General features: G+C 39.5%; 11 protein-coding genes and 1 pseudogene across 15 annotated transcripts; 8 read left to right on the top strand and 4 right to left on the bottom strand.

Annotated features, from left to right (window-relative positions):
* Positions 1-529: 529 nt before the first annotated feature.
* Positions 530-8,268, bottom strand: LOC119894327 (annotated as a pseudogene).
* A 5,613-nt stretch (positions 8,269-13,881) lies between these two features.
* Positions 13,882-21,784, top strand: LOC119893122 (protein mono-ADP-ribosyltransferase PARP6-like). The gene is made up of 23 exons (XM_038705077.1): positions 13,882-13,981; positions 14,196-14,275; positions 14,858-14,935; positions 15,967-16,061; positions 16,153-16,213; positions 16,312-16,402; positions 16,960-17,026; positions 17,206-17,355; positions 17,443-17,572; positions 17,701-17,832; positions 19,102-19,197; positions 19,300-19,392; positions 19,467-19,592; positions 19,691-19,756; positions 19,888-19,955; positions 20,076-20,124; positions 20,291-20,403; positions 20,513-20,585; positions 20,775-20,844; positions 20,966-21,045; positions 21,132-21,195; positions 21,303-21,387; positions 21,504-21,784. The coding sequence occupies exons 2-23, from the start codon at positions 14,273-14,275 to the stop codon at positions 21,598-21,600; spliced, it is 1,887 nt and encodes a 628-aa protein (XP_038561005.1). The 5' UTR covers positions 13,882-13,981; positions 14,196-14,272; the 3' UTR covers positions 21,601-21,784.
* A 2,578-nt stretch (positions 21,785-24,362) lies between these two features.
* LOC119893772 (ribonuclease P protein subunit p25-like protein) lies at positions 24,363-25,019 on the top strand. The gene has a single exon (XM_038706107.1). The coding sequence runs from the start codon at positions 24,363-24,365 to the stop codon at positions 25,017-25,019; it is 657 nt and encodes a 218-aa protein (XP_038562035.1).
* Positions 25,020-28,138: 3,119 nt separating this feature from the next.
* On the top strand, positions 28,139-32,914 carry LOC119893947 (cytochrome c oxidase subunit 5A, mitochondrial-like). Its single transcript, XM_038706366.1, has 5 exons — positions 28,139-28,296; positions 29,156-29,272; positions 31,167-31,288; positions 32,292-32,413; positions 32,502-32,914. The coding sequence occupies exons 1-4, from the start codon at positions 28,224-28,226 to the stop codon at positions 32,403-32,405; spliced, it is 426 nt and encodes a 141-aa protein (XP_038562294.1). The 5' UTR covers positions 28,139-28,223; the 3' UTR covers positions 32,406-32,413; positions 32,502-32,914.
* Positions 32,915-35,023: 2,109 nt separating this feature from the next.
* LOC119894350 (AT-rich interactive domain-containing protein 3A-like) lies at positions 35,024-48,872 on the top strand. Its single transcript, XM_038707050.1, has 9 exons — positions 35,024-35,248; positions 35,934-36,542; positions 40,617-40,691; positions 40,787-40,859; positions 42,330-42,513; positions 45,805-46,055; positions 46,818-47,099; positions 47,196-47,285; positions 48,163-48,872. The coding sequence occupies exons 1-9, from the start codon at positions 35,222-35,224 to the stop codon at positions 48,300-48,302; spliced, it is 1,731 nt and encodes a 576-aa protein (XP_038562978.1). The 5' UTR covers positions 35,024-35,221; the 3' UTR covers positions 48,303-48,872.
* Positions 48,873-49,507: 635 nt separating this feature from the next.
* Positions 49,508-56,044, top strand: syt18b (synaptotagmin XVIIIb). Its single transcript, XM_038707046.1, has 5 exons — positions 49,508-51,028; positions 51,981-52,966; positions 53,342-53,498; positions 54,974-55,134; positions 55,270-56,044. Exons 1-5 carry the CDS (start codon positions 50,800-50,802, stop codon positions 55,408-55,410), a joined length of 1,674 nt encoding a protein of 557 aa, XP_038562974.1. The 5' UTR covers positions 49,508-50,799; the 3' UTR covers positions 55,411-56,044.
* Positions 55,854-64,547, bottom strand: LOC119894345 (putative leucine-rich repeat-containing protein DDB_G0290503). 2 transcript variants are annotated; one of them, XM_038707044.1, is made up of 25 exons: positions 63,851-64,547; positions 63,405-63,675; positions 63,260-63,324; positions 62,881-63,166; positions 62,593-62,690; positions 62,378-62,507; positions 62,163-62,288; positions 61,883-62,008; positions 61,665-61,793; positions 61,349-61,575; positions 60,990-61,254; positions 60,838-60,911; positions 60,682-60,745; positions 60,465-60,576; positions 60,290-60,332; positions 60,115-60,184; positions 59,885-59,958; positions 59,709-59,793; positions 59,513-59,588; positions 59,330-59,388; positions 59,147-59,245; positions 58,073-58,195; positions 57,794-57,943; positions 56,917-56,977; positions 55,854-56,583 (listed from the first exon to the last, which is right to left on the bottom strand). In XM_038707044.1, exons 2-25 carry the CDS (start codon positions 63,489-63,491, stop codon positions 56,372-56,374), a joined length of 2,841 nt encoding a protein of 946 aa, XP_038562972.1. In that variant the 5' UTR covers positions 63,492-63,675; positions 63,851-64,547; the 3' UTR covers positions 55,854-56,371. The 2 variants fall into 2 exon arrangements, with proteins under 2 accessions (XP_038562972.1, XP_038562973.1); XM_038707045.1 differs by having other exon boundaries at positions 60,471-60,576.
* A 90-nt stretch (positions 64,548-64,637) lies between these two features.
* On the top strand, positions 64,638-70,932 carry edc3 (enhancer of mRNA decapping 3 homolog (S. cerevisiae)). Its single transcript, XM_038707047.1, has 6 exons — positions 64,638-65,216; positions 65,334-65,554; positions 65,640-65,978; positions 66,061-66,214; positions 67,417-67,634; positions 67,757-70,932. Exons 1-6 carry the CDS (start codon positions 65,053-65,055, stop codon positions 68,089-68,091), a joined length of 1,431 nt encoding a protein of 476 aa, XP_038562975.1. The 5' UTR covers positions 64,638-65,052; the 3' UTR covers positions 68,092-70,932.
* Positions 70,933-71,073: 141 nt separating this feature from the next.
* LOC119894348 (tyrosine-protein kinase CSK-like) lies at positions 71,074-84,835 on the top strand. 2 transcript variants are annotated; one of them, XM_038707049.1, is made up of 13 exons: positions 71,074-71,318; positions 77,415-77,520; positions 77,637-77,750; positions 77,877-77,989; positions 80,345-80,564; positions 81,573-81,666; positions 81,797-81,862; positions 82,108-82,207; positions 82,318-82,408; positions 82,509-82,582; positions 83,142-83,337; positions 83,437-83,523; positions 83,786-84,835. In XM_038707049.1, the coding sequence occupies exons 2-13, from the start codon at positions 77,506-77,508 to the stop codon at positions 83,969-83,971; spliced, it is 1,356 nt and encodes a 451-aa protein (XP_038562977.1). In that variant the 5' UTR covers positions 71,074-71,318; positions 77,415-77,505; the 3' UTR covers positions 83,972-84,835. The 2 variants fall into 2 exon arrangements, with proteins under 2 accessions (XP_038562977.1, XP_038562976.1); XM_038707048.1 differs by having other exon boundaries at positions 71,074-71,523.
* An 881-nt stretch (positions 84,836-85,716) lies between these two features.
* On the top strand, positions 85,717-89,350 carry adal (adenosine deaminase-like). Its single transcript, XM_038706074.1, has 10 exons — positions 85,717-85,867; positions 85,996-86,126; positions 86,384-86,444; positions 86,557-86,644; positions 86,746-86,827; positions 87,035-87,161; positions 87,703-87,783; positions 87,869-88,007; positions 88,093-88,193; positions 88,972-89,350. The coding sequence occupies exons 1-10, from the start codon at positions 85,823-85,825 to the stop codon at positions 89,161-89,163; spliced, it is 1,047 nt and encodes a 348-aa protein (XP_038562002.1). The 5' UTR covers positions 85,717-85,822; the 3' UTR covers positions 89,164-89,350.
* nat10 (N-acetyltransferase 10) lies at positions 89,219-98,550 on the bottom strand. 2 transcript variants are annotated; one of them, XM_038706071.1, is made up of 29 exons: positions 98,410-98,550; positions 98,038-98,164; positions 97,806-97,897; positions 97,536-97,707; positions 96,112-96,234; positions 95,962-96,023; positions 95,751-95,865; positions 95,177-95,284; positions 94,882-95,015; positions 94,705-94,798; positions 94,515-94,613; positions 94,229-94,365; positions 93,728-93,852; positions 93,446-93,596; positions 92,711-92,807; positions 92,473-92,589; positions 92,108-92,209; positions 91,944-92,018; positions 91,736-91,852; positions 91,458-91,591; positions 91,325-91,373; positions 91,147-91,243; positions 90,930-91,037; positions 90,672-90,844; positions 90,461-90,580; positions 90,242-90,340; positions 90,000-90,073; positions 89,807-89,887; positions 89,219-89,720 (listed from the first exon to the last, which is right to left on the bottom strand). In XM_038706071.1, exons 2-29 carry the CDS (start codon positions 98,149-98,151, stop codon positions 89,576-89,578), a joined length of 3,114 nt encoding a protein of 1,037 aa, XP_038561999.1. In that variant the 5' UTR covers positions 98,152-98,164; positions 98,410-98,550; the 3' UTR covers positions 89,219-89,575. The 2 variants fall into 2 exon arrangements, with proteins under 2 accessions (XP_038561999.1, XP_038562000.1); XM_038706072.1 differs by having other exon boundaries at positions 98,038-98,161; positions 98,410-98,529.
* A 1,564-nt stretch (positions 98,551-100,114) lies between these two features.
* caprin1b (cell cycle associated protein 1b) lies at positions 100,115-112,397 on the bottom strand. 2 transcript variants are annotated; one of them, XM_038705537.1, is made up of 18 exons: positions 112,241-112,397; positions 110,967-111,131; positions 110,715-110,777; positions 110,516-110,602; positions 110,187-110,425; positions 109,986-110,068; positions 107,430-107,648; positions 107,274-107,326; positions 107,101-107,184; positions 104,951-105,118; positions 104,768-104,876; positions 104,600-104,661; positions 104,413-104,505; positions 102,082-102,228; positions 101,563-101,716; positions 101,247-101,426; positions 100,778-100,884; positions 100,115-100,671 (listed from the first exon to the last, which is right to left on the bottom strand). In XM_038705537.1, exons 2-18 carry the CDS (start codon positions 111,129-111,131, stop codon positions 100,585-100,587), a joined length of 2,100 nt encoding a protein of 699 aa, XP_038561465.1. In that variant the 5' UTR covers positions 112,241-112,397; the 3' UTR covers positions 100,115-100,584. The 2 variants fall into 2 exon arrangements, with proteins under 2 accessions (XP_038561465.1, XP_038561466.1); XM_038705538.1 differs by lacking the exon at positions 112,241-112,397 and having other exon boundaries at positions 101,247-101,423.
* Between the last annotated feature and the right edge of the window lie 3,632 nt (positions 112,398-116,029).

Raw genomic sequence — 116,029 nt, 5'->3', positions numbered from 1 at the left:
TGTGGTGATCTTACCAACTTTTTTGCTAGTTCATTTTGCCTAAGGTTGGCATATGTTTTCATTGTCTCCTTTGCCTCATTTGATCATTTATGCTCTTTGGAACACTTTTAGTAACATTGTATTACTGATTGATCTTGGACAATCAGTAGGTCAACCCTTGTGTGATGATGTTTGACATTTGTACTTCAGATGTTTTTTAGTTTAGAGTTAAAATATTTTATGTGGTGTATCCTTATTTTTTTTACCACTACTGCACATGCTTTTAGTCAGAAATGCATGTTTTGTGGCACTCTTAGGGGCTTAGGGATTAAGACACCGCCGACCGCGGACCACAATGTCCCCAGTTTGAATCCAGCCCTGGAACTTTGTTGAATCCATCTCTGCCTTATTTCCTTTCACCTTTTCACTATCACTATCTAATGGCATAAGGCATAACAGAAGAAAAATGTATCTCACTGGAATACTTAGCATTAAAATCCTGAATGCAAATATTCTTGTCAGTTTAGTTTGACTACGAGAGCAAGACAAACACAGTTGACCCGATAATTTATTTTAATGGATAGAAACACACATGACAGAAGAGTTTCCACTAAAAGGTTTTGAGTTCAGTCTCTGGCAGCAGGATTCAGACAATAAATAAAACATTTGGATGAAAGGAAACTGGGAGTTACGGTCTGTGAACAACACCATCAAAAGTCCTTTGAAGGAGTGGCCTGGTTTTGACTTTCTGTTGGTTATGAAGACCAACAGAAAAGAGAAGACCCAGGGGGTGCGGCAGGTTACAGGAGAGGGGAGAGGGTGCGGTTACTAATGTCCTTTGATGAAGTTCAAGGCACTAGCACAATTCTCATAGTGTTGGTGTAACCGGACCCGGGGCGCCAGCCAGTCACAACAATGACTACATCACCAGGCTTGAAGAATTTGCGGTGCTTGCCTACGCATAGAGAAAAGGAAAAAAAGGAATTCTATTAATTAAATATAAAACCATGTGACTCCTGGTGATGCAAAATTCTTCCACAACACTTTCTTAACAATTTTACATTATGGGTAATTGAGAATAATTAAAAACACTCACCAAGTTCAAGGGCAAAGTTCACGCGCAGGTCAACATCCTCTGCCCAGACGTCATTTGCAGGTTTGGTGTAGAGCACAGGGTAGATACCGCGGTACAGGTGGGCCTGGCGGGCGGCCTGGCCACAGCGAGTCACAGCAATGATGGGGGCACGGGGCCTGTACCTTGCCAGCATGTGAGCAGACCTGCAAGTAACATGTACAAATTATTAGCATGTAGAACTCAAAATCTTTCAATTTCAACCCTAGTTCAAAAAATTTGTGCCAAAATGTAAAGCTTCTTTGGCCACTTGAGGTGTGTGGAAACAAGTTGTAAAACATAACATTGACATCACCTTTTAAGCTGATATGGCGAACCTGTTAGCTAACATCCAGCAGCAACATTAGCATTCATTTCCTATCCACCTGGTGAATGTAAGAAAAATCTGGCTTTTACTACTAAATGCACTAATATGTTCACCAGCTTGTTAGTAATTTTGTGTGTCTGGTTCTGGGAAGGTAGTGCACAGTGTTTTTTTAGAGCTTTTTCACCACTGAAAAGATGCTATTGAACCAACAGAAAATTGGAATGGACAGCTAAACAACATGCTGAAAGATGCAATAAAGCTCCATAGAGTTGAGGGGGATAATTCTCTGCGCGACTCCTTTCACATAGTAGTCAACTCATCCATTGTTAAAATAGAAATATTATATAGCTGCTTTATATGCCATTATTATTAGGAAATCCATCCAGCTGACAGTAGTATGTCTTCTGTGTCATGTGATGTAAGGAAGAGCTCCCAAATGGAGAGGAATGAACATGGAGTTAAAATTAACTTGTGAAATGTCAGGGTTCAGATATCTAAAGGTCACAAGTGGAGGACAGATTGTGAGTGCCATGAAAGCTGGCACACTTTATATGAGCTGAGGGATTGTGTTGCTTGTGTGGCTAGAGAGATATTATAATGCACCAGTTTCTTTGCTTACAGTGGGTGCCGTGGAGTATATTATGAGTCAGAGCTTCACAGAGGAGATTTAAAGGATGGACTTCTTCTAGGAGTCTCACCTGCCAGTCCTGGTGAGCACAATGATGGCGCTTGCGCAGCACTTGAAGGAAGCCTCAACGGTACCGATAGCAACGGTCTCTGTGGGGTCACGGGTCAAATGAGAGGTGCGACGCAGCTCCTCGAACATCTGCCTGTGGAACATGGCTGCTTCGGCTTCACGGGCAATCTGAACATGTGAAAATATTTGGAAAAAGCAGATTACAGTAGTGTTGGGCTGCAGTCACACAGGCAGTTTTAACTGCAGGAGTTAGTTTGCATTTTGCAGGACAAAACAAAGGTGCAGTTAACCTCAGTGCATTGGTATTCATACCTGAAAGCGCACTGAGACATGAAGCTAAACAACAGCGTAGGCCATGATGTCCAGGGAATATTGCTGTGCACTGCAGATCTTCGGACACATACTAATTGAGTAATATGATCACACAGTTAAAGCACAATACAAGAAGACAAGTATCCAACGAAGGTTAAAATCAAGGGCAACTGGACTTGGTTGAAGATACTGGAAGACGTTTCGTCCCTCATCCAAAGGACTTCTTCAGTTCTGAAGAACTGAAGAAGTCCTTTGGATGAAACGTCGTTGGATAACTATGACCTGGATGACTGAGAATCTTCATAGACAAGAAGACAAGTAGGAAATTGAAGAGTTCGGTAGCAGATGGAGGGAGGGAGGGGTGGTGAAACAGGTATATACAAAGCTAGTTGAACAAATACTAAACAAGCTGTTAAAAAAACACAATCTGATACCAAGGATGTGCTCACAATGTAAAAGCTACTTTTCTCTTCATTCTACATGATTTAGAAAATGTAATGCAATACTATGCAAAAACTTTTTTTTTTCATTGGACGGTTTATATTTACTGCCCCGAGTAGTACATTTTTAAGTTAATTTTGTTAATGCGATAATCACTAAGCTGGGAATGCACCATTATGGAACTTGTGGTCAGATGATGGTAATAAATGATCAAGCAGTTTGGATCGCAGGACATACCAAAATCCACAGCTCTTGTAAAAGAAGCTAAGAAATAGATTATTCTTGATCTTTTGTGGTCAATACATGACCAAATTCCTCTTCAGACATATTTCTTTTCTCTTTTAGGTGCAACAAGCAGCATTAGGTCAATACAAAACCGTGAGCCTATGTATATAAAGCCCAGACACAGAAAAGCAAAGCCACTCAATTCACCAGCACCATTGTTTTGGTTGATCATGTGAATTTGGCAGCATTTGTCATTAAAAACCACTGGCACAACTTTCACGTCAAATAAAAACACTGCTATGGTGTTTTAACATTGCTATGAAAGATTACTATGTTGTGTACACATGCACTGAACATAATAAAAAGGAATGGGACAAGTCAGGGGTGCTCTTACCCTGTGCTGTGTGCGCACGGCCTCCAGGGGATAGTCTCCCTTGGCAGTCTCACCACTCAGCATGATGCAGTCATTGCCATCCAGCACGGCGTTGGCAACATCACTGGCCTCAGCGCGAGTAGGGCGAGGTTTCTTGGTCATGCTCTCCAGCATCTGAGGAGAAACAACAAGACTCTCTGATACACTCCTCTTTTTCAGATGTTTTCCACAAAACAGTCCTCCTTATGACGTCACAGACCTGGGTGGCACAGGTGATGGGCTTGCCGACCCTGTTGCACCTGCCAGTCATCATCTTCTGGGCGATGAAGACCTTCTCTGTTGGGATTTCAATGCCCAGGTCTCCACGGGCAACCATGATGCCGTCACTAGCCTCCAGGATCTCATCAAATCTGTCAGACAAGAAGAATCAGATTAACAATTCTCCAAAAGTTCAGATCCGTCTAGATTCAAGAGTGATTGCTGGGAATCCACCCACCTGCGCACACCCTCGTGGTTCTCCAGCTTGCTGATGATCTTGATGTCTTGCCTTTCTCACCCAGCACTTTCCTGACAGCCTGAACGTCAGCAGCCTTACGGATGAAGGAGGCAAAGACCATGTCAACACCCTGCTCCACGCCAAATTGCAGGTCCTGAATGTCCTTCTCAGACACAGCGGGCAGATCGACAGCAGCTCCAGGCAGGTTGACACCCTTCTTGCTGCCCAGCATACCACCATTCTCAATCTCACACATCAGGTAGTTGTTGCCTTAGGACACACAGAATAAAGAGAATCTTCATTACCACCTGTAAACAGAAAGGTGAAAGCAACATCTGCAAGAAAGACACACAACATGAGCTGAACAGATGACTGTTTGTGCACTTACCAACTTCTTTGACCAAAAGGGAAATCAGACCATCGTCAATGTAGACGTGGCTTCCGGTCTTCACAACATTGGTGATGTTCTTGTAGTCGAGCCACAGAACTTTCTCATCACATTTGTCCATGTACTGATCATCGAGTGTGATCTTGATGGTATCACCCTTCTTGAGCTCAACCTCAGCAGTGCCACTCTAAACAAGACCAGGGAAAGAGCTTGCTCATTCTCAGGATGAACATCGCTGCTTGAAACTACATAAAATTATTGGTGTAATCGATCAAAATGGCCTCATTGGAATATCTGTAATTTGGCCAGAACTCACGCCCTTGATAAGTCCGGTCCTGATTTCTGGTCCCTTGGTGTCCAGAGCGATGGCCACTGGTCTGTAGTCAAGGCTTCCTGGCCCGAAGCTCTCAGCTGCCTCACGGATATTCTTAATGGTCTCAGCATGGTACTGTATGACAGGGCGCGTTGAAACAAATTATATCACATTAAATCATAAAAAGTGAAAGGATTTACATTAGTGAATTACACTAGTTAATTATTTCTAAGTCACAATACATTGTTTCCTTTAGGAGGATAAAAGATTCTCTCTAAATGGGTCCTTAAGTTCATGCAATAACAGGTGGACAAACACGGTCAGGCACTAGTGACATAACTATATGTAGTAAATCTTGTACGACAGCTGCAACACATTTTTAGCACATGCCATTGTTCAGTTTCACTGTACATAAACAGTTGCTCATAGACTATAATGTATTATATAAATAGTTTCCAAAATATTGGAGCCTTTAAAGCAGGGCATTTGACATCTTAAAAACCAGTGGTTGACAGTAACTAAGTATATTTACTCAAGGACTGTACTTAAGTACATATTTGAGGTACTTTACTTGAGTATTTTCTTTTTATGCCACTGTATGCTTTTACTCCACTACATCTCAGAGGTAAATATTGTATTTTTAACTTTTTAACATTTTTTTACACTACATTTTTCTGACAGCTTTTATTCATTTAGCGGACGCTTTTATTTACAATGGTATACATGTCAGAGGTCACACGCCTCTGGAGCAACCAGGGACACATTGGTGGATGTGTCACAGTGAGGAATTGAACCCGGGTCTCTCACACCAACGGCATGTGTCATATCCACTGTACCATCACCACCCCCTCTGCTTTAGTTACTTTACTGCTTAGTTACTGCTTTAAGATTTCTACACAACCCAACAAAAACTAAATACTTTTAATTTTGTACTTAATGTAAGAGCTCGTCTGTCTACAGATATGGATCTAGTAAGTTCATACTACATGCAAAAAACCAATAACAAATTCAAAGTATGATCTGTACACTAAATAATAAACGCCTCACTGTGGTTTCACTACATGCCTTCTACTTGTACTGTTGCTGTGAGGCTGACTCTCAGAGAAGACCTATTTATAGCTGTACCGACAACTGACACACCAACGAGACATAGGTCAAATGTATTTGACCTTCTCATAACAAATCATGTATCCACTTTGTTGTGATTTTCTGGAGTTATGGTTATCAATTATATTATGTTTTGTTGCTGCAAACCTGGCTTAAATACTGACATTTTTGATTTAGCAGTGCTGCAAAACCACTGCACAGACAACTCAAAGCTGAGAGCAGAGTTACATTGAAAAAAGAGCCCTGGTATTAACCTTTGATGGGCTGAATACCAACTGTGGGTATTCATTCTACAGCTGATGATAGATGTGATGGCTCATCCACTCAGGTGACATTGAAAAAGGTAAAGAGGCATGACTTTTAAAGGTAAGGGGTCAGTAGTATAAGGTCGGCCAAAGAGTTGGCTCTGATGCAGTTGGCTCACCACTTTACAAGCTACAACACAGACCAGGCTTCGAGAACAAGCTCATAGATCACATTACAGTTACAGCCACGGACTGTTACCAGGCCACAAGAGTAATACCATGCTGACGGCTGCAGCTGTAAAGGGTAAATCCACATTGAATCACTTGCAGAGGGTAAAGAAATGACTGCTGTGTCTGGGTTCAAACTCTATAGCATGTTGCACTTCGGCACACACTTCATTCTCTGAAGTTTTGGCTCTGACAGCCGCTGGTAAATCACCTGCTGTGATGTCACCTTTTGGGACTATGTAGTGCAACAGGCCCAAAAGTTCAAGTGAAGTATGCAAATAGTTAAAAAAGCCATGACAAAAAATTATTTGCTGACTGAATATTTCGAACTTACTTCATGTGTGCCATGAGAGAAGTTCATTCTTGCAATGTTCATCCCGGCTTTGATCATTTCCTTGGCCATTTCCACAGATCGGGAGGCAGGTCCTGCATGGAGACAGGTGAATGATGGTATTTTACAGAGAAACACTAAGCGAAATATGAATTTTATGAAGTCATACTGATGCTTTAAACCCAGCTACAATGAGATAATCTTTGAATGCAGTCTGTCACAAGAGATGAATTGAAAGGGTTTGTTAATGAGTCAGACCGATTGTGCAGATGATGCCGGTGTTGCGAGACACAGCAGGTTCAGAGTCAATGTCCAGAAGGCACATGTGCTCAATGAAGGTGTCCGCCATGGCAGCATGCAGCTGCTGGGTGTGGATGATGGAAGAGCCCGTGTCCTTTGACTTCGACATGACTGAATCTGTGTCTGCAGGAAAAATCCTGAGGAGAGTGGGATGATGAATTAGTACTTGATAACTCTACCTCTGACGTATATTATAGGCTGGATAGATTTTTTTGTGTCATGAGCCACAGACAGAATACAGTCCAGGTAAATATTTTGAGTTGTGGTCCAAGCAGTGACTAAAAGGCTGACCAAGTTCTTGTAATACATTAAAAGCAACAAAATGTCACATAAACGTGAGAACATACATATTCGTATAGTATGGAAAGTAAATCAGAAACTATGGTAACATTCTATCAGTTATTTCAATGGAGAAGTTCACACTTACAGTAAGGTGTGACCTCTCCGTGGATTAATTCTAAGTCTCCACCAGTGGAGAGTGACTTTGCAAGCTGACCGAACAGCCTGTGGATAAAGCAACAACCACATGCGCCTGCCTGACTGCACTCTCCCACATTCCAGTGGGAGTTTATGTACAGATGAAGAAGAGGATCTGGTCACTTTTAACAGAAGCTAAAAGTATTTAATTGGCCTACTAGCACAAGACTAACTCCAGGACTCCAGTAGGAAGCTGAAAAACATTATTTCTGCTGCCTGAGGGATAATGCTGGTTGAGAATCCAAACAATGTACAGTAAAAGCAGAGTTGTCAGGATTCAGCTTACAGTCGGCTACAACAGAGGTATGCAACATGACACGTGTGTCAGTTAGTGCATGTAAACGTGTGTGTGTTTGTGTGTGTGCTTGGACACAATTCCTGCCCACATAATTCATCTAAAATAACATCCCCAAGAAGGGAAATTTAGCATTACAGCAGCACAAGAAGCAGAACAGAGCTGTAGCATTATAACAGAATACAGATAAATGGTTAAAATACACAATTAAAAAATAAATCAAAGTTAGAAAGCTATATGGGACTTTACCTCAGTGCAGTGTGCATATAAAGGAACTGTATATGCAAAAGTCACTAGCGCACTCTCCTGATATTCCATAAGTGATGTTAAGTTACAGTATAATATAATTATATAAATGTAGAAATTAACCATTTATTAATAAGTCATAAAGAGTTTTATAGCAAAGGTTTGTTCAGTGATTGTAATTACTTTTTAACTTTTTAAAAACACTAAAGGAAATAATCATTTCATTTAAACATTCAATCAAAACTAATACAGAGCCTCCTCTCCAGTCTGCTTGCTATTACTCACCTACTGGTGAACTTTGCAGGGACCAAGACGTCACTGGTCCTGTTGGAGCGACAGCTTTTATTCCCCTCACTAACCGGGACTACTTTCCTGTGCGAACGACACCCGGTGATACAGGATATAGGGCGCGACCGTAAAGGGCAGACTTACCGTTTGGAAAGCGAGCTGAAGGTATATTTTTAACATGGAAGCTGTTTTCTATATAGGCTATATACTTAAACCCAATTTACGGATAAAAACTATGGCTGGACAAGTTATGGCATTATTAAGTTATTGCGTCAACGCATTAATTAGCCTAGGCCTAACGTTAATTTACGCCGACAATTATTTTATCCCACGTTAACGCAGTTTTTATTGTTATTTTTTATTACTATTTTGAAAGTCCGTTGCTACTGGCTCTGAATACAGATAGCCTACAGTCATACCATGGGTGACAGGAGGGGTGGGACAAGCAGTGGAGGGAGGCTTCGGCAGACCACTTGGATGCAGCGCCTGTAAACTGCAGGTGCTTTATGGATAGTAACCATGGCAACGGCTTCTGTGCGCTACACAGCTTTAGCCTATTTAACTTAAGTTGAAATTACGGGGATGCTCTGTCATGCGAATTCCCTCCTGCTGACGTCCTGATAACTATTTAGTAAACAGTAGGCCTAATGGAAATTCACAAACAGAGAGTGTGAATGATTTGTGCAACTTCGGTAGCGGGCGGGCGTGTGCGAGAGGCGAGAACAACCGCGACAGTTTCACGGGAACGCGCACCTGTGTCGCTACCATAGGTCGCTACGCCTTGTGCTCAACCACTGTTGCTACTGAACATAGACTATTTATGCTGCTCCCTGATAGAAGAAAAATGTTTCTGCTGATATCTGTTCAGAAAAAAAAAACAAGATAACAGATTTATATGGCCTGGTTGCTCAAAAGGTGCCTTTTATGATGTTACGATCGTGGCTCTGGACTCTGATGGTAACTTGTTTTAACAAGCTAGATAAAAGGTAAAGCCCTGGCAGTGGCAAATAGCTTTGGTTTTATATTTGAGTTGATTACACTAATCTAAACATTCACAAGAAATATTTTGTTAGTACTGTGTAAAGGGAATGCTACTGGTAAAAAGCACTTTATTTGTTTAAAGTGTTTGCAAACCACATGTCATTGCACATTTTACAGCAGTACATTTAAATTAAAAGTGTAGCAACAGTACACTACTTAAGAATTCATTATCCAGTTTTGAGCATAACAATTTGATTAATTGGGTAATATAACGTAAAAGTTAAATATTGAGTGAGGATACAGCGCAGGTGCGAGTGTTGTTCGCCTGGCCAATCACAAAGCTCTCTGCTGATACATGATCCTAGGTCAACAATTTGGACCAGAGGCACCTTAAATTATAAGAAACGTGATCTTTTGACTGTAATTTAGGCTGTGCTGCTTTACTTTCTGCTGTATCTTGTATCTGTAAATTAATTACTGTTATTGTTATGATTATGGTTTTATCGTTATTTATCTCTAGGATCAAGGAGTTTCTTCATTGGCATATTGAAATAGGCTATTTGATATTTTATGGGTGGCTGTGCATGGACCTTGATAACTGTTCTTTCTGAAAATGGCAATAAAAATATCTTTTTAAAAAGCTGTAACTGGTAAAATCACAATATTTGTATTAAGCCTATATGGGCTACTTGAGGACCAGCCTTTTTGCTATTCTGACCTCTGACCACAAACTTTACTCAATCCATGCTTAAACACACTTCTTACACTGACCTATTGTCCTCATTGTTTACTTATACTCTAAACATACAGAAAAGCCCAGATACTTTTTATTTACTACTTCCTTTCCAAGATACAAGATACATTTCGTTATGCAGCCTTGTGCTAATATTACTAATAAACAACCTTGTACCTTGTATACATTATCAACAACATCATGCAACATGTGATAAGAAAAGTCTGTTGCTTCAGAAGCACCTGTTCACAACTATGTCAGGACTTAAATTGACATGCATTTTTCTTTATTTACTATTAATTTTATATTTCTGTCTATTTACATTATGTCAGTGCTCTTGACTAAGCAACCAGGGGTAAGTGTCTTGCTCAGGAACACATTTGTGGAGATGTTCCAGTGGGGAATCGAACCCGGGTCTCTCACACCATCCCTTAGAATAGGAAGCTTAGAATAGGAGGAGGTCGGTCACTGGATGCTGCACAATGACCGACCTCTGCTTCTGATACTGAAGATGGGAAGTATGAATTCAGCCAAGCTGAAAATGACATGAAGTGGAGGACATGACAGCTGAAGAGTCAAAAGCAACAGTAGATGCTTGCAGAGATGCAAAATATGTCAATATCAACCTGCTGACATATTTTACAGATGCACAAATGCATTACATGGATCGTAACGCAGGACGCACTTTTACCAAGGACCATAGATGTAAAACCCCATCATATATCTGGTTTTCAGTCTGCCATGGTCTGTTATGGTAGGCCTATATATAGTTGGACCATGCAGTGCTCCATGTAGCATGGAGAACATGATAGGAACACACTGTACCATACCATAAAACTAGATCCACCCAGTCCCATGTTCAACCTTCAGTCTCCTAAATGTTATTTATTACAATCAAAATGTGCTGTTTCAGCCATGCTCTGTAATACTGTCATTTTCATCTTCTGATGGGGGTTACTCCATTTTTTAAATTTTACATTAGCAGCTATTTTCATATGCCAATATTTTGAATTAACCAGAATTTACAAAAGCTATAAGATACCCTTAAAGTCCAGAGAGAACCAATTTTTAACCAATTTTTAATTTAAAAAAGTCTATACATGTTTATGTGCTACAAAGCTGTCTAACAAGGTAAAAACGAATGTACTGTAGAGTATTTCAGCTGGACCGGTGTGTCATTTATGACTTCTATATATTCTTGGAATTTGTGAATGTTAAGATCCTTCAAGAGGCGGAAATCTGACTCCAAACTGACTTTAACCCAACTCCTGTCCATGTAAAGATAAATGTAAAAGACCTCCGATCATTAGATTACTAATACATGCATTAATGTAAAACCAGATTTTACCGTTGTAGTCTGTTATAGCGAAGCTAATTTTATACTATTTTGTAAACTGTGGGCTTGTAACTAATGATTACTAATGTAACTAATTTCCATTATGGATTAATCCTGGATTATTTTCTCGATTAATAGATTGATTGATTTGTAGAAATTATGAAAATAGTGAGAAATGCTGTCAAAGAGCCCAAAGGTACACCTTCACAATGCTTCTTTGTTCAACCAATAGTACAAAATACAAAATTATTCTAAATAAATCAAAATAATTTAAAGGACAAGAAGTAAATTTTCACCTGAAAACACTGAAAAATGATTATCTAATTTTCTTTCAATCAATTAAGCTACTAATTTTTTCAGCTGTACTTGTACATTTTCATGTTTTGTGTGCAAAAATCTAAGCTGTAAAATAATTGTAGTGAAGTAAAAAGTACAATATTTATATTTGTATTAAGTGGCAATGGTAACTTTGCGCTTAAGTACGACACTTGAGTAAATGTACTTAGTTACATTTTACCCTTGTTCATTTTGAGTGTGCAAGTGATGGATCCTATTCTTCCATGATGCATTGTACAACAGAAAAAAGGCGGCATTACTCACAGTTGCAAAACATTAAAACACATTGTAGCTGTTAGATAAAATAGCTTTGTGAAACTAAAAGTATCAAATCTGTGGGAAAACCTTTTGTCTTCCCCTTTAATCTATTTGTGAAGTTTAATTGTCAGTGACATTCCAAAGTCACAGTTAGATTTTTAACACAATTAGTACAAAGTGTAATGTAAGTGACACACTGTTCGTCTCTCTCTCTCTCTCTCTCTCTCTCTCTCTCTCTCTCTCTCTCAACAACAGCTCTCTCTTGTGGACGACTGGTTTAAATGCCTTTTAATTAAGGTCTACTGGGTGAGAGTGTCAACCTGCAGTAGTAGTACATCAGCAGGGCTCTACTTTCTAAGCTCACATCAACACAGCAATCTACCCCACCGAGTCGCTAGACCTTTTTTTACTTTAGCTGCACCACACATTCAAATGTTCAATGTTTCGAACTTGTAATAGTTTTCTTTACTGTCATGTGAAACTAATTTGGATGCTGTGTATGTTTGCTATAACTGCAGCTTGGGTCCCTTGTTGCATGTCATACTCTTCTTTCTATCTGCTAATTTCCTTGTTGTATCTCTTTTGTTATTATGAAATAAAATAAATTATTTAAAAAGAGAGAGAGAGAGCTCTTAATCTCATTTAGATGGCCTGTTTAAATAAAGGATTACCTACTTGTAATTCTCTATGTTGACTGTTAAGTGTCTACATCAGATGTAGTAGATATTATACAGATTTGGTTGCTGTGGAGATAATTCCTTTTTCATTTATTCAGAACCTATTGTTTGTTTATCTTGCGTATCTGACAGATAAGGCCTAAAAGTTGTGATATTACAGTTGGTGCATCAAATGAGTAGGGGGTTGACAACAACACAAACACTGCACAAATAGAATATAAATCAATATCCCTGCAACAAACGCTGGCTTTGTGAAGCTTAAGGTTCTGACACTGTGTCATAAATTTCAGTTCAGTTCAGATCTCTATTGTTCCACAAGAGGAAATTCTTTTGCAGCAATGCAGCATAAAAACACAAACTTAAAACAAGAAACACAAACGCAGTAAAAACCCACTAAGACAGTTGAAGACATTAAAAGTTCTTTCCCAGTTACGCATTTCAGAATAAAACAAAGGTTGTTTGATTATATCAATGAACGTTGCAACAACAAGAATAAAGGATGTGCTGGAGGAAGTTTCTAATGTATTACAATTAAGAGCGCTTACTGCAATTGGGATAAATGATACCTTGAACCTGCTGCATGTGATTTTTGGAAACCTGTATAAATTGTGTTGCCTTGTATTTGATTGTTATATATTCATATTGTTCATGCACAGACTTGAAAATGGCAGTATACACTATACACAAAAGGGGTTCCTGATACTGTTTCCACCCGCTATAAATAAACACTGCCACAACAAACTCATTCATGTCTAAGTGGATTACTCTGAGAAAAGCACTTGTTGAGAGAAGACTTGCACAGATGTATGTAGTCCTAGAAGTGTCTAATCTGGCCAGACTGCAGAGCCGCAGGAGACTGCTAACAAGGGTAACTGCCGATTAAGGTCAGACTGCAGCACAGCAGACAGACAGGAAGACTAATAAACACCAAACTCTACCCGTATGACCATCCTGCAGCTCTGCCACCAGGGATCTTTGCTCTCATCACAGTCGTAAAACTGACTCATGAACCTGAGTCTGGAGGAAAGTATAATACATGCATTTGTTTCACTTCTCCTTTACTGAGAAACATATCATGTACTCTGCGGAAAGGATGACAGTCATATCACACAAATAGGACAGAGATTCTGTGAGTGTGCATGGAAGCATGGACTGAAAAACTTTGGAGCTGCAGGTCTCGTCCTCAGCCGCTCCTCTCCCTGGACCAGGTTCAGCTGATCAGACTGTCAGTACCTGCAGCTGCAGCCAATCATGTGATGCTAAACGTGTGGGACTTCCTGCTGTTCAAAACCATAGGGGGAGAGGACAGCCAAACGCAAACAGCCAGCTGAACCATCAAACAGGAATATCCATTGTTTTAGCTGTTTCAGGGTCACATATGGAATTAAGATTTTCCTTTGTGTTGTTTTTTATTTTTATAATTGCATTGTTTGTTAAGTTGGGATATATGGAAACTGCAAGTGTTTCTCGAGAATGAAAGGTAAGGACTGTTGCTTTTGTGCCACTGACTTCATTAACGCATATTACCAAGCATGTTCCCGTCTTTTGAATAAGGAGATGCCAAGACAAAGAGAGTCAAATAAAATAACCTTGGTAATGAAAACAGAGTTTGAATTTTGAAGAAGATACTGACAGTAATATGTTTATATGTGTGCATTGTAGAGGTGAACTAATGATGTAACGTGTTTTTCCAGCATAGCTTTTGATCGTGTCAGTCACAGTGGAGGGAACTGTTTATCGTTGCTGAAGAACTGCCAAAGAACTGAAAAACATGGTGAGTCTATAAGCCCCAAAAGTCCCTCTCCTATTTATTTTCTTATTGTATTCTTGATATCACACAGTCTGGGTATGACTTTAGAACGGAAATCATTAGTCAAATTAATTTATTAGCTGGTCAGAATGAATCATAAACACTTTTGATAATTGATCAAAAATGTCAATTTCTAGTCAAAAATGACAGAAATGAACTGGTTCCAGCTTCCTTTCTGGTTCTAAATGTGAATATGTGCTAGTTTTCTTTGTCTTCTACAATAATTTATATCTTTACTGACAAAACAAGATATTTGAATTTGTCACTTTGAGCTTAGGGTAACTGTGCAATTAATGAATTGATTAATGGACATACTATTGCACATTAATTGATAATGAAACCAGTCATTAGTCAATGTCCTGTCTTGTTTTGCAACCACCAGATGTGAGACGGCAAAGACATTATATCACATATTATATGTAGTATATGTCCTGTGTTGAAATCAGTGGCAGTCTCAGCGGCATGGTTTCGGTGGACAGAAAGACCAAATTGACTGTGTAAATAAGGAGATCTTTTGATTGATAGCTCTTCCCATTAACACGACAGGAGACTGAGTGCGAGCAGTGGGCAGAGAGCCAAACTGATGAGGACAGTGACACAGAAGAAGTCCTGTGTGGAATCCATGTAAGCATTACTTTTGTTTGTTGTGGTTTGAATTATTTTCTCTCAATAAAGTAACAAGTACCATCACACACTTGAGTAAAGATGTACAGAAATTGATCCATATGAAGTTCAGATCAAAAAGTTATCATATTGTCTCTGGATGCAGCAATGACAATGACTCCCTTTGGCTCGCTGGCTTTCTTGGAATGTGAACCCCGAAAATAAACACATAATAAATAATGTGTATCACATAATGTAGCTGTAAGCAGATAACAATAATAATAATAATAATAATAATAGTAAATTGATTTAATTTAAGTGTTATTGGTGTACTGGTAGCATCCATAATAGGTGAATAACAGGTAATAAATGATTGATACACATAAACAACTCCATACATGTATTAGCTGTAAATGTACAGGTACAAGTCATTCACAAGCAGGTATAAAACTCTTAATAAATGTGTTCAAAACCCTTGAAGACGTGTTGAGATTCAACATTCTTTGTTGACATCAGAAATAGTAGTTTGTCAAAAAATTCTTAACTTAAAGTCCACTTACTAGATGTCTCTTTCAGCAGCATCTTGTGGTCTTTATCAGCAAATGGAGTTTATGAAAGTAAAGAAGCATTTATAAATTAATAAGTAAATATGTAATTGATTAATAAATTAAATACAATTGTAGTAAATTCTTAATCATAATCATATTAAATGTACTTTTTATGTAATGTAATTTATTATGACATATTCATGCTTTACAGGAGGCGTTATGCAATTACAGTTGACACATGTATTAATAAACACTTGTATTATGTGTTATGGTAAACCATAAACCATTCATTCATTGTCTATATGCTTCTTATGACAGATACAAAATATTGATTGATAAAATAACATTTTATATCTTAAGAAACATTTTGTTTCTTCATGATGGGAATAATTGCCTTCTTCACAGCCATTATTGTTAAAAATCTGAGTGGTTTTATCCCTCGGCCCCCTGTGGTGCTGAGCTGTGTGGACCATAAGGTAAGTGTGTTAGTGTTTGTCTTGGCAGGAGAGCTGTGCCACTGACCTGTATCACCACCCCCAGCTGGATACTGACATTGAGGCCGTCAGGACTTTGTATTCAGACTCTGCAATCTCTATCAGGTCAGAACAACATTTCGTGTCCATGGCCTTAAAAGGAAAGGATCTCTGCAGCCCTACATTGTCAAATGTCCCCTTCATTTTCTTCTGCTAGGGAGTATGCGTCAATTGATGATGTGGATGTTGACTTAAACATTAATGTCAACTTTCTGGATGTAAGTTAAATTTACTATACACTAAATTCAAGTACAATATATTGACGTGTTTGGGATCTTGTTCTGTTTAACATGATTATACTGTTTGGTGTCCACAGGAGGAAGTGGCCAAAGCTTGGAGGGTTAATCCATCAGAGCCCATCGTTATCCGTCTACACTTCTCTCTGTCTCAGTATCTGGATGGACCTGGTAAGCATTGACAACGCTGCTGCAAAACAAATGGATTAGCTTTCTTAACCAGTTCATTTCTTCAGTTTATTAGAAAAATTCTATTCAAAATCACCAAATTTGAAGATACATGGTTTTCACAGGACAGCATCTGAAAAGTAATTAGTAACAAAACTGTCAGACAAATATTGTGGAGTAAAGAATCCAAGATTTGCCTCTGAGATGTAGTGGAGTTAAAGAATAAGGCAAGCAAGTTTATTTGTAGAGCACATTTCAACAACAAGGTAATTCAAAGTGCTTTACATAAAACATAAAAAACAACAGGGAAATATAAAAAAGTTTCAAAAGAGTTAAATAGAAAACAAATACAGACAGATCTCTCACCTTTGCTTATTTTACTCCTTTGATTCCCCATCCCCTCCTTCTTTTTTAACACTTAGGGACTCTAACCCTTTAACACTTAATAAAGTTGCATATAATGGAAATGTACAAGTAATTTGACTTTGTAAATGTACTTAGTTTTCATCACTGACTCTAATTCGGTGTGACACCTGATTAAGGGATGTTTCTCACTACAGTGCCTTCAGTCGAAGTCTTTCAATCATCGAACACAGATAATTTCAGCCTTGGGAAACAACTACAGAAGTGAGTGGTCATATTATAATTGTATAGCAGCAATAATTAGATTTCTTCGTTCATTAGTAGCCTACATATAATAGAAGTCAAACGTTAGTTTAAATTTGGATGAACAGTTTAAGCCTTTCTATGTTAATCATAACTTATCTTACTGATTGCTCAGACTACCTCTTCATTTGTGTCCCCAGTATTCTCACAGTCTTCTTATCTCGGGAGTGGAAACATCTGACCAACGAGAACATCGTAGTCCGACAGAGGAGCAGACACAGTTGGTTCAGGCCAAGGGAAAACATCAAGAAATTTAGAGCAAGACTTAGCATCTGGCTCCTACTGTCAAAGTATGTGACAATTAATTCAGCAGTTTTGTCGCTGATTCAGTATGTTCTTGAATCTCTATTCACTGCTTCCTCACTCACCGTGGGCAGGTCCAATGAGCTCCAGGAACAAAAGATAATTTTACCAGCGAGGAAACAGAACCGTTTCACAAATCATACATCTTCCTACACTAGCAAGAATCACAGAGGGGAGCTCTTCGCCTACACAGCCAGTGGGAAGGTGAGGACTCCCTCTCTCTGTGACATTCACTTCAGTATTTTATGGATGCTGCTGATTGCAGGTTTTTGTCTCCCCTATTACAGTTCTGTAACTGTTTAATGATAGTGTCTGTGTCCCTTCTTCCACAGAGGGTGGTGGTATCTGCAGTCAAGTCATCAGCACAGCTTAGTACCAAACAGCTGATAGAGCTGCTTTTCTCCTCCCAGGCCATCAGGCACTGTAAGACCACCCCGACTCTGCAGCATGGCTTCTTGGTACAGGTAAAAAAAAAAAAAGAAAGAAAGAAATCATCAGTGTTATATTGTGACAGAAAGAGAGTTAAAGAGTAGCTGCAAACCCGTCTTGTAATCCAGCTAGTGCTGACATCTAGTGGTGACCATGTGCTCTTTTCCACACCCTGTGCAGCAGTGATTTAAAATGCTAGGACGGCCTACTTGTGTTGTAAAAGGTTCAATATTAAGTTCACTGATTTGAAAAATGACAAACTATCTGCATATTGCACCATGTTTAAATAATGAAAAATGCTACCTAAAAATTCTAAAGAAATATTAAACAATTGACAAGACAATCTCACCACAAGGTCCACTCAGTAGCTTTTCTGGAGCTTTCAATCATGTCACACAATTTTCCAAGCAGGTGGAATTACTCAGTTGTCATGGAATTGTATTTTTTGCCCACTTTAACCACCATCATAGCTCAAAAGTTAACAGTCTACAACATGCATTTTATTTTGACACTTTTGTCTAAAGCAACATACAAATGAGGTACAATCCTAGCCAGAGGCGTCAAGAAATGCCCTAACCTTAAAACAAGAAATGCCTTTGAGTATAGGCGCCACAACACTCAGTTGCTCCACCTGACACAGGTGGCAAAAGGTTCAAGGTGCAGGAAGTAATAAGTGCAGAGCAAACTGCTTTTTTTTAAACAAAATATTGTATACTCTTTACACAAAATAGACTGTTACGATTTCACAACTGATCACAACAGAACCATCAGAAATCTATATTTCTGCGATGAGATCACAGTGACAGCAACAAGAATTCAAACTCATTTGCTTGGAATTTATTTTGAAATGAACAATATTAAAACAACAACGCATGTTCTCCCCGTGTCTGCGTGGGTTCTCTCCGGGTGCTCCGGCTTCCTCCCACCATCCAAAGACATGCGGGCTAGGTTAATTGGTGACCCTAAATTGTCCTTAGGTGTGAGTGTGAGCGTGAGTGGTTGTTCGTCTATGTGTGGCCCTGCGATGGACTGGCGAACTGTCCAGGGTGTACCCCGCCTTTCGCCCGATGCCAGCTGGGACTGGCTCCAGCCCCCGCGACCCTGTATGCAGGATAAGCGGTTGACGATGGATGGATGGATGGATGCAATATTAAAACAACAATTCTTCACAATCATGTAGTTTGTGTTTAACAATGGGCAAAATCTTGCAAAATAGTTCACAAAAGCAATTTTAATTTTAGTTTAATTTTAGAAGCAGGTGCTAAGTTGGATTGCAAGCAAAATGTTTTTCATTGTGTATGCAGATAATTAAGTATGCTGAGCAGAGAATCCCTACACTGAATGAATACTGTGTGGTCTGTGATGAGCAACATTTGTTCCAGAAGGGGCCTACGTTAAAGGTACACTCCTACAAAGAAATTAGCTGCTGGTTTAATAAAAAAAATATAAGTACAGTTGACTGGTAATTTATTGTTGTTATTCTGCTTTGTGTGTGTTCCTAGCCAGCAGTTTGCACCAGGGAGCTATGTGTGTTTTCTTTTTATACCTTGGGGGTTATGTCTGGAGCTACAGAAGAGGTTGCCACTGGTGCAGAGGTTGGTAACACTTACACACACTTTTATTTGTAGTATACGATTACTGTATTGCAGTAATCTGTGATGTTCTACAGGTAGTTGACTTGCTGGTGGCCATGTGCAGAGCCGCCCTTCAGTCTTCACGCAAGAGCATCATATTTGAACCGTACCCTTCTGTTGTTGACCCGTACAACCCCAAAACACTGGCATTTAGTCCTAAGGTATCAGCTGAGCAAATCTAACATATTACTGGCTTGTTTTGTAATGCACTATTCGGTCATTTCTTGTTTCTGAATCATGTATTGTTTTATTGTGGCAGAGAAAGAGCTATGACAGGCTGCAAAAAGCTCTGGACAGCGTCTTGTTAATCAGGAGGATAGCACAGGTGACTAATCTTTTAAATAAATCCTACACTTACGACACCATTTTCAAGCTTCGCGTCTGGTTCTCTGATGAATGTTTCCTCGACATTTGCATTAATATAAGTTGGATGAATCTGTATTTTGCCATATCCAGGGTCCAAATTCTGAAATAAAGAAGCAGATGGACAAGATAGACCCTCTCGCTCATCCTTTATTGCAGTGGTGAGTGATACACTCAAAAGTAGCATTTCACCCATATTTTTATTATATTTTAATACACTTGATATGTCATCAAACCCGAATGTTTCTTAGATTCATGTGTGTTTGTATGTTTGATAACAGGATTTTAGCAAGCAACAGATCACACATTGTCAAGCTTCCGCTGAACAGGGTATGATAGAGTAGTTAACCATTAGAATGTAATGTCTCAACACACTAGTAGCAAGCTTTACAGCAGTAGTAGTTCATAATTAGCCGAATGTGTTTTATACTTGATATAAATTATATTCTGTTGTTTCTCTCTCATCTATTTTTTAATATTGCTTGGTGCACAATAGCAACTTAAGTTCATGCACACACCCCATCAGTTCCTGTTGATCAGCAGCCCTCCATCCAAAGAGGCTCGTTTTCAAACTGCCAAGAAACTTTATGGCAGCACCTTTGCTTTCCAGTGAGTAAAATCTAAATCTGTGCATTAATGTAAAAATCTTCATATCAACACTATATACAGGATATGATCCCTGTTTCATATGCTAAGACCCTATTTTCTTTTCTTTCAGTGGTTCCCACATCGAAAATTGGCACTCTATTTTGAGAAATGGGCTGGTTAATGCCTCTTATACAAACCTACAGGTAGGCCCATGTCTGTATGAAAATAAATAAAGGGTTTTGTATTCTTTGAGCTAACTTAATTTAAGCCTTTAAATCAAATGTTCACAGTAGAGACTTCAACAGACAATATCTTTTTGTCAGACTTAGATAAACAGTGTACAGTTTAGACCCATGTTCATTTTCTACAGTCTGGCCTCTTTTCTATTTAAGCTTCATGGAGCTGCATATGGAAAAGGCATCTATCTGAGTCCTAGCTCAAGCATATCATTTGGATATTCTGGTATGAATGCACAGTGTAATTAATTTCCATATTACTCTGCATAGAAAACGACCCATTTATACAAAGGTTACCATTACTTAAAGATGCTAGCATATTTTTTGAAACTTTTCCTCTTGTTCAGAAATGGGTAAAGGGCGACACCAAATACCCACCAAAGAAGAACTCATAAAGAAATACAACCACATAAACAAAATCAAACAGGTAGATCATCATTCACGTTTGTCCAGAATTTGCAGAGATGCACTCTTGTTTTCTGTATCTTATCCTGTGTTCTCTTCTTCTCTTAGGAACAGCCGGGGCAAACCAGGTTTCTGCAAAACAGGAACCTAAACTGCATTGCTCTCTGTGAAGGTAGATCTGAGATAATGGATACGTGTTACAAAGAGCTGTGATTTGATAATACTGAAGGACTGATTTTGTGACACAGTTTTATAAAAGTTGTCCGTGTGTCTGGACAGTAATAACCTCAAAGAACCTTCATAAACATGGGAACATTTGGGTGTGTCCGATATCTGACCATGTGTGCACACGTTTCCTCTTTGTGTGAGTATAACACTAAGCAGCATAGACGCAACTGCATGAAAAAAGCTTTCGGCTCAATAAGACATTTCCAGACAATATTTCAGATTTCCACAACATTCTGCTTTTGTCTTTCCCAGGTATGAGAACGGCCAGGTGGGAGATGTCCATATCAACACTCAGGAAGCCAAGATCCACAGGGAAATTTTACAACTAATTGCTTCAAAGCCGTGCTGAGGCTTGGAAGCAAGTACAAAACACTGACTGAAATAGGTCTTATTTTCTTTGTGGCTAAACTTATTAATTTTGGATTTACCCTCTGCTGTAATTTGAATCTGTGTCAAACTCTGTACTGTAAGCACATATTTTGTACATTTTTATAACCATACATTTAAAAAATAAAATAAAAGGTTCAAATATTTGCTAATTGTGTCCAACAGATGATTTCCTTTTGCATGTTAATGCAGATTGGCCACAGCTCATACGTCCACTTTGTAATTTATGTAATATGTGTGTTGTACCACAAGATGGAAGTGTAAACACAGTGCTAACACTGAGTCAATAACTCCACACAATTGTTATGTTTTGGCACTTATAAGTCAAAGTGAAAATGAAACATAGCCAACTACTACAGATGTTTAAATTAGAAAGCATTTTGAGTACATTCAAAAGGTGGATCTTGACGTGAGCAAGTCTAGCAACACTAGACAACAACTGCATAACACACGAGATGTGTCACGGGAGTCACACCCAAAATAATCACTGAAACTTAGAGTTTTTTCTGGCATATGCACGGACTTCAGTGAACCACATCCATTATCCAGAATGTTTACCAATATTCTCATGATGGGAATATATTCACTTATGGACAGTTAATGTGCATATAATTGACATTCATGGCTAGTGGATTATTCTCCTGGGAAACCAATTGCAATTTTCTCTGCACTACGCTGACACCACTGAGATCCACTTCTTTGTGGTGATTGTTTTGAGACATTCAATATGGGGTGCATACCATCCTGTGAGGCAGAAATGCACCATTATAACAGTGTACTGGTTCCATATGAGCCCCACAGCTGCCTCCTGACCTCGTCCCTCGGTTCAGCTGCTCTAAAGAGAGCATCTAGGAAAACATTTCTGTTTGCATCTTGATACTGATGTTTTCTTACAAGTTCTGGTATTATGTTTTTATGCAAGTTTGGCAAAGAAAAAAGCAGCAGCTCAAATATATGATTGTCTTTATAAATGGCATTGATTCAAAGGGGCACGAATGATGTAGCAAACATTTTCTGGGTCAACCCAGCAGGCGATGGACTGAAGGGAGGAGAACTGTGAAGTTGCTTTAATTGCCCAAAGGAAGACATTTCTCAAGGACCATATGGCTCAGTGGTGATAGAGCAGAGGGGAATTTGTCTTTTAAACCATGATGCATGGTATGTAGGGCTAGGCGATATGGACCAAAAAGTCATATCCCGGTACTGTTAGGCAGAATTCCGGTATAAAATATATATCCGTATTTAGCAGGCATGTTTTTACTATTTGTATCAGCTTGTTTCTTATTTCACCGTTTTAATTATAAGCTACCTACATCATTCTCCTCCTCTTTAGGCAGTGTCACTTCTTGAATTCGCTTCCTTCAGTTCTCTTCACACTCACACACCTACATATGCTACTTCTGCTGCAAACACATCCGCGTGCCCGCTTCTTTTGTCTCTCTCTCCCTGTGTGTCTGCTCCAGTGACTTTCTCCATCAAAATTAGGCTACGTTATATAAAATCCCCCAAAAAACAGAAATAGTCTTCTATACTTTTCCACCCGCGATTCCGTTCACAGCAGCAGCTGAGCCGCATGTTGAGGAGGCGTGTTGACGAAGTAGCCTATCAGAACAAAACCAACGTGGTAGCTAACAAATAACATCTGACTGGTGTGTTCACTGCCGCTTAACCTGGTCCGCTCTTGTAAAATAGCCATGGTGCCACTAGAAACACTGTCTTTCTCTGATAAATGCTACAATGCGTCGCCGAAAAAAAACGCCAAAGTACAGTGTATGTGTGGGAAACACTGACTGAATGGTTGTTTTTTTACTTTTTTTTTGTCGATGACACTGTCTCTCCTTCCATGTTGTTAGAGTTTGTGAGTAGACAACTGCGTGCAGATGCAGAGAGAGGGGCGGGGCTGCATGGTGAGGGAGAGAGGGAGGAGGCTGGATTTTATGGAAACATTAATTAACTCAACATCAAACTATATCGCAGCAAATGGTATTGTCTAATTTTATATCTCTTGAAATTATATTGGTTTACTTCAATATACCAATATACCGCCCAGCCCTAATGGTATGTTGCCTTAAGTAGCCTATTGTATTATTTTCTAACCCCAGTGAGATTGTAGATTGGTGCAATATTTGTGACAAAAGGCACATTAAGAATGTCAACAATCAAAACGAATTCAGGTAAAACAAAGGATTGTTTCAACTACATGCCCTGTTAAATCTCATTAACTCATGTTTATTCATCCATTTAATTCAAGCAACCACATGGACAAATTAAATCTCTGAGCCCTAGAGGGTTTGACAAAAGCTTCCCTCCAAAACCAACTAGAATGTGATAGGCATTATTAAATGTTGCATGTGCCTTTAAGAGCACTATGTCCCACTCTACATGTCTCTCTCTGTGCCTCATATGTGTTTGTTGGCATCAGCTGTCCTCAGTGCTGAATAGAGCTAGGACATCTTTTCCTTCACGTCAATGGGATTAGAGGAAGAAATATCCTCTTCATACTGCTGGCTGCCATCTCAGTGCTCAGAAGACAACATGGAAATGCAATATCGACAGAGGACAGAAAGAAGAGCAAGATACGTCATAAGTTTTGATTACAGTTTCTAATATCTTTTTCTAAATTAACAAGAAATGTGCTACCGATCTCAAGGGATGTATGCAAATAATCAGAGCCTGCAACTCAGAAACAGCATCCTGCGCTGGTATTTCACTGCTTTCTAAAAAATGACTGAGCCCAGGGGTCAGATAAAGAGTTCAAATGGTGAAAGCAGTACTGTAATGGGACTGCAGTCTGCTTCATTCAACCCTGATGTCCCATCTTCCTCTTTGTCTCCAAAACTTGGCCAGAGCAACTTCAGGATAGTCAGCCGCACACAGGACAGCAGTCCCTATCCGATCCCCGGCATGGCAGCAGACATCCTGCACATGCGAGTGAAAGAAGGAAGCAAGATCCGCAATTTGCTGCGGTTTGCAACAGCTCGCTTGCAAGGGGAGGGAAAGGACAGCAATGGGACATCCTTGAGACAGGTAGTCTTCACTGGCTCAGGTAGAGGAGTCACCAAGACCATCACTTGTGTGGAGATTCTGAAACGTAAAGTGGGAGGGCTCCACCAGGTGTCCAAGCTCTACTACAAGATGGTGAATGAGATTTGGGAGAGTCCACAACAGGGAGCACCAGGTATAACCATGCAAAGGACAGTCCCTGCTATCTGTATCCTGCTCTCTAAAGACCCTCTGGATTCCCAAGAGCCTGGATACCAACCCCCCCATAGCCTGCGTGTTCCCACAGAGGATGCAGAGAGTAATAGAGCTCTACTCAGGCCAGCTCAGCACAGTCCCTCCTCACAGCACACAGCCAAGAGAGTCTGTCTGGATGACTAGAGTGTATGTTCTCCATGAATGTCTTACTACATCATGAGAAATATAAGAATACATATTTGTTAGCTTTAAAGAGAGGGTTTTTTAATCTCTCTTTCTAGCATAATCAAGTTTGATATGAAATACCTCGGTATATGAACTTTTTATTTTAATGTTTGTGTAAGGTACTCCACCACTAAAGTGAAAAATTGCTTCTGCCTCCAATGGCCAAAATGAAAGACATTTTCTCAATTCATAACCTATAGGGTTGCATCAGTATACAGCATCACTGAGAATTACTATATGGTCATGAATGATTTGTAGCAATACATGTGCCTGTTGAAATTTAAATATGTTTTTAGCTAAACTTAATTACTTTGTTAAGTTTTTATTAAGTTTTGTTTGAATTAATATTATCAGCAATATAACTGGTCACAGTAGTAGTTACATATTAATTATATCAGCCATTATTCGGATGCAATTGATCAGCAAAGCACAGCAAAAGTACACAAAGTTGGTTACAGTCATTGTAAATATGAACATCAAGGTTTGCATTAATAGCCCTCATTCTGTATTCTACATTTTCCTGTACATTACCATGATTCATAGGACCAGAATATTTTGGTTATGGGTTTATTTTCATAGTGACACTTTCTTTTAATGGATGTAACATCAATAAATGAATTAGTTTGGAAATGCATCTCAACTTGTGTGTTGTACTTGATGTTTGTGGGTTACAAATTGACCTCCAAAACCTGTCACCTGGCAGACTTTTTTTCCTGTTAGAATCTGAATCAGAATCACATTTAATGGCCAGGTATGTGTACACATACGAGGAATTTGACTCTGGTCTTACATTGCTCTCAATGTACATACACAGAACAAGCATAAACAAAAACACACAAACTACATTGTACATCACATACATACACACAACCATTAACAACGCAACACAATTCAAAGACAGCAAGACAATAGTGTAGTGAAGCAATAGTGCAAAGGATGCAGGAATAAATAAATATTTTTGTGCAGGATTATTATGTACATGAGGTAAGATTAAGATGAAATGCAGCACAGTGAAATGTAAAAATAATACAGTAGTATGCAACACCACAGCCATTTAACTCCCATTCTCTCTTTCTCATCCTGGCAGAGTAGGCTATAGCCAGTAGGTCACCCTTATTAAAAATATGATATTGCTTTAGGGGCTAAGGCAAAGCTCTATCTGTACGGCACATTTTCATACACAGGTTAATTCAAAGTAATGTCAATGTGACATTAATCAGGTATCAATTTTGGCATGGTGTTGTAGGGGAGACCAGGGATGGTTGTAACACGGGTAAGTTGTAACACGTCCAGTTTCTCCAATCGGGAACAAGTTACAAATCCCCAGTTTTACTCTGCAATGCTCAGTTCAGTTTTTATTTCACATGAGAAAAAGTAGCACCATGAGGCAGGCACAGCCAATCCCAAAAAATATTTTTGAGGTTCCCACACATACACTTTACTTTGGCGGCCACCCAGGTATATTAAAGGCCGCCAAGGTATATTTGGCGACACATTGTAGCATTAAGTCGCAACACGGTGGATATTTTACAAGCATGGACCAGGTAAAGCGACATTGAACACAATAGTGCAGATGTAATTTGTCAGCTACCACTTGGTTTTGTTTTGAAAGGCTAACATGCTGTGCAGCTGCTGCTGTGAATGGAGTTGCGGGAGGAAAAGTCCAGAACACAAGTTCTGTTTTTTTTCCGACATAATACCATTATACAACATAGCCTACTACTGATGGAGAAAGTTACTGGAGCAGATATACAGGGAGAGACCGAAAGAAGCAGGGTACACTGTTGTTTGCAGCAGAGGTACATTAGGTCTGTGAAGTGTGAAGAGACCCCCCCCCCCCCCCCCCCCCCACACACACACACACACACACACACACACACACAGCGAACGCAGAAAATACCGATACATATTTTATACCGGAGTTCTGCAGTACCCGAATATGACTTTTTGGTCGATATCGCCCAGCCCTAGTCTATGTAGATGTCTTTCATGCAAATTGTAAGTGCTAATATTTTAGCTGTAGGTAAACTAGTTCATGGCTAGAAGTGTCTGGGTTAGTTGTAACAACAATGAAAATGTTACGACATACTCCAAGAAAGTGTTTAGTTGCATTTATATGTTTTCTGACACGCACACGGTAATGTTTAATTATTTTATTATTAAATTTGCATGGTAGTGTAAGACTGTAAGTCTTGTATAGGCTTCTCTGCAGGCCTGTGAAGCCTGCACTCTAGGAATACCATATCTCTGTCACCATTGTGACGTGCATGACAAACAAGCACAAACACACTCACTACTATGTCACTACTATGACAGTAAATAAGATACTTGGATCACCCCAATATGCACGAGTACACACACACACACACACACACACACACACAGTGACACATCAGTTATGTTAAAAAATAATTAGTGTTATATAAGTGAAGTTGAATAAAAAGCTTTCAGTATCATGTTTCATATTCTTTATGACATAATGTTACATTTCACCTCAGGGTATGTTACAACTAACTCAGACAACGGGGTGAATTGTAATGTTTTACTCCTTGTGTTTAACACTAAACCATGCATTTTCTGTCTGTGTTGCAGAGATAACACAGTTTAATAGCACACCCGTGTAACTAGTTTGTATCACATTTTGAACGCACTGGCTTAAGGAGCTCAGAGATACAGACACAAATGTCAAAAATGCTACAACCTTCACTGGTCTCCCCTATAGTAGCTGCGAGTATTCAGCTTGGTGTCATTTATAGCGTCCAATAAAATATATCCCATAATTACTTAGTTTCCCTGCCAGTCAGTCAGAACTGAAGAAGTCCTTTGGATGAGGGACGAAACGTCTTCCAGTATCTTCAACCAAGTCCAGTTGCCCTTGACTTTAACCTTCGTTGGATACATAATTACTCATCCTCTCTATGAGAATAATAATGTATGCATGAACATGTTGATTCACTGGGTACAACACGTCCGAACATATAGAAAATATTGTGTCTAGGTCAAAGTCAGAATCAGTGGTTCAACAATACTGATATATACATCGATGCGCTGCCGTTTGCGCATGCGCCCCACGGTATCGCGTACGTGACGCTTGGACAAGTCGGCGGCGCTGCTTTCCTCCTGCCAAATCTCACCGGTTCGTGTAGCTGGCTGTCCCCCATCATGTTCAGAGCCGCCGTCCGACTCTCGGTCTCCGGTGTCCGGAGTTTAACCCGTACGCAACCCGGATGCCAAGGTATGGGTTCACTTCTGAATGGTATTATGTAATTTGGTAGCGTTTGAAACTGTCAGGTCGAAGTTGTAGCGGAAGTCAAGGTGGCTGTCGGCACATTGCTGTGCTAGCACGACTATGCTAGCTAGCTGATAATAGCGTAGCCGGTGTCAACTATCAGTTATAAATACACGCCGCACTGTTAAACGTGTTAATGTTTCAGTCAGATTGTGTAGACTTTCGTTCAATACTTCCATTACTTACATATCCTGGGTATGTGCTGCTCTGAAAATGTCCTGGTGTTCAGCTCGGTGGTGTCTGTGTCCTTGCCATGACCCATTTGAAAGGCTGAACCAGGGGCCCTGTGGTTCTGCTCCTGATGCTAACATGCTAACTAGGTTAATTTAGTATTGCTGTGTACATTGTACTAGTCGTTAGTGTTCTTGATATCAAAGTATTGTTTGACGCAGACAATAACAATCTCTAATGTCGTCGTGATAATTTAGCTAAAACCTACCTGTTTGGGAAGTTAAATTTAGCAGATGTAACATTAGATGTACGTAAACTATGTTAAATAAATGCAGAGTGTATGATTCCCACATCCTCTTAAATATATCACAAGGATAATATTTTAAATATACCTTTACTGTTTGTCAGTGTGTATTCAACCTGGTAGGTGCAGTATGTAACAGTTAGGTCATGTCAGGCCGTTGGCAGTGATCCAGCTGCACTATAAAGTGTTTGTCCTATTTCCTCACTCAGTGTAGCGTTAGATATCTTGGCTGTGTTTGCCCTTCTACATTACCTGACGCTAGATGACTCTGTAAGCTCTTTATTTTATTGATAATAGGTTGTCCAGCTAAATAATGTTTTCATTGTGCAGCCCCTCTGGCCTCAAGGTGTTACTCACATGGGAAGCAGGAGACAGATGAGGAGTTTGATGCTCGCTGGGTCACCTATTTCAACAAGCCAGACATTGATGCATGGGAGCTGAGAAAAGGTATGTGTACGGTTGACCGTGTAATTTTTAACTTTTCAACATAACTTTTCAATACTAGTGCAAATCCATTACCTTCAAAACTGTTCCAGCAACAGAATCAATTCTTTTTCAGTATATTATTATTCATTTAACAAAAGAATCCAAACTTTTCAAATGTTAAATGTTAGATAAGTAGCCATACAAGAACTTGTATATAAACTTGTAAATATGATTCAAATCAGAAACTGTGAGAAAACAGTAAAGTAGTAAAGACGAGTACCAGTCTGTACAAGATTTAGGGCCAGCTTTTGGTACTTGACAGTTTTTAATACTTCATGCTACTTACACTTTCTGGACTATTTAGATTTGACACCCAGCTATAGTCAATACAACCCTCTTAGTTGATGAGTTTGTGCCATCCTGATTGGTCAAGGCCACGCTCAGATTGAAAATAGCTCTCTGTGGAGAAAAAACAAAACAGCTGCCCCTTTATTCATTTGAATCAACCAAAACACTACATCGATGCAGTTTGGGTGCTAACGCAGAGGGGTCTGACAAAAGAAAACTCAGGGTTGTCTAGCAAATAAAGGCTGAACCAGGTACAATGTTATCTACTAAGGTGCTGCATTGGCCAATTAAATATGTGCAAACACAAATTTCTAGCAATTATTTTGTATCGTGAACACTGTATCTCTACTGTTTACCTCATTATTAAAGATAAAATGATTGACACTGTGTAATAAAATCCTGTCAGAGTATTATAAATACCTTTGCAGTGTTTTGGGGTCCAAAACACAAAACAGTCCAATGTGAGCACCAGAGTCTGACAGCTTGTCAGACACATAAACGTATTTGTAGATGCATTGTAGTATTTTATCATGTCAGTGATATTGATCAGGTGAGAAATGATAATGGCTAATGGTTGAACATTAAACAAAAACATATGTCAAGAAGTTGTGTGGCAAATATGGTTGTTTTTTTAACTGTAAAAAATGGTTTCTAACTTGTATATTGAGATATCGGGGCGGCTGTGGCTCAGGAGCTAGAGCGGGTTGGCCGTTAATCGGAAGGTCGGCGGTTCAATCCCTGGCTCCCCCTGGTTGCGTGTCGAAGTGTCCTTGGGCAAGATACTGAACCCCGAATTGCCCCTATTCCGCCAGTGTATGAGTGAGTGTGAATGTTAGTTTCCGTTTGAGCACTTAGGCTCAGTGTATGAATGTGTGTGACTGGTGAATGCAGATGTAGTGTAAAAGCGCTTTGAGTGGTCGAAAAGACTAGAAAGGCGCTATACAAGTACGGAGCACTTACATTTACATAACATTTAATTACATGGTAGGGGTTATTCCATATTTTTAATTTTGACAAATCCCACGAGAAGACCAAAACCAGCATTATTTCTCAGTACTTTCTGACTTTCCTTCCCATCTTAGCCCTAAGCCCACTGGCTCCTACTGAAGATGTAAAGCTTTTTAAAACAGGTCACAAAAATTTCATTCTTGAGACAGGCTCAGTAATTTCCTAAAACAGCTTGGACACTGTAGCCTTTAGCAAATATTGCAATTATTGGGAACTGTTTTCAGCCATGGATTAATACACATTGGTACAGTTGCACTAATGAGTATTTTTGGCTCTATGGTGGTGGGTGTGTGGGATCAATACAAAATAAACTACAGTGCCCATGTTCATCATAATGAAGGAACATGTTACACAGTAAGTATGTTATAGTGTATCAGGCTACATAGAAAATACTTTTTTATTGGGATCAGTTCATTATTGGTTTGAGTTTAATTGTGGGATTTATTCACATAGTAGAAATATAGAAAATTACCAGCTCTATCCTTTAAACAACAGGCAAAATTAATGAAATACGAAATATCTCTGTTCTCCAACTAAAATTTGTTATTCCTTCTTCCAGGGATGAACACATTGATTGGTTACGATCTGGTACCTGAGCCAAAGATTCTTGAGGCAGCACTGAGAGCCTGTCGGAGGTTAAACGACTTGGCGAGCGCAATCAGAATTCTGGAAGCTGTGAAGGTAAGGAAAAAAGACCAGCTTCTAAAGGCCTTTACACACGGGAAGCGATTTACATGCCTCGTAATTCATTTTCAATGAGAGGCATCTGTGTCTGTTCACATGAGAAGCCCCGCGGGGCCAGGCGACTACGCAGGCAGAGTGTCGCTTCCCGTGTTAAAAGACCTTTAAGCCGCGTTTTGACCAAAAGTCCCCGCACATCTTTTCAAGCAACTAAAAGATTCCTTTAGCCTATTCATAGTTTTCACGTGACGTCAAATTCCAAGGAAAACTCTCCCATGGAGGGCAAAAAGACGTTATTTTCCGCTGCCTGCCACACACTGTTACTTAGAGTTGCTGGAAATGCTGGGTGGTCACAGCGCATGTCACGTGACTGAAAACTATGAATTGTTGTGTTTCCACCGAAGAAGATTAGGCAAATTAACCAGCTGATTTAGGCTGTGTGGGACTAGACTTCTTTGTGTGGGAGTATAATGGAGAAACACGTGATAAAGTTACAAATATAATAACAAACTGGATAAAGCCATCAAGTTCTTAAAATAAGTCCAGCACGGAGAAAGCAACACAAAAATAAAATTGCGACAGTTTGGAAGGCCAGCTGACAAGACCTGCCTATCAGCTGGCCAGACTCATGTCTATATCCACCTGAGCGTCAGAGGAACACTATTTTTAACGAGCTTTATTAACTGGTATCAGCTGTTACGCTTGTTATGGAGATGAGGAGATTGACTTTTAAAAACTTCCTGACTGATGAAAACTTAAAACTACAACTTAGGACCAATTATTTAGCGTTACTCCATCAGCTGTTCACTGTAAACACACCACTGCCCACTGGCTGGTATTTCCGAGCAGTAAATTTAATGCCGGCGTACGATCTCAGGCGGACATCGGCAAGGCTTGTGTGTGCTATCTGACTGTTGATGGCGATTTATTGGTTTGTAAACAACAGTAGAAAAACACCCCACATGCTTGATTTAAAGCCAGTAAACATTTCTTATTTCCTCAGGACAAAGCCGGCCCACATAAAGAGATCTACCCGTACCTGATCCAAGAGCTGAAGCCAACATTACAGGAGCTTGGCATCTCTACACCTGAAGAGCTTGGCATTGACAAAGTGTAGATGGGAAGGTATTAAAATTCTCTGGTCAGTTGTGTGTTTTTCCCACCAGGTTTGTCGCAAGATGGCAATCTAACAAAAAGGTTTTGTTTGTTTCAGATCTAAAGATGATGGAACGCAGTACCCTTGTACTTAAATGTTTGCTTCATACGTGTGATATTTAATTTGGCCTTTATTAAGTTCTATTGCTTGTAAAATATTGATGAACCTAATAAAGGAAACTATCTTTATTGAGTGTCACAAGTATGTTTTGGGAAATTTTAAATTTGTTTGAGTACTTATTGAAGCAGTACATTCATTTTAATTTGCTTTAAAGGAGAGCAGGGCGTCGCTTTGTTCGTGTTGTCTGTGTGTGTCTGAACTTTCTTGTGAGAGTCACATTTTGCCACAAGGGAGCAGCGATTTCACATGTATGGAAAAAAATCATTCTACTGTATTCAAGCTATATCACATCTGTTTTCATTTCAGGGAAAATGTATATGCTGGTAAAATAAACTTGTTCAAATGGCAAATGGTGTAATGTTATTATCAAGACAATACTGTATTTCTTTTAATTTAGTTATAACAATGTAGTTTATTTAACAAAAAAGAGAAGTTATAGCTACATCAGAAAGCAATGTAATAAAAAAAAAGATAAATTTTTCTGACAAATATCTGAATACATTTTGACTACTGACATGTACTTATTTATTACATATTTAAGAGACTCAAAATATTTGTGTTTAGAAATATACATGTTTTGTTGGATGAATTTTGTGTAATATTTTCAGATGCACTTCTCATTTTGTTTGTGATACAGAATCTGAAAGGAACTAGCCATGCCCTGCTCCAGTTCATGTCCAAAAAGATTTTTCACATGCTGTTTTTGCTAGTATGGTACTTTTTCTAATAAGTCTATTGTTGCATCTGATGTTCATAATCAGTACCAAGGATGAATAAGAATCTAGCTTTTTGTTGCTTTTATAGCTTTTCATTCATTTAAATATAGCTTACCAATGGTTATGAAACTTGATAGGGAACAGGATTATTGCCTGAAGGGACAGTAAGTATGATAGTTAAAAATACTTTTCTGTTGTTTTCTTTGTGGAAATTAGGCAATTCTTACAGTCCACTGACTTTAAGGATTTAAAAAATAATTTAACATGGATTGTATTATATGGATAATGGATTATTTCAATATTGCTTAATTTCCATGAATGCTACCTTCAGTAAAATTGTGCAATGCTTAGACCAATGGGCCTACAGTGTCAAACTAAATTGTAGTTGAAATCTGCACAATTATTCAACTTCTCTTATTAAAAACAAAAGATGTACTTAATGTTAAAATTCTATTTGAGCGTGAGTGGAAGGTTTCAAACATTTTCGATAATTACTAGATAAAACAATTTCAACATCTCTGATATAGTGTGAGATTTATAAATCAGTACCATACAAGTAAACCACTAGGAGGAGTAACTGCTTATGCTTGTTAATTCACAAATTCACCACTCCTGCTACAAGGTCTGAGTCTATATGAGAGGAACAGATTTCAGTTTAAGTTTAGATATTTGAGAGGAATGACTGAGTTAGGTCTGATGTGTTTGCAAGTGTCTTTTTCAAGCCCATAAATACACCATTTGACTGCGAGTGTATGAATAGATTGTAATTTATTTCTCATTTAAGCAATGTCTCTGCTTAACGCTCTGAAACCTGTGTCGAACCTGTGGTTAAGAAATGCAGGATGCTGTTTCTAGCAAGGAACCAGTGAACTATGTGTGACATGTTACATCCCTCCCCTTCACATGAAGGTCTTTGCTTTTTAGCTGAGGAGATCTCTGTATGCCTTGAGCCCATTTGCAAAGGTGAAATAAACTTACTCAAAGACAGCTCTGGTTTTTCATCTGTATATAACACCGCTTTCCATAAGCGTAACCAATAAGGTCATGTCAACAGTGTGTGCCTTCAGCTTTATGTAGAGGAGTGGGTGTCAGTATAACCGCTGACATGAAAGCAGAATTTCCAGCATTGTTACATATGGTATTAGGCTGTTCAAAGCACATTAGATGGCCACCACTGGTTTTGTTGCCAACCAAAAGCCAAAAGAGCTCTAGGCTATATCTTTGGTTTGGACTCCAAGAAACCAATTAGCACTTAGTGATAAAGTTAATCAGACTATAACACATAGCCTACATGTTTACCTTAAACAGATGTCAGACCTCTGCCAGCCTCTAACCATTTACATTTTCAACAACACATACATGTTTACCTTAAACAGATGTCAGACCTCTGCCAGCCTCTAACCATTTACATTTTCTTTGGGCACTTTTACTCAGTAAATGTAGGCAACTTAATCCTGCTCCAAAGAAAATAGGACAATGACTGATGACGCCACCACTTTATAGCCAGAATGCATGTTTCTGCTGTGAAATAGCCTATAACCAATTTTAGCAGTGGAGTTAAATAGAAGTATTCTATGGGTGTAGAGGTCAGACTCATTTGCAATGTAAAAAGTTCCACGGAGACACAGTCAAGAAAACGACCACTTTACGAGATTTATGCACGGGGCGGGCCTTTGATTAACCCTTAGTTTGAGGGGGGGAAGCCATTCAAAGACAATCAAGATGTTTGAGTTTCCATGCGCAGTGACCAGCGAGGTAAAAGCGCACAGCATTATCGCTTACCCCTCCTCCAGCTCCTATTACTCCGGCCTCCACACTAGCCTACAGGAGGGTTTTTCACATTTGATCAGAAGAATGTTTTCAGTTTAGAAAAACTGGTCATGCGATGCGATTTATTTCTGCCGGCGGAAAGAAGGAAAAACTAGATAAGACCTGTTGGCGATGATGGATTACTCGAAGGCGCAAATGGTGAGTGTCGACGACTGTTTGGTTACGCTCCCACTCGTGTTTGTTACAGTAACAAAGCAGTGACGATTCATGAAGACATTTTCAGGAACATTACGATGTAGTTTTTGTTTTAGTTATTGATCAGGGTAAGTTGTTTTCCGTAATTGTTAAAGGAGGTCGTATGCTCGCATGTGTCTGCAGTTTTGAAAATAAAGTTGATTTTCCATTTAGAAAACTGAAGAAATAGGCTATGGAAGGACGTTCTTACGGACGCCTTTTAACAAGGCAAGGACACTGAAAATTTTGGGGGAAACATTTGTATCCTGCTTCTAATTTATTGTCAACTGAGCTAATGTAATCTTCTGTTGAGAATTCTCTCAAGCCACTTAGCTTTGTTTCACTTTAATCCACCAATAATGTGCTTTCTGAGGCCGTGGACAGCCTCTCATGCACATTAAATTAATCATTTTAGTAGACAAAAACAACTGAATAATGTTCATCAAACAATATATACATAGTATATAGTATTTAAACAACTATTTGGTAAAAATGTAATTACCAAAGCCTTTTTGTACATGCAGTTTGCATTATCCTATTTATAACTTTGGAAACTTGCTGCAGCATATGCAAGCAGAAACACCTAATCAAACTGTGAAGGTGAAGTCAAATATGTGTCAATATGTCAAATGTTTTTTTTGGTTCATAGTCAAGCTTATCCGAGGAGGGCAGCTCAGCTGGGTGTCCACAGTTCAGTCCTGGTGGGGTGAAGCTTGAGGTGGTAATGGAACAGCTGCAGAGACAACAAGAGGCCAAACTGGAGATGAACCTGCAAGAAAAGCATCTTCTTCGAGCCCAGCTCCTGTTTGCTCAACACGCTGCTGTGGCGAGGGCCTCTGGCTCCAGAATAGACTCTGCGTTATTTGGCAAAGCAGATGGACAGACTTACCAAGCAGCTCAACAAGCTTTTAACAGCCATCTCAGCAAAACAGACCCAGATGAGGAAGATGAAGACTCTGATGAAGAGGAAGAGGAAATGGTGGAGCCTGAAGAGAACGATGAGGACGAGGAAGACGAGGAGGAGGAGAACGGGCCTCATCAGCAGGCGAAGAAGCCTCGACACCAGCAGATTGCAGGCTTCCCCTTCCCTGCTTATTCCACATCTCAGTCGTCTGCTGTGACGCAAATGTCCAAATCGCCACCTTCAGCAATAAAACAGGAGCCTGAGGAGAAGGAGCGGCTGTCTCTTGCTGGCCAACAAGCCTTCACATCACCCAATGGCTTTGCTGACTGGGGCTATGATGAACCATGTAAACAAGTAAGTTATCTTTGACTGCCCAAATCAAGACTATATTGTTTTTCTTGCCATCCTTTTATAGCCTATTGAATTTTTTAACATTTGCTCCCATATTTTACAGAAAATCCCATTGTCATATCTCTGTCCACTCTTGGATAAGCTCTGGCTGTTGTGCTAGGCCTGAGAAAAGGAAATGCATTCTTATTGCAGCAGCCAACATTGTAGTGATTTATAACTTTATTTTGAAGTAGCCAGACCTCAATTCAGCTTTACAGAGAGGAGATGAACATCTGTAACTCTCCTTTTTGGTGTGTGTGTGCATACTCTTATTATTTGTTGACTTCTGAGAGTCAGACTCACTGCTGCCTAGTCTGCCTCCGTTTCTGTGGAGGAAGGAGCGTGTCCCTTTGGCAAGATGCCCGAAATTGATAGTGTTTAATTAATTAACTACTGGCCAGGCCAGCGATCTCTCCCCACTGTTATACTTCACCACATGTATCACACTTTTGAAAAGGAGTTCTGGCCACCAGCCGAGGTAATTGGTCTTGGCTGGGATCCAAGCCTGACTGTTCAAAGCGGCCAGTTCAGGTCTCATAGTGATGAAGTTAAAAAGACAGCAGAGGATTAAACGGAATAGCGTCAAGTGTGTATGTTTGCACACAGTTGGCTTCAATAGTTAAGAAATCGCTGGGTAGGGAGGTGGACGTTTCTCTTTGTATATATATATATATGAACATGAAATAAAACGAAAAAAATGGTATTGAATATGAGATCCAAAGCTAGTATTTACAAGTATGTTTTCCAACAGTTATGTTTGACTTCTTATAGGAAACAGAGGCTGTCCTTTTATAGATTTATTTTTTTTTTTCCTTCTTAAGGGAGACCAATCTGATTGGTTCTTCTGTGTGTATTTTCCCTTGAAAAGGCACCAGTTCAATACAATACATTATGATTAATGAGGCCTGAGGGAGGAGGGACAGCTGGGGTTACCAGCCTTAAACATACCAGCAAGTAACTGCCTATAAAGTTACTTACAGTAGTTTGAGTGGATCAGACACACCTCTTGCTCATTATTTAGACAGATTTCATATTTTCTTGTGCTTTTATTTCCCCCCTATTTCCACCTGTCACTGGGGTTTGGTAAAAGTTACATGTGGAGTGAAACTATGGTTTAAGATCCATGATCGTTCAAAAAGTTGTGTTCATTGGCCTCTTCAAAACCCTACCAGGCCCATAAAACTCATTGCTGACGTAGCTGTAGCTCAGTGGATAGCTTTGCATAATTTAACTGTCGCTTGGCAACACTAAATGGCAGCTTAATTCAGCTGCAAGTAATCAATACATTATATGGCTGCTGCAATGAGAATGCATTTCCTTTTCTCAGGCCCAACACAACAGCTGGGGCAATGTAGAACATTTCTACTGTTAAAACACAGTAATGAGTTGTGAGAGGCTGTTAAAATAAATTGCATGTGTGTGTGAAATGGATTGGATTCAGTTTTTCTATTGCTTAAAGCACAAAAAACAGCTCAGAACCTTTTTAATTTATCGTTAGAAGAAATGTATGCGAGATGCTGCTGTGACCTATTTGTGTCAAGATTTGTGAACATCTTTGTATGTGGTCAGATTAACTATATTAACAATATTTCATTTTTACATAGGCTATACATTAAGCTAAAAATTTTTTGTCATTGCTAACAGGTTTGTATGGGATACTGAGCATAGTAGGTTATAGTAAAATGGGTTGCAGTCCATAACCAGACACAAAGTTGAAAATGCTAAAATGTAAACATGTCGCTGTTTGTTTTATAATTGTTTGAATTTATTTCAAAACAGGACTCAATAGTTTGCAATGAAGCTTTTTTTGTGACTTGCATTTAAATAAGTTCCCTTTGTTACATACAGTTTGAAATGGGCTCTTTTATGAGTTAATTGGTGGCTGTATATAATGATTTACTTTTGTTAACCTCTCTTTGTGCCCCTACTATATCTTTAGCTTTTTCTTTAATTTATTTAATTAATTAAACATCCTTGAAGATCTGGACATGCTGTACAGCCATTGTTCACTCCTCGTGTGCGGTCTAGCTGTATGTCCTTTAATTCAGCATGGGTGGAGATGAAAAGCCCCTGATCGTTCTGTCCCAGCTTACCACACAGCGAGTGGCCAGATAAATTATCTTGACTTGGTCGGGTGACTAAAGGCCCGATAATTTAATTTGGATTAGAAATTTGATCCCCCCCCGCGGTTTCATTGGTTTCGAGAGGGATAAGATGTCACTGTTGCTCTGCTGGCACAGCTGGTGGATTTTAATGAAGCTTATTATAAGAGGTAGTTTCCAGTTAGGTTTGAGTAAGTGAAGTGGACATTTCAATTCAAATGTAGTGGAATTATGTTTTTATATCTTGACTGGTTGAACAGACAGTCTCTTAGAGAATTACTTTGTGTATAGTAATATGCATTAATATGATGATTTGTAATTTGAATATATAAAATAATCTCAAAGCCTATTAAAAACTGGCCTGTTTTAACAATACCAAAAAAACCTACGTGCTGAATGCTATCAGGATTCCCAGGGCTGGATGTGTGAAAACTCTGAGCAATTAACTGAGAGCCCTTTGTTAATAGATCCACAGCAGGTCTCACTTGCTCATCAATAAGGGGGGAAGGGTTTTATTTCCATTTGATGGTGAAAAGACTGGGATGTTTATCTACCTTCACATCAATAAGCTTTCTGGCGGGGGAGTACAAGTCCTTTTTATTAGAAATTCTAAGCTGAGCCCATTAGTTGTGTTGACGGCTCTGCCACCACAGGGGCTGTAGTGGATACTGGTTGACCAGTTTAACAACTGAAAACAGAGGAATAGAAAATAATTTTTCTGAGTAAAAGTTGTTTTTTGCAACAGTGATTTCGAACCAGGGGTTAACAGGATGCGTTGAAAGATCTCAGAGTAGCTAAATTAATTTAAAAATAATTCTTAAAATATGGTGGCGGTTGAAATAGATAGTAGTATTATCTAAAAGTAATGGATAAATGGCTCAAATCCAGCTTTTGCCACTACAAGAGTTAGTAGAACACACGCAAACTTGACCAAACCAACATAGACATTCAGAATTAAATTGAATGAAGATTACAATAACAATATCCACTTTTATGCAGTTACTGGTTTTAATTAACATGTTTTTACAAAATCATACTAAATGATGAAGTGTAAATGGGAAGTAAAATCATTATGAGGGAATACAAGGAAAAATAATACAGTTAAATACAGAAACATTTTTTGTTGTATAAAATGCACATGCTTGTGTTAATTTAAAACAGATTAACATAAAACAAGAGCATGCATGCACTGAGAGGCATGCTCCTCATTCCGGCCTACAGAAAGAAAACCAATAATGGATATCAGAGTAGAAAACTAAATCAACAATAGTCATAAAATAAATGAAATGTAATGTGAGTGTCAGAATAACGATTGGAGGGTAAAATCATCTACTCAATGTTATTGTACAGACACACTATTCATAAGGAATGGTGGAGGAATAACATGTCATATCAAACTACCTAATGAGCATAGCACTTTTCATTAATCTCCTGTCTGTGACCTGCTTTAAGCAGACACTCCAGTGGAGCAACATGCATTTATGTATACATAACGCGGCAGTTCAGCAACCAGAGGCTTACAGAGACCAGCTGTATACTGTCTTGACTGTCCTGCAGTCGACAGTGGTTTCAGTGCTGGGAAAAAAAACAGGTTTGGACACAGGGAGTGGGAAGAATCCTTGGGGAAAACATGACAAATAAAGAGAAGCTTTAAATAGGACTGGTATATGAGGATACAACCACCCAGTGTGTGTTTGTGTTTAATGATCTTTTTAATAATGCTTTGGCTGTACTGCATGTTTGATCAGTAGATGAAGTACTATCATCCATAGTATAGTTACATATGTACAACCAGTTTTAGTCTGAAATAAGCAATTGGAAATTAACTTCTAAACTCTCCTGTGTTTTTGCGCATGCTCTCCTCATTACATTCCGCATATAAGCAGTCACAATCTGGAGGTCACACTGATAGATCTCTTTGTTGGTGTATTTACAGAGAGGAAGCGCCATCTGGGCTGAGGAGAATGACGGAGGAAAAGTAAAAGGAGAACCGTCCAGGGACTTTGCCAAGGTCAGTAGTCGATGTATGTAAACAAGAACATACCTGAAATAATCACAGAGCAACAGTTGACTGGCATGTTGGAATGTTTGTTTCCTAACTTATAGCTTTATGAACTGGATAATGACCCACAACGGAAGGAGTTTCTTGACGACCTCTTTGTCTTTATGCAGAAACGAGGTAAGAGTCAGAGTTAGAGCTTTACAAATGTCTGTATAGTTTTTTTTTGAGTAGCTAAGTGAGCTCTTATTAATGTTCCTTTCTGAATTTATCAACCCAAGTCTTTCAACACCAAATAAAGAAAGTAATGGTGCTCTTGAGGGATGTTGTTTATGTGTTGATTATGGAATGGCAATTTGCAAGTGGGTGCAACGAAACACTTGAGTGTTAAACTACAGGTTAAAGTTGAGGACTGACTGAACTTCAGAGGAGCTGAAAAGTGTTTGCCTTTAAAAATGATCTACCCGATTTGTGTTTGTTTTGTGTAGAATTAGAAAAAAGTTTACTGTGTTATCTCCATGAATTATCCTTGTTTTCATAGCTTCGCAATAAAACCAGTAAAGGACTTGACATTTTAATACATTCAGGAGTTCAAATGATGAAGTACAACTGATTGTTTCCAAAATGTTAATAGACATTAGGAAAATAAATGTAAATCCTTAAATGCAAACTTTGGAGGGTTGCAATTTTTAAAAAAGTAGTTTCTCAAATTTGGATGGGGTTTTCCTTTATCTACTGGATGGTAGTTTAACACAGGGGACATAGATTGTACTAACAGTTTATAAAAAGCGATATAAACAGTTCTATTGGTCCATTATAGCATAATGGGTAACAAACTTGAAGCTCCACAGGTCAAAAAATGAACCCTACAGCTTTTACTAGTCATATAAAGTTAACATTCCCAAATATATTTATTTAGGTGTTAGGATGCTACTTATTAAGCTCATGATCATTTCTCAGTTTTGCATTGAATTTAAAGTGGCTAAAATCTACTTTACACTTTTCAACATAAACTACAATCTGCAATGGAAATGCCTTGAGGCATTAACAATGTACTTTTGTTTATACTTTCAATCCTATAGTTGTCTAGCTGTGTTGAGCACTGTGTGTTAAAGATTAATTTGGTGCTCTGAAAACAAATCCCAGTCAAAGAAAAGTGGATGCAGCAGGACACGGTCGGCAGTCTTTACTCATGTGTGCAAAGGTCATGGCCATAGCAAATGTGTGTGTCTGTGGCATGTGTTTATGTTAAACACAAATAATCAACCTACAACCTCTTTTTAGCCTACTTCATTAATTGGTTTTACTCCAAATCAGGATTGGAAGGGTTAGCTGTCATCCCCTGTGATTGGCAGGCACTGCTGGCTCTAAAAGCACCCCTCCCCCTGCGCTCAAATCAATGCAGCAACAGAGCTGCTGTTGTGGAACTATCCCCACCCCCGTCCATCTGAAATAAGCTTCGTTAGAAAAGTCTCACCACACAGATTAGACCTGCTAAGCAATATGACCTAACATTAACTGGGCAAATCATCTTCTTCCTTGTGCCTGTCCTTAACAATGCTTTTACAAGACCACTCTTGTTTAAACTTTTGAGGAATAAAATTCAAAGAAAATTAAAACATTTTGTTGTGTTTATCCTGATTCATTCAGGAACTCCTGTGAACCGCATTCCCATCATGGCGAAGCAGGTGCTGGACCTGTACAGGCTTTATAAGCTTGTGACAGAGAAGGGAGGCCTGGTGGAGGTTATTAACAAGAAAATCTGGAGGGAGATCACCAAAGGTCTCAACCTCCCCACATCCATCACCAGCGCAGCCTTCACCCTCCGCACCCAGTAGGTGTCTCGTCTCATTTGTAGCAGAAAAGCTCAGAAGGTTGTTGTGTTGACAGATTTTCTATTCAGGAACAATCGGGGGAATAAAACATGCTCCAGTGTGAAGACTTTCTGGTGATTAAATAGCTTGTCCAAATGTGAAACAAAAGTCTGTAAATGGGTTCAAATATAATTTTCTAAAATTAGTGCAATTATTACTTAAAGGGGCATTATGTAGTTTTCAGCGGCCACTAGAGGTGCGGTTTGAGGATTGCAATCAGTCGTGTGCTTGTACGCATGCTAGCTTGAACTCATGAGCGAGCATAATCCGAAACACAACCGCTTTCAGACATGTTCAGGCTCTGTTGCTTCAACGTTCCTCGCTCATTCAGTGTAGCGAGCCACATATTGGCACAATCCTCCCGTGGAAAAAAGGCAGTATGAAAGCGGCTATAGACATACAGGGAGACGGCTTCACACAACATGCCAGAAACTCGGGTAAACTCCCACTGCAACTTTACAGTAATAGTTTTAGCAGCTTGAGGTTGAACTAATTCATGCTCGTCATGATAACATTACATTTACTGCATTTAGCTGACGTGCTACATCGTCGTTAGCTTGCCTGTCTGCTTTTCAGTAAATAACTTACTAAGTTACTATCTGTAAATGTCTCTCTGTGTATCTTTCACCAGAGGCTCTGTGTTGTTGTCGCCGTTTTGTTGCAGTATTGTATATTATGTGGGTCTTGTTAGTTACAGCAACTGAGAGGGGGAGAAGCTGTGTACCTGAGTATCGGTAAAACCACAATAAATCTAAATTGAATGTTACGAAGCAAACAGCAGCAGGTCCGAGCTAATGTAGCATTAGCTGGCTGCCCTGCCTTGTATCACTATAGGCTAGTGAACAAATCGCTCCACATTTGCTTTGTACCGTTGCATCCTTTCTTGCAGGCTAAATCAACACTTTGACATAATACCGGTGGAACACAGGATAGTTATATTGGTTGCGTTAGCTGGTGAAGTAATATGGAAAGCGATACCACTTTGCACCGGATAACGTTAGCTGGTGAGCTAAATTTATTGTCTCGGTGACTAGCCATTCTGATGTTCACTGTATTTTTACTCAACATCATCTGAATCTTGTTTAGTCTGATGGGCTTCAGTCTCAGAACTTTAGTGTTGTTTTGTATGCTTACGTGGAGTTATGTTGGAGTCTATGTTGTGCTGTGGGCTGGCTGATTTGTGGTGTTAGTGGACTGTATGGCTCGAAAGCACGCACAGGGCTACATCCCGACCTGGTGTCCTCACATTAGTAGCAGAATAGTGTCTGATGCAAGCAAAAGAGAAAACAGGCGTGTGCTTCATTTCTATGTGAGGTTAGAGCCCATTGACAAAAAGGAAGTAAAATTTTGATTTATTAATATGTGGTTTCATTGAAAAATTACATATAGCCCCTTAAACATTGGGGTTAACATTTCAGCTGATGTACAGTGGATAGAAAAAGTCTACACACCCCTGTTAAAATGCCAGGTTCTTATGATGTAAAATAACGAGACAAAGATAAATCATGTCAGAACGTTTTCCAGCTTTTAATGTGACCTACAATGTGAACAATTCAATAGAAAAACAAATTGAAATCTTCGAGGGGGAAAAATGAAAACCTTACAATAACCTGGTTGCATAAGTGTGCACACCCTTAGACTAATACTTTGTTGAAGCACCTTTTGATTTTATTACAGGAGTCTATTAGCATGGCACATCTTGACGTGGCAATATTTGCCCACTCTTCTTTGCAAAAGCGCTCCAAATCTGTCAGATTGCGAGAACATCGCCTGTGCACAGCCCTCTTCATATCACCCCACAGATGTTCAATTGGATTCATGACTGGGTTCTGGCTGGGCCATTCCAAAACATTAATCTTCTTCTGGTGAAGCCATGCTTTTGTGGATTTGGATGTGTGCTTTGGGTTGTTGTCGTGCTGAAAGGTGAACTTCCTCTTCAGCTTTCTAACTGACACTGAAGGTTTTGTGCCAAAATTGCCTGGTATTTGGAACTGTTCATAATTCCCTCCACCCTGACTAAGGCCCTGGTTCCAGCTGAAGAAAAAACAGCCCCAAAGCATGAAGCTGCCACCACCATGCTTCACTGTGGGTATGGTGTTCCTTGGGTGATGTGCAGTGTTGTTTTTGCGCCAAACATACCTTTTGGAATTATGGCCAAAAAGTTCTACCTTGTGTCATCAGACCATAACACATTTTCACACATGCTTTTGGGGGACTTGATGTGTGTTTTTGCAAACTTCAGCCGTGCTTGGATGTTTTTCTTTGTTAGAAAAGGCTTCCGTCTTGCCACCCTACCCCATAGCCCATTCATATGAAGAATACGGGAGATAGTTGTCACATGTACCGCACAGCCAGTACTTGCTAGAAATTCCTGCAGGTCATTTAATGTTGCTGTAGGCCTCTTGGAAGCCTCCCTGACCAGTTTTCTTTTCGTTTTTTCATCAATTTTGGAGGGACAATATCAGGAAAATCCTACTAGAACAGCTGAGCTTTATTTGTGATTAATCAGAGTCGCTTTAAATGATGGCAGGTGTGTAATGACTTCTAGTTAACCTGAGTTTGAATGTGATTGGTTAATTGTGAACACAGCCACATCCCCAGTTATAAGAGGGTGTGCACACTTATGCAACCAGGTTATTGTAAGGTTTTTATTTTTCATTTTTCCCCCTCGAAGATTTCAATTTGTTTTTCTATTGAATTGTTCACATTATAGGTCACATTAAAGGTGGAAAAAGTTCTGACATGATTTATCTTTGTCTCGTTATTTTTACATCATAAGAACCTGGCATTTTAACAGGGGTGTGTAGACTTTTTCTATCCACTGTATAGTAGTAACAATAATTAGGAAAAATAATGACATACTGTATCTTCACTATATTTACACCATGTGCTGCGCCCTTTTTGGAGTAATAAATGCATTACAGTATTCAGCATGTTATCACATTAATGTAATTCTATTTTCAACCTTATTGGAGAGACATCAATTACATTAAGAGAAAATGTTCTATGTAGTTATTACATTATCTTTTGGGTTTGCTATAATGTTTTATACTTATTAAAGCCAGCTGTGTAATAGCCTGAAGTGACCATGCAGTTTTTGGCACTTCCGCGTTTGCTTCGTTTTCAGCCCCATAGGTTGCCGCTTGGGTTACACCCATCGACAGTATACGGTTACACCCAGATGATCTTTATTTCAAAAAAGGGCTTATTTGCACCAGATCACGTGACTCATGCTAAACATTTCGTTGCAGGTATATGAAGTATCTGTACCCGTTTGAGTGCGAGAAGAAGGGCTTGAGTTCTCCAGGTGAGCTGCAGACTGCCATCGACAGTAATCGCAGAGAAGGTCGACGTCCCAGCTACACCAACAGCCTGTACCGCTACTCTCCCTCCCCGAGCTCTGCTCCACACGCCGTCCTCTCTTCGCCCATGATGCAAACCACCCCAACTGGACACAATGGCCTGAATACATCTGCTAGCCCAAATCTAAAGAGAAACCTCGGTATGCCAGACTGTGTGCTGTATTGAATTTGTAACTTGTAGAGTGCAGATCTCCACCAGGCCTGACCTATCAATAACACTACAGTGTCTTAAGTCATTTCACGTGTTATCACAACTGTTATCACTGCTTACGTTTGTAACAAACATACATACTCACGGGCTGGTTCAGAGGAGTGAGGCGTCAGCAGTCAATGGCGACATAAAACAGCAACAAAATAATTTTTTCCAAAATCGTGAATCACCTCAACCACAAGAGGTCCTTGAGCATACTGTCATGAATGTGCACTACAAATATTAGGCTGATGGGTCTTGTGTTATGTGAGATTATCTGCGGACGGACAGAAACACACACACACACACACACGCACCCTTATGTGTTCAACATAAGAGTCAGCGAGATAATAAAACTGATTTGATATCTGACCAATATGATCCATCTTGGATTCCACATTGTTTTATACTAATCTATTGGAAGATAATTGATTCTTAGATTACAATTTAACAATTTTACTTTTTAACCGCTCACCTCATCATATTAAGTCATAAGTAAATTGTTACCCTGGCTGAATGTACTGTGACTGTAAGATACTTGTGACCTCTAGTGATTTAAATCTTCACACACACATTTATAATTGCATAGATTTTTCAATATCTCAGGCATCTTATGAAGAGCTGTCATTTTTCTGTCTGCTGTTCTTCTGATTCCATGTTTAAAAATTATTTTAGATTTTTACTTTTTTACTTTTATTTTTTCTCCAATCAGATGAGCTGTCCACTCCTGGAATACCCAGCCGGCTGCCCATGGCTCTGGCACTGGGGCAGCAGCAGCAACAGCACCTGGCACAAGCTGCCACATTCGAACATCTGAGAGAGAGGCTGGAGCGAGCAGCAGCAGCAGGAGGAGCTGCAACTGACAGTCCAGACAAGAAAATGATGCAGCTGGCGGAGGAGCAGCAACGCCTCATGCAGCAGGCCCTCCAACAAAACCTCTTGGCCATTGCCTCTCACTTCAACCCCATGAATCACAAACTTAATAATGGACATGGTGAGTTGCCTTTGCTGTTATTATACCAGCCTTTTCATTACTTGACAGGATTTTAGGAAAGTCCATTAACTGAAATATTTAAATTTTCTCACACAGAAAGCAAACAGGAGTTGTCTCGGGGTATCTCTACTAATGGAGCAGCCAGTATCAGTGTATCTGTGGAGGTCAATGGCACCATTTACTCAGGTGAGTAAATCACTTTTAAAGGAAAACATAGTTTGGACCTTTTCTGTGTTTCTATGCATGTATTTTTTATTAAATGTATATTTAAATGTGTTAAAATTGTTTTTAAATAACATCTTTTAGAATATCTTTTCTGTCCTTTCTATTATTATATTTGATTTGATTGTGTATTGTGCACGCTCTTATATATACACATCTCACTTTATGTAATAAGCACAGTTAGAATCTGTTATGCTAAGGATAGTTCAACATTTTAGGAAATATGCATATTTGCTTTTTTCCAAGAGCTAGATGAGAAAATTAAAAATGATTTTGATATTTAAGTATGCAGCTAGAGCCAGCAGGTATTCTCTTACTTTAGCATCAAGACCAGAAATAGCTAGTCTGGCTCTGTTAGAAGGTAAATAAATCAGCCTTCCAGCACCTCTAAAACACAGTAAGAGTAAAAACAACAATTTGTGGTTTTACGGGGCATTATGTGCCACTATTTCTTTATTAGGAGCAGTCACTTCCTTCCACAACTTGTCGTTTTTCAACTTTGGTTTTATACGGCTTAAACATACAAGAAATAACATGTTAATGTGTGATCTTTAATGGTGCTATTAGGCGGATTTGTTACTTTTGGACAAAGCCAGGCTAGCTTTTTCCCTTGGCTTCCATTTTCTAAGCTAAGCTAGCCTTCTGGCTGTAGCTTTATATGTAGTGTACAGAAATGAGAGTGGTAATGATCTTCTCATCTACGTAAGTTACAGTGACTAAGCTTTAATACTACTGTATTTACTGTCTTTTATACACTGCAGCAGTAAATGATAAAATACATTTAGCCTTTTAATGTCTATTGTTTCTAATTTGAATCTTCTCTCTGATCTCTGCATTGCAGGAACGCTGTTTGCCCAGAAGTCAGCTGCTCCTGTGGTGTCACAGAACGTAACTCTGGCAGGAACAAGTGGTTTCAGTGCCCTCTCCTCCTCACACAGTCCCTCCTCTTCATCTTCCACCTCCTCAAAGGGACCAAATTAAGGCTGGCAGTTAAATCTGTTCTGAGCAACACAGTACACAATATACCTCTCTTGTCAGACAAGAACTATATGAATTCTAGGTAAAAATCAATTGCAACATATGAAGCAATTCATTTGTTTTCCTTTACTTTGACAGTGTAATGTGTTAATTTTTTTTACATCATAAGCTTCCAAACTGACTACAACATAGATTCAGATCACAGTTTACCTTAGTGCCTGTTGGACACTTTTTAAAATGTAAAGAGCTTTACATGGTTGGTTCAGAAGTGTCTTTAGAGCAGAACAGTGCACCATGAGAACCAATGCTAAACCTCTTTTCCCTTGTCACCAGTAGAACAGTGTAGTTGCCAAAATGCAGCTAATGAAGACCAAAAAGCCTTAGCTCAGTATCATAACCTCTGTCTATAATTACCTTACTGACTTTTTTATTTTATCCCTCTCCCACTTGAGTGAAAACGCCACGTTTATACTTTTCACAGCAGCTTTTAGGGATTCGGTTTCCCCAGAAACGTGTCCTAAAGAATCGAACGGAATTTAAAAGAAATGTGTCTCAGGTTTGTTGTGTTTTTTACATTTTGTATTGTGTTTTTTATTTTACTTTATTTTTATTTAAGCATTTGGTTCGGCATCAAAATTACAAAACTGTTTTAATTCATGTTTGTCGTGAATCAAAGGCAAATGTGAGAGACAAAGTTTGTGCTGGGAGCTAGACGTAAGTGATAACTGATTTACCTCAATTGACTTCCCATCTCGGGACTCAGGAATGTCCTCTGGACTCATCACTCATATACTCATAATGAATTGCTGTGTTGTATTTGTATAAATGCAGAGAATGTATCATTAATGACCTCAAGCTTTTGACAAGTGAACACTGAAACAGTGCTACCTCACTCTTCTAGAGAAATATGCAATACTTAATGCAGCATGTGTTGATTTAGGCATCTGCTGAAATATACTGTATGTGGACAATCAAGTAGACATGTAATTGCAAACAAATGTCACTGTGAACTTGACAACTGTAAAAAACCAAAACCTTGCTTTGGTCTCTGATTAACGTATTTCTTGGATATGTGGCCATAAGGAATAACATTATCTTGTGTGCTGTAGAAAGACTGGTATGTTTCTGAACCTTTTAGTGCTCTTGTCTTAAATAAATAAAATGATAAATCAAAAGACCATAATGTTCTTCAAAATGTTAGCTATTTAAATATTTCATTTGGATGATGGTGTTAATTTTGTGTAGTCCTTTATAGTTGTTGTTGCTTGAACAAAATGAGTAAGCATTCTATACGAAGAGTGACAAAATAATCTCTACGCACAAGAAATTTTTTAAAACTACCACTAGTAGAATGTAAGTACATTTACCCAAGTAGTTGTACTTCTACTTGAGTATGTTCAATTTGACTGTTTCCCAATTCAGAGGGAAAAATTACACTTTCTAGCCTCTGAATATTTCCTCCACCACTGGAAAGTACATACCAAAAAGAAAATGTTATGTAAGTAAGGGGCCAGATGGGGGTAGTATTTCCTTCTCTACACAAGACACACACACCATTTGAAGTTCAGGGATATTATTCCTCCATAAACATGCACATTTATCAGTACTTTGGTATCTCTGTTCTTAATATCTTTAACCAGGATCCCGAACCAGTGAACAATTAAGAAGTTAGTTTTTTGAACAGTTCCTGTCCTGGGTTTTATTGTCAATTGAGTTTTTTTTTTTTCTTTGTGCTGCATTGGTGACAAACTGAATTCCTACATTGGTTTCACTATGTATTTTAAATCAGATTACGTTTATCAAATAAAACTCTGCACACTGTGTGTATGGAAGAGGAAGTATAGAAAGTCCCTGTATTGAGAATTAAATCCTGAACTCTGCAGCAGACCTATGACAAGCTATACTAATGGAGATAAGCGCTCATGGGTCAGAGGATAAGGGTGGGGGATGGGTTGCAGGATTTACTGTTGGGAGAGTTATTCTATAGTGATACTGCTGGTTTGGCATCTGGGACAGTGTAGAAGAAAGATGCTACAGGAATAATTGAAAGGTATTATGAGATGAATATCTCCACCCACGGTCCCCGCCCGCCAGGGAGGAATAATACCAGTCAAGGCACTCTGCTGATGAGGAGATCACTGTCCTGGGATGACGACTGGAATATACTGTATGTAGCAAGTTAGGACAGCACGATGATTTTTCATCTTTGAACAGGGAATGATTCCTGCAGCTGCCAAAGACGGCTTGAATTTAATTTCCTGAAGGAGGTCCTTCCCATGTATCAGAAGTCCTTTTCATGAAATCTGGCGATATCATGTAATGTGCAGGATTTGTTACTCAAACCTGAAACTTGGGATCCTAAATAACCAAGATGTTTTAATTGGATACAGATGTTTTGTGCCTTTGGCACTCCAAAGCAATGGCTTTGAATGATCCAGAATTGCGTGGGGAGATATCCCCAGGACTAAAAGGCCAGAATGTGTTTTCATGAGTAAAGCAAATGATCTTCTTTCCGGGGACCTCTGGGCTTCTACTGAATATTTTGATATCGGCTTCGACAAACCTTCAGCACACTATTGGCACCATGCCTTACCATGACGAGGAGTACCCAGGTCAGCCTCTGTGGCAGTCTGTGCTGCTCTTCTGCTGTAAGGGAATGATTGAGGGCATTATGGTCATCCTCTTCTTCTGGCTTCTGGTGCAGGTTCTTTTCACCAAACAACTTGAAGGTAGGGTCTTAAAGGATACAGTAGGTTCACAATTTTTTCAAATCTGAAACAACTACCTACTCACTTGCCGATGTTTACTTCTTGCGATCATTGAGTAATCACTCCACCTGTCCATACCGGCTGTGAAGAGAGCTCTTCCTAACATGATTCCAATGTAATTGACGGGGGTCAAAATCCACAGTCCTTGTTCTCTGCAAAAATGCATGAAACCGAAGATAATATCATCAGTAAAACCATGTGGGTGTCTTCCAATATCACTGTGGTTACTGTGTTTTAGGAAAATATTACCTCTTTGTGTTACTTTCCCTCCTTCTAAGAAAGAAACTGTCCGGGGGGAATAAAGAAGGTGAAATATGCAATAAAAAGATGTAATCTCTTGTCATGACTAATTCTGACTGCTGAAATGCATTTCTACAGAGATCAAAGATCTGGATTTTCATTCATTTCTTTCATTGGAATCACATTAGTAGGAGACAGGAATTATTACCTCGACCAACATTTTTTTCAAAGTACATATAGGAATGTGTATTATTATTTTAAGGTAGACTAAAGAATAAGTGAACCAATCTTTTAACACTACTTTAATATGAAGCATGGGATCTATGCTTTCTGGTAAATGGGGTAAAATAGCACCCTTAAGCTAACGATACACGGAGCAACTTTTAGAGCAATGGTGCTGGGCAATGTTGCCGTCAATGGTAATGAGTAAAGATCACTACCGTAATCCTCTTCCCCCATCACTCTGCCACCCTCCCCGCACCACCGCTATCCGTTCAAAACATTGTCGAACTTGCCACCAGCAACATTGCCCAGCAACATTGCTCAAAAAGTTGCCCCGTGTATCATCAGCTTTAGAGTGTTATGTAATCCAGTGGTTGCACTAGGGTAAATTGTCAATTGTCATGTAATCAAACTATCTGTTTGATCTTATTTTTCTCTCATATGTTTACAGTTCACCTCCAAATTCTTCTTTTGGTTGGGCTGATAATCTTTTGTCTGTCTTTGGTCCTGGGATGTATTTTGTGCTGGAGGAACAGTCAGATGTGTCCAGTGAAAGACAAAGATCCTGTGACATCAGCTCCAGCTGAAAGTGTGACTTCTGCCCAGAGCCCGCCTCCCTCAGCAACGACAGCATCCAGGCAGCAATATGAGGGGCTGGATGCAGATACACTGGAGTACCCCTCCACTTTCACCAGCCCTGCCCCTTCGGAGAGTGAATTTACCTCTCTGCCATTCTGCACAGCTGCCTCTGAGCAGAAGGAGCAGCCAAAGCCTTATTTTTCCTTGCGTCGCTTCAGCACCCCACTTACATCACCCCTTTATAAACCCATAGATCCTCCTTCCCTGCCTTCATTTCCCAAATTGGGACTGTTGTCCAAAACATGTAAGGCTCTGCAGAGGCGCTGCACGGTGACTGGGGGTAATATATCTTACAATGAACACAGCAGGCTTACCAGTGCTTTCTCCCCTTCTATGCTTGAAGAACCAATCCCACTGGCTCCACTGAGCTATGGCTCCAGTGCCAGCTGCCAACAGCCAATATCACAAAACCCATGCATCCATTTTACTATGGTCTTCTCTCCAGAACAGCAAACCTTGGCAGTCACTGTCCTCAGCCTCACTGGGACGCCCCACAGACTGGAGGACGTGTTTGTGCTAGGCAGCCTGCCACCTCTTTACCCCTGCCCTATAGAAGCCTCTGCCCAGAGCAGCCTCAGCCCTGAGACCCACAGCCTGGTGCTGCTTTTGAAGGTGAGCTCCGTGAAGGAGCTCCAAAGGTGTGTACTGAGAATAATCGTATACACACGGGAACCTCCCAGCCTGAGAGGCACCACACTGGGTGAACTGGATGCTGAATGTGGAGGAAGAGACTGGAGAGCAGAGCATCCATTTCACTTCACGAAAGAACTTAACCCAAGCAAGTGGAAGCTAAAAAAGGTAGCAGTGTAGTGAATTAATATCTGTGAGCAGGTGTTGACTTTAGTTTTAAGATACTGTACATAGAGGTCTGGCCAGATTAACCTGTTAGGAGGCCCCTGGGGCTGTTGCTGTTCCCCTTTTGAACACTTATAGGACTTTAGCTCAAGCTTAAATCACAGACTGCAGTTTCCAAGGTTAAGAATGAACAGGTTGAAATGACCTGCTGAAACAAGAAAATGGGGGAAGAGCTGGAACAAAAGTCAGTATTTTGTTTTATATTGGATATTTTGTGTTGTGTTTTTTGTATTCTACAAAGCAAAGCCTCATGCAGCCTCATACCTTCTGATTGAGGTATTCTTCTCTGCTCTTTGAACTTTTGCCCTTTGACTGCAGAGCCTGATCTTACAGGATACACCGATGTGTAAGGGGCTTAGCTGTCCTCCCCAGATCTTCATTTGGCTTCAGTATCAGACTCTGGCACACCGCATCAAAGTCATGGTCCTACGAGCAGAAAACCTAGACAACCTCGTTCACACATTGGCAGCAACAGGTAGAACCAGCGTGTAATATCACTTGAAATAACAAAATGTGTGTTCGATTTAGAGATCCCGTAAGGACATCATCATAAAGGCATTATGTAAGTGTGCGAGGGAAGAACTAACTTTTGCCTTTGAGGGGCAGAGGTAAAGTAATTCCCTATGTTTGCTTTTAATGTTTAGGGGATTATATGATGTCTTACAGGACCCAAATGCAGCAGGAGATCATCCCTTTTTTTAATGACATTGTGGTTTAATCCTTCACTATTCACAATCCTCAGGAAAATGTTCCAATCTCCTCTGGATCTCTGATCCGACAAATCTAATCTTTGTTTGCATTAGCCTGTCTAAGTATTATTTTTATTGCAGACAAGCACCTCCTGTACACAGAGCCATTTGATGTTAAAATATCTGTTTCATTTACATGAACGTCACGCACATTTGACGAGGATAATCCCTTTATGTTTTATATCAGACTACTGAAAGTATTTGTTGGTGAATATTTAGACAACAGAGTAGACACAACTGCATTACTATGGATGAAGACGGTATATGTGTATTACATATAACAATATTTATTTTAGCTCCATATTTACTGGTGTGAGAATGGTAAAAATTCTTGGTTTGATTTTATTTAAAAAATTTTATCCATTTTTTGTAACTGGACAGTGGGCATGAATGTTCTTGTGTGATGTGATTTCCACCTTTTGGCAAGTGTGTTATGTAAATAACAGAAAATCTCTCTAGTAGAGAGACCAGTGAATTATAAAATGGATGCTTGTCTGCAGTATTCTTTTTTATTTATTTGGGTGCCCATTGGCGTCCACGAAGTGATCACTAGACTTTCTGGGGGTCCATACAAAAACAGTAACAGTAAAACAAACAACAATGTAAAATCACACAGTATAAATAAAACAAGAAAAGGCAAAACAAGCTGAACATAAAGATTAGAAAATAAGTTAAATTGCTTCACATATGAAGCAAAAGACAAAAGTAGCCCACAATGGAAACAAAAACAAGAATTGTCACAAATGCATAGTAACAAAAATAAAATAAAATAATCTAAGAGTAATATAGTAAATAGTAATAGTAAAACTAATCACAAAGGTTCCAATACAGCAATATTCACAATAACTATCTAATCTAATATATGTAAAATGTATAAATTTTGACTGAGTGACTAGAAAATCTAGTTTTTGTCTGTCTGATGTTGGTGGGGAGCTTTAGAAGCGCAATAAAGAAGAGTTCCATCATACAATTTGTTGACTTGTTTTATACCTATAAAAACAGTATATACTATTTTTTTTCTCCATAAAGAGAAAGACAAGTTAGCCATAGTATAGCATTGTCCTGCCATTTACTATTTCTAATTTTGTTTAGAAATATTGATATTTTCTTTCTTCTTCTTCTTCAGTTACCAATTTAATCTCAGTTTTCACGTTAAATAGATCTTTTTCATACTAGATAACGTTTGTGTACCTGTGCACAGAATACCAGGTGGTGATCAATCTGTATCATGAGGAGGAAGTGATCAGCAGCAGAGAAACTAGAGGACGGTCCTGCACTGTGTGGAATACTTCTTTCCTGTTTGACCTGCCTCCAGGAGACATCAGTCAGCTTCCCCTCATGCTAGAGTTTATAATCATGCAGGTGAAGCTTTGCTTTGGGAGCTCACAATCATACAATATGACGCATTTCATGAATAACTACATTTATTTGTATTGTCTGTGAAGTATATATTCCTGCTCCTTTCTTATGTGACTTGTGTTGTCTTGTGTGAATCAGGTCCTTTCAGAAGGTAAAGTTCTTGGTCGGGTCCGAATTGGAGTAGGGGCCGCAGATGCAGGACGTGCTCACTGGAGGGACATGTGTAACCTGAAGATGGAGCAGGCACGGTGGCACACAGTACAACCAGAGCCTCTATAAGGCTCTGACACGTGTTTGCTGAAAAAGACAATTTGGGACCCAATGTACTGTATGAAGTCAGTTGGCATCCAAAATAAGGAATTTAAGGTCACTTTTGCCATAAATGTTTCACTTTGTAAATCAAATGATGTGTTACTGCACTTCTAATAGATGGATATATGGGCATTCAGCAACTCAACATTTACAATGGCCTTATTTTAATGTAACAACCTGTGAATTCTCCTATGGGATAGTAATGTAAGTGCACAAACTTACTGAATTTGCATAAAACAAAACAATGTTATTTGTGAAACATTACCTAGACCAGACCTTCTATGTTGATTCTGGAGAATTTATACGTGATCTCTTATACAATTCAGTCTCTCTCCCAATGAACAATAGTGAAATATGAAAGTAAGTGAACTGAGCAAAAGGATTATTCTAGTATTCAGCCCGCAGTCAATAAAATACATATTCATTTATTTGATGTGTGAGTACCGTGTAATACACACTAATGTACTTTTTATACCCTCATGTACATCTGTAATTTCACAGTTCCTTTGAGATACATTTAAAATAGCTTGTTGTCTGTAGGATGTTCTGAATGTATTATGTGAAGACCCATGTCATATAAATAAAACACACTTTTGCCAGAGCTAGCTTGGTGGCTTTAATTAACACAATTGTCTAACGTATAAATGTATAAATTACTGCTGCTGTATGTTCCTAATTCTTTTCTGTGAGATGGAGATACAAAAATATCACAATCCTCTTAGTCAAAAAGTTTCCACCAAGTATCACAGAAGTAGCAGAATCATGTCTTTAAATTTAAGTCAAGTGAATTAGTCCTTACATTTAATTTGAGTAAGACAACATACAGTGCAAGCTATAAGGCACAAATCTGACTAGTGCAGCTGTAATGACTGATCCATTATACACCTGAAGAAACTTTCACCCAGTGCAGCAGTCTTAACAAAACGCCTCATTTGTCCTCGCCCTCCTCTTCATCTTCATCAGGGCTACAGATATCTACAAGCTCAGCCAGGAATATTCCATCTGGATAGAGGGAAGGTGACTGCTGGTCACCTGAGACGTGAGATAGGTTTGGTACTTGGACATCAGAAGATGTGTCTGATAGTTTCTTTGCAGTAGAGGGACGGTCCTGGATTGGCTGCACCTTGCACCTCAGTGTGGCTAAATCATGAAAAAGGGAAAATAATTACTCAAAGATATTATAAGATAATATTTAAAAATGTTACAATTCAATTTTGTATTCTTATACATGCAGTAGATAGAAGGCCAAGGACAGAAAAAAGGAAATTAATTGAGATCAGAGACTATCCCACTATTAGTGACAACAAAAGTAGCTTGTTATTTTATTTAGTTAGTCATTTGTGGATATGTCTCTGTTTGAGATAAAGATATGAATCACATTGTCTTTCCAAAGGCTCCAAACTATAAGCATGGCAAAGATCACAGCACACATCTACACTAATGATCATTACAGTGATTCATGCACAACTTCACCTTGCAGCGGATTCACATTGTTTGCCTTAAGATTGTTGATTTCTGCACTCATAGTTGACATCTGGCAAAGGAAAGAGTGGTTTCAGATATCTCATGTCATCTTTATATTGGGTGCTATAGGCCTCCTTAGCAGAAATCTTCTGTATTTTTAAATGAATGCTTTTTTAAAAAGAACATTGCACATTTTAAAATATTAAATTATTTATTTCACAACTTGTTTTTCTTTTGTCACACACTGCCTGGTTTAACATCATTTCAAAACTTAAGTCTGTATGTATCCACACTTCATACCACAGTGACGGACATATCACTCCTGGAAGTTACCAACTAGTAAGTTTCTGTCATACTGTGGTAGTCAGTATAAGACTGTCACAGGCCTTCAGTATAAGACCGTGTCGTAACTCTTTCCTATCCTCTTATGGTCTAGTCAGATGCTGAGCAGTGAACAGCTTCAAATCCGATTATTATTAGATTATTATAGATTATTTACAGAGTCGACAGAGACATATGTGAGATTATAGCTGGACTATGTTTCACAGCCGTGAGATGCTCTTTGATAATGCAGAAGCCGGGACTGGTGCTGTCTGCACATATATATGTGTGTGTGTGTGTGTGTGTGTGTGTGTGTGTGTGTGTGTAATGTATGAATGTGCGGGTAGTTCTGTTAATTCTACGACATGCGCTATGTGCCACGATTATGCCATTAATGTTATTATGTTCATCATTTCATCAGTTGCAGATGCTGGTACATCATTCATGAAAAATCCTAGCATGACAGACAGTCATGTGTTGTGGTGGCTGGAGGAATATGTTGATGTTTCATTTAGCTATTCGACATGGTAACCATTCCACTTGGTGTAATTTAAGTCTTTCCAACCTGTTGACTTTGGTGGAAATTTTCCTCAGTATGAGCCTCTTCTGCTGGCTTCCCCACCTCCCCTTTCGGCCAGTCACTGCTCTCCTCATCCTCTTCAAACACTGGCATCAAACCTGAGCCCTGCTGCCAGCTCCTCCAGTCCACTGCACTCTGAATGAAAATGAAAAAACACAAGACTTGTTCCTTCTGCACATGTTCACATTGGTGCAATCCATACAGGATTACTGGATTACAGAATTCTCATATTTTTTTTAGTGTTGATTTGCTGAGGCTTATTACCCTTATAACTTTAGATCTGGGAGTCCGGTCTTGCAGTGAGGAAGCGCCAGTCTGAGCTGCAGCTGATCTGTTATCAACCTTTCCCACCTCTTTTCCTTCCTGCTCCTTAAACAGACTCTTTAACTACAAATATAAGATACAGTATATATCTTTTTATGAGGCTTGCTGTAATTTACATCACATATAAAACAAGACTAAAGCTACAGGCAAAATGGTCATATTGGCATTCTCACAGTGACAACACTAACTAGCATGCTAATAGCTGTGTAATACCACAATGTAGAAATAATCTGTTTCAAGTAAAAGTCCTGCATTCACAATTGTACACATGTAAAAGCATCAGCATCAAAATTAATCTACCAAAAGTAAAAATAGTCATTATGCAGAATGGGACATTATATTATTGGATTATAATTAGTGGTGCATTAATGTGTACACTGTTTCATCTTGTAAAGGTGGGACAGTTACTGTATTTACTTTTTCCAGGTATCTTGGGAATAATTATGTATAACATAACATACATAATATTTGCCTCTGTATTGTAGTGGAGTAAAAGTATAAAGTAGCAGAAAATACTTAAATACTGGAGTAAAGTATAAGTAACTCAAAATTGTACTTAAGTACACTGCTTATTAGCACCAAACACAATGTATAGCTGAGGGCGATGGAAATGTCTTCTCCAAAATGTTTTATTGTAGGTATTTGTAGACCAAATTGGTTCATTATATTGGACAATTTAAAATGTTGACCTGATGATGGAGCTTTAGAAAAAGTCAGATGATGACCTAAGTTTTTACAATTCATCAGGCTTTCTCAGAGCATCAGTATTTGACGCCCTGAGAGACACGAATCTCTGTCAAATTTCAATCCATCAAATATTTGTTTAGATATTCACTCAAACTTCACTCAAATTCACAAATATCAACCTTATGATGAGGCTAGAAAAAAAGTCAGGGCAGTCAGTAGGATTCATCAAATGTCTGATATTTCAGTTTGAACCAAAGTAGCAAACCGATTGACTAACATTATGATGGCGCTAAAAAAAGGTGGACTGAATTGTGTTACGTTATATACCTGCTCAGTAACCATCCTCCTCTGCTGGTCCGTCTCTAGAATTACTGAACCAACAGTTTTATCCTTCCTGCCGTCAACAGAGGGTTTTTCATCTTTAACCTGTAGACAAGGAGTCTGTCATGGATTGTGCTCATCACCACCCCAGGAGGCCATCTTTAGACGTGTTGTTTTTATTAACTTTACCAGGTAAAGCTGCCTCAGCGTTTTCTCCTGCTGCAGCTGATTCGCCCTCCTCCTCCTCTCTGAAAACACGTGGAGGAAGAAGTTTTAGAGCTGAGCCAGTGAGGAAAATCAACACATTATCCATTAGTGCTCTACAAATAAAGATTATTATTATTATTATTATCCTCTGAAGTGGGCTCATACCTTCTAGCTGGGCCCTCAGTGAGTTAGTAGTTGAGTCATCTGCTTGGCCTCCATCATCCTGATGATCCTCAGAGGCCTTTTTCATGAGAAACAGAGATGATAACGCTGCTGGTTAATTCAACACATGCTGGCTCACAGGTGGTTAAACATAGATCAATGTATTTGAGACTGCATGTTTAGGGTGTAGCGACTGCACCTTGAGCTCCAGAGCAGAAATCTTGAGTTGAGCCTTGTTTTTTTCCATCTCTCTCAGCCTTTCTAGACTCTTCAAAGCTTCTTCCCTATCACAGTAATGATGAAAACCTGTCACACACTCGCTTCTCAGTCTTTCAAACAATCAGTCATTCATCACTCTGTCAAAGAAAAGCTTACTTTTCCCTCAGTTCCTTCTCTCTTGTAGCCAACTTTTGCTTCATCCTTTGATCCTTAATGCTTTGTATGCACACCTATTAATCATGAATGTTATCTGTCAATGTTATATAACACAAAATATTTAATTTAAATACAAGTTTAAATAAAATTCCACCATGCAATTGCATCTTTACTGTTGTTGAACATTTTGAAAAGTTGAAAAGTTGAGTGAGGTAGGAACATCTTGTTACCTGGGCAGATTTGTTTTGGCTGCTCTGGGAGTCTGATGGTGGCTCCCATAACAAAGAGAATTCTGATAAGCTGATAAACAGATAGAGTACGCGATAAAGAGACAGATCAAAGAATTTCATTTTGAGCATTTGCTGATGGGGAATTTTGAAAATGAAAATCTCTTCATCCACTCACTCTGTCGCTGTCTGTTTGTCCTGGGTCTGCACATGTTCACCTCCTGCGAATACAAGGTCACAGCAGTTTAACGCCCCCTTGTGTTTAAAGAATAAAATAACATTTACTCTCTGGAGTTGGACGCCTGCTGTGTTTTAACAGTAATCCTGCTGAGCTGGCTAAGAATTACATTCACCTTTACCTTTATCTTTATATCTGTGAAGCAGCGCCTGACTCATGCTCCTTTCCAGCTCCAGCTCTTGTTTGCATGCGTCAAGCTCAACCCTTAGCAGGGAGTCAGAATCCTTCTGTTAAAAAGCATATAGTTAAATAACCCATAAATATCTGCTACATTTTTAACAATTCAATCATTTCAGTGGCACAAGAACAAAAGCTTTTCACGGAGATGCTACCTTGGCTCTGGTCAGCACTGTCTCCACATTGGCTTTGTGCTGCAGCAGATTTTCAATCTCTTCTCTGTGTAGGAAAATGTGTATTATCAAAACAAGATTTGTGTGATTTAGACAGTAATTAATTGGTGGACTTAGTGATTTGTAAAATAGACTCACTTGTTTTTCTGGCCTTCTTTCTTAAGTTTTTCAATCTCACTTTCCAGATGTAAGCCTACATCTTCAGCTTGGAGCTGAAATTAGATTTTGAATTCATTAAATTCACTGCTGTGGTATGAAGTTGTTTTTAATGGAGAGGTAAAGTGTCTTACTTCATTCGTCGAGTTGTTCTTTTTGAGTTCCTCTAGCTCCTCCTGTGTGGACTGCAGGGCCAAAGCCACTTTTTGCCATTTCTCCGTCCAATGTGTGGCCACAGCTTGTAGTTCCTCGATGCTCTGGACTCTGACTGAATCTTGTTTACGATACTCTTCCTCCTGCAGGTGTAGACTCTCTTGCTTTTCAAGGACTTTGGCTTCCAAACATATGCACTGATCCTGCAGTTTCAGTTTTTCTAATTCCATTACTTCCACAGATTCCCTAGACAGATAGTTCGGTACTTAAACTACACCGCATATTTGAAAATAAAACATCCATCTTCACATTAAAGAATAGTGTTTGATCACAATCTCACCTCAGCTGGCTGCACTTTTCTTTCATCTCTGTGAGCTCCTCGTGTCGTCCATTTATTTTACTCAGCAGTTCCTCTTTTTCTCTGATCAGCCGAGAGCATTCTGCCTCCAGATCTGTGATTTGTTTAGAGTTGTTGACCCTCTCTGCTGTTATCACCTGTAGCTGTGATTGTGATGTCTTAAGTTTCTGCGTAATCATTTCAAGCTCACGTGTCAGCTTTTCATTCACCTGGTGTAAAGACACAACAGGGATCATTTAATAAAGAATTTAGAAAAGGTAACAACTTAACAAAAATATGTCCACTTAAAGCTTTCAACCTCTCTGAGAACCTTCAGTTCTTCCTGCATCATTTTAACATTTTCCTGATGATGATCGTCAGACAGAGGCCTCATTTGTTTCATATTACCCTCCAGCTTTAGCACCTGAGTTGACAAGATGGCTTTTTCCTGAGAAGAATTAAAGATAATTTTGAAGGTGTAATTCCTATTATAAAATGTTGCAATGTAATGTAGGATAAGGTCAAATTGAAACGGACCAGGCATGCTTGGCTGATCTTGTTGTTTGCTTCACTCAGCTGTTCTTGCATGTCAGAGTGATTCTGTCTTGTGTGGATGAGCCTCTGGTTCATGTCCTCTATTTGATTCAACATCGTTCTCTGTGTCTAGGCACATGGGAACAAAATACATAGCCTAAAGGTGCATGGAAAGAAAAGAAACTGGCAGTACAGCAGGCAACTGGAGTGCAAATTTGTGATCTCGCATAAAAAGCAATAAAAAGTACATTTTGAGATTTTCCTTGTATATTTTTTAACTGACCTCAGTAGAAGTCTGGAGTTTCTGGAGTGCCTGGTTTCGTTCTTCTTCTTGTGTCTTTGCCCTCGCCTCAGCACCTTTCAGAGCCTCTCTCAGATTGTACAGTTCTGTGTCAACCGTCTGTCTCTCCTGAATTGAAGCCATGTGTAAAAGCAATGTTTGGCAAATGGGAATTCAGAATAATACATTATTTTTCATAATACATAAAGCTTACACACCTGTTTGTTAAAGTCTTCACGCATTGGTACTCTGTGAAGCAAGCCAGGAGTTTTTTCGGTTGGTTGATCATTACTCCCTCTGGCGAAAGTAGACCTCATCTGCTGCAGGTTGTTTTCCAGCTGTAGGACCCTGGTGGGTGAATTTTGCATGAAGAATTTCAAATCTATTCTAAAGTTGTTCCGATCATCCTTTCCCTGTCTTTTGCAGAACTTACTTTTCATGAAGCTCTCCACGTTGCTGGCTCTTTTCAAATTGGGACAATTCAGCTGCCTCCTTCTCTTGCTCAAGAGCGCTCATCACTTCTGACAGCTGCTGTGAAACACATCAGTGCAAGATCATAGGATGCTGTGTGCAACTGAAATACATATCAAACTATTCAAAGCAGAAAAACTGTAAAACTGACCCAACAACAAAACAATCGGGAGGGAGAAAAAGGCTAAAAAAAGGTCTATCATAGAATTAGTTTCCACAGAGATTTAAATGTACTTCTTTTTAAACTTACCTTATGTTTCATGTCAAGTAGTTTTGCAGTAGTTATGTCATCGCTCAGCTGAGAATTTCTGGCTCTCAGCCGGTCCAGCTGAGTGTCGAGACGCACATGAGCATCCTGCAGGCATTGCGCCACTTCTGCTTGTCTAAAGCTACTTTCACCCCGGGCAGTCCTTAATTTAGCCCCTGGACATGGAGGAAAGGATCGTGTAGCACCATCAGGCACCAGATGGGACAATGACTGCCACTTCCTTAGACCTGGGTCATTCTGGCTGAAGCCACCTGTGCTCCCAGATGTACTGGAATACATACAGTATATCAGCTAGAATTTTTTTACACCACTGTTGAAAATTAATACATTACTATGTCTCTTGCTTAAATTTTCCCGTCACCTTGTGCTGACTTTGGACAGAAACCCTGACCCAGAGACAGTCGCCATGCCACACCACGCAGAGGTCTACGAAAGAAAAACACAAATTTTTAAAACCACTACACTTCAATCAACTACCAGAAAAAAAAGTCATATCTCAGCCTTACCTGGGCTGTAAAGCGAGATTTGGTGTCCCACATGTCAAGGTCCATGAAAGAAAATGGACTTGAACTTCTGCATGAGGGTCTAAACATCTTGGAGTGTCTTTCTAGATCCAAACTATCACTTGCCTTTGTATGGTAGAGGCAGTCCTCATTTCCCCAAGCGTCAGGGATAGATTTTCACACAAAGGTGCCAGCTTGAGGTGTGTGGCTATTCTTGGATCATGTGTCCTGATATTTCCACTGCTTGCTTGATGGTCAACATCTAGTTTTAACACTGCATGACAATTACAGTGTGTTTGTTATTTTAAATGTGTTAATTACACCATTTTCCACATCAAAATACAATTATGTCTTATCAAATGTATAAAAAGGTGATTGACAAGAAATGAAACACAACATATGTTTTGATTTATCAGTTGGAGTCAAAATTATACTTTCTCTTACAGTACCTTGCTGCAGAAACCCGCTCCAGTCCACTGACAATACTCACTTGCTCTGCTTTTATGCCTCACACAGGTTTGATTGCAAGCTTTTCACTATACAGCCCTTGAACTGAGTATCTATGGTAACCCATGCACAGAGGACGCAGTGGGGCGGGTGTGTTATGTGCGAACACTTCTGGGATAGTCTCCACATGATCTCACTCAGTCTGCTGACTTACTGTTTGTTGAAATGAGTTGTTAAGAACATCTCCCAAACAGTGATCATGACACACATAGCTTACCTCTGATTAATGATTTATGAGTGAATGAGTCAGGATTGGTTATGGGTTCCTTTAGTCACACACAGAGAAAATAGCCCTACCATAATTATGTTCTTTGATAGTTTTCAAAGGATTTTATTTTAGCTCAAGGGATAAGCAAGCATGTGATGATAACATGAACACTCTACAGCTCAGCGTGAAATATTGCATGCCACTGACTAAATCCAAAGTTCTTTCTTTGCACACTCCAGTCAGACCATTATTCAGCCCTATCTTTCAAAAATGCGCATCAAAATTAAGGCTCAGGCTGTCATAAGCCTTAGCCTGCACGTGACTCAGCTCTTTAATGCATATTGGAAGCTGGAAGTAGTCACCCAGAAGTAATTTATCTCTCATGTTTGTTTGCATTCATATTCATTTATTTGATTTATTAATTTTTTTTTTTTATCTTTCAGAATTCAATGCAAAACAATTTCTTCATACGCCGGCACTCTAGGTGGCAGTATGCAACATCAAATTCATTGATTGAAATTCGTCATAATACAAAAGGAAGAAGAGGTCATCCAGAAGCTAGCAGCAGCTTTTCACCATTCAAGTAGATAAAAACTAGCAGTTTAAGGGAGTAACACTTTTCCTTTTAGCACTTAACTTAGTACTTCAATCACTTGAGTTCTTGAAAAGAGTGTGCTTCGCATTAATCCCAAGTACAGCGTTTTCGTCTTGAAACTAACGCTAGATAATAACTTAACGTTAGCTATGCTAGATAACAGGCCGACGCTAACTCTAGCTAGTTAGCATAACTATTCGGTAACATCAAGCAGTTAGTATTTCTGATGTCCTACTGAAGACAATTAGCTTATTACTTTAACAGAAAGTGTGTGGTTACTACAGAGCTGTTCGGACAAGAAACGTTAAATAGAAACGTTTGTTCTTTTACATCGTGCAGTCATGGCTGCGGATTGGTTGGGTAGTTTGGTTTCAATTAACTGTGGGCCAACACTGGGAGTCTATCAAGGAGAGGTGGTATCTGTGGACCAGATCAGCCAAACTATCTCCTTAAGACAGCCTTTCCATAATGGAGTCAAGTGCCCTGTTCCCGAGGTCACATTCAGGTAAAGCTCAGCCACAAATTGTTTGCTCACTTGCTGTTTTTCACAGACGGGGCTGATAAAAAACCTACTGTTTCTTCCTGTTACTAAATATAGTATTTTAACTTTTCATTTCTGCAGTGCCATTGACATAAAGGAACTAAAGATTTTAGATATCAGAAATGGCAGTGTTAGGAACAGCTCTTCTGCAAAGGTAAACAGCGCTCCAGTTACGGTACCAAAGGGTGACCCCAGGTGTGTGGAGAAAATTAACTCTCCTCAACACTGCTCTAAAAGCTATGGAGACCGGCATCTGGATGTACCTGGCCAGCCAAAAGGATTTCGTCGAAGACACAACTCCTGTAAGTGCAATGTAATAAAGCTCAGCCAGAAACGAATATTGTTGATTGTTGCTGTGTTGGGATTTATTAAGTATTTTTCCACCAGGGTCATCTAGTAGTCGAGGGGCAAACCAAGTGACACCAAAAAAGAACGGAGTGAAGAATGGTCAGATGAAGCACAGAGACGACGAGTGTTTTGGGGATGGCATGGATGACGGGCTGGATACAGACTTTGATTTTGAAGGAAACTTGGCTCTTTTTGACAAAGCAGCAGTTTTCTCTGAAATCGACACGTCAGAGCGCCGTAACGGTGCAAGGTCACGTGGGACACCTCAAGAACAGACACCCTCACGGTATCGTCATGATGAAAACATCCTGGAGGCCAAACCTATTGTGTACAGACAGATTACTGTACCACAGCCTGGTGCCAAGGAGTACTGCACTGGTAAGTGTGTCACATTGTAATGAAACAAATAGTAGTGAAGGCAAAATTATCGGTTATAGACTTGTTCTTTATTTCCGTACAGACTCAGGGCTTGTTGTACCCAGTATATCCTATGAACTACACAAGCGTCTGTTGTCAGTCGCTGAGCGTTATGGTCTGTCACTGGAGCGAAGACTTGAGATGACTGGAATATGTGCCAGTCAGATGGCACTTACATTGCTGGGTGGGCCGAACAGGTAAGCATGTACTGATGGTTTGTATGCACCGAGGAGAACAGCATTAGTTAAATGTTAAAGGTCCAGTGTGTAATATTTAGGAGGATATTTTGACAGAAATGCAATATAATATACATAACTATGTTTAGAGTGGTGTATAAAGATCTTACACTATGAACTGTTATGTTTTTATTACTTTAGAATGAGACATTTCTGCCGACAGAGCGTGTCGGCAACCATAGATTCTCCTGCACGCTTGTAAAGGGAGGGGTGAGCGGTACATTCTTGTGGTATTGGAATAATCAGAATCTTTTTCCCTCCTTAAATCTTTATTGTAAAAAGAGAAATAAAGTGTGCATGGAACATAAAGAAGTGTAAAAAACTTTGATTTGTGCAAATTCACAAATTGCCTATATATATTTTGCAAACATGTAGTTTGTGATATAGTTATAATGGTTAAATTGCTATCCATGTAGAGTGAACTAGATGTCTACGTGTTGTTTATATGCTCTGATAATGCTACCATCCGAGGAGCACCTGAATGCACTGTGAGTGACTGTTTGCAATTTGCAGCCCTCACCACTAGATGCAACTAAAGCTTACACACTGAACCTTCTTCTTTCTCTGTCCAGTATATTTTTTAAATTTTTCATAGAAATGAGTTACTTACCTGCTCACAGTAGATAAGTGTTGTTAGCGAGGTTACATTATCAACTGTTACAAAATACGGCAGTGTTTTGATTTAAGACCCCAAGTGTTTGATATTGATTAACTATTATTAAATAATCAGAAAAGAAGTGGAAAGACACATGTCACAGTATTGAGTTTTAAAAATATTTTTGATTGTTTCACAATTATGGTGGGTGGTGATGGAGCAGTGGATAAGACTCATGCATTTGGTGTGAGAGACCCGGGTTCGAATCAACTGTGAGACACCACTTATCCCTAGTTGCTCCAGAGGTGTGTGACCTCTGACATATATAGCAATTGTAAGTCGCTTTGGATAAAAGCATCAGCTAAATATGTAAATGTAAAATATTACCTATTTTGTCTTTTATATATTCATGATTACATATATATTAATGTCTTATTAGACACTTTGGATCTCCATACTAGTGAACCTTATTGTTTTACATGCCAAATTTGAATTTACTGGCAGTAAGTGTTGGGAGAAGACAAAATTCAGAAAGGCCACTTAGTTTCCTTTTTCACGTCTCTTCCAGATTCACTCCAAAAAACTTACACCAGCGTCCCACAGTGGCTCTGCTTTGTGGCCCCCATGTTCAGGGAGCTCAGGGCATCAGTTGTGGTCGTCATCTTGCCAATCATGAAGTGGAGGTCATCCTGTTTCTGCCCAATTTTGTCAAGATGCTTGACTCTGTCACCAGTGAGCTCACACTCTTCAACAAGACTGGTGGCAAACAGGTGTCAAGTATCAAAGGTGGGATTATTTTTCTACTTAGATTTTTTAAGTTTTTTTTCCTTCTTCACATTTTGCATTCTAGGTGATCAGGTCAAGCCATGTACTTTGAGATTTTTAAGCTGTTCTCTCGGACTTCACAGACCTTCCAGACACCCCAGTGGACCTAATCATTAACTCCCTGGACTGCCACGAGAACACGTTCCTGATGGATCAGCCTTGGTACCGAGCAGCTGCAGACTGGGCTAACCAGAACCGAGCGCCAGTGCTCAGCTTAGACCCTCCTGGTAGTGGACAGGGGCAGGCAGTCGAGGCAAAGTGGTCCCTCTCTCTTTGCCTCCCACTTCCCCTTGCTGAGGGTGCTGGCAGCGTTTACTTGTGTGACATAGGTGTTCCTCGCCAGGTTTTCCAGGAAGTGGGAATCAAGTACCATTCTCCTTTTGGTTGCAAATTTGTCATCCCCTTGCACTCTGCATAATTTGACTAATAGTCAACAAGACCAGTTAAATCTTTCACCCTCCGTGGCCATTTGGGTTTTGGCACCCTATATTCCTGATTATCAGCTGTTTGGTTTTTTTTGTTTTTGTTTTTTGTAAAGTTTATTAGCTAAATTGCTAACCCATCAACATGTGAACGGGACTTTTCCCCTCATACTGAAGGACCACTGTTGAGTACATTAGTTCTACAAGGACTAAGTTCATATGGGTGAGATAGGAAAGAGCGTTATTTGAAAAGTAAATGTGTTGAGCATTAGAGGCTTCAGCAGTTATGTAGATACCATTGTATTTACCAGATATTTGGAAGACAGGTTTTTCATAAATACAGCTGAAGCTTCAAAAATACAACACAGTGTTCATTTACAAACTGAGCAGGACAGTCTCTGACTTAAAATGGAAAATAAATCTGAATGTCAATCTAACCTCATTACAAAACGATCTGGTGAATAAACAGAACCACCATATCAAACAGGCAAATGTGATTTTATTACAGTAATATGGATGAGAAATACAACTTACATTGGTTCCAGCATTGCCAGTGGCTTTACTTATGGCCAGCTATACTCTGCAGCACTTAGTTGCTGTTTGATGTTTTATTAGGATAGAATTTCCATCTAAGCAAATGTGGAATATTGTCATTTGTGTGAGTAATGCTGTGTTTTCAAACTGAACCAATGTTGAATAGGGCAGCTACTGGAGTGAATCCAAATATCAGCAGTTTTGTTTGTCCATGGTGAATTAGGCTGTTATAAGGGCTTAAAAGAGATGACACAGCATACAAAACCTCCAGCAATCTTGCCTTTTACATCTCCTGTTACAAGCACGACAGTGTGGCTAAAGATATTAGGTCATTCTTTTAAAAACAAATAAAGTCCTTGTCTAAACACATGAAGCAAGAAACACAAGATACTCTTGAGACGTCTGTTCCCAGGCTTGGTTCTAGTTATTAGCGTTGTTAAAAATGTCAATGAGGTTTTCTTACTTCCGGAGCAGAAGTCTGATGTTCCAGTTTCACTTCAGCTCTCTATTGTATTGGTTAAAGGACCATACCAGAGTGTTGGCAAGTGTCAGTTTCTTGGCTACAAATCCAAATGTGTATTTAACATTTTTGCTGATCTTGTTTTAAATGCAAACTAGAGTAAAATGTTTTGTTCATATATGTATATTCCTTTGGTTGCCAATTATTACAGTACAGTAAAAAAAAATCAATTAACAGACTCTTAAGAACTCTTATGTTACGTGATCCATCACAGCGAACATCAAGTCTGCAGTAGTTTTGGTCAGTGTTGAATCATATTTGTACGGTAGTGTAGTTTAAGTGCAGATTTCAAAACTCTGCACTGCATTACACTGATAAAAATGAACACTTGCTTGACATTGTCTGTGATGGACTTACGTTTCAGGAGTTTCCTAGTAGATTTTTTTATGTTGTATGAAAATTAATAGAAGCCAGTTTATGCCTGCCTTTGTAATGAATAAGCTAAAACAACCCACTGGTATGGTTCCTATTAAGATTCAGATCACGTGATTGAATTTTTACCTTGGCAGTTCGAATGTTGACACTTTTTGATCAAAGTTGTTTGTTTAAATGCTCTGTATATGTGGGATTCAATTGTCAAGATGCAACTTAGAGAACCCTCTTTGAACCAATTAGATTTGGTCTTTGTGATTGGAAATTGTTGAACATTTTGTCCACCCTCTCCTGACATTATGGAGTACGCCTGTTTATGTGCTCAACCGTTAGTGGTATTTATCATAAAACTAAAGCACAGCCTGTGAAATATAAATCGAGAAGAGCTGCTTGTTTTGTGTTGCTGCTTCTTGAGGCCTTGACAGAGAGGCTGTGAGCTTCTCTACTGCCAGATATTTTGTACAATGAAAGTCAAACCCTTTGCTTGTTCTTTAACGAGATCACATTTTCATCTGAAATGTGTGCATAACAGAAGCTGTCATCTTAAGTTCACCAATCTTTACTGGACATGTGTATTGTGCAGCAACAGCTCCTTAAATCTCATATCATTGATGTAAGTGTAGTCTAGAAAAGGCTGAAGTTCACAGCTGCAGAGATTACAAATCATGTAATCTGGGATATGGTTTATGGTGTTTTGTCCACACATTAACTTGTTAAGGTCTTAGGAGGATTAAAAATACATGCGTTATATGTTTGGGTTTTTTTTTTTTCTCTGTGCACATCAGCCTGCACAGGGTGCATATGCTGACTGGGTGAAAGTGACTTTCAGGCACAAGGGTTTTGTCCGTTCTCCAGCATTCCTCCGGCCTGATGTGTTATGTCACATCTGTTGAGACAAGTCTGGCTCGAAAACATCAGCCAGCATTACCGACTGTGAATTTAAGATGAGTTTTGTTACTCTGTGGCCTCCAGGGGGCCACGAAACCACACTTTCGGTGGCTCTTCCTTATTCTGCTGTAATGGCAGCTTTATGTACTTTAATAGCATTTCCTCCAATAATAGTGTAATTTCTCTACGAAATGTGAACAGTCGGACATTATGTGGTGATCTGACATAAAAGCAGCTTGTTTGAAAGTTGTTGTTTAAACGCAGGTTTTGCTTCTTTAGAATCAATATACATGTTTTAAATTCTGAGCGCTTCTGAGATCCGCACTGGGCGTTTAGGCCATGCGAGGTCAGCTTGCAGTTCAGAAAAGTCGCGTTAACAGCCAGCGGTGGGATTTTGTCTAGACAGGACAACCGTTTCCTTTTGGGAACGAAGTCCACTGTCAGGGTTCTCGTGCATAAAACACTGTGCAGTCCTCTTGTTTCATGTCTGTAGATTCAAACAATAAAACAAACGTTCACCAGAGCTTTTTCTGTCGTGTTTTTTGGGGGGGAAATATTGATGATCAAATTCCTTCATGAACTTGACTCAAATAGATCTGGTGATCCATTTTTAGCCAGAGTAGTAACGCGCATGTGCACTGCAAAATCAAGGTGGGGCAAAAAAAAACTTGAATGTTTCTGACGGGGAAAAGGACTGGGCCGCCTGCTGTAGACTCAAACTTCAGAATCGCGTTTATTAACCCCATTTCATCGCTTCATTTTTTAATACTTAAGTTGAGTTCTTACGTATTTGTGACGCTTAACTTTTTAGGACCCTCGAGACTGAGACGTTTGTTCAGAACTTAATTTTCCATCATATAAGACTTCCTTTCCAAATGATGTTGACAGGAGACGGCTGGTTTTACTGAGGTACTTTTGGCCTGCTGAAGTTTTGAGTCACCTGTGACAGATTTCACTTCCTCATCAGGATTTGATGTGTTTTGCGCTTCGACACCAGCTGTCGGTTGTTTATCTCGTGAATGGGACTTTGTCCGCTGTCGCTCAGATGAAAACCGACGTCTGGCAGTAGCTGAACCACCTGCTGCATCAAATCTCTTAGTTTGCCTGCAAACAGGTAACATTTTTATTATGAAATGGCTTATAGATACAATGAAGCTGTTATGTTGCGTATACCTCTCTAAAATATAGCTAACCTGTTATATTGTGCACTTTATATTAATGTACAGTGACTGAAAGTCTGTAATGAAGTTACATTCGGAAGGCATTGGTGTTTGGAGGCTGTGGCAAGTACATAAAAATCAAGCGTTTATCAATACTCGCTATGAGCTGTATTTGTTACATAAAAGTCCTTTACAGTAAAACAAAAATAGACTTAATAAACGTCACTTCATGAGAGACATGGTCTGGTTAACATCCTTCTTCCTTCAAACTTCTGCCACTTCCTCTGGCTCCTGGGGTGCAGCAGTTGCATCGCGCAACTTTCCACGTTGCTCTTTCACAACATGGTAGATGCTGTTATCGATAATGACAATAACATTCTAGTTAGTCAAGATTGTGAGCATGCATGCGAACTGTCACATAGCCTAGAGGTCTTTGACAGTTTTCTGAAGCTGTTACTGGTTTTGCAAAGCTGGCTGCAATTGCAGTGTGACTTGCTAAGGGTTATTATGAAATAAATGGTAATGCCTCTCTGTTGGATATTGCGTTTTCTCATTTATTCTGTCATTCTCAGGAAACAGTCAGTCGCAAATTTGGAAAAGCCACCAATGCATTTAAAAGCAAGTGCCAAACAGAAAACAAAAGTTTACTGAAAGTAGTGTTTGTCAGAGAGAGGAACTGAGGACCTCTTGGGTCTGTTTGGGGTGATGCCCCTCTGGCTCAGTCAGGAATTCCCTCAAAGGTCAGCTACTTTCTGAATAAGACTGAAGCCAGTCTTGAGCCTTAGATACTTTTCCATTAGAGGATTCATATTTTAGTGTGACAAAACTGTAAGGAAGGATTAAGCTGGTGAAACAAGATGAAGAGAGCTCATGAAACCACAGCAAAGCATAGCTGCTACCCTGTAATGTGTCATGCATGGCTGCATCAGCAGAACAGCGTTGCATTGCATGGTGTGCACAGCACCACAGCAAGGAAGTGTCCGTCCACCGCTCAGGCTTGGCAGCTTTGCCTTGCATGGTGTCTTTCTGATGGGTTTACAATGTAAAATCATCAATTACCCAAAGTTTCATGAGTGTGAAGACCTTTGTTGTGGTGTTTGAACTTTGGATTGGATTAAACTGCAAAGTTGACTGTATTATTTTAAGGGGAATTTCCCGCTGATTGACAATCATTGATTTTCCTCTTCCTGTTAATCTGAAAACAACCTTATTTTAAAATTTACGTTTATTTATGATAAGGAGGGGTGCTATTTTAGGTGTATGCCCTGTCATTTGCTTTCATGCCTTGTATTACAGAGCCCCACAGGCAAAACTGGGAGTCATTAACATGATACAATGACAGCTTGTACTGCAAGGCCTAGCACTGGACTTGTACTTCCGCTCTTACATCCGGCAGACAGTTGTTTCAGTGAGCCGTGCTGCTGCACCAGAGTCCAGCTGTTGTCCCGGTGGCAGAAATGATTTCCTTCTCTGAGGCTCCTCAAGAACATCTGCAGGCTGTCTCTTACACCCAGCCCGGTGAACTATTGGCACGCACTGTGTGCATTCTCCCCGCTATGTGTGTTGGTTTGTATCTGCCAGATGAAAGCTCAGTGAATATGGACAGAAATCATTATTCCTTCTCTCTGCACTTAGCCCTACCACCCTGCTGCTGTAATGGTGATGATAATAGGGCAGCAGCATCAAAGCAGCCGCAGAGCATCCTGAGACCCGAGGACCCGTGCTGTACATGGAAGAGGGATGCACACAGCTAATGACACAGACATGATGCTCAAGTAGACATTCTTACCACAAGATAACTGTTAGTAGGAGAAGTATTCAGATCCTTCACTTCACACAAGTAAAAGTACCAATGCATGACTGATGATGAGTCAATGTAAGAATACCTCCATAGCTCCATTAAAAATCGTACTTGAGTAAAAGCACTAAGTATTATCAGCGTAACACACTTAAAAGTAACACACTTAAAAGTGGGGTGTGCGATTTTGGAGAAACACAATACCATGACAAATACCATGATATAGAGCGAAATAATGTTGGATAAGTTGGGGTTTAGCAAATTGTAGCTACTTGCTGCTGCGAAGCTGACAAAAAGAGAGGATGAGACGGTCCCAGAGCCAGCACACCAACTCCAGACAGCGAAACTCTCAACTCTCCTGCTACTATAGCTAACATCACAACAATAGCATGTCTTGGCAAACTAGAAAGTAAGCTAAGAGGCGGTGGACAAGTCATTTAACAGTACATGACACACAAATCATGGCTGGAATAGTGTTGTGTGGCTCTATGTAGACACTGCATTTCTGCAAGAGATCACAAACAAAAACAACTGGAGCCACTGATTTACGTCACAGTAGCTTTTGCAACACCTAGCATGATCAGCATTTTCACCTCAGATTCAGTCTACAGATAGTCAAGGGAGTGGCAGATTTAAACAAGGCCAGAGAAGGTACTTCTACATTCCTGTCCTGTCTTGCTTTGCGCAGTCAGGCTGCCCCTGATTTGTAGTTCAGACTACGACTGACTTGCACAAAACTAGTCAAATGTTGATAAACTGGTTTGGTTTGAACAATACGATTGTTATGGATTCCATAAATATGCATATTGGACTATAATAGCAACATAAGCTTTGTTTGAAGAGATATGACACCTCTGTTTCTTAGTCGTTTGACTCCATTCATGTTTAATCTGTCACTGAGTTTACTGGTTTCCTGTTCCTTCAAGCAGTCATGTATCACTTCTCCTGTAGCAGACAACATCTCTAAGTCTGATGTAACTGCTTACAAACATTATTTCATGGCATTGTTATGTATTTGTAAGTGTATGTCTTTGTTGAAAGTAGAATTCACATAATGATAACAGAGCAGAAGACACATTGATTGTATTCACAGAATAAAATCTGAAGTACAGTTCATATTTCTGGACCTGCAGAATTGAGGCATTGCTACCCTTAAAGTTAATCGCTGAACAGACTGATGATGATGGACTTCTCAATGAGATAGGGGTCAGTAGAAGCCCAGAGGTCAGTAGAAACTCGACCGACTCACAATGACGGCCTTGTCCACTTCCTGAAAACAGCAAGTCGTGGTTCCATGTAGAGCTCTCTGGAAATGGCAGTGTGACACCATGACAGACTGGGTTCTGTCCAATTCAATCAGCTGCTGGTGGCCTGCTGCTGAGATGCATTCACTGTCCCAAAAGAGACTTCTTAGAAAGGTGCTGTTGTGTCAGACCCATTCCTAACATGGTGAGATCACTTTGCACCTTCACCAAGGACTTTGCCCAGACATTGTCTATTGCACTCAACAAATTCTGAGTATTATGAGCATGACTTCCTGTTTCAAGTTATAACTCATACTGAGATTTTAGTTTGATGATTGGATTTTTCACCAACGTTAGATGAGTTTTTAGCAACGCTAGCAGCATGGCTCTAGGGATGCCAGTGTCGGTCAGTCCACCTCTATTGATTTAGACTGAAATATCTCAACAACTATTGGATGGGATGCCATGAAATTCTCTACAGACATTTCTGGTCCACAAAGAATGACTTCTTAATGACATCTTAATGACTTTGGTGATCCCTGACTTTCCCTCTAGTGCCACCAGCAGGTTGACATTTGTGATTCAGAGTGAAATGACAGATAGATTACCATCCAAGACATTTCTTTTGAATGTTGGTGATCAGACATTTTATCAGTAGTGGAATGAGTGTGAAGATATTTTACTGAAATAAAAGTAGCAATACCACAATTTCAAAATAATCAGTTACAAGTACAATTATTCACATAAGTAAAAGTATCAAGAAAATATACCTAAAGTAAAGGTTGTCAATATGCAGCTAAAATAGGCTGTTGTTACATTAATATATATTATACTATTAGATTATTGTTATTGACACTTAACCCCTAGTTGCTCCAGAGGTGTGCGACCTCTGACATATATGGCAGTTGTAGGTCACTTTGGATAAAAGCATCAGCTAAATGAATAAATTTAAAAAAGAGTAAGGATAAGCAGTAATATGTAAGGTGTATATTTTTGTTTTAGCTTTCTGTGGCAGAGCTCATTAATATGCTTTAATTTACTGGTTTACAATACAATGTATTTCATACGCTTAAAATCTTCATCAGCAAAGTAACTAGTAACTACCAAATAAATGTAGAGGTGTGAAAAATATGTAGCACAAAATTTAAATACTCAAGTAAAGTACAAATAATTCTATTATATTATATACTACTAAGAATTGTACTTAAGTACAGAGTGTGTTTAGTTTCTTTTCACCATTGCATTTTATCTAACGCAGTGGTTTCCAACCTAGGGTCAGGATATCCTAGAGGGTCACGAGATGATTAATGAGATAGAAAAGAATAAAAAATATTTCTTCTCCACAATTTAGCTTGACCTTTTTCAGACTTTTCTCTAATAACTCATTTTTTTCTTCTGAAATACTGGATACTTCTAACATTCCAGGCCCTTAAAAATCTGTAAAAACAATTTGAGAAGGGACTTTGGGGGAACTGGTTTGGTTTTCATCACAACGACGTCTTTGCATAACTGTAGACAATTAGTCTTCCTTTCCTGTTCTGACCTTCACACAATTATGAAACATCCAAATACATCGTAGAATATTCTGTTTGGGATGAGCAGAGGCAAAATGGGGGTGTCGTTGATGGGTGTGGGAAATGTGTCCAGATAGTTTTGTCCCCTGATACAGAAAGACAGCTGCAGTAGTCCATTGGGGATGACATCCGCCACATCCTCATCATACTGAGTGATGACAGTCCTCTCTGGGACACATGAGAGTTTTTAGTCTCACATTTGGTGTCTGTGAAGAGGCTTGGTATTTATTTGAATGTCTGACACAGAAAACATGCCAGATTATGTTTTCAATGGAAGAACCATGCCTTTTAAAAGAAGGAGCAGGAGTATCTGTGGTATCTTTCATGTTTCTGAGAACCCCACCCTAATTCTAATCTGGGCTCTCATACAGGAAGATGATGTCATAGTAATGGACATGTTGGAGGATGTAACCTCATGTAACTGTGATAGATTTATTGACGTAAGGATTTTCCCTGAGCTCTGACCATTGAGCCCCACTACCTCTCCATGGGAACTGATACAAGAAGAGAGGAAGTGGGGTTTTGGGGTAAGGGCGTAATCCACACGTCATCATTTCACTATCTAATTCATGGTGCATGTGTCATGGAAACACTGCCCTGGGTGACTTAGGCCTTAGGTTACTGTTGCACTGGCTGCTTTATTGATGTAAAGACAACGCTGGACTGGATGAGTCCCTTGGGCCTGGTCAGATCTCACCACAAGTTTGCATTTCAGCGTTGAAGAGAGCTCTCTTGATTCCTGCAAGGCCCAGTCATTGGGGCTTAGCTGGAGAACCAATGAATCACACATTTTTGGTCAAATTGAACTGGGTTACCATATGGATACAAAGTACAAAGCAGATCAAGTGTTATGCCTTGTATTCATCAGGTAGAGTATTATTCCACAATCTATGTTAACAGTATATTTGTGTTATTGGTCCATCAACACACTGAAACCTTGTCTTTATGTACCTACTATTGTACAGCGTCATGGAAACATTCTACCCCAGTTGTGAAAGTGTGATTTAAAAAAAGAAGACTTGTTAGTTCTGCTTTCTGTATCAGCAAGTTATTTTTACTGTAACTGTCTGATGCTACTCTAGTGCATTGTGATAATAACTTGTGTGCTATGAATTAACGTACAGCCTTGAGCAACAAATCAACAAATTAATCATCTTCCTGAGAATGTGTTCAAATGAACATCTGTTAAGCAGGGGCGTCATATTGACTAAATTATGTTTTCTTTATAGGTGCTGCATGTGTGTGTGTGTGTGTGTGTTTACCAGCTCTAATGGTAGCAGCTAGAAAATATCACATGTGACAGGATTGAACTGCCTCACCATGACAGAGGTCCAGGTAAGATAGTACAAACAGTGGTGCGTGTCAAAGCTCAAATACACAACAGGACCTGTCTAACGAGTCATTTGTTAAAGATTTGTTTATTAATTACTGATTTGACCGTGTTCCCGTAGACTCCATGGCCACAGGGCACAGAGTGTGTGGCCAGGTACAACTTCAAAGGCACATCAGAACAGGACCTGCCCTTTAACAAAGGAGATGTGTTGACCATTATTGTCGTCACAAAGGTAATGTTTCAGTGACACTTATTGTCTGTCGTTATGAAAACGCATGGAATGACTTCACGGTTATGTTACCTACTCCATTGATATTCATTTATTTTAACAATTTCTGACATTATTTTTGTGTTTTAGGATCCAAACTGGTACAAAGCTAAAAATTCTGCAGGTCGTGAGGGGACAATTCCAGCCAACTATGTTCAGAAAAGGGAAGGTGTGAAACATGGAGGCAAACTGAGTCTAATGCCGTGAGTATGCTGATTATTATGTCTTATTTAGTTCTAATGCAAAATGTAATCTTCCACTCAAAGCAAACATGATTAGGTTTATGTATCTGTAGTGAGATATAGACTCTTACCATAGCAGCGTTGTGTGGCATCTACAGTGATAGCTAAAATAGCTCGACTTTGCCCTCCTCCTATGGCTGTGTGGCCGCTGCAGGCAGAAGGCCTATTTGTCATGGCAGTGGGGCTGTGGGGTAGGGCTGTGTTGGAGTTGCAGTGCACTCGTGTCTGTTTCAAACTCACCTTTGTGTGAACACTGCTCAATTTCCTGTTGTTTTCTTTTTATCTCAGACTTAAGTAATAGGAAAAATCTTCCGATTTTTCCACATGATGGGTTTCCTTGTGCATGCATGGGTGCATGTGTATGAATGATGGGTTTATTTATAGAGCCCTTGTACACAAAACTATGTCGCAAAAAAATACCCTTAGCCTAATCTACCCAGCACTGACCACAAAACATCAGTAAGCATGTGTGTGTATTTGACATATACTGACTTATTTATACATATAGAACAGTGTGGATGGGCATCCATTATCTTGTACAGCAACACTCACAAAACATAATGTTCAAAGAATAGACAAAAGTCAAGGAATGTCATCATTAAAAATGCAGTTTTCTCAACTCAGATGGAAGCTGCTTATGTTTCTGTGAAAAAACGCTCAGCTTTCCATCAAGGTTTTCTGTGTGATATTTAAAATTGATTTTCTCATGGAGACAGATGCAAATGAATTTATTGTACATTCTGTGACCCTGTCCTTAATCAAACTGGTTACAGTGGATATGCAAATTATTGTAATCTACACCTCTGGATCTCCAGAACAGTATTTGTTTTATTTGCATTAATGGCCCATTTAAGGTCATTATGAAGTGCATTAAACAAGGGAAGATAACAGAGGCCCAAAATGGATCTCGGTAGTATTTCCTCAGTAACCAGCAGAAATTCATACTTGGGCTTCCATGCTTTTACACACAGATGTCAGTGGGTAACAGGAAAAAGTAGGACTAACGATAACTTCACAAAAACATTTAGTCCACAGAAAAGTTAATATTAACTATACTGCAGTAGAATAAGTACAGTGTGTACTACATGTCAAAGGCAACAGTTGTACCTTTTAATTCACTACTTTTGTCTGACTGTTTTTTGTTATTTGTTATTTTCTAGTAATTTTTTTGTCCCCTTCCTGTCTAGTGAAAACCACATTGGTTTCTGATAAACTAAAGGATTGGGTGATCCTTTATGGGTTGAAAAAAATCTCCTACTTTATCGTCACAAAGCAGAAAACAGGACTGCTGTTGTTCTGAGTTCATAAAAATTTGAATTTTTAGAGACAAGCGATTCTTATAGAATATGATGCATTGCTGTAGATTAAACCCAACAGTATATAAAGTAGTAAAAATTAGCACAACCATAATCAGCTACAGCAGTAAAATAATAATAATCGAAAAACAACATATATTCCAACAGGGTCCATTTTTAGAACTACTTTAAGTAAATACTTTGACTGAAGTAAGGGTTTGACTTTTACTTATAGCGGAATATTTTCACAGTGTGGTATTGCTATTTTTACCTAAGTAAAGGATCGGAATACTTCATCCATCACTGTGTAAAATAAAACCTAACCAGGCTTTAAAACGACTGTGTAAAAATGAGTAGGAGGAAGTGAAATTAACTTATGATATACAACTAGCTAAAATAAATCCAGTCTAATACAACAATCCTGCTTTAACATTCAATTGTTGTTGAAACTGTTTTAAGAGAGGTGTTGATCCAACTTAATAGACGTTTTGGAGGCTGTAGTTTGAAGAGCTGTCGAATTCTGGTGTTTCCAATATTTAGTCTACCCTGATTGATATAAAATGGGGTGGACAAAATATTAGAAACACTTCTCAGTACAACGTAGTATAATTGAACAACACTGTAACTGCAGATGCCAAAATTATCATAAAATCAACATCTCTCTAAAACTGACCTTATAACCTTCACATATGTAGAATTTATTGCAGGACTGTTGTTTTAAACTGCAGTAGTTTCAGATACGTGTACTACAAATCTGGAAACTGAGTGTACATGTAATAGGCTTTGTAATGATTAATGCAGACAGAAGAAGTCAGCAGACGGGAAAGTAAATTTCAATAATTTGGTTTCTGAAATGCATACATTATCATTTTCAAGGAGCTAGGACTGTTGTGGTACATTTCAAAATGTTTTTTAATTCACAGCAATACGATTAGTGTTGGTGACAGAGTGGGGGAACACAGTCAAATCAGGTCTCGTTTTTTTGGGTGCACTGTTACGTCTCTGGTTCTTCTTCTCCCAGGTGGTTTCATGGGAAGATAACACGGGATCAGGCAGAGCGGTTGCTTAACCCTCCTGAAACGGGCCTGTTCTTGGTGCGAGAGAGCACCAACTTCCCCGGGGACTACACCCTGTGTGTGAGCTGTGATGGTAAGGTGGAGCACTACCGCATCATCTACCACAACGGCAAGCTAACTATTGATGAGGAGGGGTTCTTTGAGAACCTCATGCAGCTGGTTGAGGTAAGACATTATATCAGGTTTTGCTTTCTAAATAAAACAAGGTGTTTGCTCTGATGCTATATAGAGCTTTTACTCTAGTGTATGTAAGTTGTATTTTCCGGTTTTAGAGTCCCCGTGTCTCTGTGCTACCACTAAGACCACATACAGTTCCTGGAACAAATAATGAACAGGAAGTGTCAAAGAGGAAGAGTGAACAGTATGCTGAGGTTCAGAGTTCTCACCTCAAAAAGACACTCTGCCTTTGACTCTCAAAGTGACTCCTTTTCATGTGCAGCATGCTTATTTTGAACAGAAGCATTGTATTTATTTGACAGAATTAAAAAAGAGGTGTAAGAGTAAGTTTAGGAAGATCTATTTAAGGTAAAACCTTGTCAGTCATCCATTACATCTTTTGCTAATTTGACTGTACAGCCCTCTACTGGTCACCCTGGAGCATAGAGTAGGCCAATTCTGGTGATTTTTGTTATATCTATTTTTATTGAAGCTCTGTTGGTGTACATGAAGTTGGCACAGTATGCTTAAATCTTCCATAAAGTAACTCCAGCACATGGGGAACCGGGAACCAACAGTTAAAATAGTGTACACGCTGACAAAACAACAGAAAATCTAAATACATACATTAAATAAATACAGAAATAGGGGATAGGGAATTATAGTCAACCCTTAGCCGCATTTAATAGCCAATCTAGACAGATCCTCCAAGAGATATTTGATAAAGTGTGAGACTTATCATTCAAATTTGTTGTGAACTTCTTCCAGAAAGCTCCATTTTTCCCTACAATCCTGAATCCTTAAAACCTGAATCTTTCCAGGTAGAGGGTACCTGACAAATCATTTAGCCAATGATGTACAGTTCTGGTGTTTTTTTCTGTGCTTTGTTTTTTGCTTTTATAAGGCTATAAGCAATGAGCAACTTTTGGTGGGAGCCCTTAACGTGGTGCAATGTTGGTGTTTCCACTTTATTTCTGTTGTACTTTTGGTTATTTTTTTATTTTGCTGTGTTTGTAGCACTACACCAAAGATGCAGATGGCCTGTGCACCAGACTAATAAAGCCAAAACTGGAGGAGGGGACAGTGGCCGCTCAGGATGAGTTTTCCAGGAGTAAGTCTCAGTTTGTCAGTCCTTTGCAATTTATGCAACTACATTCATTTCAGCTTTTTTGTTTATGAGAAGAATGAATGGGCCTGTTATGTTTCAGCTTCTTCTCGTTCCCTCTTTAAATTGCCAACAGGTGGCTGGTCAATGAGCAGAAAAGACCTCAAGCTGCAGCAGGTTATTGGGAAAGGAGAGTTTGGAGGCAAGTTTACACGGCATAGTACAAGTGTTCCCTAATGTCCTCTATAGTTTAAGTGAAGGTTTTTATTATTATTGTTGTTGTTGTATCAGGAATAAGGGTGAATTACCGTTGAAATAGTTAAATGTGTGTTAACAGAATCTTAACAGGACCTGCTGTTGTTCAGCTTCTTTCTAGATACAACAAAAAAGTATCCATTAATGTGTTATTCCTGCTACATTTATAAATAGTGTTTGTTATCAATCCAGATGTCATGGTGGGAGACTACAGAGGGACAAAAGTAGCTGTCAAGTGCATAAAACATGATGCTACAGCACAGGCCTTTATTGCAGAGGCTTCTGTCATGACGTAAGGAGAATAACACATTTTCTCTCCGTTTCTGTGTTATATTACAAACATAAATAAACCAGCAACATGCAAACCAAGTAACACGTCTGTGTTCTCCGCCCCTTCCACAGGCAACTACGGCACGATAACCTGGTGCAGCTGCTTGGAGTAATTGTAGAGGAGAACGGGAGTCTGTATATAGTTACTGAGTACATGGCCAAGGTAGGGGGCCAAGTGTGTGTCTGAAGATTTGTCAACATCCAGAGTATTGTTATAAAGTTGTCACCTGTTTGTTTGTTTTTGTTTTGTTTCTTTCTTTCAGGGCTGTTTGGTTGACTACTTACGTTCCAGAGGCCGGACAGTACTTGGTGGAGATGCTCTCCTTAATTTTGCACTGTGAGTGTGACTGCAGTTGTCTACAATATCTACATTTATATATTACAATTTGAGCATTCAACTAGCTACTGGTTTGCCCATTTCATTTCAAAATGTATTTAGTATGCTAATATGGTTGATTTTAGCTGCTATATTTAATGTCTTTAGGATAATCTAACCCAGGTTGGAAACATCTCATCAGTTGCTACCTGCGCCTGCATGTCAAAATTGCACAATGTGTTTTAAAAAATTAGGCCTACCTCAGAAATGCACCTTAATTACCAAATGAAAGGGACAAGAACAGCTGTATGAAGTCTCTCAATTTCATACAATTCCATATATTGACGGTAATGAACTGTAGAAGACAGCAATGCACCAGTAAACATTTGCAAATGTTTCATGAAGTTGGAGATTCCTGCTGAATGTAAACAAAACCATGTTTCTTCACAAAAAATATTCCATCTTACCATTTAAGATATTCCATATTTTGTTTGGATTGTCAGGAAATTTGCATTGCATGCTTTTGATTCCAGGATTGAGAGTTCAGGTTTTGAATGTTCTTTTCTTGTACTTTTTACAGAGACGTCTGTGAAGCCATGGCGTACCTAGAAGCCAACAACTTTGTCCACCGAGACTTAGCAGCCCGCAATGTCCTCGTGTCAGATGACAACATAGCCAAAGTCAGTGACTTCGGTCTGACCAAGGAAGCCTCTTCCACTCAGGATACTGCTAAGCTGCCTGTGAAGTGGACGTCACCAGAGGCCCTCAGAGAAAAGGTACAAGGACTGCTACCATGTGGAGTAATGTGCTTTGCATCGTGTACCTCCCACTCATTGAAATAAACTCTTACATGCATGTTTTTCTCTTATCAATAGAAATTTTCCACCAAATCAGACGTTTGGAGCTACGGTATTTTGCTTTGGGAGATTTACTCGTTTGGCCGAGTGCCTTACCCAAGAATTGTAAGTATCAGTAGCAGACATTTTCAACTGTAAAAAAAAAAAAAAAACACTGACTAGAAACTAAATATCACTTTAACGAAAAACAAGTACATTTTTTGATGAAGAAAAAAAAACGTGTTGTTAATGTGTTGACTCCATTTTTGACTAGTCACATCGCTTTCTTAAAATTGATACAGAATACATCATGCTGGTTTTTCAAAATAAGTTTTGTTTTCTGTCAACCCTCTTTCTACTAACAACTTTGCTCTTTTCCATTCTGTAGGCATTAAAAGATGTTGTGCCTCGAGTAGAGAAGGGATACAAAATGGACTGTCCAGATGGCTGTCCTGAAGTGGTGTATAACATGATGAAGCAGTGCTGGAACCTGGATCCTGCTGCCCGACCAAGCTTTCAGATGTTGAAGGAGTGGCTACAACATATCACCCAAGGGATGGGAAGAAAACAATGAGCGATCTGACAGAATAGACACAGGAAGTGAATTTCCTATTCCTTCATTTTGACCACTTGGACCATGACATGGGATGAAAAAATAGATTTCAAATTGTATTAATTGACAAAATTTGTTTTCACATAATGTTCATAAACTGGAAACATTTCTGAGCGTCATCCCTCTCCTCAAGTTGTTCAAACTGCTTTAATTCTTAATTACTGACTCAGATGGTCTAGTAGAGCTCGGTTATCAAAAGTGAATGAATAATATATCAACGAGACTTTCCTTAGAACACAGTGCTGCCTCAGAGCCACAGTGCCTTGACCTGTTGTTTTAGATATATTTTATGCCCTTTATGTTTAGATCCTAGGTCATATTGGTGGCATCATTTAATTTTATGAACATGTAGACGGTAACATCATTTGACTATCCGTTTAAAGAGGAAACACTCCTCAAAAGTAGGAATACAATTTTGATACATCATTACTCTCCGTATTATTTTCACAGTTTCCAGGTACACTGTTTGAATGTTGTTATTTTGTTAAAAGGACTAAGTTAAAATAGCTATAATTATGCAGCTTTATTTTTTCATATAATTTTATATATGTTATGCCTACATTTGGATCCCTCTGTAAGTCAAAAAAGGAAGCACAAGTTTGGACAAATGTCACCATTACTACTGATACCATAACACCATTCAGCTCAGTCATGTAGGCACCATTCCCATGTACAGAATTTTCCATCCGGCATTGATAAATGTTTTATTTTGGGAATCTTGGATTCAACCAAACCATCTGGATTTTGAATGTAATGAGAAAAAGAGAATGTTTATAAATTGACTGTGTTGCCATTTTCAACAATAAAAAAGAATACATTTTGAAATTGTTTCGCAATAGCGACTATTTTTTAAACTTTCTTTTAAATCAGTGTGATTTGTAGCAAGTATTTGCTGTTTAATATTGAATTAGTAAAATAGTTTAAATTATATCAATGCATAAAAGCATACTGTAATATTACTCAAATACTGTACTTACATTTGGTACCAGATCCATTTTGAGATATTTGTAACTTAGTAGTATTTCTATTTTTCTTTATACTTCACTACATTTTTAAGGAAAATACTGCACTGATTCTCCACTTAATGTATTTGAGAGTTACCAGTTATTAGTTATTTTAGTGGTAACAAACAAAACACAACATATCATATCATAAACATATCATATATAACATAACATATCATATCATAACATAACATATCATATCATCATATCAATCCCTGGCTCCCCTGGTTGCGTGTCGAAGTGTCCTTGGGCAAGATACTAAACCCCGAATTGCCCCTGGCGGCTGTTCCGCCAGTGTATGAGTGAGTGTGAATGTTAGTTTCCGTTGGAGCACTTAGGCTCAGTGTATGAATGTGTGTGACTGGTGAATGCAGATGTAGTGTAAAAGCGCTTTGAGTGGTCGAAAAGACTAGAAAGGCGCTATACAAGTACAGAGCATTTACATTTACATATCAACTGTGATCCATTATTCTACATAATGAGTAGCCTACTTTCCTTGGGATACTTTAAGTATATTTTTTCGGATTAATACTTAATTCTACTTTAGTAAGTAAGTAAGTAAAGACAACGTAAAGAAAACATCACATTAATATCTTTTTTTTAAACTTAAAACGAAAAATCGCAACGCTATTAAAACGGAAGAAGCATGACGAGGGAATGAACTACAGAACGGGGACTTACTTCTGTGTTGCACTTGGCGGTGCTACAGGAAAATGTAGACTGAAAACAAGCTGGTTGTCAGCGTTATGTGACAGACGGAGGACAGCTTAGGTTTTGCGGACTACCTCAGGCTTTGTTTTTCTTTGTGATGGAAAACGAGAGTGATGTGTTTTATCGGGAGCTGCCAAAAGTGGTAAGTCACACAAGTGATAACGCTTTAGAAGAGAAAAAGAGGAGTTTAAAGAGAGAAAATGTAAATTAATTCACATTTGTGATACAAGCTTGCTTACATGCTAACGTCAGCGTTTTGCCTGTCGCCAGGAGCTCCACGCTCACCTCAACGGCTCTGTCAGCTTCCAAACCATCGAGAAACTCATCAGCCGAAAACCACATCTCAACATTGAACACAACATGACGGCTATCGGCAAAGGTCAGCGGAGGACACTGGATGAGTACGTATAACTTTGCCTGTGATTCAGAATTCAAGCTAGCGCGATTGATCGATATCCACCGAATTGATGATTAAATGGTCATTTAATTAATTAATTAATTAATTCCTTAACCTAGGTGCAGTAGACACGATTCAGTTAGTATTGTTTCTATGTGTTCAATGGGAAGCAGCTGTATTCAAGCAGACAATAGTAAACTGACAATGGGAAGGGGGGTCTTTTAACGGGTCATGAAAACAACATGGCGCGCATGTCCACAGGTGTTTTGAGGTCTTCAAGGTCATCCATCAGCTGGTGGACACGGAGGAGGATATCCTGATGGTGAGGATTGGCTGTTTGTTAAAACAAAAATATAATAGTAACTTTTTGTGTGTTTGTTTTATCAATATTTTGCCCAGAATATCAGTAATAGGTGTTTCTTTTTTCTTTCCAGGTGGCTACAGACGTTATCAGGGAGTTTGCGAATGATGGTGTCAAATATTTAGAGCTGAGAAGTACCCCAAGAGAGGAGAAACACACAGGTAAGGATGTCCACATGAAGTCTAATGTTTTGATTGGATTTTTACTGTCAGGATTGTTTTACCAAATTATTATGCCTACACGTTTATTATCTTTTTCCTAGGATTGACAAAAAAGAGTTATATTGAGACAGTCATCAAAGCTATCCAACAATGTAAAACCGACGGCGTGGACATCGATGTCAGGTAGCCGAAGCTTATTATTTCAGTGTGCAACAAGTCCAGAAATATCTCTCAGGTGTATGAGACATGGCTGTGTTGGACACACTCCTGTCCCTGTCACTAGCTGGTGATAACACCAAACCAACCAAAATGTTGCATAATGTTTGATCCAATAACTTGAGCGCTGGCCATAGTAGTGCATTTCTCTAAATGTGTCCATTTGTCCTGAAGGTTTCTGGTGGCGATTGACCGCAGGAATGGGACTGAAGTTGCCATGGAGACAGTGAAGCTGGCTGAGGAGTTCATGCTGTCTTCTGATGGTTTGGTGGTGGGGCTTGACCTCAGTGGAGATCCAACGGTCAGTCAGCCAGTTTTGGTGCTTGTAGACAAGAAAAGCCTGGTGAAAAGAATGTAACAGATTTAATTCATTATTAGATAGGTAGTAGTTGGACAAGCTTTAAGATTAAAGTACTAATTACATGTCACAGCAAACTCAAAATGAGTACTTTTGATACTCAAGTCTAATGTATTCAGTCAGTTTTCCTATACATTTAGGAAGGTAACATAATGAAAGTTAAAAGCATTATTACATTTTATTTAGTCTCTTACTAGAAATGTGATCTTTCCATCCAGATAGCCGCAGTGCAGTTGCTGAAGTTTTCAAATCACATATCACAACAGCATCTCTTGTGTAATTGTGCTTTGTCCTATTTTGAAAGATGCTGCAGAGTTTTTCCAAATACATTTTTTGACAATCTCAGTGGCACAAATCAAAGCAATGGGATGGTACAGTTCAGTTGATGCCTCCAGATGGAATATCAATTAAAACCAAGTGTGTATGTTTTACCACAAGGGGGTTTGTCACAGTACTTCATGTTAATTAATGTGTACATTTGAAGGTTGGCCATGGCAAAGACCTACTTCCTGCTCTACAGAGGGCCAAGAACTGTGGACTGAAGTTGTCGCTGCACCTCTCAGAAGTATGACAACATTTTTAATGTCATTTGTTATCTGTAGTCACATTATCTGTGAGTGCTCTAACATTTCAAACAAAAACTGTTGCAGGTACCATCACAGCTGGAAGAGTCAGACTTGCTGTTGAATCTTCCTCCAGACAGGATTGGTCACGGCACCTTCTTGCATCCTGAAGTGGGCGGCTCTCAAAGTCTTGTTGACAAAGTAGTAAAGAACAACATACCACTGGGTAAGACTATGATGAAATTATACATTTTGTGTGATATGCACAGTAAGTTTACTTTTTGTATTTCTCTACTTTCTTTTTCTTGTAGAGCTATGTCTGACATCAAATGTCAAAGGACAAACTGTACCGTGTTACTCCAAACATCATTTCAAATACTGGTACGAGTTGGGACATCCAAGTGTGATTTGTGTAAGTTTCCTTCTTTGCACTTCACAGGTAGTGAAACTTATTTTTAAAACATCATGTACACGTTTAAAAGATTTATATACCATATATATCCATATAATAATAATATCCATATATGTGATCGAGAGTTTCAGTACTGATGCCAAAATGATACTTTATTTGGTATCTTACTTTGATATGTGGAAAACCTTTTCATTCACCAGTTTAGCCAAAAGTCTCGGGTGTTTAATGTTGTCTTGACTGTGCATCAAATCTCGATTTAATTCATAAAATATTTAACCACAGCACTAAACAAGACTTAGAATGTAACCAAGCGTTTGGGGCCAACTTATGGTATTTCATACTTGATGCTACAGACACAATTTGAGAAGGACTTAAAAGTATTGAGGTTCAGTACCCAGTCCTAACTCATTAATTGGTACTCCAGTGATTTAGTATTAGTTTCATTTGGTGAGGGGGTTTGGAAGTGACATTAAAACAAAGAGTGGTTAAAATTGATTCAACAGAGACATACCCTGACTTTTAGTCCTTACTATGAGTCAAGATTCAAAAATGTTGTATCCTACGATTCCCATAATGCACCTCAATAGCTTCTGTCATTAGACCCTCCCTGCTCGATAAATGCTATGCCCCAGTTTATAACACAGGCCAAATATTAGAAGTCTCAAGCTTAACTGCTGATTTCCCAGGCTGAGTAGTACCCCCTTAATGACGAGTAAAATTACATTGATGTGATAAATTGGTGGACCATGAATGATTTTTATTCTTTGTCACATTACAGACTGATGATAAAGGAGTCTTCTGTACAGACTTGTCTCAGGAATATCAGCTGGCAGCATCCACGTTTGGACTCAGTCGTGAGGCTGTATGGAAGCTCTCCCTGCAGGCCATAGACTGTATCTTTGCACCAGACACAGTGAAACAGCAGCTGAAACAGAAGTGGACTGATATACAGCCTCAGGTGTTCAAGTGACCCATTCAGTGTAACCTAAAACCAATCATATACCTCACTTTAAAAAAAAACAAACAAAAAAAAAAACAACCTTTCCATTAACTTTTTACAAGTCTTGTAGAAGTCATGACATCAGCTAAAAGGGAACTCTAAAACATTGTGAAAATGTTTTAAATACTTGAAAGTAAATTTTACCTATTTAGTACAATAAGTGTACGTGAGTTATTTTCTGCCGCTATACAGTTTCTCTGCACTTAACATAAACCAAAGCAACAAACTTGTTATGACAAATGTAGAAATACAGTCTTTTGGGCGCTCTTCAGTATCTGCAAGTCCATCCAAGATATCCAAAAGGTCTGCCAATTGCAGATCATGTTGATGCTGCTCTGCGCCACACACTGTCAGTGCGCTGTCAATGCAGCACGGTTCACTGTCACGCCTTCTTTCCAAATTTGCCATGCTTGTCCTTGTTCTTCTTGAATTTGCCGTGTTGGATTTCCTTCTTTTTTAGTTTCCCGTGCTGGGCAGCCCCATTGCTTGCTGTGGCATTTCCCCCGTCCAACTTCCTCTTTTTGTCACTGTTGGCAGTAGGACATCGGTTACAAACATGTTTCTACAACAACCAGACACAGACAGACACACACAACGCTTGAGGTCACTGCACCTCTTGATGCTAATGATAGCCGTGTTCCCTGCTTTCTTCAACACCTGGTCCCATTCCTCATCATCTCCACGGATCTTGTATCTGTAAACACAAAGAAATCATTCAGCTCCAGCAAATATTGTCCTGTAGCTGTAGTTATTCAAAATTTTACACAAATAATGACCAAGGCCATAACCCTCAACCTCATACTCACTCTTCCAGGTCCATTTCCTTCACCTTCTCTACATCCTGCTTGTGTCTCTCCTCAAACTCCTTAGCGGCTTCATTCTGTTAACAGATACATTTTGTCCTCAAACAAAACACAGCTCAAAATCCCAAAATATTTACTTATAATAAATAAAAACAAGAAAAGCAACACATTTTCACACTAGAAACTGAAAATATTTTCGCATGATAAATGACTAGAATTGACCATCAACACTCTTGACCACATACCAGATCATCATTAAGGCTTCCAACAGTCGGCTCCATGGAAACATCTTTAGTGGCCGCCATCTGTGCCTCAATGGCTTTTTCTTGGATACTGGTAAAGACCTAGGGCCAGAACAATTCAGAGTATTAATGTTGTTGCAATAGTTTCAAAAGGTAGGTTGTCTTCTTTATATCATGTTTTTTCAATGGATTATTAAGACGTCACTAAACCAACGGACTTACTTGCACAAATTTCCTTATCAGACGGTTGAAAAGGCCCATGAGCTGCGAGCTTGGGAGTTCAATTTCCTTTTCTAGCTGGTCCACTGTTTTGTGCTGTAACCCTATACCCAGCAGTAACGCCTACAAAAAAACAGGTCCAATCAGCAAGAATAACATTACCTTTGTTCACAGCAAAGATACGGCCGAGGACATAACCGTTGTGGAAACTTACACACTGTGCTGCGGACAGAGAGACATCTCCGAGCTGCTTGAGGAAAAAGATGCGTGCCACTGTTGGGATCAGGTCCATGATCAGGTGGTAGTCCACCATGCTCCTCGAATACAACTCCAGACGTTTGAGGTCGTAGGGGCTGAAATGGCCTGCCAACTCGGAGCTGCTGAGAGCTGTGAAGGTCAAAGACTTGTCAGTTCAGGTCGGTAAGATGCAGAGGAAAAAATCTGATCCTGTTACTTAGTAGAGGAGTCTTACTGCTCGTATCTTCCTTGGACTTCTTGTTCTGCAGGATGTTAAGTGCCAGGCTTGGATGGTAGCTGCTGAACTGGTAGGAGAGGAGAGACAGGAAGCGCCGGCGGAAATCTGAGGAAAACAAATAAAATTAAATTAAATAAAAAATATGTCAGACTATAATGCTTTTAAACAAACCAGGTGACCAGGGGTTGTACAGGGAAAGGTTGTGGGAGTTTACCTTTCCAGAAGGCAGAGAGCCACTGGCTCTGCTCTGGGGTTTCATCTGTGTTCAGCTCCTTCAGCATCACACAAGAGTGCTCTCCTGTCAGGTCATTCTAGATTCACACACACCAATAATTACAGCATGTGACAACAGCACAATGTACAAAAAAAAGACAAATGTTTTTAATACTTACAGGGGTTTGTCTTAAGTAGACTGGAGTGTAACCCGCTTTCTTCCAGAATCTGTCAGGTTGCGAGAAGAATTTTTGACATTTCTAAATCTGCAGAAATATTACGACCACCTTCTCCATATTCCAGAATACTCACCTGAGCAGCTGTGCAGTAAGGCCATAGGACACTCCTAGATAGTCCAGTCTCTCGGCTCTCCTCTCACTCAGCTTCAGCAGCAGAGGAGGGAGCTCCTTCCGTGGTGTGATCACCTCCTCCAGCAGACTGACAGCCTGGACACCAAGACACAACAGGGTCTCAGTCACAGAGCTGTGCGTTTAATCTGCCTAATCTAATCTCAAAAATAGTATTTTTACTCTGGCTACACTTCACGTGATGTCTTTCAAGTATAGATGAAACATGTATAATTGTGTTACCTCACTGCTGACGGTGGTGATCTCATTGTGATTTGAGCGTGTGCTCTCATCCATGGTGGGAAACTTGCCCTCGTAGTACATCTGCAGCAGCTGGAGAGCCCTGGAGCCGTAGCCCATCTGGTGGACAGGTTGAAAACCAGTTTCATACAGTGCTTCCAGATTAATTAAAAACTGGACAAACACGCCAAGGCCTTTTGAAAGTTTTTACCCCTTGGTAGTCTGGATTGACAGCTATTCGCACAACTCTGCCTCCAGAGAGGCTGCCAAACTCTGGGTCTTGGAACTAGGAAGAAAAGAGCAGATGATTCGTGTTTGCACTGTGGAAACATGAGCTGTGATGATTTTAGTCTAACAGCTCTGTGAGCACTGTACCTGTTCAGACACAGTCCATGGAATGAGGTCACCAGAGGCCTTCTTTCCTCTGGACAGACTGTTTAGGATGGACTGCCGAGATATTTCTCCCTCCAGACAAACCTGAGGGACAAAAGAAGAACGACTGTAAATAACAGAACAAATGCAGTAAGTCAATTCAAGTAACTGGTTTGCCAAAATAACTATACAAGCAAGAAAAAAAGGCTCTGAATGCAGGATGTGAAGGACAGGCTGTTGGGCAGTAAATAAAAGGCTGACTGATTTGGTGAAAGTTTCAGTAGGTCAAAGAATAAACTACTGTATATAAAACAGCCTTTCTTTCTGAACTCATTGGGACGGATTTGCAAAGTTTCATCTTGTCTTACCTGCACCACAGCGAGGACCTCAGGTAGTGAGTTCTGTGTGGGCGGAACAGGAGGCAGGAGGCAGAAGAGGTGATGTGCCGGAGCGTCAGACAACATCTGCAGGTCGTTTGGTGAATTCTGGATCCCCGAGACAACATTTGAGTCAGCAAAGAATAACAAAGACGACACAAGGTGGAGCGTAGAAGATTATGCTCTTCGAGGAAAAGCAAGTTACGTGAATGCAAACTGAAAATGTCACCTTGTAGTGCGATGCCACGTAGAGGGCCATCAGCCTCTGCAGGAAAGCCTCAGATGCCTTGTGGTAACAGAACAGCGTGTCTCTGTTCACATAATATCTGGACAGTGTGGGCTCAGGATAAAACGCAGAAGAAACTACAACTTGTTTTGCTTTAGACTCATGTAGTGTCTGTAGGAGTGTGTCACAACTTTAGATAATAAAATAATACAGATGTATTACAGAGAATAATCCCACATGATGCAATTCAAACCTGATTTGATCAGATTACCCTAAAATTCTGTAATCTTTTTATCGATTTAGCCGAATACATATGTATACGTTTAATACCTACTGGTTAATCTCAGCCAGCAGATGATCAGTGAAAGTCAAGTCAAATGATTAACTGATTAAGTAAAAGCAAAATTACAAAACCTTCTCTAGTTCCAGCTTCTCAAATGTGTGGATTTTCCTTGTCTAATTTTATAGTGACTTTAATATCTTTAGGTTTTAAGCTGTCAGTCAACCAAAACAAGCAATCTGAAGGTTTTTTTTGCTAGATGAAAACATTGTGTACACTGAAATGACACTTTAATTTTCATCTTCTTAATACTGATCCCCCTGCTCTATCACACATTGTAGCCTGGCTTATTATTATTTGTTTGTTTAAACATTTTGTATGTATGTTATTGCATGACATACTGTATGTGCATCAGATGTGACAGGCCTGGTCTAGACCACAGGCAACTTTAAGGATACAGGTCACAAGTCTGCGGAAGTGGGCAGCCAGAAATGAGCCTGGGTATGTTCAGACAGTCCAGACAGAGCAGATCATTTAGCCACTTTTCTACAGCGTCCCCAGGAGCGTACCGAATGGACTCGTGGAGAGAAACCTCATGTAGAGATCGAGCTGTGTTCGGAGAACGGCAAACAGCAGTCAGACATGGGAAAGAGACACGCTGAACACACAAACAGAGTAAAACACTGATTGTGTGTGTGCGTGTATGCACACACTTTATTTATATTTTTATATATACACACCTGCTGCTAGCCTCGCTGTGTTGGCAGTCCGGTTCTCTGCCAACATGTTCTGCTGACTGTCTGCGCTCTGCTGCCTCAACTGCTGAATCAGTTTGAGGGAAAGAGAGCGTCCTGTGCCTTCATACCTGCAGAGACAAAGGCAAACAGAAATGCAAATAACTAGAGCTGGAATGATGAAGCGACTTATCATTTGACATAATATTATCGATTTCGATAATTAATCATTTTTTTAATTTATTGAAATTTTTCACGCAAAGATGTACTCCTTTGCAGCTTCCCATATGTGAATATTTGAAAAATTTCTTAGTCTTTTATTATACTAAACTGAATATCTTTGGGTTTTGGATTACTCATTTGAAAAAAAATAACTTTAAGTATGTAAACTTGGGTATGGGTAATTGTGACATGCATTTTTTTCAGACAACTTATATACCAAACAATTAATTGACCATGATAATGAAATAAAATTATTATAGACTATCATCCAGCCCTACTACTAACCCGTTGATGGTAGAGGACATGAAGACCAGATAAGGCCCCAGCAGTTTCTTAACCAGAGGAAGAGGGATGGCTGCAGCCTCATCAATGACCAGCAGTTCAGCCTGGCCCAGCTTCACTGCATCACCTGGGTGGATGTACTGTTGGCCACATGAACAGGAAGGTCAGATGTGTGTGTTTAATGTATCATATAATAATAATCTTTATTTGTACAGCACTTTTCAAAAACAAGTTACAAAGTGCTTTAACAAGTGTAAATAACGGAGAGGAGTGGTCTGGTCTTATTTACCTGTATTGTCTGCCGATGCTCTTTGAAAATGTTCACCCGCACCACAGCCTTGTTGAACTCCGGATTCAAAGACTGGATGATTTCATAGTCAAGATGCTCCTACAAATGCAAAAAGGGGGATATGAAGCGGTATGTGCACACAGCATGAACACCATGTCTCTGATACAGAGGGGATTCTCGAGCAGCTTACCTGATACTGCAGAGCATCAAAGCCTTTGAAGATGAATTCAAACATGGTATGGAGGTTGTCCGGGCTTGGTGAAGTTACAAAGATGTTGGAGTAGCTGTAAACAATGTCAGGCAATCATGAAGACCATAAAATAGACAAAACTGATATTTTGTAAGGCTTTATAAAACTAATCTGTACCCAAAAGCCACAGCTCCAGCAACAGCAAGACCCAGTGCTGCAGACTTGCCTCGACCACGTGCAGCAGTCAGGGCCACAGTGCTCCTCAGAGTCTTCTCTGAGATGGCCTCAATGAACTTCAGCACTCCTTTAGCCTAGAGGACAACACAAACTATTAGGACTGATATAAAATGGTTCGACTACCGAGGTGTAATTTCTCAGGAAGACGGTCATGATCTTTGACCTGTATTGGTGCATTCATCAAAAGTTATACTTTGTAAATGTGTAATGTGGCTCTTTAGAAAGAGGTCCTGACCTGGTCCATGGTCCTGCAGCGGTCCACCAACACACCCACAGGCTGAGTGTCCTGAAGGGACTCCTTCAGATCCTTCAGCTCCTGTTCTCTTGGAGACAAACCGTCCTCCTAAAGGGATTGAGACATCTGGTCAGAAATCAGGCAGTATACAGCCAACAAGCAAGCAAACTTTATTTATATAGCCTTTTTCAAAACAGTTGGCACAAAGTAGTTTAAATAAGGGAGAAAACTAAAGGAGAAAGACACTACAAGAATAAGGAGACAAATTGTACAAACCACAAAAAATATCAAGTTACTAAATCAAGAAAATAAGCAAGTTTTAAGATGCTGAGAGTGAAAAATGCTAATGTCAAATAACAATTTCACAGAGTCCAAGGAAAAAAAACTCAGTGATATTTACTTTAAAATGATATAAAACAGAGACACTGGAAACGCTGGAACTAGTACATGTTCCTCATGTTGGCTGCATCATTGACTTAAACAAACAATCAATTATCAGACTTATTACAGATTATTTTTCTGTTGATCAACTAATCGATTGAACGACTAATTGTTTGTACTCTAACATTGACACCTGAGTCTTTGGAGGAACGGGCCTGATGTTTGCCATGTGGCTGGAGATTGGCAGGATGTTGAGTTGGTCGTCAATGACAACGCAGTTTTTGCAGGATGCAAGTGAGAGAATGAACCTAGAAAACAGTACAGCAACATTTATAATATTATTAAATCATCTGTCCATTGAATTAAAATGCTCCAAATCCCATGAAAGCCAGAGGAGCACTTACCTCTCATTGAACCTTCCCACCACGTCCTGATGAGCCTCAGTCCTGTATCGGGAGTGCACGTCCTACGTGAAAACAAGCCATAAATGATCCCAAATCATCTGACCGGGAAACAGTCATTACATGTGTGGAGATGGAAGGTTGTAAACTTACCATAGTCATAGTGTACAGCTGCTTGAGAGAGTTCATTGTCCTCAGCAGTAACACCACTATACCACCTCCTTCTACGGTCTCTATAGTTCTCGCTAAGAGATTGGGAGTGATGGCTTCAAAATCCTGTGTGACACAGAAAGCAAATATATTGGCGTGCGCAGCATACTTTATTCGCTGTTACTCACATGTGTAAAGGTTTACGATGAAAAAAATGCACATAACAAAAAAGGAAAAAAAAGAAAGAAACACGGCTGCAGTATTAAAACAGCGAGAAAAAGCGTGGCAGAGAATAAAGGACCGACTTAATAAGTAGCTAAAAGTATCACTAAACTGAAACTGTCATAATTAAAATGTTACCATGAAGTATTTCTTTTCCTCATAGTATTGTGTATAAATATATATATAGTAGGCTTGGCAGAGAAGCTGGAGGTCTGCCAATTTTGTGTGAAAATGCTGTACTTGTTAAGTCAGTATGGATAATAGATAATAAGTCAGTGATGTGGTGCTCATAGAAAATACTGTATGATATTTTTAACTTGACCCTGAGGCTGTAGTCCTACAGTCTGACAGCCAGTCTGCCAATGTAGTTTAAGTATAAGGACACCCACAGGTGAACAATTCCTGCTGTGCTAATTGATGTGTGTTTTACAAACTGTCAGATGTCTGAACTGCACGCACTTGAAAAAATTAACAAAATAAAAAACAGACTTGGACCTAGATATGGAGATAAAAAGAAGCCAAAGGTGATCATTGCAAAGCACGCTGTAGCATGACTGTAGCACGATGTATTAATCATTGTTTTCTCTCCCGAGCTCCCAGTAGACCAGTGATCCCAGGGAGAGAAAAAAGGTCTAACAACATTGTGTGTCTCCTTCCTGTTGTTTCATAAAGAAACAGTGCAAAATATAGTCTCTTTACTGAAGTGGGCCTGTAATTTGGGAGTTTTAGTCAATTATGAAACCTCAAGTAAATTATTTAGGCCTATATCTATCCATCTATCCTCTATATTGTGTGTGCCCCATAACGTCCGGTTCTCATTTTTAACGCACGATATAACATTACAATTATGACTGAGTTTCAGGTAAGAGCAGTGATATTTTTAGCTTCTCACACATTCAGTCGGTCCACTATAGGCTGCCACACTTTCTTATTACTGTGCCTGAGTTACCTTTTATTTTATTTATCATTTTTCTTTACATGTGCTTTTATTCCACGTAAACCTACTGCTACTAATGTTGTTTAATTTCATACAGTAAATATTTAAACTTGCAAGGAAAATTCTGACATTCTCTCTCTCACTCACACACACACACACACACACACTTTATATTGGTCTAGAGTAGTGGTTCCCAATAAAATTAAAACATCCTTCCATTGATATATCTTTGGACCCACAGGTCTGCAGCCAAAGAGGAGTAACTCACCTGCAGGACGCACATGCCGAAGGTGTTTCCCAGGATCTTGTGTGTCTCGTTGTAGTAACAGTAGCGGATGTTGGTTGCAGCGATGAAGAGTTCAAACGGGTCATCCTGATTCAAATTCAACGTGCCGGTTTTTATCTTCTTTTGCAGCTGTCTCATGCGCTTCTTTCGATTGCTGTTTCAGACATTTTTTACATATCAAATCCCCCCCTTCTCCTTTGTGACACAATAAAAGACAAACGGCTAAATCACTGGGGGAGAGTTTACACTCACCTGCTGAATCCTAGGTCTTTTTTGTAGCACCAGAGTACCGAGGGCCGTGCTCTGACGGCGGCTTTAGACAGCATGTGATGCAGGATGACAACCTGGATCAGAGACAGATTTAATTAGCTTGATGTCAAATGCAAAGAGGGGTACGTTACATGGACACAAATTAATCTTAAAACAAGAAATTACTACTTAAGATTGACACATTTGCATGAGAGAACAGGGACTGAAAAACTACCTGATCTCTCCCACGATCTCCCACCACCACAAACATGGTCCGATGCTGCAGAGCGACTCCATTCTCTATCTGGACACGAATCCGGTTGTCTACCTTCTTGCGGAATGTTGCCATCGTCTTCCTGCTACTGAGAGAAATCACAAAAATCACCCAAACAACTACATTAACGCACAGATACAAATATCAGCAATACAGTGCGACATAAACGGTGCAGTTAACGTTACACCAATAAAGACCTGTCAACTGAGTTATGAGGAAAGACTAACTTGCAGCCAAAACAAAAAAGAGTTTATGGCAGCAGGGCGCCTAAAATCCGACACAACGCGCCGCAGAAACAGAATTAAACACAGAGTTAAAACACTTTCCATTTACCTTCCGTTACAGACAAACTCTTTGTTAATTAGTCTTCACAAAACTCCAACAAGTCGAGGGCTGAATTTACATGCCAGCCATCATGCTGTTGATACACTCACGTGGAGACATCAGTTCATGGAGGACCCCGGTGTGACGTCGAAACTGCGCGACGGTCTCTGAGGAACTTGGCCCCTGAATTTGGCCTCTCAGGTGGAGTTCTCTTCAAAGTTGAATTAGTTAGTTATTAGTCGATTTAATTCTTACTATTACGACAATTGCTTTATCGTTTAAGTATGTTTTTAAAGCAAGAGGGTCAAACATGAACTGATTGCGACTTAAATAGATACTGGTAGCTGATTTTCTTAGTTCTCTGATAGTAAATCGGCCTGAATTAATCAAAATTTCATCGAAATTGCAATATGGTCGACTGCAATTTTCAAATCGCAAGAGGCGCATTATTTGTTAAAGATGAAAAGTGTGTAAAAATACTATTTTAAATTAAATATACTGTCCTGCTGCAGGGATTAGGTCGGTGCCTGTCCTAGACCGCACATCATATTCAACAGACTTAAGGAAACCTCTTAGTTTGGTACCAATCCCTTCAAAAATCACACCATAATCATTTTAATGTTTTTTAAATGAAAATGGGACATAATTTTAAGGTAAAAAGTATCGTTCCCGTCAATATGCAAATTATATCGCAATTGCAATATCACACAATCGCAATTAGATATTTTTTCCAAAATCATTCTGGATTCTGCCGTAAATAAAATATCTGGGGGGCATTTCGATAAACTATTCTTCTCCAAGCAAGCTTCTATAAGAGATCGTGGCCTATTATATTGCGTTAAAAATTACATATGCGTTAAGTGGTTTGATGAATGAGGTTAGATCCAGCTTTAAAAGTTTACCGACAGAGGATCGCGTAGGGGCAGGATAAGTACGAATTCCGCCTGTGAGCGTCAGCTCATGGGGGAAAAGGCACAACATCCCTTCACCACGTGCTTTTCTCAAAGCACTTTGCTGGTTGTAGATATATTTAACATAACGGTTAAGTTACATTTACATGGCAAAAAAGTGAGTCTGAAAAGCTGACACGATAATGTCATGTTTTTTTTATATATATTTATGTCAGAAGCCTTGAAAATCTGAAATGAATATTGTCTTCATCAATAAATCTATCAGGTCCGTAACTGTACTCCCATGAGCCACGGGGTGGTGCTGCATTACTGCTAAAAGCATCCCGATCTTCTCTACCGTTAAAATGCTTCAGAAACCACACAGGGATTTGTTTTAAGAGCAAAACTTGTTATCAGTGAGGATGGCAAGATATGCGATATCTGCCAAACCCTCGCATGCGTGGCCTAGCCCGACACACCATTTAAGTAACTCTCCATTACGAGTGCTCTATGCTGGCTTGAGAAATGGCACATGTGAAACACTTATTCCTGCTATGTGACAACTTCACAACATTAAATCTAGAACTCAAGTAAAAGAGGAAACTGAACATGCAAAACAAATTCCTACTTCAAACTAAAGTGGTATAAATAAAACATTAAAAATAAAAAGTCTCAAGAGAAACCCCAAGCAACTCTGAATACAACAAAAGTAACCATTAGAATAGAAAATTATCCACTGCATCATTAAACCGTTGAAATATTTTGCACCTTTCCCTTGTGACCCACACGCCCATCCACTGTACAGCAGAAAACTGAGTTTGAAGCATGGGTATGCAACACAACTTTATTGAAACTCTTGAAGCAACATCAATTTACAAACAAGGAAATGGGAGCTCATTGAACATAAAATCTTTTTTTTTTAAGAACCAAAATGACAGTAAAGAACTTAGAAGGGGAATAAACTCCCATGGATTGGACCAGCAGTGGCAGGTGCATTTTTTTTATACAAAAAATAACTTATGAAATCTTTCAAGTTTACAGGAATATTGTAACACATGGCTTGTGTAAATCGATGATTGGATTTACAGCTTAGCATGTGTTTCAGACTTTAAATGATTTAATATTTCCAAATATCAAAGCAGGCATTACTTTGATTTAAGAGAGACAGGAAAAATACCACTGATGAAGAACAAACAAAAGAGAAGATGAGTGAGCTGGGGCAAATGCATTCTTGAATTTAGATTTTTCAGTGTGGTGCAAGTTAAGTCAGTCACAGTCATTATGAAAGGCCTTTTCAGGATCGTATTGCCTGAGTGCTGCCTCTTGACACTCCTCTGGGTCCCTGACCAGCTCCACGCTTGTAGTTCTGTTGGTAACCATCCTTGAGCAAAAGACAGGGGGAAAAAGACATTTTAGAAACCACCCCAACAAACAGTAAAGATGATATTAAACAAAGCCAGTGTGAGGTCTGAATGCTTCTTTCATACCCGCTGATAATTCCCATTTGAATAATCCCGAGGTGTGTTGAACTGAGTCGGTCCATAACCAGAGTTTGGAGTGTTGGAGAAAGGAGGACGATAACCATCATAGCCACCTAAAAACAGGATGATGCTTTTCTTGAGGTTTCAAATAAAACAAGCTCTTGACCCTTCAGCCCCTTTCAGACATACACCTCATTGTGTAAATGTGGTGGCATTTTTACATGGTAACAAGCCTCTGCAAGATGACTAACATTTCCACAACAAACAATTAAACTAATCTGAATTGAATCAGAACACCATCTCATTAAGTTAAAGGCAAAAGCAGCATGAGGTTAAATGCACTTCTTGGTCTGCATGTCTGAATGACAAAAAGCTCTTTAACAGACAGATGAAGACAGCAATGTTACATATTCCATGTCTGAAAAGGGTAAGTGAAAATAATGGATTCATTTGTGGCTGTAGGTTGTGAGCTTACCCCTGAATCCATTCGATGAGCCTCTGTAGCCATTGATCATGCCCCTGGCATTGCGAGGTCCACCACGAGACATGCCTCTGCTGTTGTAGAAGGACTGACCCTGCCTGCCGAAGCCTGGGCCCTGCTGCGAAGGCTGCTGGTGGCCTCCTGACTGGTCTTGGGAATGGAAGGCACCAACTACTAAATAAAACAAAACGGTTCCAAGTCAATCTCCAGACAAAATCGAATATGTATGTCTTCCATAACTGGAAGACATACATGGCACAGTCAACCCAAGTAAGTAAATAATGACAATCAATTTTTAAAATCTGCCCACCAGACTGCAGTTGTTCCGACTGCATCTCTGCCTGCTCCACAGGATGCTGTGACTGGCTGCTGAAGGCTTGGTTGTAGCTGTTCTGGTATTGGCTGGCCTGGTTCAAAGCCTCTGTCTCATTAGCTGGCGGGACTGGGGCATTGAGGTTGAACACCTGAGGGGTGAACAAGGGCCACATTGTGGTGAAGCCAAAACCAGAGGAAAGGTCACAGGCTCATTAGGAGCTAAGTCCATTACTCACTATTTCCTGGATAAAACTGCTTTACTACAAGCCCCATACAACTGCAATATGATGAGAGGGCACTTAAGGACTCCACATGCAAAGCCTCATTAAAGCCATCCATGCATTTCTGTTCTGATTCCACTCACACACAGTCTCAAACTTTTAAATCTACATGACAGATTCTCAGCTCTTTCTGTAAACTTAAACATTAAATGGTTTTAAAAACATGCATTAGTAGATAACATGGCTAACTTTTCAATAAATCTGGGCAGTAAGTGTCGTCACAATGGCCTTACTGTCTGCATTGATTGGAATGGTGCTGCGTTGACATTAATGCCACTGCTGTGAGGAGCTTTGGAAACAGGCTGGAAAACCTGTGTTTGAGAGGCAGGTGGGAGAACTGTGGAGGGTGGAGGCTGCTCTGATGACAACGACATCGAGGTCTGTTGAGAAATGGGAAACAACGCAAGTTGCAATAACATTTGTATGTGAATCAAGAAGTCAAAAAATTATTGTCATTTGTATTTGAGTGCAGGTTTCACAGTTCAACTGCCAAGTTCTTTACATATTCTCTGCAGGATCTACTAAACATCCCTATTTCATAACCAGTAAATTAACGCTTTGGACCATAAGTCAGGCATAAATCTAACATTTGAGAAGAATTTGTAGCTGGTGTTTGGAAAAACATATTCAAAGCTGGCCCCTCCTCCGCAGGGAAGAGAGGGTGCGGCATTAGAACAAAGCAGTGCATCGGAGAAATAAAACCTTATTTTCTGATTGTTTAACTAAAGCATAAATAGCCACCCCTCCGCACAACCCTGCACAAGTTTGTGTGAATACAGTAGGGCTATAACAGTTCTGAAACAGAGACCAAAATTGTGACACAAAGTCCACAGTCTTGTATCGTGGATCCGAGAGACCGAACAGAGAGACACCCGCAGCCCGGACTGTTTAGCTATCATTAAGACAGTGCAACTGTGGCGGCGGCCGGTGGGGGGTGGGGCTCAGTAGCGGTGTATATCATATTTTTATTGACAGTTATGTTATTGTAGGTAATTTTCCACCTTAGTTTAGTGTTTATTTACTATTTGAATCTGCTCTTATGCCCACATTCACACATACACCTAGCCTCCACCACTGGACTCTCACGGCAAACACGCCACCTTGCTCCACCTACGGTTATTATTACCGTACACATTTTAATTACCATGATAACCTGTTACGGTTAACCGCGCCGTTATAATCTCACGGCAAACACTGTCCAGCATCTCCCAGAAGCAGGCGTGCATGTGCAGAATGCAACGCGGGTTTGTTTGGGTCAATGACAACACAGTAGAAGACAGTGCTGCGGAGATTTTTTGGTCACTGAAGTCCGGTTGTATTTTAGTTTTTATGATCGGCTGAGGGAAACTTGATTGAAGAAAATAACCATGTAGTGAATGCAGGGTGAGTTAACTTATGGCTTTGGTTTGTCTGTCTGACTTGCTAACAGCGTGTAAACTGAAGCTCTCAGTGTTGCTGCTCTTGTAAAAACGCTACACTTTGTTCTGTTGTTGTGTGCGTCTTGTGTCGGCAGAGTCTATTCGTCCACTGCACATGATAACACGTTACGCAGTTTAGTAAACCAACCAGCATATCTAGAAACGCTACAGACTCCTCTGTATTTATGTCAGTTTTTGGGCTCATTGTAGTTACTATCACTTTGTTTTTATGTAATTGTACATGGGATAATTTTATTACCTATATAATATAAAATCTTGATAATGCACACTTTGATTTTCATATGTTTACAAAAAGGTATTTGCTGTTATTTTTTAATGCAAACAAGATGGCAATTGTGGTGTCCAAACAATAATGCTGCGATGATGTGTTGAATTGTATTTGTAGTTTTCAATATAAAACTTGTTGAAATGGTTTCAGTGTGTGTATCAGTACATTTTGGCACATTTTTACAATACCGTGATAATACTGATAACCGTGATAATTTTGGTCACTATAATCTTGATATGAAATTTCCATACCGTTTCATCCCTAGCTACACCTCTTTCCTGTTTCTCTCTTCCTGTGCGTGTCTCTGCTAACTTTCTCCATCAAGAGTACATTTCATAAAGTCACCATGTTTACGACAAGTATGTGTCGAAAACACTGTATTTAAAAGTTAGTGCAAGCTGTAGGCGTACATTTTGTAAATATTACACCTTCGACCAATTTTATGTTCCTCCAGCTGCATGTTTTTTGCAGCATGACTATTTTGGTCATGTCATGATTGAGTGATCATGCCTGCAACTTCGAATACATTAATTAACTATGATGGAATATAATACTACTACTACTACTACTGCTAATAATGCCCCCCTGAGAAACAAGGTATGAACAGAACCGTGGCTCAAAAATCGAGGTCTGAACCGAACCGTGGATTTGGTGTATCGTTACACCCGTAGAATGCAGCCAAAGCCACGCTTCATCCTGTCTGCTGATGTTTGCGCTGCGTGTAGCTGCATGGTAGCTCAGCCCTGCTCTCGGTCAAACAGACCTGCACTGTAGCCCTTCCTACGTCCATAGTCTTGCATAGCCAGACCAGCGTATGCGGTCACAAAGAGACTCTTTCACAGAACAGCGTAATTTACCTGGATGGGGTCGATGGATTCTGTTGGGGGTCGGGGATCTGGCGTGTGTGAGGTCTGATACATGGGGGGTGGAGTTGGGGAGACGATAGGAACCTGAAAGAGTAAAAATTAAACATGTTCTCTTGTTTGGAAATTCTTCAGGATGGCTACATAATCTTTGTTGTACGTACCAAGTTTGATTACTTACTTGTGTGGGCTCAGGTTGGACAGGAACAGTGTTGGGTTGCGATAGCCGCGACTCTGGGTGAACTGAGAAGAGTATAGCACCTCAGTGTACCAAAAAAGCCATTTCAAGCGTTCAAGTGTCATTTATACACATCATATGATCAGAAGTAAGGGTCTCTGTAAAACGTACCTGGAGGACACACCATCTGTGGTAAATCCATGTTCTTAGTGGGTTTCATAGGCTGTGCTGAGACAATGGCTGGATCAATGGGCTGTCCGTCAAACTCCAGCATAGAGTCCTGACATCAGAAAAGTGATGAGCACCATGCCTAATATCTACATCAAAACGTTGTTCCTAGCACAAAGTCCTCACCTGCATGAAGTTGTACGTTCCCTGCATCTGTGCCATTAAGTCCTGCACCACCTGCTTCCTGACCATGGGGTCAGTAGACGGCACAGGAGACGCCAAGTTCAAGGGGTGGGTGTCCATGGCAACAGGAGAAGCCGCAGGCTGCACAGGCTGCTGCATGGCGCTGACTGCCTGAGTGTGAAAAACAAAACAAGTGAGGAAGAAGCACACGGTAGGACGAATAATTAAAAACTGGTTTAGTGCTTGTTAGATGCTACCCGTGGGTTTTATTTACATCCTGGTTTGTAAACTGAAACATCACAGCTGACACTTAAACATACAATGTGAAAATTCAAGTGTAGAAATGTCTACTTTTTTTTATAATGTATGTGTTCATCAGTCAACGTAAACTCGCATACATGAGGAAAAAAAAAAAAAAAAAAAACTGGACTAGCCAGAGCAAATCACCAGCTACAGACTTCACAGGGTGGTGCTCAGATGGCCCTCATCAGAGGTAAGAGCCTGTACATACAGTGCAGTGTCTCTAAAAACAATTCAACAACCTCTTACCAACTTTGAATCATATGTTAATAAATCTTATTAATCATTACACTTAATGTTGGCACTGATCATAACAGTGAGGTATAAAAAATACTGGCGCGAGCATGAGCATGCATACAGAAACATTTTAAATGATGACTATACATCACTTCAAGGTTGCCATCAAAATGTCCCTGACTACACAGTTAGCTAGCTGCATACTATACGCATTATAGTATGCCAATCTGAACTCAGTACTGGCCAACTGAACAAAGCATCTGACAAATACTTGTCTTGTCTGTACCTCTACTCAAATGAGGGCAAAATGACAAACAATCTAACTAGCCTTGATAATCTGATGAGACGCACTGACAAACATCACATAACCAGTCTGAACACGACATGTAAGAAAATGCAGATGTCACGTGATAGCTGTAGTAACTATCTACTCAGTAGTACATTGCTTATTTGAGCAAATTGCTTCCACACTTTTTGTACACCTTGTTGTTTTAAAACAATGCTATTATTTTTGCATTTACAGCATCAAACACATCTTAAATTAAAATCTCCTGTACTCATCTGCAAAATCTTTTTCCTACTGCAGCATCAAGACCCAAGGTTTTGAGTTTTTCCCTGTGCTGTAAAATTATCTTACTATATTTGTAAAATGTGCTTTTTTGAGTAGCATATACTTCCACTGAAAGAGTCCAAACAGTAATATGGATTTTTGTTCCAGCCACCTAAAACCAGACATTTCTAAATAAAACTTCCATCTTAAAATGAAGTTAATTCGAGGCCAGGTTGCTTTAACAAAAGTTAGAATCAGTTAACATCCCTGCAACACACCTAGAGGATGGGGATCGAGACACGGTTCTAAAAAGGACCCGGTTCCAAAATTTCTCAAAATACGAAAATACACCTGTCTGTAAGGTAAATCATCGCTGTCCTCAGTCTGTCATCCTGTAGGCCATGTTATTTACTAGCATAGCTAATGTTAACTTTTAATTACCCAAATGTTAAAAACAAGCTATATAGAAAGCTGTCTGTAGCATGGACTGGTCTGTAGTCTATGTGGTGGGAATGAGGGTGTTCAAATAAAACAGCTCAGGCAAACACTTGTCTTTCTGGGAAAAGGAGGCGAACGAAAAAAATCGTTACTCATCCCACCAGGTAACCTGCAGGCAGTGAATAACAGCAGAGGAGGAGGAACTGATACAGACTGAGTTTTCACTCTTTCTAAACGTCACTCAGGATTGTGACGTCACATATTTGCTTTATATAGTGACTTTGCTGCTGTAAACATTAATGTTGCTGCTCTAGAAATTTTAAATATGAAATTTTGATCCTATAAATAATTCAAAAACAACCAGACAGTTAATATGCACACTTCCATGTATATTTATTTATTGCAAGTCATATGTCATCTCAATATAAAACAATGTTAATGCACATTGAATATTTTCCTCACACCGTGCAGGCCTAACTCACGCATGTTGGGTCTGGTCTTACCAAATAACCGTCAACAAATAATAGTAAAGTATTGATAGTGGTATCAATAAAGACCGAATCGTTAAGCAGTCTCAATAAGGGTATCAATATCAATAAAAATTAACGATCCCCTTCCCTAAACATACCTCTGTTTCCGTGGTCCACTCATCCCCCTGCTCCTTCTCACTACTGCTGTATGTGCCGTCTGGAATGAACTGTCTGTTTACAAACTGAAGGGGGGTAAGAAAACATCAGCACAATGCTAAAAATAAGACATCCTGCACCAACATGTCACTGGAAAGGGGAAAATTAATCTCACCTCTGTTGTTTCCACTGCAATGGGCTCTGTGAACTCCTCAATTATTTCAGTTTCTGTAAAGAGAAAAAAACTTTTCAGAGAATGCAGTGCTTGATTATATTAGCATTTTAAAAACAGTGATTTTTGTGCAGCATGACTTCAGAGAATGGTCAGGACCTGGATCAACAGTCTGCTCTTCTGCTTCTGACGATTCAGCTACTGCTGTTGCTGCAGCTGCTGTTGTTGTTGTTGTTGTTGTTGATGCTGCTGCTGCCGCCGCCGCCGAGGCTGGCTCTTCCTCCTCTTCCTCCTCACACACTCCATTTTGGTGAGACGGAACTCTGTCAAAGTACCCGCTCAGCAGAACCTGGTCCAAAGTCTCTTTCAGTACCTTGTCTAGCAGAGGAATAACATCGTTAGCAATTTATTGGAAAGTCACGGCATGAAATAAGACTAAATCATCATCTCTTCAAAATCACAATAATCAAACCATTATTTTGGGAGCTTTGAATTATAAACTTGCAGAGTCAGAGTGGAGTGAGTTCTGATATGTTACAGAACAGATTTCACAACTCAAGTTGCAAAACAGATTTAATAAATAATTTGAAAGTCCTTACAACACTATAGTAACATTTTGAGCTGCGATGACTAGTTGATTGGAAAAAACAAACAAACAAAAAAAAAAAACTTATCAATAAAACTATTACGATTAATTGTTCAAGTCCTGTTACAAGCACAAATATGTGAGAATTTGATGTTTTTCTTGGTCTTACAATACAGTAAACTGAATTAAAGTTTTTGGACCGCTGGGCTGACAAAATTAGATATGCTGCAGGATATTGTGACGGCCATTTTTTTTATGTTTTACAGACCAAAAAAATCTATCAAATCACTAAAATAAATGCAACAATGAAAACTACTTTCGATGCATCTTTAGTAACAATTAACCAATCGCGAACTAAGATGATAATTATAAACAATACCAGCTATATCCGACAAAATCCGAACAGGTGTGTTTTCAGTCTGGTTCCAGCTTCTCAAAATGTAAATATCTGCTGTTGTTATTTATGTTTTGTATTTTATCTTTGTGTTTTAGACTGTGGGTCAGACAGAAGACGCATTTCAAATGTCAAGTTGGGCTGTGAGAAATTGTGATGGACATATTTCACTAAAATGAAAATCATTAGTTGCAGCCCTACAAAAAAAAAACATTTCAAAACTGAAAATAGCGTGTTGTAGGACCACATTGCCATGAGTAAAAAGCCGATTGAGAAAACACATTTTATGTCCTTAAAAGACAAACTGACATAATGCAGGATAAACTGAAAATGTTGACGCAACATTTATTCATGATTTAAAAAATCCAAAGCCTGGTCGGGGATGACATGTCTTGACTCTATCCATATTATACTACTATGACAATCATGACTTGTAATTCAAATCAAAAAACTAGAAGAGCCCTTAAGCTAGCTCAGGCATTTCCACTTTTGGCTCTTCAGGCAAAGCAGATAAATGTTATTTCCTTTACTGCTTGGTGCCTCGGGCCAAGAAGTCTGCTGCTGGCTGAAGAAATATCTTCAAGTGAGACCTCCTTACTGAACTGAAAGGGTTGGCTGGTGTCACTGCAGTGAACTGGGTCACCAGTATCCTAATGTGGCTCCAGAGATCTGACCAGTGGAACCACAGGCGACAGGGCCACTGGCACCCTGCCCGCTGCTGAGTCAGGATAAGCCCACAGTGCTCAGCCCCCAGGCAGAATGCAGCAGTGCGAGTCCTGAGGCCAGATCGCTGAGAATGCAGTACGCCAATATCCCCAACCCCTGATTATTCACATCAGAGCACTGCACACATGCTGCATTAACAAAAAACAATGCACATGCTACATTAACATTTTAAGTTAATAGCTTGCAGTACCTTCTGATAAGAAGGTTTTGCTTTGAGCATTTGCCATCTTTATCCAACTTGCCGTGGGATCATTCAAAAGTATGTGACAAGTCACTTATGGCCAGCTTTGATGCAATAAAAAGCTTACTGATGACTGCTGTGTCAACCATCTGATCAAATGTCCTGCCAACAATTTTCCCCACCAGCCTGGCATGTAAATAAAGCCAGTTTGCCTTGAATTTTTCTTTTGCTATGGATTACAGTTGGGCTGCAACTAATAATTATTTTAATGAATTGATTAATTGAGTCCAAGTTAACATCTTCAAATTGTAGAACATGCTGACATTTGACAAGTAGAAACCAGTGGACTTTTGGAATCTTTTAAAAATTACTTAAATGATTTTCAGATTATCAGAAAAGCTGCTGTGTCATTTTCTGCCAAATGATAATTGCAGCTTGTGCTGAAAATATTGAACCAAAGTGAATGTGAAAAAGTGGTTTTATTTTTTCTTCTGATATTGTAAATCATTTCTAAATGACAGCGAGCTCTGTGTTAAGACAAACTATTTTTCATTGATTAACAGTTCCTTGTGAAAGAAACCCTTTTTTTATATTGTGAGGAGAGCCCAGCCCACACCTTGGTTTAGCCTGTTGTTTCCTGCAACCCCTGTAATCCTGGCCAGAAACTCACTCTGGTCATAGAGAACTTTACAGCTTGTTGTGAACTTCTGTCTCTTCTGAATCAGCTACAGAAATGAACTTGTCCCAAGAATTATTCTTCCACACAATCATTAACCAAAATATTGAACTTTACTGACATTTGTATGCTCCAAGTTAAATTTTACTTACATGTTGTTCCAACTACAGCCTTGTCCTTCCCTTCCAGCAGGTCCCAGAGGTGCACGGATGCCTCCTCATACTGGTCAGTCAACCTGCAAGTTGAGATATAAGTTGTATGGATCCCCTTGTTAAAAAAAAAAAAAAAAGGGGGGGGGGGGGTGACAGGAGTCTTTTGCATCTTAAATTCAGAAATCAATGCCTTAGACTAACCTGATGTTTTGGTCACGGTCCGGGCCCACTAACTTGTAGAACTCATCAAAAGCTATGAGGTCTGCATCTGTCAGCACCGGCGAGCCAGCGACTCCCTGCTTCATGTCCTGCCGCACAGTCTCGTCTCCCAGCCGGTCCAGGAGGAACTGCAGCTCCAGAACCGTCTTCAGTCTCCTCTGCTCTGCCTCCTCCCGCTGCAGCTGCTCCCGCCGTGCGGACTTCTTCACCATCTTCTGGATCTAATGACAACATGCATGAGAGACAAAAAGTCGAGTCAGGGTGGATACCACTCTGAGGGAACATCTTCAGAAAACCAGAGTCATCCTTACATCTTGTCCCAGTGTGATGAACGTCTTCTGCAATTCTCGGGCAAATTCCAAGTTATTCATGATTTCCTGGTATTTGGCAAGGGCCTCCTAAAAACGAAAAAGAGACATTTCACGCACATCGCTTGATGGTAGATTCTTTGTAAGATTGACAGGATAATTTGTTCTTATGTACAAAAGATGAAGGCTTCAGTGTACCCACCAGCTGGTCCTGATTGAGACGCTCTCCGCTATTCTTTCTGACTTGATAATCATCCAGTTTGCTCTGTAATAGAACGTGAAAATGTAGCAAACACCTCTGAATTTGAACTCATTAAGTAAAGACAATTTTGTTGTCAGTGCTTTAGGTATGGATTACTTCTGAGCAGGACACGTCATGCCTCATACTTCACACAACAGGGATGTGGCTACATGTTGGAAGGACCTGGAACAAATGGCTGTCGACAGTACTCACCTTTTTCTTCTCCATGTTGCGGGCCTTCTTGTCAATGACACACAGCACTTGCTTCAAGACTTCAGACTGTCCACCAAATGCAAAATTGCCCATCGACCCTGGAGCGGATCCCACATCTGGGCTGACAGACTGCATTGTCCCATTTGCGTTCATCACTGAGGGCATCTAGAAATTAAAGTGTGAAAGGTCAACTTCTGGTGGTAATAAAGAGATGCCTTCATCAATAGAAAAATAAACAAATGGATAACTGCAAATCACTGTCCACATGAGTTAAAACCTGTCAAAACTATTGATTATATTAAAAGTTAATAAATGCTGCATGATGACTATTGAGGACAGTATCAACTATAAAGTGTTCGACTATAAAATTAATGGTCTACTATTGGGATAATCAATTAATGGGTTGAGTCATTTTTTTAAGGGAAAATTATTTGATTCTAGCTTCTCAAATGTCCTGGCTTCTTTCCTCCTCTGAGACAGTAAACTCCATATCTTTGGGTTGTGGACAAAACAAGACATTTGATGTCGTCATCTTGGGCTTTGGGAGACACTGATCGCCATTTTTCACCATGTCACAGACCAAACAACTAATTCGACAGATTATTCGACAATGAAATTAATCGTTAGTTGCACCCCTAATTGACAGACTGATGTCACTGTAATCAAATGTCAGAGATATTCACTGTACCTGGTCAAAAGTAAACATTATAATAGGAGTAATACCTGGAATAAGAAAACATGTCTAAGGAGTTGAGGTGAGATTAAATGGCACAAGGAAAACAGCACAGCTATGTACTACAGGTGGTGCATTATCAATGTAATCTAACGTTAACGGTTAGGTGTAAACAATATCTAAGCATAGTTTCGTAACAAAAGAACTATACTATTCAGACTATATTTCAAAGCCACAAAACAATGTCAGCATAGCAACTGGCTAACGTTAACTTTACTCCAAACTGTGTGTAAACCGAAGAGGTTTTTGAATCCGTTTTTCTCCTTATGAAAATATTTTCACTATAACTTTGGCTACCAAAGCTGTATCTTCGACTACCAGATGTGTGGCCCGGACACAGCCTTGCTTCGCGGTCAGCTCGCCGGTATTATCACTGAGGTTTGGTAAAATGGCCCTGGCCGCACACCCGTTAGCACACACCATTCCCTTAGCATCCTCACGAACTGCTAGCTTGGTTGTCTGGCAGCTACAGCGACGCGTGCTAACCAGCCGCCGACCGGGAGCCTGGTTAGCGTGGTAGCAAGACTCCTCATTCACCCACCTTTATGTTATATATCCACAGGGGAGCTTGCTAGCGAAATGTACGAATCGGCCAAGTTATTATTATTGTTGTTGTGTTGCTTTATTTTCTCTTTCACTCTAGTGTGGGATCCGCCCCGCCGGCCTCACCGACAACTGAGACTGTTCGAAAGACGGAGAAACTCTTTATAAAGGCGAAGGTCCGTTTTTAGCGATCGAAGATATGCCTGAATAAAAAAACTACAAAAACAAACTTTTAATAGAGCATATGTTTATCAATAACAAAATTTTCATACTAACACAACAGTATTGATTTCATGGTTTATTGGCTGGCTAATGTTGTTGCAATTACACATTTAAAAGTTCTATTTGTGTTCAGGCAAAACAGTCTACAGCCTCTTGGCAGGAAATCTGCACAATCATTAGCTTTGATTAGGCTATCCATATAGAGTATTTCTTTCTGCAGCAGCTGTCCCATCCCGCTGTGTAAGCGCTGGCATGTGCTGCTTCACAGCTGTCTCCCTACACAATCCATTAGTCATGACAAAACATGGCTGGACCACCACATCAGTTTGAAGTTCAAGTTCAACATAAAAAAATGTCATTTAAATATCTGAAGATGACGGTCACTGAAAAGACATTTAAAAGTTAAAGTTAGAGCAGGAAGTTTTATTTAGGTTGAGACAAAAGCCTAATTTCAAACCCAGAAACTAGAGACACTACTAAAACCAAATATAGGTAACCAAATACAGTTACTGCTAACAATAATAATAATAATATTAATAATTAATAATGCATTTAAAACAGGTTATTTCAATTTCTGAGTAGGCCCAATACTAAAATGGCTACACAAACAAAACAAGAACGAAAGTGAAAGTCAGAAAGACCTAGGGTTGTGAGTGTCAGCCTTGGGATCTTAGTACATGTCCTATTTTGTTTAAAAGACAAGTTGAAGATGTTTCATTGTTAGAATTTTAGAAAGCTTGGGAGGTCAAATTAGATTAATAATAATAATAATAATAATAATAATAAATGTCTGTTTTGACTCTTGAAATAATTGGTTTGCCAGAAAAATAACAGGCTAATCACAATGTTCATCAACAGGAGTAGTACTGAACACTGCCCATGTAGTCTGCCCCTTCTGGAGAAATGCATTCATGTATTCTAAATAAAGATGGATGTGATTGGAAGATTGATGGAAGATTATTCTTGTAAAGTTGCTAATTTGAATCCCCACACAAGCAGGGAAAATAAGAGTCTCACCTGTAACACTGTAAGCATGCGGCCATTATTTGTTAGTCTGTTAGTCTGAATGATAAATAATTGTATAGCCTATATAAAGCAATTGTACATTACACTGACAAGACCTGTAATAATTACAGTAGAAGAGGTTTAGGCCTATATATGTTTAGTTAACATTGAGAGGGCTAATCTCGAAATACTCTGTCTGACTATACAGAGTTTAATAACCTTTTCTGGCCTAGTTTTAAAGTCCTAAAATTATGGCTGCATTGTATTTCGAGGTTAGCTCCAACAATATTGTATAGAAATCATGATGTAGGCTACATATTTTCTAATCTCTTGTTCTATAACATATCAAACAACTATCTGTCAGGTGACCCACATATCCATCTACTGTACATCTCATGCAGCTTGGTTGTTCTGATCCCAAGGTTGACAAACTCTGCAGTACACGTTTCGTAAGGAACAAATAAATACATTTAAAGACGCAAGATGTTTCCCACATTAAATAATTATATCATATAATAAAACTGTGTAGGCACTTAAATGGAAAGCGGGGAAAGCGCCCTCTGGCGGTGACTTTTATTCCAGCTCTCCCCTGCTATCTCTCTCCCCACCTGGCCTCTGCCTCATTTCCGCTCCCTTCACACGGACTTTGGGGCTATCACAACTACACCCAGATTCGTCTGAAGCAGCGCGACACACATCTAATTGACTGTCCTGGACATTAGGGATGTAGGCCTACATTTTTTTTGGTGTTGTTTACAGCTCTCTTTAGTCTTGTTTATTATTCTGATTTTATACAGAACCACGTATTCACCAGTTGTGCAGAAGGAACGTGGTTGTGGTAGTGGAAAAAAACACACTGGAATTGGAGACATATGTTTGGTTCTTATCGATCACCTGCCGCGGGTTACTAGTTTCCATCAGTGAAACAGCAGGGAAGCTACAGAAAGTCCCAGACACTATGTGCAGTAAACCTCGCCCAACGTGGTCATTATTACTTCCATCAGTAGGTGGCAGTAAAGCTAAAAACAACACACTGTCAAAGTAAAATTGTGGTTTGAGAGAAAGTTCATCTTATTTGTATCCTTTGACTCTGAAAGATGTAGACCTACTATTCTTTATTAAATTGACTGACAAAAGCAGGCCTACTATTAGACAATATTTATAGTTTACTATACACAGCACACACACACAATAAATAAATGCCAATAACATAAAACAATTGAATTTAGCTTTGGTTATCAAACTTCTTCAGTATCTTTGGTACGACTAGTATGTGTGTCTGTTTTAGTGGTCTAAAGGGGAGCAAAGTGACCAGAAGAATGTGAAACGCACTTTCCTTTGTTTTGCCAAATACAGGAAGCAGTTAACATGGCTGCGCAGCTTTTTGATTGCACTGTTCCACTGAAAGTGTTTTCTTTTAGGGATAATACTGATTATGGGAGGTTCCCGAGGGTAAGTGAAGCTCCCTTTCAATGAGTGACTCATTTCCGCAGCCTGCTGTATTTCAAACAACACCACTGAACACCAGCCATTTTCTAAAATAATTCCAGGGTGGTTCCTCAGCTGACCTCTGACCTTTACACCTTAACATTTTAAAATGTACAACAAATCCCACAGTTCTCTTATTTAAGCCAATGTAGTAACAGAGAACAAAAAAAAAACATTTCCACCTTTGTAGACCTGTAACAGTTTAGGAGGAGGGCTTTGACACAGGAGCCAATTATCACTTAATTTCAGATTAGGCAGGAAGTGGTTGGTTTTGCTATTGCTGTTCCAAAGTTTGTGCTATCAAAGCGTCAACAGTACGTCCAGAGCCCTTGTATTTCAGGAAATGGGCCTGCAAGTCTGTGTCCATATAGTCCATGATGTATGGATAACCATCTTTGTTCGACTGTTAATTAGGAGATCTATTTAACGGGAAATCCCTTAGCAAGATGGTTGGATATTGGTTGGACATTATTTGCTGAATGATGAGAGAGAGGACCACCAGCTATTATTATAATTTTACTGTTCGCTCAGTGCTGACCTTCAGTTTCCAGCTGACTTTAAATTCCACACTGCTTTCAACTCCATAATGCTCTCTCTACCAAACAGGCAAAACAGGAAGCTGGACATGAGTGACACAATTTCCCAAAAGGTTGTCTCCATCCTTAACTGTTTGCTCCCCAAATTCTACCTTAGACGGGAATAAAAGCGGAAAAAGGATGGCCCGTGCAGCCCATGATATAACATGAATGTTTAAATATTTACAAATTGTATTTTTAAAAATTTATATTGTGACACAAAGCCTGTCCCTGCTTTCTGGTGACATTTAAGAAGCCTACAGACACAGATAAGGGTTGTACTGCCTAATGCCAACAAGCTAGAGTTGTTATGGTGCGCTGTAAACCTTGTTACTCCTAATCTGGAGTCGACCTGTCTATCTGGAAACTCATGAGTGGGGTGTCATCAAGCACTGGGGGTGGGGGGTAGGAAGTGAACCAACCCCCCAGGAAAGCTTCATCTCTGCGTGCCAATTGCACATCCTCTAGGCTGCTGAGTCGACTCTACAGGAAGTAGC

This window comes from Micropterus salmoides, unplaced genomic scaffold (assembly GCF_014851395.1).
Source record: "Micropterus salmoides isolate LMB-PRFRI ecotype aquatic unplaced genomic scaffold, ASM1485139v1 Ms_hic_scaffold_8, whole genome shotgun sequence".
NCBI classification, from domain to species: Eukaryota; Metazoa; Chordata; class Actinopteri; order Centrarchiformes; family Centrarchidae; genus Micropterus; species Micropterus salmoides.
Note: the sequence above shows the minus strand (reverse complement) of the source record. Positions and strands in the feature narration are given on the sequence as shown.

Bases quoted from the DNA above. Each gene is read 5' to 3' on its own strand.
- caprin1b (XM_038705537.1), bottom strand. From the start codon at position 111,131: ATGCCCTCAGTGATGAACGCAAATGGGACAATGCAGTCTGTCAGCCCA. The intron at 102,229-104,412 runs GTAAATTACGCT...ATTTCTCAACAG, and splicing joins AATCCATCGACCCCATCCAG to ACCTCGATGTCGTTGTCATC. The intron at 100,672-100,777 runs GTATGAAAGAAG...CTTTTGCTCAAG, and splicing joins CAAATGGGAATTATCAGCGG to GATGGTTACCAACAGAACTA.
- nat10 (XM_038706071.1), bottom strand. From the start codon at position 98,151: ATGGCAACATTCCGCAAGAAGGTAGACAACCGGATTCGTGTCCAGATA. The intron at 92,590-92,710 runs GTGACATTTTCA...TCGGGGATCCAG, and splicing joins ACGTGGCATCGCACTACAAG to AATTCACCAAACGACCTGCA. The intron at 90,341-90,460 runs GTAAGTCCGTTG...TTCTGGCCCTAG, and splicing joins TGATAAGGAAATTTGTGCAA to GTCTTTACCAGTATCCAAGA.
- LOC119893772 (XM_038706107.1), top strand. From the start codon at position 24,363: ATGACTGAGCCCAGGGGTCAGATAAAGAGTTCAAATGGTGAAAGCAGT.
- edc3 (XM_038707047.1), top strand. From the start codon at position 65,053: ATGGCTGCGGATTGGTTGGGTAGTTTGGTTTCAATTAACTGTGGGCCA. The intron at 65,217-65,333 runs GTAAAGCTCAGC...TCATTTCTGCAG, and splicing joins GTTCCCGAGGTCACATTCAG to TGCCATTGACATAAAGGAAC. The intron at 66,215-67,416 runs GTAAGCATGTAC...CGTCTCTTCCAG, and splicing joins TTGCTGGGTGGGCCGAACAG to ATTCACTCCAAAAAACTTAC.
- LOC119894345 (XM_038707044.1), bottom strand. From the start codon at position 63,491: ATGTTTAGACCCTCATGCAGAAGTTCAAGTCCATTTTCTTTCATGGAC. The intron at 60,333-60,464 runs GTGAATGTAATT...TTGTATTCGCAG, and splicing joins ATATAAAGATAAAGGTAAAG to GAGGTGAACATGTGCAGACC. The intron at 59,959-60,114 runs GTAACAAGATGT...CATGATTAATAG, and splicing joins GCCAAAACAAATCTGCCCAG to GTGTGCATACAAAGCATTAA.
- LOC119893947 (XM_038706366.1), top strand. From the start codon at position 28,224: ATGTTCAGAGCCGCCGTCCGACTCTCGGTCTCCGGTGTCCGGAGTTTA. The intron at 29,273-31,166 runs GTATGTGTACGG...TCCTTCTTCCAG, and splicing joins TGCATGGGAGCTGAGAAAAG to GGATGAACACATTGATTGGT. The intron at 31,289-32,291 runs GTAAGGAAAAAA...TTATTTCCTCAG, and splicing joins GAATTCTGGAAGCTGTGAAG to GACAAAGCCGGCCCACATAA.
- LOC119894348 (XM_038707049.1), top strand. The intron at 80,565-81,572 runs GTAAGACATTAT...CTGTGTTTGTAG, and splicing joins ACCTCATGCAGCTGGTTGAG to CACTACACCAAAGATGCAGA. The intron at 81,667-81,796 runs GTAAGTCTCAGT...AATTGCCAACAG, and splicing joins TCAGGATGAGTTTTCCAGGA to GTGGCTGGTCAATGAGCAGA.
- syt18b (XM_038707046.1), top strand. From the start codon at position 50,800: ATGATCTTCTTTCCGGGGACCTCTGGGCTTCTACTGAATATTTTGATA. The intron at 51,029-51,980 runs GTAGGGTCTTAA...ATATGTTTACAG, and splicing joins TTTCACCAAACAACTTGAAG to TTCACCTCCAAATTCTTCTT. The intron at 53,499-54,973 runs GTAGAACCAGCG...ACCTGTGCACAG, and splicing joins TCACACATTGGCAGCAACAG to AATACCAGGTGGTGATCAAT.
- LOC119894350 (XM_038707050.1), top strand. From the start codon at position 35,222: ATGATGGATTACTCGAAGGCGCAAATG. The intron at 40,692-40,786 runs GTCAGTAGTCGA...CCTAACTTATAG, and splicing joins CGTCCAGGGACTTTGCCAAG to CTTTATGAACTGGATAATGA. The intron at 46,056-46,817 runs GTATGCCAGACT...TTCTCCAATCAG, and splicing joins AAATCTAAAGAGAAACCTCG to ATGAGCTGTCCACTCCTGGA.
- adal (XM_038706074.1), top strand. From the start codon at position 85,823: ATGGAAAACGAGAGTGATGTGTTTTATCGGGAGCTGCCAAAAGTG. The intron at 86,828-87,034 runs GTAGCCGAAGCT...TTTGTCCTGAAG, and splicing joins GGCGTGGACATCGATGTCAG to GTTTCTGGTGGCGATTGACC. The intron at 88,008-88,092 runs GTAAGACTATGA...TTTTTCTTGTAG, and splicing joins AAAGAACAACATACCACTGG to AGCTATGTCTGACATCAAAT.
- LOC119893122 (XM_038705077.1), top strand. The intron at 20,845-20,965 runs GTATGAATGCAC...CCTCTTGTTCAG, and splicing joins CATATCATTTGGATATTCTG to AAATGGGTAAAGGGCGACAC. The intron at 21,046-21,131 runs GTAGATCATCAT...TTCTTCTCTTAG, and splicing joins ACATAAACAAAATCAAACAG to GAACAGCCGGGGCAAACCAG.